The sequence below is a fragment of the Tenrec ecaudatus genome, chromosome 6 (assembly GCF_050624435.1).
Source record: "Tenrec ecaudatus isolate mTenEca1 chromosome 6, mTenEca1.hap1, whole genome shotgun sequence".
NCBI classification, from domain to species: Eukaryota; Metazoa; Chordata; class Mammalia; order Afrosoricida; family Tenrecidae; genus Tenrec; species Tenrec ecaudatus.
This window is the reverse complement of record NC_134535.1, coordinates 110,028,506-110,172,684: the sequence shown is the minus strand read 5'-3', so window position 1 is coordinate 110,172,684 and position 144,179 is coordinate 110,028,506. Positions and strand designations below refer to the sequence as shown.

The window sequence follows — 144,179 nt, the reverse complement described above, 5'->3', positions numbered from 1 at the left end:
CTAGACCATGCTTGGAATGAACGGATTTGTCGTTATCATCAAGGTAGGGCGCAGAAGCCCTTCTGGGCCCAGCAATGGCCCTCACCCACTTGGTTGATGGTTCCCTAGGGACTGGCAAGCCTGGTGGCCACAACCTTGACTCTGTTCCTGGTGCTCGCTTTCATCAGAGACTCCAGCAGCGCTCCACAGGTAACCAGATGAAAAAAAGGCAACTGGACTGTCTGCCCACACTCGGCCTTTCTTTTTTTTAACCAGCGCCCTGGGGCGCAAAGTCTGATCACTAACCGCTTTTTCTCTCGGGGTTGCAGAGACTCTTGGAGAGAAGGAACTGGACCCCACAAGCTATGCTCTATCTGAAGGGTGCACGTGAGTTCCCCTCCGGGCTCTCCTGACAACCGCGGGGCGCGGGGCGGGCCAGCTTCCCCCTCCCTTCAGGGCCACTGTCAACGTCGGCCTTCACTGAGCCAGGGGGCCGGGCGGCTGTGGCTTCAGCCCTGGTGGCGGGTGAGCCCGGCGCCCCTGAGCCCCGCGTCTCCCCCTTCGCAGAAGGGCGCCGCTTCCTCTGGGACCCGAGCCGCCGCAAGGACGTGTCGGAACGGCCGCAGCCAGGTGGGTGAGCGCGCGGACGGGGCTCGGGCCCCGGGCCCAGGGCAGGGGCTCTCCGTACCCGTGACCCGGCTCCAGGCGATCCAGCCGGGTCCCCGCCCCGAGCTGACCGCGCCGGGGGCGGCGGGGACCTGCAGGTCCCGGAGAGGGTGGGAAGAGCCCTGTCTTATTGCCTGGAGAAATGCACCCGTCCCTTGCTAACAACACCCACAAAAGGCCTTGGCGGTTTCCCCTGCAAACACTCCGGTTAGAGGAAGAGTGATTCACAAAAACCGCTGCCTTCCCATGGATTCTGACTCTAGCGACCCGGTGGGACCGAGTAGACCCACTTACTGCACAGGATGTCTGAGACTGGGCGTCTGGAGGGAGCGCCTCTCTTCCCGCTGCTGCAGTTAGCCAATGATTAACTCGCTGTGTCACCTGGTTAGCTCTTTATGATGCACATAGGAACTCCAGCTGTGTACCTCCAATGGTCCTTTACCAGAGCGAGCCGCCAGAAAGATAGGAGACCAGGATTAAGATGTGCGGGTGATTGAAAAAAACGGGGCCAGAGATTGTTATTTCTTATGACAAACTTCTGCATGACAGTATAATGTGACAGTTAATGCCACTAAAGGCTTGAAGACTTAAATGTTGAAATAAACACTGGGTTTGTTTTTGAAAAACACACCAAGCACATAGTATGTGTTTACACCATGAGTTTAATCACACCCCAGGGTTGAAGAAATGAATTTGCTTTATGAGGGTATTTTTTCCCCCTGCAGAGAGCAAGCTCATTAACATTCAGTGACCCTACAGGACGGACAGAGCAGGCCAGAGTAGACCTGCCCCTGTGTGTTTCCAGGGCTTTATAAGGGTAGAAAGCCTCTTCTCTCCCCATGCAGCCGCTGGTGGTTTCCAACTGCTGATCTGGTTAGCAGCCCAGTGGGTGAGTCCTGAGTAAAGGTGATTTGTTTTCTGTTGGTTTAGATTTGAAACAAGTTTGATTCAGCAGACACCAATGGACCTCAGGATCTCTGGTGGTGAATTAGGTTAAGCATTAAGTGGCTAACAGCAAGGGCAGCAGTTCAAATCCACTAACCACTTCACAGGAGAAAGATGCTGCTGCCTGATCCTGGAGAGGTTTCCAGTCTCTGAAATGCTATGAAGCAGTTCTACTGGCCTACAGAGTCCCTGGGTGTTGCAATTCACAGCAGTGCATGCCTGAAATTCAAATGGCTCTGCGTGTTCGCGAAGGCAGTGTATTGCTGTGATTCTGAGAGGTGACAGTGGCGTTTGCAGATTAAAACAAAGAAGAAATCCCTCGCAATCTCTTACCAAAAATTAGCCAACAGAAATTCTGTGCGGCATTCTTGTCAGCTCCTGATGTTCATGGGTCAGCGTGAGGGAGTTGTCAGCTCCTGATGTTCATGGGTCAGGCTCCCTCAGTGGCACCCAACAACCAAGTCCAGCCAAGGATGTAGACCATTTCCAACTGGTGTGGAAGGAAGAGAGAGGAGATCAACCTTTCTGCCCTGACAGAGACCTCAATCTGTACTATGAAAGGGAAAACATCTCATAGGTTCTCTTACAGGATCCTCCTTGCTTTCAAAAAACTCTCTCTAGTATATCCCTTAAACTTTCTTCCATACCCTGAAAGCATGGCATAACTAATTATAAGAATTTCCAAAAGAAGTACGAACTCTTTGAATTCATAAAAAAATTAGTCTTGTGAAAGATCTTTGCTTAGGTTTTGAAAATTGATTCCATAGCAGATTTTCTAATATGATTTCATACTGTAATGGGATTTACCTATATGGACATTCAAAGACTAATTAGTCTGCTCACATTTTTGTTTCTTCAGAAAGACGCAACCCAGATCTCCAGCCACTAACTCTTCCAGAGGCAGCAGCCCTGTTACTGGCTTCCTTTCAGAAACCACAAGAAGGTACAAGTATAGTAGCCTTATGCAATTCCAGAATAGAGATACTTGACTTACTTTTAAATATTCTGTGTTGAATGCAACAAAGTAGAATGAAGTTATTTAGACTCGTGAACAAGAGTGAACAGTTGGCCTGCCAGAATTTAAAAACAAACCAAAAAAAGTTCCACATAATCTTCATGAAAATGATTCCCAAGAATATAAACCACATTTCCTTGATGAGACGAGAGGGCTATATAAAGATTTTTACGATTTCTAGTGTACTGTAAGATTGATTACTTATTTTAGAAATTATAAATGTGGACCAGTAAACTCTTACCATTGAAAGAGCTCAGAGCCCAATTTCCTTATTTTTATCATTGAACTGAGACCAATTATATGCTTTAACTAAATGAATTCATTCAATGAGTGAAGATGCAAACTAGTTGACCATGGGAAGAGGGTGCGGCATTCAAGGGACTCTTGTTTAAAGTCAAGATTTGGAAGTCCTGGTGACACATTGTTAAAGCGCCCAGCTGCTAACCAAAAGGTCAGTAGTCTGAACCCACCAACTACTCCGTGGAGAAAGATGGGCACCTTGTTACCCTAAGATGTAGAGTCTTGGGAATCCTACGAGCTTTGCCTGTCGACTCGCTTTGAGTTAGAATTGACTTGGTGGCAGTAAGTTTATTTTTTCATAGTCGATGGAGCCCCGGTGGCACAATGGTTAAATGCTTAGCTCAAAGAAAACCAAACAAAACACGCTGCCAGTGAGGCGATGCCAACTCATTGCAGCCTTGGAGGACAGAGCAGAGCTGCCTCTGTGCGTTTCAGACACGGTACCTTTCTACAGGCGCAGAAAGCCCAGGCTTCTCTCACAGAGCGCATAGTGGTTTCCATGGTCGGCCTGTGGTTAGCAGCCCACCTTGTAAGCACTACGCCACCAGGGCTCCTCCAAAAATCCTCACTGCCATCGAGTCAATGCTGACCCGCCGCGATGACCCCCTGTAGGTTTCCAGACCGTAACGTTACCAGAGTAAAATGCCCTCGGAGCTGCTGGTGGTTTCAAACTGTAGACCATGTGGAGCCTCTCACCACTAGACTACCAGGGCTCTAATTGAAAACTGGTGATTTGAACCCACCAGTCACCAGCGATAGGCTTCCCTAGAATAATAGCTTAGACCCCTCTGATCTGGTTCTGCTCTGTGACATACTAGAAGTCAGAATGACCGAACAAGCAAAGTGACCTCAATATTTGAAGTCAGGAGCCCTGGGAGCTTTGTGGGTTGTGTGTTGGGCTGCTCATTGCAAGCTCAGAAGTCAGAGAAGGAAGAGGCTTTGTTAAGAGCTACACTACGGGAACCCAACAGGGGCAGTTGTACCTCATCCCATATGGTGGGTCAGACTCAGACTGACTCCATGGCAGGGTGGTTGAGGTTGTTTGGTTTGGGGGAGGAGAGCTCTGGAGGAGACTGGTTGACAGTGAAGCTGAAGAGCTGACTGTTAGGAAGATGTGTCATGCCAGACAGCTGGAACTGAGAGGGAAGAGCTACTTTAAAGAAGAAAGAACTAATTTTATTGGACTTTTTAGGGAAGCATAAAACTATAGATCCCTATTTAAAATCTTTTTGGAAAGCACATGCTTTTTAATCATCAAAGTTTTCTAAGTAGCTTAGCTTAATAATGAAATAAAGCAGTAGGATTTTATGAGTCTGGGAATTGCTGGGAAATTTTGGGCCTCCTAAATGATATATTAACCAGGATTTTGCTTTAGTATTTCAATTCTAAAGTTTCTGGACTATTATTTATAAAGCTCTTATTCTGTATTGTAGTGGGTTTGTTACACGAGTGCCTCTCTGTATATTTTGCCCTTCCTTTAAAGAGCAACCAAGTTCCTATGACAACCTCAAACAGGCCTGCAGTTCCGCTTAAACATAACCCAGACACCCAACCTGTTTTGTAACTGAGATAGCGTGGTTTCATAAAAAGGGGATCTTGGAGGAAATACAAGGAGATGCATTTGCCTCTGGTCAAGGCTTCTTCCTAGCCATTGAAGGGCTTAGCTTTCTCGCCTCTCTTTAGAGACCTAGCGACGTTAGCAGTCCATTGCCCTAACCACTTGGTCACCTCGTCGGCAACCTCGCCACTTTAGAGACCTTGCTGTCGTCCCCCTCTTTAACGAGTCCCACTCGCAGGGTGCTGCCTTACAAGCCAGAGGCTGATAATGGCCTTTGTTTAGGAGGGGTCCCTTCATTTCATCTCAATTCCTCCCCAGAACAGTAGCTCACCTGATAAAGGAATATTTGCATTGGGGTTCTATGTCACCTTCCCCATGGAAGCTGCACGTCAGCAGCAAATGTATAGCGACAGTAACTTAATGCAAGAGAAGGATTCTGTAGAGAAAGTCACTGGGTGCAAGAGACTGATTCTACTGGTGGGTGTTTCAGGCACGAGGCCAGCTTCTCAGAGCAGACACGTGGCGCTCTCAGATTTCTATTTAACACACCTCGATGTGATGTCATAGTTTCTTTCCTTAGGAAAGTTCAGACGTCAGTGCCAATGCCCCATTGCATCCCAACTGATTGGAAAATGTTTAAGCCAAGTCGGCCAAAATCCCAATTAAAAGATTTTTTTTCAATAATAGAGTGCATGCGTTCACATAATTTAGAGAACGCAATGTCTTCAGTATTTCTTTATCTTACCTTTTCTCCTTTAAGATAGAAGGTGTATTTTCATTTTGTGTGTTTCTTTTCTCCTCACAGTTGAAGAAGAGAACTTTGACCAAACTAGATTCTTAGAAGACAGTCTGCTAACATGGTGAACACCCTCCTCATCATCTCCACATACTGCTGTGGTCCTTTGGAAGACATGAACCATGTGCACAAACCCTCGGACTGTGTTTGCTCTATTTGTCCTATTGAAGCATGCATTACATAGCTAGTTTTATGCTTTCCAAAGCAAAAGTCAGGTTGTGTTCTTAGCTGGGCACCTCATCACTTCTGTCGTTGCTTCAGATCCTGCTTAGATCAAGCGCCTGGTGTCTGAGTCTTGGATTTTCAAAGAGGATTTAAGAGTTTCTTTTCTTACAACCAATTCCTTTCTTGACCTCATAATTCTGAGTTCACTTTGTACATTTATACCATGAACTGCTTAGGTTTTCTCACCCACTCAGTAGTGATTCTCCATCTTCATGTTCCCACACTGAAGGAGGCAGGATGGGAAAGAGGAGGTCATGGTAAAAAAAAAAAAAAAAGGCAAGAGAGAAAAGGATGAACTGGGAAGAAGCCCAGTGATAAGAACACTTGAGTGTGGTGGCTAAGAGAGGGGACAGTTTGTGCACCTGCGGTCAGTGGAAGATTTCTTGAGTTTGCACAGCTGGAGGGTCTCCAGTTGTCTTCTAGCATCTCCCCAACTTCAGCTTAGATACCTAGAGGTAAAGTTACAGTCTGACTTCAGTTTAGATACCTAGATGTAAAGTTACAATTTGCCCATTTATAGCATGTCAATGGGGTCATACTAGTTCTTTAGAGATAGCCAGGTTTCCATGGCTAAACAGACTCAAAGACTTTTGTTTACTTGCCCAGAACTCTAAGTTTGAAACTATTGACTCCCATAAAGCACAGTGATAACATAACTGCATGGTAATAAGCCTACTTTATACCCTTTTGATGTGAATCTGGGTATAATATTATATATGTGCATGTATATACATTGATACACATGTAAATACACACATGCATGCATTTCTGTATACATAGGTGTATAAATATACTGATAGTAAATAGTTATTTTATTTGTGAATTTTATTAATGGTTATCATAGTACTTTTTTTCAAACCTAATTAATTCAGAGTTGTTCGTGCTAAATATAATAACTGGAAAGTGCTATAAATTCTTTAAAATGGTCATTGGTAGATTGTCAATATTTAATAAAAATATATGTGAATAGTTCTGTAACCTGGAATTATAATTTCACTGCGCTAAGTGATCAATGCTGTGCTTGAAAATGCTTCTGTATTCTTGTTTCATGAATGAATAATGGAACTATATTCAAATTAATGTAAGAGCCATAACTGCTAAAAAATAATAGGCTAACATTAAAACATACATGCAATAATTATAGGGCTTGTCATTAATTATGATTTGCACTTTTGATATTAAGGTGGGGTTCATTAGACTTTGCGTGTGTTAGATTGAATGATAATTATTTTTACTTATTCACACAAATTTGCACATCTTGTCGATTAAATATTATATCATCCCAAGAGTCCTTTAAAAAATGTGTCTTATGAAGTAATTCTTCTAGCAATTATGTAGAGTGATACTTCTCAAAAAAGCAAGTATTTCCTATTGACACTCTAATTTTCTAAAAGTTCTTTAAATAACCAGTAGATACTAAATTGAAATCAACTCTACATATTATAAGCACCTAAATTCCTTGAATATTCTGTAGTAAGGAGCCCTGGTGGCATAGTGGGTTACATGCTCGGTTCCTAACCTTAAAGTCGGTGGTTCAAAATCAGCAGCTGCTCCTCAGGAGAAACATGAGGCAGGGTCAGTTCTACCCGGCCCTATGGGGTTGCTATGAGTTAGAATTGATTCAATGGCAGTGAGTACTGATATCTGATGAAACACGTAGATTCTCTTGTCCACAGTTTGGTATAAAACTTAATTTTTTAATTAAAATTTTTCTTTTAAAAATATTTCCCTTAGAATATCTTTGCCATTCTCTTTGCTTGCTTCTATCTTTGTAAAAAGCTGACGTGGACAAGAACCCACATATCAAATAGTATTCCTGTTGCATAGTTTGTATTTTCAATAGGTGGAGTTCTGCTACAGTGCATGTTTTAGAATATTCCAAGTCCAGGGTGGACTTATAGTCACTTTTAGCACAGTTCCAGGTGCTCCTCCCCTCTTTGCTCCTAAATTCATCTTTCCCAAAGCGGTAAGATCCTCAGCCTGGGTTTTCCGTCTTTGTTTCCCTAGGCGTCTAGGTGGCAGCCTCTCACTTCCCCCACCACCCCCATTGCGATTCTGATGATGGAAAGAGGAAGGTGCAGGGGGCTGGCATGGTAATGTCTCCCACCTCACCTGTAACCCCACAATGCCCTGTATATTGCTATCAATTCTGATGTTTCCCCAGTGAACCTGCCCATCAGGGATAGGATGTACACTTCCCTTCCCAATAACCTATTTCTTTTTGAGTCCTTTCCTCTTGGGAAAGTATCCTCCCACAGCAAGCCAGTATCGATTTGGACATCTGTTTATCATCAGGTCCCCTGCACATGTGAAGAAAAACTAGATACAGCCTACAGCGAATGAAAAACTTTTGTCAAGGAACCAAAAGTAGCCAGAAAGATGCCACCAGACCAACTGCACCAAGCATTTTAACTGTGTCCCAAAGTGTATTCCCCACTATTCCTTGGACATCTATCTGTTACATAGTAATAAGCGCTTCAGTTTCCTTTGTGGTGCACAGGTACTAAAGGATAAAGCCCGTTTGGGGAAGACTAGCCTTGGTGACTAGTCCTGGCTTGCTCCTTGTTTGAGCAACCCAAACAAAACCTTCTTCCTTCACTTTCACACAGTCTTTGTCTCTCAGCTGCCCTAAGGGAGACCAGGCTTGGTTGCAGTACAATTAACTTGCAGCCAGCGCATTTTCTTTACCTGGTTATAATAAACAAACAAACGCTTAGATCCTGGCAGCATTGCCTTGGTTCATGCTCGGGAGAAAGGGGATGGAGGAAAGCAGTCTTCTGTTCTGCTGCTGCTAGTCTTTCCTAACTCAAACTTACTGCCATCGAGTCCATTCTGATTTATCATTTATTTCCAAATTTACTTGGCTGTAAGTCCATGAAAATCAGCCCTGCTTATTCTTCGCAATGCTCCCTGAATATTGGGGTGGGGTGGGGCAGAGCGGGGGTGTTGTACCTTTTTAAGCAGATTTGCCCATTCCTCTTTTGCGAACCCTTCATCCCCTGCAGAGGCACTCGTGTAACACTTGGAAGATGTTTACATTCTAATCGGTACATGTACAACCCAGCTACAGAGTGCTGCTGTAACAGAAATACTGCACATGCGTCAGGAGCAGAACGATTTTCTCACAATTCACCAAGTTCAAAGTCGACATTCAAATCGTGGCTGTGAAGGAAGGTTCTTCTTTGTCTATTTCACCTTTCATTAGCCAGGAATCCTCAAATTCCTTAAGGATCTTCATGTGGCATTTCCTTAACCACGTCTGGGCTTATTTGTCTCTGTGTTTATGCTACCCCTGATCAACTCCATGTGATCAGGTTCAGGACATCCTGCAGGGACAGTGCCTCATGAATAGAACAAGAAAAACTTCTTCCTAATGCGACCATTAGGGGTCTTGGTGACGTATGGGTTACACATTAGGCTGCTAACCACAAGGTCAGCAGTTTGAAACCACCAGTGGCTCTGGGGAGAAAGATATGGCTTTCTACACCTGTAAAGAGTTACAGTCCAGGAAACCTGCTATGAGTCTGCATGAACTCTATAGTGGTGAGCGAATGGAGAGAATCACCACCACTTGTTTGTCAGTTTGTGGTCCTGTGATGGCCTGTGTGTTGCTGTGATGCTAGAGGCCCTGTCACTGATGTTTCAAAGACCAGCAGGGTCACCCAAAGTGAACAGCAGGGCTTCCAGACTCAGAACAGATTACAAAGAAAGAATAGACTGTCCACTTCTGGGGGAGTAGCTTCTGAAGGCCTAATGAAAAGCAACAGACCACTGTCTGATCTAGTGCCAGAAGGCGAGCTCCTCAGCTGGAAGGCACTCAAAGTACGGCTCAGGAAGAGCTGCCTTCTCAAACCAGAGTTGGCAATGATGGCATGGATGGAGTAAAGCCTTCAGGACCTTCATTTCCTGATGGGGCGCAACTCAAAAAGAGAAGAAATATGGACAAGCATATATTAATAAGTAGAACTTAGAATGTAGAAAGTGTGGAGCTAGGAAAAATGGAGAACAGATTGTCAATTGCTCACATGTAAGTTAAGGTTGAAACTAAATAAAATTAAAACAAATCAACAACAGCCAAAATAAAAACTTGAGTGTATCCCACATGAATTTTGAGAGCATGTCACGCACACATTTCTTGCAATGAACACAAATGACAGGAGACCTGATGAATTGCAGGATGACATCAAGAACGTCATATAGCAAAAGGGCATTAGAAAGCCAGGAAAGAGATAGTTAATTAAACACGGTATAGAATATAAACAAAAAAAAAGCCAGGAAAGAAAGAAAAGGTGAAAGTGAATATTGGAAGAGACTGACACTTGCTTTTAAGTGTAGAGTAACCGAGGCAAATGGAAGAAACGATGAAGTAAAATAGCGAAACAGAGAATTTGAAAGTACACATCGAGAAGAGAAAATCAAAGTATTATAACGAGATGTGTAAGACTTAGAGGTAGACAACCAACGAGGAAGAATGTGCTCAGCAAGCATTGAACTGGATGGACTGAAATAAAATTCAAGCTGCACGTTGTTGTCTTAAAAGATTTTCTGGGCCAAAATATTGAACAGTGTAGGAAGCATCAAAAGACGATGGAAAGAATACACAGAGTTCCTAGATAAAAACAATAACAAAAAACTAGTCAGCCATTTCAACCACCTCAAGAGAGTATATGATCCAGAAGCCATGGAACTAGAGAAAGAAGTCCAAACTGAACTGGAGGTATTAACCAAACCCAAAACACTCCAGGAATGGATGTGAATACCAAGTGAATTGAGTACCAATTGGATTATTAGCAACCTGTGACTAACGATCTTGCTTGCGGAGAGGACTTGAAGCACTTCCTGAGAAAGCTCAAGGATTGCAGCCTTCAGCATGGATTATCATTCGGTGTAAGAAAGACGGAAATCCGCAAATGTGACCAATAGGTAGCATCGTAATAAACAGAGAAAAGATTAAAGTTGTCAAAAATTGCATCTGGCTTGGATACAGAGTCAATGCCATGGAAGCAACAGTCGACAGGTCAAATGACGCATTGCACTAGGTAAATCTGCTACACAAGAACTCTTTAGAATGCTGGAAAGCATGGAGGTTACTTTGAGGACTAAGGTGCACCTAATTCAAGCCCTGGTGTTTTCACACGCCTCATTGCTTGTGAAAGTTGGACACTGTAAAGGAAAATCAAAGAAGAATGGATGCATTTAAAGTATGTTGCTGCAGAGCATACTGAAAGTATGACCACAGACTCCCAGAAGAACAACTAGCTGTGTCTTGGACGAAGCACAGCCAGAGTGCCCCGTAGAAGCAAAGACTTCACCTCGCGTACTTGGGACGTGTTATCAGGAGTTAGGTCGGTCCTTGGAAAAGACCATTCATACTTAGTAAAGTGGAGAGGCGGTGAGAAAGAGGAAGGCCCTCGACTACATGGAACGACCCAGTGAGTGGGCTCAATCACAAGAACAATTGTGAGGATGGTGCAGGACCAGGGTTTTTGCTCTGTTGAATATAGGGTCACTGTGGGTCGTAGCTGACTCAAGGTGACCGAACAACCATGCCAACACCAGTTCTGAAGCACTGGAAGCACTCACCAAACGCCTGGCCAATTCACTGGAAGCCATTCATAGTAGTGCTCATTCAAAAGACGGGTGACCCTACACAATGCATAAGATATAGAACAGCATAATTGCTATCACATGCCAGCAGAATTTTACTGAAACATCCAACAATGGTTGCAGAAGTATATTGATAAGGAACTGCCAGAAATTCTAGCCAGATTTTAAAAAGGATATAGAATCCCATTGCTAACATCAGATGGATCTTGCCTGAGAGCAGAGAATGGCAGAAAGTGTCTGTTTTACTGTGTAAAGGCATTCAACCCTATGGATCGTAACAAACTATGAGTAGCCTTGAGAAGAATGGGAATTCCAAAGCATTTAATTGCGCTCATGAAGAATCTTTACATGGATCAAGAGGTAGTTGTGCGACCGGAAGAAGGAAATATTCCATGGTTTAAAATCAAGAAAGGTGTGTGTCAGGGTTGTATCATCTCACCATACTTATTCCATTTGTATGCTGAGCACAGAGAATCTGGATTCATTGAAGAAGAACTCAGCATCATGATCGCAGGAAGGCTTATTAACTACCTGTGATATGCACAACCTTGCTTGCTGAAAACGATGAGGACTTGAAGCACTTGCTGATGAAGATGAAGGATTAAAGCCTTCAATACAGATTGCAACTTAATTTAAAGAAAATAATAATCTTCACAACTGGACCGATAGGTCACATCATTCTAAATGGACGAAAGATTGAAGCTGCCCAGAATGTCACCCTGCTTATTTCTACAAGCAATGCTCAAGGAAGCAGCAGTCAAGGCATCCAACGATGCGTTGCACTGGGTGAATTTGCTGCACAAGATCATCTTAAAGTGCTGAGGACTCAGGTGAGCCTGACCTAAGCCATGGTATTTTTAACTGCCTATTACACATGTGAAGTTGAGCCTGAATAGGAGAAACTGAAGAAGTACAGTCAGAAAACTTCTGAGAGGCACAGGATGGCAAGAGTTTATCTCTAGCACTTTGGACATGCTATCCAAAGAGAGCAGTCCCTGGAGAAGGAAACCACGCATGGTAAAGTAGAGGGGCAGGGACAAAGAGGAAGGCCCTCAACAAGATGCATTGACATCCGCGGTCGCCATGATGGGCCCAAACATAACAACTGTGAGAATGGTGCCGGACCAGACTGCGTTTCCTCCTGTCGGCCATAAGGTCACTAGAGGTCAGAACCAACTCCAAGGCACCTAACAACAACAATGGGGTCACATCCACAGGTACAGGGTTGGGATGCTGACACATATTTTATGTGGGCATAATTCATTCCAGAGCATAAATTCTGTGTATTTAAAACCAGTTGTGTTCACCATAACTCTTATCATGGAAAGAAGTGCGGTACAGCCCAAGACACCCTGACTAGGCACACATTCCCCCTCTTGAGTTCCCGTCTTCCAATTATGAATGCATACATTATTTTTAGTTTCCATCTTAGTACCTCTACTTCTTCCCATAAAACCATATATGCAGCTACTGTGTATCATTCACTGTGTTAAGTATTGAATGTCACCTCCTGTCCCACGTTCAGGGTGGTTAGGCTGAGCACAACTAACTACGTCAGTGGTCCTCTCTCACCCTCCTGTTTTCAAAAGGGATTTTTGGATGCTTCAGAAGCTCAAACTAAGCAGTATAGTAGTAGGGGCTTTCATAGATGGGAAAATATTCATACCAGCATAGATTTTGCAGCCAGAAGCCACTTGACCGAGGGCTTGGTGAGAGGGTTGCATACCAGGTTTGATAGCCCTGTACATCCTCTTGTTGGGTAGACAGGGAATTTCCAATTCCAATTAGCTTGTTACCTTGCTAGAGAGAGATGTTGTGTTAGTCTGCATGTATTATAGAAACAAATCCACAGAAACTCATATGTATGAGAGAGTTTTATATAAAGGTTAATTGCGCATTAAGAAAAAATCCCAATCCAGTGCTGTCCAAGCCCACAAGTTCAACCTTAACCCATATGCCCAACACCAATCCACAAAGTCCCCCTCTATCTCACAAGACACACGCAATGATGCCAACTGTAGGAGGAAAGCCAAATCAGTGAGTGTGTAAGCATCTTGCCACTGGCCGGGGTCTCCACATGGTTGCTCCAACACCCAGGGCTGTATCGGGGTAGGTCCATGTGGCTTCTCCTTGGGGTGTCTTACAGGAAGTAAGTCTTGCCAGCTGAAGCAGGGAATTGGCTAACGCAGCTGCACCCAGGTCCACCCATCACAAAGCAAGAGACCTGAGAACTCAAAAGGCGAGGCTTACAGAGCCATTTATCCCTTTGCCCTTCAATCAAGCCCACATGTGTTTATCGGCCAGGTTGGCACAATTAACTACCTCAGATGTCAAGGTCACCTAGTAGAGGTATTCTTGGTATCTCCTTACCAGGCTTTGCCAATCTGGGGGTAAAGGGCAAAAGACTGAAACAAAGGGAGGGAGGCAAGTGGTGGCAGCTATCCAGATTGGGGGTCGAGGTGGGGGGCAAGTACAGCATGGAAGGCTTCAGAGCAGACCAGACCTAACCAAACTAAAACTTAGTTGTCACCAAGTTCGTCTGATTCATAGTGACCCCTTGCCAGAGTAAATTGGCCCGCAGAGTGTTTGCAATGGTTTGTTTTTAGGCGGAAGTAGATTGCTCATTTTTTCTTCCAAGACGCACAGGTGAGCTTGAACATTCCACAGATTATTACTGTCGGGAGCCTCCCATATGTTATCTTAGTTTAAAGTCATTTTTAAAGTGCATAGTACATTGTCGATAATTGAAATCTTTAAATACTGGTGCATTTATTAATTCAGATTTATGAATTTCAAAATTTTAAAGAATAGACACAATATAAATGATCTAAGCAATAGAAAAAATTGTTAGAGTCAGGAAAGATGAAATCTTTCTATCATTAATTTTAACAAGAATTCTAGATTTCTGAACTTGCGTTTTAAATATACAGTAGGACCTGGATTTAAAGAGTCATTTTCTTGTGGATTTGATCCTCTGGAAAACTAGATAAAAAAAATTAATGGTTCTGATTCTTATGGAAAATATTCATTGAAAGATCTAACTTGTTGCTGTCAAATCAACTTTGACTCACGTCCAGTGCAGAGTAGACTGTGGCCTTTTAAAAACAGACCACCAGGCCTTTCTTCCAAGGCACTTCCGGGTAGAGAAGTAAGGTCAGAGTGCTCCTTAAAGCCAGGTTGAGCAGACCTCCTTAGGAGAAGGAGAGACTGATCCCTGGAGAAGGAAGGGCGTTAGGTGTGGTAAAGTAGAGGGGCAGTGAAGGAGAGGAAGCCACCCAAGGAGCCGGGTGGCCCTGTGGCTGCAAGGAGGGGCTCCAGCATGGGAACAGTTGTGTGGAGGCGCGGGACCAGGGAAGCTTTCGTCTGTCATGCACGGGGTCACTACGCGTGGGAACAGACTCGATGGCACCTGACAACAACAACAACAACGGTGCTTAGTAAAAGGCCCATGTTGTTAGGGGTGTAAGTTCTCCCTCCTAACTGTCATACCTGGCAGGACTGGCCTGCCCCATAGAGTTTCCTTGGATGAAATCTTTCCCGAAGCAGGCTTACCAGGCCCTTCTCCCACAGAACCCCTGGGAAGGCTGGAACTTCCCACCTTTTATTTCAAAACATAGGAAGTTGACTGTCATGGTTAAGAGGGGACACTTTTGTGGGGAAATGGGAGACTTGCTTGTCCGGGCACAGAGCTGTCTACATTACAAAGCCAAGGGTCACCGTAATGAGAAAAATAGCACGAGTAGCAGACTGAATACATTGCTTCGAACAACTGCTTGGAAAACAGTCTCTAATTTATAACTCTTTCCCATGTCGAAGTTCACTGGGGAAATAACTAGGATTTCATTTTTGGAATCACCAAACTGCTATTCATTTAATCCCCTTCATGTTTTAAGCGCAGAATCAATTCCATTGAATAAATTTCTTAGAAGAAGATTAAAATTATGGCATTTTTATTTCTTGAAACAATCACTCTTATGTTATTTTTAAATTAGCTCCATTCATTCACACACAAAAAAGGTCAAGTTGATATTGATGCGCGGCTCCGTTCAGCACATGAGGAATTCAGTTCTTATCTTCACCATGGAGCTTTCTCTTGCTATGAGGAATATGACCCAGAGAAAATGGGGACTTGATATTTAACCGGTCCCTTGCAGCCTCCTCTTCCTCATCGTATCGTTCCTCCTCGTTCTCTTCCACATCACTGCTCTGAGGACTGGAGGCTTGAGACCAGGAAGGGGAAGGTGGTACTGAGGAAGGCCTGGGGTATTTGAATCCTTCTGTCTGCCAGAGACACAAGCAAGGCATCACTGTTAGAAAGATGTTCTGGATTTCGATCGTGTTCATGCTCATTTAATAAGAGATGGAACAGGATTACTTTTGGGGTATTTTCAGGTACTATTAGCTTTGTTTCATTTTGATTCTGTTACCTGCAAGCTCAGTAGTGAGGAAGTAAACACACAGAATCCTTTATCAAGTACTACTTTGTTCCAGGTGCTACATAAATGTCATGTTATTTAATCTTTGAAATGAAAATCTGGTAAATTTATTCTTTCTATTTTTCAAAAAAAATAACTGAAAATTTAGAGATGGGAAATAACTAACACAAGGTCAGAGAGCACATATCATTGTAAGGAGCGATTTCTTGTCCCTATCATTTTGAAAAAATTCTCATTCTCAAGTGTAATTGAATAATATGATCCTATTATCTCTCTACAGCCAAGATGTGGCTCAGAGCTGTGATGACACCGGAGCCTATAATCTCAAGTGCCTTGATGCATTCCTGGTAGCAGCAGTCCATTTAGTATCGTTTGCATCTGCACATGGGAACCTGGACATGCCATGAACAGATATTACTGGAATCATGGGAGGTAAGCTATTGAGTTGGCTAAATTATTGAGTTAAGTTTCTGTTATTTCAGTTAATCTAATGAACCAAAATCACTATCACTACAATTAATCACAATGCACGACTAATTAGGATTCATTGAGATAATCCATGTAGTAAGGATTTACCAGGTACTCTAATCCTCCAGAGACCATAAAGATTACAATAATGTATTTCCTGACTTCTAAGCATGCATGTTTGCAGCAAGATATGTGTGTGTATGTATGTGTCATGATGCTCTCCACTCATGTTTAGATAATTTGAATACATTATTATAATGTCATGCATGCATAGTCACTTCAAGCTTCAGCTGCCTTCCCCTGAAAGTGGAACAAAAAGTAACAAGTCTTGCATCTTGGCTCTGGCTCAGAGTAGGCCCTCAATACATATCAGTGGATTATGTAGTAAGTTGATAAATATAGTTGAATTATTCTCTAGTAGAGCGAACCTCTCTAAGCAATAAACTCTCTGATTGCTAGAATCGGAAAGATGGGAGCTGGAATATCTAGGTAAAATATCAAGACATTTTCTTAATACTTCTTTTTTTTTCCTCTGTGCAAAAATTTGACCCTGGGTTAGATTTCTAGATTGGTTCTCCTTGAAACCCAATATAGGTGGACAATTGGTTGTGTTATTAGGCAAAATGATTTATGATAAAGTGACCCTGATAAATAATTCTATCTGCCCTCTATCTCTAAGTGCATGGAGAAAATCCGAGCTTTGGGATATTCTGAATGCAGGGACACTTGTCATGGCCATTGTCCATGTGGGGAACATGAAAAGTTGTCTGTGGAGATTTATGAGCGCTATTGGCTCCTGTGGGATATGGAATTTCTCATCTCAGGCAGATCACATACGGTGCAGTCTCAGTCTCATAGTTCTAAACCTGAGCTGTCACTTGCTGAACAGGGGAGGGGAGGCGAAGAACAGATCATTCTAGAGGGCTGGGTAGCGTGCTTCAAGGATTCTTCCCCGAGAAGAGAAATGCCCGGTGCTAGCTACCCTGCCTCCAGGTCTTTCCTGTCTTTGACCCGTCTGAGCGAATCAGATGACAAGGTATGTTAATCTTGTAAACATAAACCTCTACTTAATCCTTTGATACAGCTACCTCCAGTGAACACTACAGAACAGGACAAAAATGCCCCTGTTCTTCAATTGCCCCTGTAGGGCCTGAATTCAATTTATATTACTCTTGTCAAATGGTCACCCTAGATGTAAACATCTCCTTTGATAGCAAATTCAGCTCCGGATAAGGTGGTCCAGTTTATTTTTTTAACAACTCATACACATGCATGTCTAATTGAACCGTTTCAAGCAGGAATGGAAGGAGAGTTTTACCCGGATAGTCAGACCTCAGGTAGATGACTATGAATTTATCCCACCCACGGGGCGATTAGGTCCTCCTCTCCGCTGTGGAACATCTTGGAAGAAGTACCGCAGTTTGTCTTGTGAGCTACTCCAGCATGAACAGACACTGTTTGGAATGAACATCATGAGAAGTTTAGGCTTGAAGCCCTGCAGAGGAGAGTTACCGTGGGAGGTGACGTCGGCTCCATATGAAACACGTCTGGGAAAGCCGTGCTCAGGGACAGTCGTCTGGCATGCTGGTAGTACTACGACAGACATCCGAAAGTAAGTTTAAAAACAATAGCCAGTCACACGAGCCTCTTCTCCTATCTGTGAAATACGTATCTTAAAGGGGTAACAGGACCTACGCTTAAATTTGAGAAACAGAGCAAATTACAATGTACAGTTTTAAATTCATAAGCAGAGAAATATCACAGAAGGTAAGGGGTGGGGGGAGGCGGAGTCATACTGGCCACGCATGGTCCTGCTGGGAACACTAAACCCAAACCCGAGCCAAATTCCTGCCATGGAGTCGATTCTGACTCAGAGGGGCCTTACAGACAAGAGGAGGATTGTCTCTGTAGGTTTTTAAAACTACAACTCTTAACGGGAGTAGAAAGCGTCATCTTTCTCTCTTGGTGGTTTCGAACTGCCGATCTTGTGGTTAGCAGCTGAACGCGTAACCCACTGCACCACTAAGGATCCTCTTCATTGAGCACTAAGGCAACTGAAAAGGCTTGTTCCATTCTCCAAAGAAGCAGTGTGACCTGGGAGAAGATTGGGCTTGCATAGACAAGCAAAGTGGATTTATATCCCGCGTCTGACTGAGCTAGGAACCATAACGCCTAAAGGTTTAAACTTTCTGTTTTCATTATAAAATGGAGATAGTAAAATTAATCATCTAGTGTTGTGACAAGCACTGGCACTAGTGCGTAGAGATCTTAAGTAAATGGCAACATTCAGCATTTAGACAGGAGCGTGTCACAGTGTGTAAGTAGATACGTGAAGGCAACGTCCATTATTTTGTATTAAATCGTGCCGTGCTAAGATGGGTGTTTACAAACAGACCACACCATTTTAAGGAGGTGTTTATTGCTCCTCTCATTTTCAATAAGTTTGACTCTCATCCCCCAAAGTAACAGACTAAGATGATCCCATCCTCTCTGTAGAATGACTCAAGTTGGACCTTTTCCCTTGACAATTCTCTTTTTCATGAAACATTTGTGCATGCCTGCAATACCTCACGTGAAACTGATGTCAAAATAACTAGCATGGTTAGTACTAGATCTTGCCGGACTTAAAACCTGGAGATACAGATTTAGGATTTTGCAAGCTCATATTAAGTTCAAAGGTACAGGAAAACATCACTGAGATTTTAACATTTTTGATATTAAGTTGACTTACAGATTATAATTAGAATCAACACTTTACATCCCAGGAAATTTTTGAAAAGGATCCTATGGGATCATAACACACATGCTTACTCTGCCTAAATATCTCCAGTCCAGAAGATCGGAGAGCCTCTCCGTTCTGTTTCTCTGAATAATTCTTTGACGGCGTGATTGTTTGCAAAATCCATAGAGAAACTGGGTCAGCTGGTTGCAAGAATCGTCTGGAGAGCAGAAGCGCCTGTCAACAATGTAAATACCTGAAAGGCAGAAAAGTCAAAGGACAGGTGAATGTCACGCTGAAGCATTTTCTCCAGCATTTCTCTGAGCTGAACTTAGACCACAAGCATTTCCCACTCTCGCGCTTCATGTTGCCTCTGCTGTTTCCTTCCAAGGTTCTATGTCCTCTCTGTAGTTTTCTAATGGCTTACAACTAACAATAAAGACACCAAGGAGGTCCTGCCAAAAATGAGGTAGCCTGGATCAGTGATTCTTGATGGCATTGGCCTTAGTCATAGTCATAGTCAGGATAGGAGTTTCGGGGATTTTTGTTTTTGTGTGTTTTTCAAGTTCCACCGTGCTCCCATTGTGCAGTCATGGCTGAGAAACATGGCCTTAGCCTGAGGCGAGAGGAAGCTTGAGGGTGCAACTGAGTAAGATGCAAGGTAACTGGCAATGTTCATAGGTAGAGACTCCACCCGATTCTATCTAACCTTGCTGCGAGGCAGCAAAGACTAGATGGTGGCAGGCACAGTCCCCTGCCGTCTTAAACACTTTAAGTGATGTCTGCGCGTGTGGCAGACCTGCAGAGCAATACCATGGAGCAATATCGGAACTCAAACACCCTGCTGGTCCCTGGGTGGTGCAAAGGGCACACGGACTGAACGTTGGCAGTTCAAGTCCACGCTGAGCCCCTTGGGGATAAACACGTTTGGCAATCTATTTTCAAAAGCTCGGCCTCTGAAAACGCTGTGGAATGTGGTTCTACTCAAGCACACGGGGTTGGCTAGAATGGAAATAGACTCCATGGACCCCTAACTTTGGTTAGGATGGCTAGCTAATAGCATCCACGAGAGGGCCAAGCTCATGGTGAGAAAAAAAGAGGGGGAGGGAGATAGGACGAAGCATTGCCCAAACCCAGCACGCTTTGTCTAGTTTTTAGCTACATCTTTAAGTTTCTATAGTATTACATAGTTTCCTGCCCTCTGACTCAGATTCATAACAATCATCCTTTGGAGTGGAATGGACCTGCGCCTTTGAGTTTCCAGACTGTTCATTTCCAGGGAGCAGCAGCCTTGTCTTTCTCCTATGGCAGCTGATGAGCTCGTCGATGCAGAAGCCACCAAACAAAAAATATATAAACACGAATTTAACTATCAGGAGAGTTTCTTTGGCTAAACCTCACTACTCCTCAGGTGAGAAAGACTGCATTTTCTTTGATTCAGCCTCACTTCCCAGGATCGATGTCAGGATGAGAATCTCACCGTAGGCAGTGGGATCAGCCACGTGCTCCTGCATGAAACAGCCAAAGCCGGAAAGGTTTGTTGTCACGCTGGGGATGCCCATCACAGTGCATTCCGCTGCGAGAGAGAGACCAAGGCTTGGCTTCAGATAAGCACCTTCAGCACTCGAAACAGTAAAACTAGCCCTCTCACTGCCAGCCTGTCAATTCTGACTCAGAGTGACCCTATAGGACAGGGTAAAACTGCCCGTGTGGGTTTCTGAGACCGTAGCACTTTATGAAATTAAAATGTCTTTCTACCACATTGGCTAGTGGTCTCGAACTAGGGATCTTTCAGGTAGCAGCCCCGTCCATAACCAGAGTTTCTAGTGAAACAGCCCTAGGCCACCCCCTAAGTATGGTGTTACCTTCGTGCTAGATGCTGCCCTAAGCTCTCCATAGATATTAATTCATTTACTCTTCTGAACAACCATATGAAATGAGGTAATCATAATTCCCATTTTACAAGTGAAGAAATAAAGGCACAGGGAATTTAAATAACTTGCCCAGCCTCACAGAGCCAGGGAAGCAGTCGAGATGGGACTTGAAGCTTCGTACAACCCCAGACAGCAAAGTTACAGCATTGGGTTTGAATGTTTGCATCATTCACAGCCTGTGTCCCTTGGTATTTGGGATGATTTTTGAAATAGGTGAAGTATGTTTTGGAGACTATTGATTTCTCCCTTCCACGTGTCTCAGGTGCTGAGTGAGCTCATAGTCTCTCGGTCCCTCCAAGATACTTGAAGCCTATTTTCCAGAAAACATATATGTTTTCAAAAAGACATTGTTATCAAGAATATCTGCATTACCATGCAGAATTTACATTTGATTAGAAAATCACTCTTGATTGATTAATGGGGATGAATTTAAAGAATACAAACATTTCCATTATCCATAAAGTCATGCCACTCAGACCATAGGCTTACCTGGTTCTCTGCAAGTATTTCATCTTGGCTTAGTTCAATAGCCTGTGAGCAGTAATCTTTTTGGAGTAGGGTAGGGGACTATGGATAAGGACTATCAGCCCTTTTAGAATCCCTAGGGGTGGGATCTTGTACAAATATGCATATGCAAGTTCAATGGTGGTTTCATGAAAGTATACAAATGTTTTTTCCCTATTAAATACTCATTAACACACTATCTAGTAAATATCAAGTACAGTCCCTATGTAAGCTCAGTAAAATTCATTAATGTCATAACATTATTTATATTCAACAGATTTTCTAAGAACGCAAAATGCAGGCTTAAATGAACACTTTCTGAGATGAGTCATATCTAGGATTATTTGAAAAAAATTAGCTATCTAATATGGTAAAACCAAACTTATCCTATCAGAGGTGTTATTTCTCTAACCATGTAAGGTTAGGTACAGAATGACCAACTCAACTCAGTTAATTTTAAATGGGGAATTACTCATTCACTATGGATTACACCTACTGCTCACTTATTGGCCATCTTATTAACTGACATTTTGAATTTATGACAATATTTTAAAAAGCTACGACCTGACCATTTTGTACATCAGTGACTAATGTTAGGCAGTGGCCAATGCTGGGGCACAGGCGAGAGTAACGGCTCTCATGGTTAAGGTTGTGTGTCAACTCCACTGGGCCATGATCCTCAGAGTTTTGCCAGTTAGATAATGATGTAATTTGGCAGTTGTGTAATGGTATATTCGGATCTCTATTTTGTGATCTGATGTGGTCATCCTCCATTTTTGTATAACATCAATTTCTTCTTCATAACCAGCTGGTCTTTTGAACCTAACCATGTTGATTTGTGGGGAATGAGTGCATTCTTTAAACTTATTTTCTCTTCTGCTCATCTCTTTTTAAAATAGTATTTTTAATAATTCGATGGACATATAATTCACATATCATACATTTCAGTAGTTCAATCATATTCAAAATCATGGTGTGATCATCACCCCAATCAATTTAAGACATTTCTTCTTCCTTGTACTCGTTTGTTGCGAGGTCTCCCTCCTCCACCATGCCCCTAAAAAACGATAAATCCAGTTGCTGTCTCTATAGATTTGCCTATCCTGGATTTCATATAAAGAAAAGCATACAAAATTCAAGCAAAAACAAACAAATAACCCAAAAATAAAAAAGAAAAAAACCCAGAAAGTCTCAATTGAAAAGAAAATACAAAATATTAAAAACTGGAACAAATAAGTATCAAATCAAAAGGGAGATCAAATGACAAGGTATCACATTTTAATCTAACTATAATGACAGTGATCCCCCCTACTATGCACTCCATCTGATAATAGACCCTTCCCGTCCCTGGTCCATTGCCTCAGGAGACTCACCAGCGCGCGAGTCCCCTGCAAATGGAGTTGGTGCTTTCATTGTCACCCATACCCTCCTGAAAACTGGGTGCTCACACTTTAGGCTCTAATACAACTCTGAGTTGCTATTTTATTACTTGCAATCTTGAATTACATAGGCTGGTGTGTTTCTTCTGTGTGGACTTAGCAGACATCTCACTTAGATGACTGCTTATTTGAAGACAGGCCTTTACAACCCAGACACGATGCTTTCTGATAATCAGGCACCATCTGCTTTCTTCACCACACTTTGCAGTGGCACCCAGTGATCTCTTCATGAAGGAAGGCATTCAGTGGGGCCAGGTCACAAGAACTAAATATTCTTAGATTTGTGCTATGATTAAGGGCAAGCTTAAAATCCATTCATACATTTATGACTTATATGTGTCTCTAGTTCATCTTAGAGATATAATTATCATTTTATCTGGAATATTATAAACCATCCCATGGGGCATGTGGTAGTTCCATTGATATTATTATTAATTTAGCGAATTGTATAGAATTTAAAACACTGTTGAGAGAAGGGAAGTGTACATATATGACTTTTTTAAAGATAAAAGTACATAAATTGTTGATTTGTAGAGATTAATTACTTAGGTGACTAGGCACTATTTTCACAAGCGATGTGTGTTGGCGATAAGGCAACTCTTTCAATAGTGCTCATTCACAAAGGCAGAACTATGCCAGGTGGGCATGTCATCAAAAGGCAGAGAGTATAAAAACAGCAGAGCATGGCAGTCTGGAGTTGCCATTTATTGGGAACCCTCAAAGCAAAACATTTGAATCAAATTCCAATGACTCCCACATCTATCCTCTTGGGATAGGAGTTGTCAGCTTCTTCTCACATGAGGGTGTTTCAGCCTGAAGCTTCTCTTCAGCTCATCTTTTAAAATACCTTGAGCCTTTACTTCCTAGATGTATCTGCCCCATCATTTTTACAATTTGGTTTAACGTTGTCCTATACAGTAACAGTTTTGATGGAAGGTCTGGTTTTAGTTGTGCGGCATTTTCTTCACCCAACACTCATTCCCCGGGCGCTCATGGATTTGGATTTGTGCTCTCCTTCCCCATATGCTTCTGATAATCCACTCTGTTACTCATCAGAAACAATAGAAAGAGGACCAGAAATAAAGTATTAAATTCATTAATGAACTGAGTGTTTTATGTGTCTCAAAAAATACTCTTAGCAATTTAAGATAACATGAGGAGTAAGCCTCCAGCGAATTCCCTCTGACCATTGCCCAGGGATGTCTTGCTATCAGACAGAGTGCATCGCAAAATGGATTAGTGAAAATGTCATTACATTACAATTTAACCCATTATAATTTGTTCTCTTTTTTGACCTATTTTAAATTTCTTCTAGCAATTACTATTTCATTCTTTCATTTCAATTGAGGTTTTCTTCTGTTATTGTTGTTAGATTATTGTTATGTTTTTGAAAATATGAAATCCAAGAAGGGTGACTCTATAGAGGCAGTATCTGGATTAATGGTTTCATCCAGCTGTAGCAGGGGAGGTTGGGCAGGGTGAGTGAGGAGCTACTAAATGATATAAGAATGAGGAATATGCTCTGATATTGATTGTGATGGTTGAAAATTATTTCCTAATATAGTTAAATCATTGAATTATGTATTATTTGAAATATATATCAATAAAACTCTTAAAAGCAGAAAAACCGAGGGGATGATAGCTTCTTGATGGAACTATATAAATGGAACAATACCTACAAACTGCATTCACATTTAAAGTTCCTTTCTTTAACTTTTTTTCTTAGGAATAAGGAAGTAAAGAAAACTTCACTATAAATCTTTTTTATACTATATTTCTTTAACTATGTGAATATATTAGCTATTAAAACTTAAACATCCCAATTAATTTGTATTTAAAATATTCTTATGAAATAAATTTTTAAAAGCAATATTGTTAATCATATTTCTCATATGAACTCTATTTGTAGTCAATTTTTTGAATAGAAGAGACCATTAGAAAGAACTAGATAGTGTTCTTTTATTTGGAATGCAATGAGATAATAACTCCTACTCGTTAATATATGTTCAACCAGAGCCCTGTATAGTTACATAATCTTTGTTCTTATTCTTCGATCAGGACCTATAGAGTATAAAATGGAAACCTGAGATAGACTGACCCCCAATTATTTTAAAAGCAAGTTTCAAAATAAAAATCTTAATATATGCATGTTGCATACCTGGAGTATAGCCCCAGGGTTCATAGTATGATGGAAACACCCCAAGATGACAGCCTCTGACAAACTCTTCATAATCCATGGGTAATAAGGGGCTGGTGGAGGATAAGAACTCTGGGTGCAGAATCACCTAACAAAAGAACATTCACAGAAGCCAAAAACATCTTGATTAGACAATAAGGGAAAGCCCTGGTATTAAAGAAGAAACATATATAAACGAGGGTCAACAAGAACGTTTCTTAAACATGTGGTCCCAGAACAGTCCTTAGAATTGGAAAGAAAAGAAGTAAGAGTCAGTCAGAATCTACAAGTTAGGGGCAGCAAAGAGAGGCACTTATATTGGATTCTCAGTTAGGCTACCTGCTTAAAGTGACAGGTAAAAACAGAAAGTGAGAGCACTGAAATGGTCGATAAAAGTGGTGACAAGTTAGACTGGAAGACTGTGCAATGGAATTGAGTAGGGCTGAACAGGGCTCTGTTCACATATCCCCCTGGTTCCCGAAACCGAGCACAGTGCCTACAATACGGGGGCTCTCGGCAAGAAGACGAAGATCTACAGGGGCAGGAATTCGGTCTTATTGTATAAAACCCCTCAACCACTGCCACTCTGCCTGGTCGTTGTAAGAACTCAATCAAGAGTCAAAAGCATGACTACATTTACAGAACTTGCATAAAACCCCCATTAGCCACTTTCTCAGAAGTACAAAACTTCTCACATGATTCCTTACATTTCGCAGTTCGGGAAGAAACAAAGATGATTTGTATTAATCTCTGGGGTCCTGGTGGCATAGTGCTTACACGGTGGGCTGCGTTCTGCATGGTGGGCAGTTTGAAACCACCAGCATCTCCGTGGGAGAAAGACTGGGCTTTCTGCTCCTGTAAACAGTTGCAGCCTCAGAACCCCACAGGAAGTCGCTATGAGTCAGCATGGACTCCATGATAACAAGTTTGATTTGGTTTTTAATTCAAGTAATATGTATAAGATCTACTTGTATCTGTTAAAATTTAGTAATTTTTATGGTTACTGCAGTGTAGTACAATAAAAATAAATGCTAGAATTATGATTCAAAGCCATAAATATTTCTTAATTTAAAAAATAATTCCCAAGTATTTATTCTATTCTAATTTCCCGAGACAGTAAGTAGAATTAATTTTCTCTAGAATTATCATATAAAATGCTTCTGATAGATGCTTAAACAAGTAAGGGTGGTCTGTAATAAATTCTCCCCAGAGACATTTCACATAATTTTGAAGTGTCCTTTGGAAACCACCCGGGCTACCTTGACCCTGTCGGTGCGGCTGTTGAATAGGGCGATCCGCCGAATGGTGCTGAGGATGGGATCTGTGGAGTCATCCGTCATGTTGTGAGTGGTCACCGGAGGCAAAGACTGGCGCTGAAGTAACACAGGGGAGGAAATGTCAATTTGTGGAGCGAACTAATAAGTGACTCATTTCACCCAGAGGTCGTTGGCAACATTTCCTCCAACCTTTAAGCTCTCTCAGTCTTTTGAGATGGCACTAATGATGATGAGAAGCAGTTTGTGGGGCAGAAGAAAATCACGCGCGCAAGAGCTCCCTTGCATACTTAGAAGCTGTTTCTATTCTGCAGCCGCTGCACGGAAGGCCTCGCCTCTGACTGCTTCTGCGGCTTTCTTGAAGTGTAAAGAGGCTCTGAGATCTCGACACAACAAGAGTTACCCTCCTTGTCCCTCCTAATGGGCATCTCCCAGTGACCCTGCTTCGCTGTGATGACCGCTACGTTGTGAGCTTTAGGACACGCGCAAGACGCATGCTTAGCTTTCCTCCTTGCAGTCAGACCAATGGATTTCGAAACGTTAGCCATGCTGTCCTACTGCGACCTAACATTTGACGCTTTCTGAGCAATGTATGATTTCTGTTTTTGCAAGACGCATCTGATTCTTCATTTGATTCCAAACTGTGCAACCACAAGATTTAGGACACAGTAAGAAAGGCCCCAGAACCACACGTGAAAGAGAAAATATAAACTTGTCATTTGAGTGAATATGTAGAAGTCTCTTTTCTGGCTCTTGGATTAAAAAAATCCCCAAATTCTCACATCAAAACACTGAATTAAAGTTATGGGAAGTAGTAGCTTGTTTTTTCTTCTTACCTGAGTTGAAAAGATGGCTCTTTTCATAATTGTTAGATCATCGCGATCCAGAATATTGCTTATGTCAGGCATTTCCCCTCTGCAGAAAAATAGATGTTCATAATATAATGCAGTGTTCCCGTATGACAAAATGATTAGCAGCATGTTAAAAGCAAATGTAGAAGGAAATATTTTCATTCGAAATTACTGGGATCGCAGCTACGAAAAGTCATAGAAGTTGCAAGATGAAATTATAGAGCAAGTGACGATATCAGGATGCCAGAGAGGGAAAGGAGATAAAGATGACATCTCTTCCCCAGCTGACATTTCAGACATACAGAAATAGAAAAAACTCTGACTATTTTGCCCATCAACTAAATATACGTGGCAGCAATGAACACCACAGTTCGGGCAAGATTCATGCTGACCGTGATGGCTGAGATTATGTGTCAACTTGACTGGGACCCGGTTCTCAGTGGTTTGGCTGAGGACGTATGTAATGACGTAAAATAGCAGTGTTGTTGTGATGTCATTGGTGGTTTTGTAATGCTGTAGCCTTCCCCATTTTGTGCGTAATGCCAATTTGTTGTACAATAACATTGATTCCTACCGTGCTGAGTAGCAGTACAGGACAGAGTAGAAAAGCACTTCCGTAGGGTTTCCGAGGCTGTAAATACAGAAGTGATCTGCTCCACCCTTCTCCTTTGTGGGGTTTGCACCACGGACTTTTCGGTTAGAAGCTGAGCATGTAACCACTCCACTACCCTGGATCCCTTTTAATAGGTGAATTTTTAGAATAGTGAAATATTCTGTGTGACATTGTAGTGATGGACCCATGACATCACGCATTTGTCAAAACTCATAGGACTACGCAACTGAGTCAATACATTTATTTTTTAATGCTCCTTCATATTCCTGATCGAAGGCAATGTACACTTTGGTCATTCTCTTACTTTTTGTGATGCTCAAACAAACCCACTGCCACTGAGTCAATCCTGACCCAGAGTGACGCTACAGGACAGAGGAGAACTGCCCCTGTGGCTTTCGGAAACTGTCAATCTTTCAAGGACTGAAAGTCTTGTCTTTTCCTGAGAAGCAGCTGGCTGTTTCGAATGCTGGCCTTTCCAAAGCAGCCTCACGTGCAGCCCACTGTGCCAGTGAAGCATAATGTAGTTAATATCATGTTTTTATTAATTATAACACAATATAGTATTATACTATACATTTCTTTATTATAATATACTAGAAAGGAAGATGTTAAATAGAATGCACTAGGAGGAGGGCCAAGAGGATCATAAGGATTTTCTGTTCTTTCTGCTCAGTTTTTATGTTAAGACAAATTAGTCTAAAAGTAAATACAGAGTAGTGGGTCAGCTTTGTTTCATGGAGAGATCTATGACAGTTCACCCACCAGTCAATTGCCTTTAGAGGTTGTCCACCATCAACTCAACTCAACTTGGAAATGCCTCTGTAATTGTGTAGTTCAGGTGTGAATAAACCATAGTAATGATTACTGAATAAAGTTGATAATTGGATTTTCACACATACACACACAGTGAATATTAAAACAAATATAGTTTTCTAATGAAATGCAAAATTTTATACTATGTGGATAAATTTGATAGTACAACATAAAAAACCCTTAATATTAAAAATTAAATGCTGAACATCAAGAGGACACTATCATATTCTATTTACTTTTGATTATTATACTCTAAAGTGCCCATAACATATCTAAATAGGTGAAAAGTAAATGGTGACCACCTTCTACCATGGATCAGAAGACAGTCCAATTTTTTCTTCATCCTTTAACAAATATATACAGGGTTTTACAAAGTTCATGAAAATAAAGAATTAAATGATAATACAAATTTTCCACAAATTTTGAAACCATGTAAAATATAATATTAATATATGCTTTATTAATAATTAAGTAAAGAAGTGCTAATGTGAATTTAATATATATTTTAAGACAACATATATTTTAAGTCAAAAAATCTATATATTTAAAATCTCATGAAATCTCCTTCAGCTTCAGATTATGATATAAGCTCTTAATGTGATTCTGAACGAATTAGAATCTTTTTCTATATGAAAGCCTTCTCATTTGAACAATCTATTAAGTATTTCTCAAACGAATGATGAAATATGGAAACACGACTAAACACATCTTCAAATATTTTCCATTTTCATATTTAGAGCAAAATAAACATAGAGCTTGACCTGTTAAGTTTGAATAATAAAGTCCTGCATGTTGTGTGCTAAGTATTCTAAGCACTTGCCTTAATAATGAATCATAGAGTTTCTTTCCAAACTTTTCCTTCACAGAATGTGCAATGTCCCTAGTGGAAACAGGAAGATTTATCATTTAATCAGTGAAAATAGTGCCATAAGTTTTCATCTGCATCTGTTCTGATCGTGCTGCTGTTTCGCCCGGGTGTTCTTTGAGCAGACTCGGCTCTCTTTTGCATTGCCTCTTCCGTAATTGTTCTGTTTAACTCAGACTGTGGGTGAGAACCCCTAAAGCTCAGGCAGCAGAACACCTGCACCCAGAGATCTGCAGATTCAACCCCACTTTTGCTTAAAACAATCAGGGGTAGGAGCGGAGGGGAGGAGGAAGAAGTAGGCAGCAATGTAGATAAAATGAGTAATTGGTTGATATTTATGGGATCTAGGTGAGGTCTCTTATTCAGAGATCATTGTACTAACCTCTTTTGCATCGGTTTGAAAATATCCCCAGTACAAGGTTCAAAAGACTATACACAATCTATCTTTAAAGGGTTCTACAGAGGCATTTAGTTTTCTTCTTCCTCCATGGAGACATATTCCAAAGGGTTCTTCCCGCCGCCCCCCCCCCAGTTTATATTATTTTTTATAGTTACACAGTTTTGTCGATATTACATAATAGAATAAAGTAACAGAAGGAAGACTGCAGCAATTAGCTAAAATAACCCTGAAAAACAAAGTTCATGAAGATATGCCAGAAATCATTCACTTAGAAACATGTATCCCTTTATAGTTTTGGCTGGAGGGCATTCACGAGGCGTGAGCTTACCACAGCTGTTTGCGCACTGCTTGTCCTTTCAGGGTTTCCACATTGAAATTATTGGTCTTGGCAGGCATGATGAAAAACACCACCACTGTGACGTCACTTTTATGCATCTGAGGAAGGATTAGAAAACAGCGGTGTCAGCCATCAAAGATAAAATAAACCGCACCCACATGAACTTGAACGTTGGAAAAATAGTGATTTTAAGTATCTTTAGAGAAAAAGAATACTGATTTGTGATTTATAGAAAAAATTATACCTGTGTTCCCTTTCTGAAAATTTTACATTTAAATCTGGCTTGCAGTTTCAATTGCTCCATTTGAAAATTTGAATAGACAGAAAACATTGTCATGAGGTTAGTAATCTAAAATCTATAATCCAGTTGCTGTTACGATAATCATTTTTCAATTATAATAAAACAAACAAAATACATAAATGGAAATTAATGTTACAAGAGCAAGATTTGTTCTTGAAAATTTCACATTAGACATGTAATGAGTAATTTAGTTGTGGTTAATTCTATTTGTTCTTTCTTTTTTTTACTGTTTTCAGGTATATTACTCTATTTACTTGGCATTGCACTTTGTTTTCCATCCCTAATATTTCTAGCTCAACTGGAAAATGTTTCTTGGTTTGGTAGAACCTGGGCTGAATGCTTAAAATACAGTTTAAACTGGTGTTTTCTAACTCTAAAATTTATATTTTTTTCTTTTCTCATCCTCAAAATACCACTGACCTAGTAACTTTCATAAGGAAATAACTTATTAAGCAGCTGTAGGAATAAAAACATAAATTCATTTAAATCCATAAGCAGATGAATGGCTCATCCACTTTGGAAACAGTTGACTATTTTTCAGGTGAGATACTTTGCCATCTGCTGTGTGGTCTCTGATCTCTATAGTCTGACATTCCATTCAGGAAATCTATGGAAGTCTTAGACTAGGAAACAGGAGTAGTTATTGTGTTACAAAAGAATACATATACTCTATGGAAAGTTATGCTTTCTTTTAATTTCTGCAGGTATCTTAATTATTTTTGGTGTCTGAAAAAATGATAGAGGCTTTTCTTTCACATCTAAAAATAAATCAAATATTTATTAATAGTATATATAAATTTAGTCACAATGCCACTAAGCATGATGCAAAGTTATGTAAAACTATGAAGCTTACTGAAAATAAACATTTAAAAATATTGAGATACAAATTTATCAGATAATATTATTCTACTTAAAAATAATTTTCTACTATGCAATCCTATTACATCATCTTCCTTTTTATTTACATATTTCATTTTTATTAATTTTAGCGAATTTTGAAAACCGTGCTTGTCATACATAATATCTGCTCTCAGTTAAAAATAAATCTATGAGTGGGTTGGAAAGGAGGAACTGATTACAAGGATCCACATGTGACCTCCTCCCTGGGAGATGGACGGCAGAGAAGGGGGGGAAGGGAGACTCCGGATAGGGCAAGATATGACAAAATAACAATGTATAAATTACCAAGGGCACATGAGGGAGGGGGGAGCGGGAGGGAGGGGGGGAAAAAGAGGACCTGATGCAAAGGGCTTAAGTGGAGAGCAAATGCTTTGAGAATGATTGGGGCAGGGAATGTGCGGATGTGCTTTATACAATTGATGTATGTATATGTATGGATTGTGATAAGAGTTGTATGAGCCCCTAATAAAATGTAAAAAAAGAAAAGAGGAGAAAAAAAGAAAATGATTAGGGAAAAGAATGTACAGATGTGCTTTATACAATTGATGTATGTATATGTATGGATTGTGATAAGAGTTGTATGAGCCCCAAATAAAATGTTTAAAAATAAATCTATGTTCAAGAAACAAATTTTAAGCCTCCCATAGAAATCCGGAAATTAAGCATATTTTTGGTATTTCTGTAAGACTTAAATTCTACACTGGTCTCCTTTGAGTGTTTCACTGTTATTATTTTATATTTCTATGTGATTATTCTGTAAGCCAATAACATCAGTCAGTAGCTATGCTCTGGTACCTTCTCCATGGTAACGTTATTTGGTGTTTATTTTATTACTCAATTAGTTGAGGACTCGTTTTAACTTCGATCTTCCTGAGTAAAAACAAAACTCAACATTATTCGAAGAAGAAATGCTTTTGTGGAATTTTTTTTTTTTTAGAATATTCCCTGATCTGTCTCAGATTTTCTTTTTTCAGGCAAGAAGGGTAGTTGCTATGCTTGAAAGAAACAGGCGTCCTATGGAGGCCAGAGGCTCTGGTACTTGGACTGCCAGTCCTGTGGTACATGTCACGATGGACACCCGTTTTGGGTCAGGGGATAATGGCAGTGCCCAGAGCTACCTGCCCGTGATTGCATGGGCAAGTCTAATGCGAGGGTCAGCATTCGCAAGTCCATTTGTCCAAGCTACATCTCCTAGTGTAGACTTTATCAGTTAAAAAGTGACCTTTTTTCTCACTGGATTGATTTCTCTATTTTTTATATTACAGTTGGCTAGAAGTGTCAATAAATTGCGGTTGCAAAGGATGTTAGAATAGTTTCTTGAAAATGGCGAGACTTACTGTCATCTAGTTGATTTCGACTCATAGGCACCTGGGAGGAGTCCAACTGTCCGCGTGGGTTTTCAAGGCTCACCTCTTTACGGGAGCCTCTTCTTTTCCCTGGACAGTGGCGACTGAACTGCAGCCGCTGACCTTGGTCAGCAGCCCCAAACCCCAACACAGGATATCTAAATTGGTAAGCCTATAGGACTCTTAAAATATACCCTTGATAACATGATTAAATATGCATGTATATCTGCACAATGTGGTAGCTTTAATTAGTAATTTCAAAGCCAGAAGTCATTTTTAGAATTGGGTTATTGCCTTAAGATATTACAACCATGAATTATATTGAAAACTACTTAAGTAGCCACAATGTTCTTCACTTCCTTCTACAAAAGCATTTTACCATGTGGCAGAGTTTCCTTACCCTGAGCAGGAAATTTAGCCTGGATAAAGATTCGAGGAAGATGTCAGCTCCTTTGTTCGAAAATTCATACCTCCCCGCAATGAAAAGGAACAAAGTCTTTTCAAGATCAAAGTCAAGATGACTATAATAAAACAAAACAGTTTCAAGTGAAGTAAAACAGCAACAGAAAAATGTACACATGGATTTCAGCTAAAGTACTAAAGGGGCTGGGAAAGACAAACATTGACCATGTCAGCCCTGGTTACTCTTTACTAAAGATCACCACTAAAAGCATGTGCTTTAAAAAAATAGGGAAAATCATACCCATAGAAATGACCTCGAACGAAATCTTGGATCCTGGCCTTGTACGTGGCGTGTAGATTTTGAAACTCGTGGACTGCTGAAAATTTCTTAACATTCAAGCCATTTGGAGTAACCACGTCTAGAAAAGCAAAGCAAAATCATCAACACGATGTCTTCTGAGAAGGGGCCATTCTAGAAAACACTATGAAGTTAGATGTCTATTAATAGTTCTAGGTCCTCATTCCCATAGAAATATATATAGTTATATATATATATATATTATGTAATATATATATATATAGGTCCTCATTCATATATATAAACTTCTCAGTCTTCAGGTTGAGACGGTATTAGGAATCTCTGATCAAATTAACTGTGGCCGGTGAATTGATTGAAATGATCCTGACTGCTCCTGTTATATTCAGTGGCTTATTATTCACCAGGTGCTATTCCAAGCGCTTCCCAATGTAGCTATTTTAGGTCTTGAAGCAACCTTGGGAGTAGGTGCTCCTATTATCCACACTTTCTGAGGTGAGAATTGAGTCAGCGACCTGGCAAGGTCACATGGCTGGTGACTGGAAGCAGACCCCACACTGCAGGTATGTTGCCTTAGACAATGCACGACACTACCGCTTGTTATCTCATTGCAACCAAATGTACAGGGGATTTGGGGAAATTGGAAAGGTATGTCTTATGGCAAATACATAACTGACTCATTCTGTCCCAAAGCTTTTATCATTACAGAAGAGAGGCATCCTTGGTTTTCCAGAATATTAGTCTGTGATAGGAAATATAATGACAACTTAGAGTACTTGCTCAGTTGAATACACAGGCTATTCCATTTAATAGAAGTAAAAACAGAAGTAAAATAAAAACCAAAGCTGTGGTTGACTGAGTAATCCCAAGACATCTGAGAAATTTCATTCTTACACCCTGCGAATATTATTGTTGCCAAGGAGGATTTAGAAACAGGGCGGTTTAATTCTGGAGTTCATACGCTGTCCGCTGTGCCACATCGCTACAATGCCCAGAGGTAATAGAAAACAATGAGATATGTGAAAATTTAGAAGATATATCCTACACACTTAAAAAGAAAAAAAATCTATGTCCTAAAATGAATGGTCTAATTAAGTAAACTAACACACTTGCTCAAGAAGGGCTTCAAATAGCTAAATAAGAAATTGATGACTCACCTTACAGTTTTTTGCCAAATGTGCAAAAGTGTACTTATACAATATTTTGAAAACTGATCATTATATATATTGAATAGGATCGAAAGCATGCACAGTTTTGAGAGAGGAGTTTTACTTCTAAGATTTTTCCAAACGATATGACACAATATATGTATAAGTTTAGCTGTCATGCTATTCATCAAGATACTAATTGACATTAACTTTTAATACTTATTTTATATATCCATCAGCATATTTATACATTCATACAATTCATTTCCTTTTGGTCACTTAAAATTATACTATTTAAGTATATGGGTTAACAATGTGCTGGTAAGAATTTTTAAAAGGTACATTCATGAAGATATCATTGAAGATATTGGTGCTATCACAAAGTTTAGTGAAGAAACTAGATGGTGTTCTGTTATTAGAAAGAATAATGGCTGAGATCTTAAAGGCTTATATGTGACCAAGCAGCCATCTGAGTGAGGCGTCAACTGGGCCCACACATAAGCAGCACATCACCCTGTGTGATCGCAGGATGGTGAATGATAAAAATCTTAACCTGAAAGAGGGAATGGCATCAGAGCTTCAATTGTGAATAACTGATCTTCGATATTCAGAGGCTTCGATATTCAGTGGGAGCCCAAGACCCATTCTTACAGTCCACACATGAATTGAGGTGCCAGTGAATCCCCTCTGCCCACAGATCAGAGATATGATTAACCTAGCTATCATGCAGGGTGCAGCGGCTTTTAAAAATGTTTCATTTTTCTGTATTTTGTTTTCTATATTTTTCTGAAATCCAGGATGGATAGAGCTATGAAGGGCTGATGAGAAGGGTACAAGAAGGAAGTAAAGGTTCTAAGATTATGGAGATGACTGCACAAATCTCATTAGTGTGACCAAACTATTGAAATGTATGATACATGAAATATGTCCTAATAAAGCTGTTTAAAGAAATACAATAAAAGGGCAAGCAACAAGAGTGATCTTATTTAGCAAGTGTGCATTGTGCACAGAAAGGAATAAAGAAGGCTACACATCAAATATTAACTGTAATAGGGCTATATGTTTTAAAATTTTCTTCCATAGTTTCATTTTCCTTTTTCATTTTTTGTAATTAACTATACTAATTACAAAGATTTTATTTTTTGCTGCCATAAGAGGTAGGTTTTTAATAGAGGGATCACTTCGAAGTTTATTATTTTCAAGTTTCATGGTAAATGTTGTATTGAAATGTCTATAGTCAGCAAATTTATAATATGGCTTTTTCACCAGCATCTGATACAAAATGTCATTTTTACAATATCAGAAGTGAGTCTGAGTCCGATAAAAGTTCAACAAGTAAAAAACAGACCTGTGCCACTTCACAGTAACATGATTTAAAATCTTTGTCTCATTGGCAGTTGCCATGGGGAGATTTTACCCAGCATTTGTTCAAGACCTTTGCCCGCAGCACTGCAGCTGTGGTTAAAATTCTCATTGGAGAAGATAAACTCATAGCAACATGTCATCATAATGCTGTCCCCACCCCAATGCGCTCAGGAACATTTTAATGTTTATTTATCTACTAAAGTTCACTGCCCTTCTTAAACCACAAAGCGTCCAGAGGTTTCACAATTGCAGTTAGACCTACCACACGCGTCTGTCCCTAGTTAGAAGAGTAGTAGATTGCAGTGTTTAAAGTTCTAGCAACAGCAAAAACATCCAAGGAAACTAGCTCACGTGCTACTAGACAGACAAGAGCTGGGGAAAGGCAAGGCCACGATCCATTCAAAATAATATTCATTGACGGGTTTTAAACCCTTACAATTGACTAGACACTGGTTTGAGCTCTTTCCATGTTTTATTATTTTAATCATTATAATAATTCCGGCTAAGAGACAGATTATTAGCCTTATCTAACACAAGGCAATAAGAGTTTAAATAATATGTATAATATTATATAGCTTGTTAAATATCACAAAAATCATTTTGACAGTGAATTCGGGCATTCTAACACAAAGCCTGTGCCTCCTACCTTGATTCTGAAGTTAACTTCCTAAGAAAGAAGGAATTAAAGAAAATGTGCCTAGAAACGAGATTCAGAACATATGCTTGGAGAATGCCCACTTCAAAAGCAGAGGGAAGTCGTGCATTTAAAGCACTTATGGAGAACCATGGGAGCCCTGGTGGTATAGTGGGTGATGAGTTGGAATGCTAACCACAAGGACACCAGTTCAAAACCAATGGCCATTCCATAGGGGAAAGATGAGATTTTTTCCTACTGTAATGAGTTACAGTGTCAGAAACCCACAGGGGCAGTTTGACTCTGTCCTACGGTATCACTATGAGTCTGAATCTGTTCATTGACATTGAGTTCGGTTCCTGAAAGAAGAATGATGTTGGGGAAAATTTGGAATGTGTAGTGTCACAAAGGCAAGGGAATGATCAAAGTGTCTATTGCTTTGAATGACCAGGAATGTGAAGGAGCATTTTTTTTTTATGGTAAATTTTGAAAGAGTAAATTCAGGTCTATGCTTGGGGTTGGGGAACCTGAATGTACGTGGGTTGTGGAAGTAGTAACTATGAATCATCAACTGTAACCAACTCTTGTTTTATAAACATGCCCCTGCCTATTGATAAGGAATTCTGGTGGCTTACTAGTTATGCTTTGGGCTGCTAGCCACAAGGTCAGCCAGTTCCAAACCACCAGGTACCCTGAGGGAGAAAGGTAGGGCTTTCTACTCTAGGGAAGAGTTACAGTCCAGGAAAGTCACAGGGACAGCGCTACCCTGTCCTAGAAGGACATCAACTTGATGACTGTGAGTTTGAGTTTGGTCCTACTGAAACAACTGGTTGGGTAGTGGGTAGTGTTCAAAAACAGTGCAAGGAAAGCTTGGGGAGACGGAAAACAATAGGAGTCTACTCAACAAGACGAGCGAGACAATGCCATAAACGTAGGACTGGGGTTGTGGCGCACCGATTTCTGATATTTTTTTTGGCTTCCATTTTCTTAAAAGGGAAGAGTCATTTCCGTTTGCTTATACACATCAAGTCATTACGACATCTCAGTTTCTAGGGAGGCCACTTCAAGCATAGATTGACCACTGAACTATGTTCCAGATCTAGTTTACTATTGGTTCAATGCAAAGCTGCTGAAATTTGGAAATCAAACGTGGAGAAGAGAAATCAAGGAGTAGGGGAAGGGTAAATTACTGGAGCGTTTGATAAGTAGTTTAAACTGTTGAACATAAGGTTGATGAACTGAAATGTAAATCCCCTTCTTAAAATGTGTGTAAAGATTTGGGCCGCAATTGTGAATGCCAAGAAAACAAAATCCTTATACCCTAATGTCTTTTGGACCTAAAAATTTAGTGACCAACTCAGGAGTAATAATTACCAGGCTTTCTTTTCAGCATGTGTTCTGCTTCTATTGCTGTTATTTCAGAAACAGTGGTGAATACGTGTGCACAGTGCACAGAGGCTCGCTCCATGCAGTATCGATGGTAAATTTGCCTTTCCCCGGCCTCTTTGTCTATGTCAAACTGTTGAAAGAAAGAAACATATTTTTGCTTACACCGAACCTTCTACCACTCAAAACAACAGATGATGTTTTTACTGGAGGCTGTGTGACATTTTATTACCAAAGAAGAAAGATGATTTTAAAAATCTATTACTTAGGATTATAACAAATCTGTTTACACTATTTCTGCTTCCAAAATGTTTTTTACCACCAATAAGATTATCTTTAAAATGTTTTTTTAATCTCCTAAGGAAATGACATTTCCACTTCTCTACACCCGTATCTGAGGAGTTGATTTCAGCTCGTAGTGACTGTACAGGACAGTGCAGAATTGCCTCCACCCCACCCTGCACAGGGTTTCTAAGGCTGTAATTGTTATGGAGGAAAAATGCCACATTCTTCTCCCATGGAGTTTTGCTGAGCAGCTGAATGCTTAGCTATTGAAATATGAAGGTTCCTTCACTTCGCTACAATCACAGAGCGTTCTTGCTCTTTGGATATTTTCATTATAATTTTTTGTTGTTAGTTTTAGAAAGGTACACTCTATATTATATACAAAGACAAAAAATTGACAACCTGACATTACTTATGAGCTGTACCTAAATTTTTTACTTACATACAAAATAGTCTTAAAAGTAGGTGCAAGAGTGGAATCTGTAATCTGTGCTTATTACTTTATAAATGTTAATGTTGTTCCAGAACCTTCCTTGTACTCTAAGTATCTTTGGGGTAGTAGTATAACTTTTAACTGGAGTATCTGATTATTATTCATACATTACACACACTTTGTTCTGTTTTATAGAATTCTAGAAATTCTCAAATGAGAATTTCTAAACGATTTTTGAAATGAACTTGCTGTCTTCATAATTTTACTGAGAGCAAAGAGGAATCCTATACAGATATCAAATCTACAAAGGTCACAAATCTGTGATGCTCAAAAATGCTTTGCAGTATTATTGACATTATTATAAGTGACATGCATATAATAATTAAGCTCAAATGAGGGAAATGCAGAGGAAGACTAAATTAAATGATATTGAGTCATGGATTTGGATACTCTTCTGTGATGAACAAACACAATCATCACCAAGGATCTACATCCTTTCAATAGCTTTTACCTTCACCCCTTCCCCCAAAATCTCTCTCTACACCTGCAGATTGCCATAACAGAAGAAATCTGACCCATAAATTTCTACTGTGGCTGCCAATCAGTTAGTCAATGGGAGGATGGAGAGCAACGGAGGTTCCCAGTATATGTTTACATGCCTAGGATCCCTGTTCTCCAGGGGTCTTCTCTACGTCTCATAGATGTATATGTTTACATGCCTGGGATCCCTGTTCTCCAGGGGTCTTCTCTACGTCTCATAGATGTATATGTTTACATGCCTGGGATCCCTGTTCTCCAGGGGTCTTCTCTACATCTCATAGATGTATATGTTTACATGCCTGGGATCCCTGTTCTCCAGGGGTCTTCTCTACATCTCATAGATGTATATGTTTACATGCCTGGGATCCCTGTTCTCCAGGAGTCTTCTCTACGTCTCATAGATGTATATGTTTACATGCCTGGGATCCCTGTTCTCCAGGGGTCTTCTCTACTTCTCATAGATGTATATGTTTACATGCCTGGGATCCCTGTTCTCCAGGGGTCTTCTCTACGTCTCAAAGATAAATGTAGCTTTGCAGTCTTCATAGCATTGCCAAGCCGGAAGGAAAGAGCCCAGACTTTTGCTCATGACATTTGATTTCCGTCCCCTGCATTCTTCCCTCATGATCCAAAGGGAAGGATTGAGTGCTTCACAGAAGGACAAAAATAATACTTTTCAACACTAAAGTCTAATTTACTGCACTCTCAATAAAGTTAGACAAAGGACGAGCCACCTGTCATCCCAGGAGAAGCTTGGCCATGAATATTGATGAATGAAAAGGGCATTTCTGACATCTGGCTGGGAGATGAAAGACAACGATCAATACTTCTCATCCTTGAGCTTCAAGCATCAGCTAGAATGTCTGGGGGAGGCAGGGGGTTGGGGAAGGAGGGACTATTTACCTTATCCAGCTGGTTGTAGAAATCAATATTTGCTGCACATAGATATCTCCCCAGCAGAGTTGCGTGGGTGGTAAATATTGTGGCAATAGGAAGTTTCCGGGCTCGGGAAAGGATCAGTCCAGTTCCAGCCTGCCATTCATGGAAATGGGCAATGATGTGTTTACCACCTGCATGATCTGTCACCTGTATCAGGAAAAAACAAAGCGAAACCTTGTTAGGATTGTTGACCTTGCTCATAATACACAGCATAAAAAAAACCGATGACGTGTGTGCATTTGACAATAACCTGTTGTTGCGGTTGCACGTGGTGGATCAGTTCTAACTCACAGGGACCCTCCGTACTCCTGCTCAGTCCTGCACCATCCTTAACAGCAGGCGAGGGAGTCTAAATAGAAAACCTGGGGAGTAGCTTTAGAGGGTCTTAAGAGCCAGTGAGCAGCCATCTACAGGGCCAACATGTGTCTTTCCCCATGCGGAAGAAAGAAGAGTGATGAAAATCAAAAGAGACCTGAGACCATTTACTCCAGTGGACTCATGAACCTCACAGCCCCCCGCATCTCCACAGCCCGAGACCAGAAGAACTAAAGGGTGGTGTCTGCCTACCACTACCAACTGCTCTGAAAAGGATTGAACTAGAAACTTCTGGGTAGCGTGGAAGAAAAATATATACCAGAACTCAAAATTATAGAGGAGATCAAGATGATTGGTTAGGTAGAGTGGCAGAACCCCCAAGCCTTTAGTTTGTCACTTTACATGTCTGAAACTGAACTCACGTCCATGTCCGGCTAACCAGCCATGATAAGATATGATATTTGCCCGGGACACAGGATTAGAAAAGAGGGAGGAGTGGAACCAGAAAACACTGGCAGGAAGTGGGATAAGAATAGCACATTGAAGGGATAGAAACAGAGGAGCAAACATAATGAGCCTGAACTATTGCAGGTGCAATGGATGACCCGCTCTGCTACTGCCGCCGAACAACAGTTACAAAGCACACGATAGAAATGAAACATGCAGATTTAGCCAGGGGGTGGGGCTCTTTTATAGATTTCGGTGATGTGTTCATGAAACCCAGCTATTTTTTTAATTGATTCTCTCTTCTAGCGAAGAGTCAGATTTGTTTTTGTATCCACAGATGGGGTTCATGGAGTAAGCCCCAGCAGACACTCAATGGATGTTTGCTGCATTGTCAATACTATGCTTGACGAGATCACGTAGCTACCGAATCAGCATGTTCTATGTAGTTCCAAGTTTCTTCTTAAGTGAATAATAAATGTATTTATGTCTTAGGTCCATGTCAGTTGAGTTTTCTGTTCTTTGCTTCCCAAAGCATTAGAGAATACAATAGTATATTATTATTATTATTTTAAGAACTCTGGAGTATGAACAAAGTAATAAATAGCATGCTAGTAATTTACTAAAAAACTGAAGACATTGACTCATTCCACCAGACCAATCCAGACTAGACACCAATCTCTTCACCTTAACATTGTCTGATCACTCTCACAAAAGAATTGACATTTCCACTTCTTATCCCTTTTGAGTTGTCAGTTTCCTTAACACTGGGGAGTTCAGTAACCTTGATATTGGGAAACACTGGAGTTTAAGAAGCATGAAAGCATAATTTCCAGCCTGGTAAGTTGGGTGAGTTAACAGAGAACAAAGGTTCTTAAACAATGCAGGAAGCATCAATAGAAGAAGGAAGGAATACAGTTACTGTGCCAGAAAGAACTGGTCGATATTCAATACTTCCAAGAGGTGGCATATGATCAAGAGCCAGTGGTACTAACGGAAGAAGTCCTAGCTGCAGCAAAGGCAGTATTGTTAAACAAGGCTCCAAGAACTGGTGGAAAAACCAATTGAAATGTTTCAACAAAAGTTGAGGTACTAGAAGCTCTCACTTGCTTAAGTCAAGAAATCTAGAAGACAGCCATCTAGTCCACTGACTAGAAGAGATCCATATCTGTACGCAATCCAAAGAAAGGTGAAAATTATCAAATAATATTATTAGTATCACATGAATATAAAGGTTGCTGAAGGCAACTCAACAACAATTACAGTAGTACATCAGTAATATGCTGCCAATAATTCAAACCAGATTCAGAAGAACACATGGCAAGAGACATATTATTGCCAACAACAGATTAATCTTGGCTGAACACAAAGAATACCCGAAAGATGTCTACTTGTGTTTGATTGACTATGCAAAGGTCACCCTAGTGTGGATCCTACAAACTATGGACACCATCGAGAATGAGAAGAATGGGAACTCCAGAACACGTCATTCTGCTCATGTGGAATCTGTACATGGACCAAGAGACCATCATTGGAATGAAACAAAGGGATACGGAGTCATTTAAAATCAAGAAGGTGTGCGTCTTGGCTGTGCCCTTTCACCATATGCATTCAGTCTGCGTGCTGAGCAGATAATGCTGAAATTTGGACTATTTGAAGAAGAATGAAGCATAAGGTTTTCAAGGTGTATTAACAGGTTAGCAATATGTAGATGACACAGCTTTCCTTGCTAAATGACGGGTGGACTTGACACACTTGCTGAGGAAGCTCAAAGATTGCAGCCTTAGGATGAAGTTCAATACACTGTAAAGGAAACCCTCATAACCGGACAGATAACATCAAGTATTTAATCTTGCTTGAATCCACAATCAATGCTCATGGAAGCAGCAGTCAAGAAACCCACCGAGTATTCTGCACAAGATCTCTCGACCACTGAGCCACCAGGGTTCCTCGAGGCGTAGTGCTTAAGCATTGGGCTGCGAAGGGCAAGGTCAGGGATTCCAAACCACCAGCCTTGTTTCCTCCTCCCTCTGCCCCTGACCTCATAATAGTCTCCAAATATTTTCCTTTGGTGTAAAAACCATTTTCCATTTATAATAATGGTCTCATGGAAGTATTTACCTATAAGAAAGTTACTAAATTTGCTGAGCAAAATGTCCTCCACTATTTTGATGGATTCCTACCTGTTTGCTCTTCCAGAATTGCTGCACCAAGCATGGGTGTGAATATGTGTATTTGTGTTTTGTTCTTCGTTTCCTTAGGGAATACACCAAGTAGGGAGATGGGAAGACCCTAAGGGATTTGTTTCCGCATTTGTTTAAGAAAGTGTCATGATTTCCCCCTAACGTTTGTACAGTTCTGCAATCCCACCGGCAATAGACCAGCATTCCAATCTCTCTACATCCTCAGCAGCATTGATTATTTTCTGTCGTCTTGAATTGTCCTGGCAGTGTCAGTGAGAGGAGGTATCCCTTTGTTGTTTTCATTTGTTTTCTCGGATGGCCAATGAACACGAGCATTTTTTCATTTCATTGCTGGCCACCTGGAAGTCATCTTCAGTACATTTTCCATTCATGTCTGGAACCCAATTTTAAGTATCGTTCTGTACTTTGTCTTCTCACCTGCCCTTTGACATTTTGGGTTTAGCTCTTGCACTTCTTCATTGCTTCTGTTTGGTTTAGCTGCTCCTTGGTCAAGAGCCTGCTTCAGAATCTCTTCTAATATCTACCCTGGCCTGTCTTTCTTGTCAGTTTTTTTAATGACCTTTTTGACATCATCATGTATGATATAATTGATGTTACCCCACAGTTAGTCAGGTCTTCTGTCATTAGAGTCCAGGGGTTCAAATCTATTCTTGACATCTCAAGAATCAGGTGGGATATCCTCAAGGTCATATTTTGGCTCTTGGGGAATTGTTCTAATTTTCTTCAAGCTCAATAGTAGCAATTGATGGCCTTCTTCACAATTGGTCTGTGGCCTTGGTTTGGCTACTGTTAGAGTTACTATTTTTGTTTTTGAAAACAAGTTTTTGCTATGAAGATGCCCTTGGTTTTGCAATATTCTACCACCAAAGTTGTATTTTCCAAGTACTGCTCCTTCCTTTTTGTTCCCCACTTTTGCTTCAATAGCCCATGATTATTAATGTATCTCCATTGTATGTTTCATCAAAGCCATACTGAAGAAGCTGGTAGAATTCTCCAATGTCCTCATCACTGGCTTTAGTGGTTGGTGTATAAAACTGAGCAATAGTTATACTGACTGCATTCCCTTGTATTCAGATCGACATTATCTTATCACAGAGAGCTTTGTACTTCAAGATTGATCTTGAAATGTCTTTTCAACAATGAATTGGATGGAATTGCTCTTGAATTTGTCATTCCCAACAAAGTGATCCACACGATTAACTGATCAAAATGGCCAATACTAGTTCATTTCAGCTCACTACTGCCTAGAACAGCGGTTCTCAACCTGTGGCTTGCCACCCCTTTGGGGGAGGGGGAGATCGAATGACCCTTTCACAGGGATTTTCCGATTCATAACAGTAGCAAAATTACAGTTATAAAGTAGCAATGAAAATAATTTTATGATTGGGGGTGTCAACACAACATGAAAGACTGTATTAATGGGTCATGATATTAGGAAGGTTGAGAACCACTGGCCTAGAATACTGATCTTTATGTATTCTGTTTCATTGATGACTTTCAATTTTCCTAGACTCACACTTTTTTTATTCCAAGTTCTGATTATTAATCAATATTTTCTGTTGTTTCTTCTTATTTTGAGTTGTGCTCCATCAACAAGTGCGGGTCCTGAAGACTTCGCTTCAGTCATGGCATTATGAGTAGCTCCGCTCTTCTGACCTGAGAGGCTCATCTTCTGCCATGACATCTGACACTGCTCTGCGGCTATTCATAAGGTGTTCAGGGTATCTTACAATGTCTCACTATAATTCATGGGATTCTCAGGGACTAGTTCCTGAGGAGTGGACACCTATTCCTTCTTTTTAATCTGTTCTTAATCTGGATGCTCTGTGTCCCTTCTCTTCAAGGCAGCCCTGCATGGCCACTGAAATTTGACTTGATCAGTATGAAAGACTGATGAAAGGGAACACACCCCAACATTGAGCTCTGTGATTTGTCCTTCGAGTACACCCCTACTTTACTAGCGATGCTCCTCCTGTACCATCTGATTTGTAGGCTAGCTACCAGCATGTCTTGTTCTATTACATTTCTCATATACTGTGTTGTTCATAAACAGGTTTATGGCAACCTTCTCTCAATAAGTCTTTTGACACCATTTTCCTCAAAGCACAGAGTCATTTCTTGTCTCTGTGTCATATTTTGACAAATCTCACAGTATTTCAAACTTTCCCTTGATTTTTTCACATATTTTCTATACTGTTTTATAGTGTAAGCATAAGTCTTATGTGCACTAGGAAGCCAAACAATTTATGTGACTCACTTTCACTGTGATATTCACTTTATTGTAGCTGTCTGGAACTGAAGCTGTGATATTTTCAAGGTTGACTATGCAACCATCTTGAGACAATGGTTGTAACTAGAAAAATTGGGTTTATGGAATTGATGGTCTTTAAACCTTGATTCAGATCTCTTTGCTTAGATGGTGCAAAATTAATGGGGATGGGGTACCACATATTAACTATTTTAAAGCCCTCATTACGTTCTTATGACATGTATTAATCTAATAGGCATGGTTCTACACTAAATTAATTGGCTAAATTAATGACACTAATGATAGAATTACCTATGTCCCAAGGGGGTGATTTATAATGCTCTCTATCATAAAATGACAATGATGTCTCTAAAGTGAAACAGAGACATAAATAAACCATAGATATATAAATAGACTTGGGGCTCCCATTTTACTCTAGCCTAAATCTAAGAATAGTTAGTTCCTAAGACATGGTTCTGCTTCATGCTCACCCTCATGAAGAGATCACTGAAGTATGGATGCTACAGCAAAGTGAGGTGAAGAAAGCAGATGGTGCCTGTTTATCAGAACGAATAGCTTCTGGAATCTTTAAGGCTGTCTTCCAATGTGTCCTCTAAGTGAGGCATCCACGAAGTCCACATGGAAGAAGCTCATCAGCCTATGTGATCCAAGGATTGTAAATGATACCATCTAAATCCGAAGAAGGAAATGGTTTAGAGTTTAAAACATGAACATTCATTTTACAGAAGGTTATGCATGACAATTGAAGCTCAAAATTGATCCACAAGGCTTCCACATGGATTAAGCCTCCAGGAAAACCCCTCTGACTGTAATTGAGGGATGTGAGAAGCCTGGCTGTCTGACAGAGAGCACTGCAAAGTCGATCATGACAGATGTCGTTATGCTAATATATAATACGTTATCATTTGATCTCCCCTCTGACCATTTTAATGTTGGTTCAATTTTTAAGATCTTCTGCTCTCTTTTTGATTGAGGGTTTTTTTTCTGTTTGGCTTTGTCATTGTTGAGTTTTTCTGTTTGTTTGTTTGTTGTTTCTTGTTCCTTGTTTTTGTTTTGAATGATTTTCTGTATATGAAACCCAGGAGAAGTAAATCTATAGAGACAGTAACTGCATTAATAATTACCTAGGGCATCATTGGTAGGAAATGAGGAGACAGTAGCAATTAAATTGATTGTAATGATGATTGTACAACTCTTATTAATATGTTGGAACTACTAATTTTATGATATATGGATTTTATTCTATTAAAATGATTAAAAAATAAATCCTTTATCATGCTTTGAGGAGTTAAGAAAATATAAGATTGATTCGTTTAACAATTCCTAAAGCTTTTGTTAGAATGCTGAGTATTTCCAGTTTACTTTAAAATGTTAAGACCATCTATGACAGTATCATGTTAATATTTGCTCAATCTAAAAATCATGAGGTGATTACTGAGCAATGAATGAATGCTGATCCTCTGTTTATGACTATCCAGTAAACCATACCTCTTTTAAGAACCAAGCAGTTAAAGATCCAAATATCAGCATGTCATTGGCTTCTCGGTCATGGTAAGGTATGCCAACACTGCATGCTTCCCAGAGGTCACCCTTCCACCTGTCCAGATTCCAAGAGGAACAGCCGATGTCAAAGAGCACCACGTATGGATTCCCTTCTATCAGCCATCGTCCGAAATACACCTGCCATGAACACAATGTCGAGCATGCTTCAATATCAAGTAATACAAGTTAGGAAAATGTATTTTTACTTAAATATGTGAACTATATTTAGAACTCAGCAGTTGGTAAATAAGTTACAGAAATGCCCTGGTGATAGTACAAATTATCTGAGAGAGTAAGGCTGCATCTGTTTACCTAAATCCGTCACAGTTTTGCTCTGAATTAAATTAGGTAATTATAAAGAAAGCATCTAGATCTTATCATATCTGTCCTTATGTTCCTCATTACCTCCCTGTGACCTGGATATATGATTGAATATTGTGGTCTCTGCATTTAAGATAAACTCATTAGATGAGGCCCTGTATCTGTATCAGCCTGTAATTGGATATATATTTCTTAATCATATTTACCTCATGACAGGTCTACATAAAATATCATGTATTATATGAAGAACCTAAATATTTTTCTGGCTGTATAGAAGATAAGAAGTCCTTACCATGCAGAGTTTAAAGCACTCAGCTGCTGTGTGGAAGAAGCTCAGCAGTTTGAACTCACCATCCACTCTGGAGATGAACGATATGGCAACTTGCAATGACAAAGATTCTCCGAAACCCAATGGAGTATTTCTACTCCATTCTATGGGACTCGGCTGCTTGGCAATGGTTTTGGTGTTTGGTTTTATACAGAAGATACTCAATGTATATAGAAATAAAAAGATAGCAGGAAGGACTAACAGACCAGACCATCAAGCTCAGAAGCCCTCAAAGTGGTTTTCCTCAGTTACCTCTGCAACTCTTGCCACCTTTTCTGATTGCATAAGTGTTGAACTCAACCAACACAGGAGCTTCAGCTAGTCAATGTGCTGCCCTTTCGCTCAGAAGGTTGCTTGCTAGTGGAGTGCGTTCTGCTGACCTCCAAACCCATTATCCTACTACACATTTCTCGTTGGCTTTCACAAGATGCCGCAAAAGGCTAGCCATTTACACCCAGTGCACCAACTTTCTCACAAGCTTGCTCCGCCTCCCTCAGCAGGTGAGTGGTCTTCTCCCGGGCCTTTCTGTACATCGCCCTCTGTTTTCCCGAGCAGTGGACTACAGAGGGCAGAGAAGTGTTGGTGGCTACACTTTACCCGGCAGCCATTCTCATTCATGGTGTCCACTGCTCTTCTGACAGCCTCATTGACAGGTTCACACTGTTCCACCTGAGTCTTCATATTATGCTCAAAATATGGACCGATCAGAAAATAATTGTCTCCCCATTCATCAGCTGTTGTTCTGGCCTTGGTCTGAATCACAGTATAGATGCCACCAACTGTTAAAAAAAGAAAAGGCTCCATTAACATTCAGGTTAATTATCCATTCCGTTTGTTTTAAGTGATGAAGGCAGATAAATGCACTCTCATTCTTAATCTAACATGGTGGATCCACTTAGCCCAAGGTTTTATATGAATTATTTTATTGGGGAGCAAACAAATCCTATCACAATCCATACATACATCAGTTGTATAAAGCACATTTGTACATTCATTGCCCTCATTTTCAAAACATTTGCTCTCCACGTAAGCCCCAGGCATCAGCTCCTCATTTTGCCCCCTCCCTTCCCGTTCTCCCCTCCCTCATGAACTGTTGATAATTTATAAATTATTATTTTATTATATCTTACACTGTCCGATGTCTCCCTCACCCATTTTTCTGTTGTAGAAAAGAATATTATTGAGCATGTTTTAAGGGACACCAACAAATGTTTAATATTGGGTCCAACTTAACAGAGCATTTTAAATCCCTTCTATTTAAAACCTGTCATAGAGAAGCAGGTTAGTAGCATCAGAGAATTGGAAACACTCTTCAAGGAATGTGAATGTACGATCAGGATAAACCAAATATGTGGCTTATCCATTTGAATTTCAGTGACAAAGTTGAAACAAATAGTCTTTTCTTGATACATGCTGTCAGCCCCAAGCGTCACCTTTGGCAGTTGTCCAAGACAGGGCAAGGGCATGTTCACGTACCAGAAGCTGCTGGAATTATGAGTGTGCCCACCCAGACCCTTCTCATATGGGACAGCATGTATATTGGGCAGTGGAGGGAAAATGATATTTGTCCCCTTAGGAATCACAGTGACACAAATACAAATGTTCTTCCTCACCCAGTGTTGTAGATTGAGTTGAGCCCTCTAAAAGACATGCTAAATTCTAACCACCATAGCACCTGCATTGTGAATCTCAGTGGTATTTACTATTAGGAGGTGTGTGGGGCAACTATACTGGGTGACCCTATCAGAGGGTGATTTTTTTCCCCGGTGTTTGAGCCAAAAAAAATCTCTTAAGAAATGTTCTTGTAGTAGGTTATAACAATAAAAACAGTTTACATAACCCTAGTCTACATATATCTATGAGGCTAAAATCCTATGCTAATATACCTTTCCAGTCTTCTAATGTGTTCTGCTCAGAGTTGTCATGATGACTCTACTACAATGATGTCTCAGATCACATGATGTGATGCATGCATGTGCAGCTGCTTTCTTTATGGCTAGAAACACGTGGGCTGCCAGAATCTGAAGGAGACAATGTACGATCACCCGAGCACAGGACACAGCTCAACTGAGCAAGAGTGTTTTCCCTACAGAGGAAACTCTGATTTTAGACTGCTTGTCTTCCAAAAAAATGAACCATGGTGGTATTGTTGAGTGAGCTTGAGATTGCTAACCTCAAGGTCAGGGGCTTCAAAGTCATCCGCTGCTCCACTGAATAGGAGGCTGCTCCCATGAAGATTTACAAAGCCTCAGAAACTTGACATGGGTGGCGGTGAGCGTGAATCGCATAGATGGATGTTAGTGCTTCAGGGTTTTTGTTGTGGTGGTGTCACGGGTAAGTTCTTGACTGTCAACCAGCGCACTGGCTGTTCGAACCCATCTGATAACTCCTTGAAGGCTGTTGTTAGGTGTTGCTGAGTCCATTGTGGTCCACAGCGATCCTGCGTCCAATGGAATGGACTGCGTCCTGGCCCTGCACCACCCTCACCATCCTTGGAGCTCTTGAGCTCACTGTTGCTGCCATATGTCAATCGAACTCGGTAAGGTCTTGTTCTTCGCCACGACCCCTCTGTTTCCCAAGTGTGCTGTACTTCTCCAGGTATTGACCCCTCCTAATCACAAATCCAAAGTATGTAGATGAAATCTCACCATCCTCACTTCTAAGGAGAATTTGGACTATAGTCTTTCCAATGGTGCCTTGCTCCTTTGCGTAGTTCATGAATTGGATAGATGAAATATTCTTCACCAGCACGATAATTGAGAGGCATCGATTCTGCTTTGGTCTTCCTTATTTGTTGGCCAGTTTTCATATGCTTACAAAGAAAATGAAAATACCGTGGCTTGGATGAGGCGCAGCTTAGTCCTCCAAATGACATTTTTTGCTTTTTAATGTTTTTTAGAAAAAGACTTTGCAGCAGATTGGACTAATTCGACATATCGTCTGATTTTTTTTTTTTACCGTTTCTTCCATGGACATTGCTTGTGGTTTCAAGATAAATGAAATTCCTGGCAATTTCATTTTTCCCTGTTTAACATCATGTGGTTAGTGGTGCGGTTGTGAGGATTTTTGTTTTCTTTACGCCATGGTGAAATCCATTTGGAGCATTGTAGCTTTCCTCCTCATCCAAATGTATGGAAGCCCTCTTCACTTTCAGCAAGTTCCCAGGCTTATCGCCTAGGAGACCCTATGGGGAGAATTCCACTCTTATTACATGAGGTCAACTGTGAGTTGAACATCAACAATAGCCTTCAAAACTGTGGGGCAATAAGCTCATATTCTTTACAGTCACTCATTAGGGGGATTTCTGTTACAGCAGCATGAAAAAATACAGACGTGATATTTTTCTCATTTGAAAATAGAGAAACTCTTAAATACAGCACGTCTACATATAGAAAGTTGTCTAGGTGTGTGAGGTGGAGGGGAGGGGCCAGGGAGCAGGTGAAGGGTTAGGAATAGTAATGCTAAAAGATTTGTTTGTAAGAATATTTATTAAAGCATTATAATGATCAAATTTGGATAATGACTTAAATTGAATCCATAACTCACTTAACCTAAGACTCAATTGGCCCATCTGTCAAATAAGTGTAATTTGTTACTTGAAAGGTGGGCAAACTGCAGCATAAATTTCAAGTACATTGAAAAGGTGAGCTTTGAGCAAATACTTAAAGAACCCAAACCAAACTCACCGCCATGGACTTGACTCCAATTCATCTCAAGAAAAAAACCCAAATCACTGACATTAAGTAATTCTGATTCATAGCTACCCTGTGGACAGAGGAGAACTGCCCTTGCCGGTTTCTGAGGCTACAAATACTTATGAAAACAGAACACCTCGTCTTTCTCTCTTGAAGCAGCTAGTGGGTTTGAGCTGCTGACCTGTGGTTAGCAGCCCAATATAGAACCACTACATCACCAGGGTGCTTATGTGAACTTATATAGGGTTTCTGAGACTGTAAATCTCTATAGAAGGAGCTCTGGTGGTATAGTGGTTATGTTCGGGGCTGATATCTGAAAAGTCAGCAGTTCGAAACTACCAGCCACTCCACATAGACCCACAGGTTCAGTGCAGCAATACCCTGTCCCATAGGGCCACTATGAGCCAGCGTTGACTGGATAGTCGTGAGGCGAGATGAGTTGAAATCTTTACAGAAGCAGACAGCCTAATTTTCTCCTTTGAAACTGCTAGTGGATTGGAACTGTCAATCTTTCCCTCATCTGCCCAACAATTAAGCCACCATGCTACCTAAATACTTTAAGACTCACTACACATTGCCACTAAGTTGACTCCGTATCTCAAATCTTGCTGCTAGCATTTCATAATGTAACCCACTATGTTATAGGTAAATAGGTGTCATGGGGAAGAATTTTCCAGGCAATGTAAATAACCACAGTCAAAGCCTAAAATTAGGAGCTGAGTGCATAAGGGTGAGAATACTAGGCATTCAAAAATTTTTTTTAAAGATTCAGTAATCAGGTAGGAAAGAACCCTGGTAGCTCAGTGGATAAAGTTTTGTGCTGCTAACTGCTAAGTTGGCAGTTCAAACCTACCAGTGATTATGCTGAAAAAACACGAAGTAGCCTAGTCCTGTACAGGTCTCCAGGTTCCGAAGGCCTAAAACAGTTCTACTCTGTCTCATAGAGTTGCTATGAGGCAGAACCAGCTTAATGGTAGTGACTTTGGCTTGGTTGGTGCAAGTAGGAGGACTAGGGTAAGAGCAGGGAAGAGGCCTTCAGCAAATGTAGGCAGGCTAATGTCGATGCCAGCTCTAAGCAGCACCAAGACTGTGAAAACACTCCCAAACGTTTCCTGAGCAATGCTTCATCGCTTAGCTGTAAACGAGGTAATGACTCAAAAAGCCCTTCTTGAAATTCTGCAGCTAATGCAGATATTGGCACGAACCAGTGACTCAATTTCAAAAGGCAGTTTAATGACTTGAATATTGACGAGGATTTTTCGTCTCATTTTTCATTATTTTATTTAAACCATCAGAATATAAGTTTGACTATTTCTATAGCTCTTAAATTTCTTATTCTCATAATAGACTTTAAATAATAAATAGCCACATCAATGGCAAAAAAGTAGAATTTCATCTGTGAATTTTTCTTCAAACCTGAGCTACGCAAAGTGCACTTTTTGTAATATTGACTCTTGAGAGACAAGACAGACAAGACATGTTGATATTATTATGTGATACTAATAAAAGCCTTTAATTTATAAAAGAATCTCCCTAAGAACGTACCAGCCCTAATGTCTCTTTCAAGATATCAGTACTTGTGGCAGTTACATAATCTCCTGTGAACTTGAGTGAAGGTGTGGTGTCTAGCCTGTCAATCAGGTCACAGTCAATGATGCCTCCATGTGGACATGGCCTTCTCCTGACGATTCTGGGGACTTCTGTCTTCTTCCTGGGAAGACGCCCTCTTTCAGCGTCACATTGTTGTTGACAAGCCACATGGAGCTACGCTGATGGCAGCCAGACTTCTGGAGCTAGAGGAGCCACGTGGAGACCCACACCAGCATTCAGATGCTTCCACTACCACTGGATCCACAAGACTTCCCACCCACTGGCCTCTGATCTTCCTGAATTTGGCATAATTACATGTGTAGCATGAGCGTGAAGAGGAATTTCGAGACTGGTATTGGACATATGGTCTAATTTTGGACTTATGGACTTGATCTGGAGTGGCCTGGAATGTTTTCTTAGGAAACAATTACTCTTTGATATGAAGCTCTTTCCTATAAATATATGAATCTCCCTGGATTTGTTTCTTTAGCCTACCTGGACTAACGTAGTACTACATAGAAGTAGTTTATATATGACCCTACATAAACTAGTTGTCCTTAACAAATTCATCTTTAAGGAAGGACATTTTCCCACTCACTTAAGTTTTTAATCTTATAAGCTAATATGGTCTAAAAACGTATCCTATACATGTACAATTTCCTTCTTTTAAATTCTAGTCATTGATTCTACCTATTGAGAGTCCTAGTGACAAAGTGGCTTTGTGTTGGGCTCCCAACTGTAAGGAGCAGTTTGAAACCAGCAGCTGGTCTGTGGGAGAAAGCTGGGGCTGTCTACTCTTGTATAGGTCTGCAGCCTCAGAAACCCACAGCGGCAGTTCAGCTCTGCCCTGTCTGGTAGGGTCTCACACCTCGGCCTGGCCTCAATGGCAGTGAGCTTGTGGATTTGACATTATCAATAGAATTATCTAGGAATGCCTCATGAGGATGATTTATCATGTCCTCCAATGAAGTGATAATTATGTCTCTAACGTGAATCAGGGACATATATAAACCATAGGTAGGTGAATGAATTTTAGCTTGCATTTAACTATAATCCAAATCAAAGAACAATTAGTTCTTTTGAGATAATGCTGGATATTTTCCCTCAGGAAGAGATCACTGAAGATATGAGTGTCATAGCAAACTGTGGCAAAGAATTCATATGGTGCCTGCATATCAGAATGAATAACATTTGGGGTCTTAAAGGCTTGTCTTAAAACCAGCAGCCATCTAAATGAGGCATCAGTGAAATCCACATGGAAGAACTGCCCCAGCCTGATCCAAGGATTGTAAATAATAAAATCCCAATCTGGAGAAGGGGACAGTATTAAGCTTAAATGTTGAACATTGAGTTTGCAGAGGGTATGGATGACCATCAAAGCCCAAAATCCATTTGCAGGGCCCCCGTGTGGGTTAAGCCCCCATTGAATTCCTACCCTTTGACTATATTCCAGGGAGGTAGGTGACTAGCCTGGCTATTAGAGAGCATTAGAAAGTTGGTTGTGGATGATGCAGTTAGGCTGAAATCCAACACTTTATCATTGGCTCTCCCTTTGACTCCTTTTAAATTTGTTCCAGTTGTTAATGTTTTGCTTTAATTTAAAAATAGCTATTGGTACACACGCCACATAACATATAATTTTACAGTTCAATCATATCAAGAAGAGTTGCACAATCATTACCACAATCAATTTTAGAACCCTTTTTTTCTTTCTTGAGCTCATTGTTAACAGTTGCATATCCCACCTCCTCTGTCGTACCCCCAAGAAGCCATTAACTCCCTTACTATCTCTTTAGATTGATGTATTCTGGATTTCATATACAGATAAACATACTCCCCAAAGCCCCCCAAATTAATAACAATAAAGTAAAACAGAAACATTAGATAGCAAAGAAAGAAGAAATACTAAACACTGGAGCAAATTTAAAATCATTGAAAAGGGAGATTAAATGATGGCATGTCCAATTTTAACCTATCTACATCTGCAGTAGTCCACTTTCTAAAGCACTCTGTTGATAGCAAGGCCCTTAACCTCCTGGTCTGGGTCAGAGGGTATTCACCAGAGACTTAATCCACATGTATTTCCCCTAACCGTAGCTGCCATACCAGATTTTACAATGCTCTCTGTCTGATAACAAGACTACGGGGGAAATGGGGGCAATGGGGAGTCAATAACAGTGGGGACAAGAAAGAAAATTTTCTGAAAGTGATTGTGGTGATGACTACACAACTCCTCATGACACGACTGAACTATTGAATCGAATGATATGCAAATTATATGCCAATCAAACTATATTTTAAAGAAAAGACCTATTATCTAAAAAATTAAAGTCATTCCAGCAATACCTAATAATAAGGACACTGTCAATCACAAGTCAGATGACAAGAGATGGAGTTGACATGAAACACACGAGGAGGACCTGCAATACTTGCGAGTAGAGGCTCCTCTCAGAGCAGATATAAGTCACTCGGCCTTCCATAGCGACGCCATGTCTACAAAAACTGATGCATTTCCCTAATTCCGGAACATGTTGACTTATTCAAGACTATTTGTTGAGGAAAAACAAATTTAGAGAAACAGTTTAGAAGGACAACTCAAAATAAAATTTTCTTTAAAGAGTGAAAGTCATGTGTTAGCTTAATATTTAAATACCCAGATGGAGGTGGGTGGAGCTAAGGGAGAACTGACACCAAGGGGTTCAAAAAGGAAGAAAATATTTTGAAACTGATAGTGGTTGAAATTGTACAGCACCGCTTGATGGTGATTGAATTATGGAATGATGATGTTTGGATTAGCTCCGAAGAAAAAATGGTTTGGGAACAATACATGGATATACAAAAGAGCTTCAAAAATTCATGGGAAAAATGGAATTGAAAGATAATGGACTATTCCCACAAACATTTTGAAGCCCTCTCTTACATAAATTTTATTCAAAACTATGAAGTCCATTAAAAAGTTAGATCGCTTCCTTTCATTGCATCTGACCATGGGGAATAAGTTTCTAATAGCATTTTTACTCTTGTTAAAATTATTTTGCTGTTGAAAATTAAAAATTCTAAGAACCCACTGCCATCAAATGAATTCCAATTCATATGGACCCTATGTAGAGTTTCCAAAACTGTAAGTCATTCTGCAAGCAGACAGCTTCAACTTTCTAATGGCTAGTGCATCGAACTGCCAACCTTGTAACTGCAACCCAACATCTAACTCACGACCCCAGCCAAACTCCACGGTTTATACACGTGTAATTCAATGGCGTTGAGCCCATTCCTCAAGTTGTGAACCATCTCACCCTCCTTCTCTGAGCTGATTCGTCCCCATGAACATAAGCTCGCCACATCCCAAGGTTTTCTATCCAACCTTTTAAGTTGCTGCTCTAAAGCTGAGACCATCTAGATAGTTATTAAAGGAGCATGGTACTCAAGGCATGTCATTTTTACTAGTTAAGCTAAACTATTCTTTGATTTTAACAAGACCATAGAATCTGTTTGGTTTAAGTTTTAAGATTATTTAAGAGTAGTAATCTCAGGGGCTCATCCAGCCTGTCTGGGACCAATAAGTCTGGAGTTTATGAGAATTGGAAATTCTGTTCTGCAGTGTTATCAGGAATTTGAGTGGAATTCTTCTAGACAATCTTTTATCAAATGTTCTGGAAGGTGGCCAGGCACCATCTGGTTCTTCTTGTCTCATGGCAAAGGCAGCAGTTGTTCATGGAGGCAGTTAGTTACACCCTCCACAACTCCCCGCTACCCTTGATGCTCTTTCTGTTCTAGGAAAGCAGAGACCATCGCTATGATGGAGCACTCCTGTGTTTTATTCACATTTTCATTCTCGAAAACTTTAATTTGCATCTTTGTTTCTCGCTCAGATCTTAGAACAGCATTGTTGGTTAGATTATGTGTTTCAAATGTAAATGAACTTGAATGACTGTAAATGCATTTTTATTTGCTAGTGGACATAGAGTAGGGAAAGAAACTCTTTGAAAAAACAAATGTTTGCAAGCGCGAATTGAAATGCGAAAATAAACATCTCCATGCCATAAGCATAGCTAATTAATTTGCTACTGTTTCCTCCTTAGCTAAGACCGTGAAATTCCGTAAACCAAAAGACTTGGCAACAAAAAATATGATACTTTGGCGTTGATCTCATAATGATTGATGTCATAGAATTTGAAAATAAAATCCCATTTTGGTTGAAACCTGACAGCAAACGAAGGTTGTTATCCACCCTGCCCCCAATCCCTACTTCTCCTCGTACAGACTTCTGTGGGGAGCTTTCTTGCTGCTATTTTATATGCTCAGACAACCCTTAAGCTTCTCCAATCTTCCCCACTCTCATATGCCAACTCATTTCCCTTGTTTTCTTTTCTGTTTATTTTCCACTTTTTGCCTGGAACTTCCGTAAGCATGCTAGAGATAGGTGAATGCAAGGACATGCAGATAAGGTAATTCTTAGCTTCAAATTCCAATATAAACAAAAGTGGTTCAGCAGCACATGTTTCTCAATGAAGTACTGTTTTACTGCAGTGCAGGTCATTGAACTTGGACTGATCTGTCATTTTCAAACATGTACTTTGTGCTTTATTGATCTATATTTTATTCCTAAAACAGTATGGGAACTATCTTTAGTAGGAGGCCGACATTATCAGGCCTTTCCTAAGGAAAAAAGGATGGGCTATCATGAAAAATAATGTCAATGAGATCATTAAAATGCTGAGATTGTATCTAGATTTTTTTTTTTAAAAACCTTGGACTCCAAGGGGCACAATGTGGTTACCAGACAAAGAAGTCACTGTATGTACCCATCTATCTTTGTTTATTTGTTTAAAAAGAATCACTGCTTTTTAAAAATACCCAACGCTACAGAATCTGAAAATCATACAATTGCTTCAGCGGGCATGGCTAGTATTCTAGCCCTTTGCTTCCAAGACACAGAGGCAGCAGCAGGGCCAGTCACTGTCTAGTAAGACAATCAGTGGTTGGGGCAGCAGGTCTGCTAGAAAAGAAGTGCTGGTGGTGACACCGACTAATGAATGTTTGTGTCCAGCACTTTGCTGGGCTGTGGTTCAAGTTCGAGCAGCTGCGGTCTCTGCCAGTAGGAGGTGATATCCCACTTTCACAAGACCACACAAACCTGCCACCCTGATTCTACCCACCCAGCCAGCCCAGATGTTCTACACAGGAGGGGCTTAGTCATGGCAATTGGATGGAAAGGTAGGAAGCGAACAGATACTGCTTGTCTTGAAGCTGTGTGCGCAACAAGCATAGCTTTTTCCTAACCCGTGTCCGTCGTGTGGTGTGGCGTGGTGTGCTTTTAAAGAGGCTGCCACTTGTACATACCAGGCCAAGAAACGCAGCCTCAGTTTACTGTGTCTGTGATACGGTTAAGCCTCAGCAGTTAAACAGAAATTTGGGCGTTTGAATAAGCCTGGTCGCTCTGAGGCAGAAAGACCTGGCTATATGCTCACATAAGATTACAGTCAAGAGAATCCTACAGGGACAATGCTGCTCTCTCCCTGCACGGGATCCCTGCGAGTTGGAGATGTCTTGACCACATCTACAACAGAAGCCTGCTCCCTCATAGACTGAAGTAACACTTAGCCATATCTTCCTTCCCCAGTAGGCAGGTTCTTAAATGTTAAAGAGAGAGAGAGAGAATCATGAAATTACTCAGTGTAAAAGCTGGTATGATAATGACTGAACCAATATCCTCGTTTTAGAAACAAATTTATAAAGAAGCAGTAACACTCAGCTAATACTTGCAGTGTTTGTTAAATGCTAGGAACCATATTAAGTGATTTATAATGGGCATTTCTTCTAATTCACACAGCATCATTACAGGTAGAGTATAGCACCTTCGCATTATTGTTGGGGAAGCTGAGGCATTTTATGTTTGTGTTCCCAATACACAGCCATCATTATGAGATCAATGCCAAAGTATTCATATTTTTTGTTGCCAAGTCTTTTGGTTTACGGAATTTCACGGTCTTAGCTAAGGAAGAAACAGTAGCAAATTAATTAGCTATGCTTATGGCATGGAGATGTTTATCTTTGCATTTCAATTCCCTCGTGCAAACATTTGTTTTTTCAAAGAGTTTCTTTTTCTGCTCTATGTCCACTAGCAAAGCCCTGATATTATGAAAGTAGTGATGAAGCTCAGACTCCAAAGTAGACGGGCTGACCCCAGAGCCCAGGAACCTATGTATGCGACAGCACCTGGATGGCCCGTTGGAAGTGGGCGGGGGGGGGGGGACGGGGTGGGAGGGAAGGGGGTAGCAAGAGGAAGTAGATGAGTAATCATTATCTCATTGGACGAGTAGACTGACTCACAGCAGCCCGGTAGGTCAAAGTGGAACTGCTCCGGTGAATTTCAAGGACTGTCAGGCTTCACAGGTGTAGAAAGCCTCATCTTTCTCCTACAACTATGAGTAGTGTCCCCAAAAGGTAAACAAACACCTTTAGGCCTCAGGGAGGGTAAAATCCTTTCTATTCTGTTCTGGAGGCTCCATTTCTAAAACAATGGAGAAAACAGTGTTTGACAATGTTGGCTCTGGGTACCAGTTGCCATGGCGTCAATTCCACTGGAGGGTGACCTGCTACATGCATATCAGAGTGGAGTGTGCTCGACAAGGTGGTCAGTGGCTAATTTTTTACAAGTAAATTGCAAGTACCCTGTCCAAGATGCCCCTCTATGGGCTCGAACTGCCAACCTTTCAGTTAGCAGCAGACTGTGTGCTAACCATTTTCACCATGAACAGCTTTAGGTATTTCAACAAGGCAACAAATCCACTGCCATCATTTGATGCTGACTCACAGTGTTCCTAGGGGCCAGGGTGCAACTGCCCCTGTGCATTTCTGAAAGCAACCCTTTCCTGGAGTAGAAAACCTCCTCTTTCTCTCTCAAAGAGGCTGGTGGTTTCTGGGCCAACAAAAAGGAATCCAGTGACTTAGGGCACCTTGGAGCAGTGAATCTTAATTACATCAACCATAGAGACCTTTGGAAATTTGATTAATGTCAAATTTTTCTACACACCTTTTAGTCTGTTTATATAGAGAGTACGCGTTTTAACGCGCCTGATGCAGAAGAGTAGACTTGCAGTTATAATCCATTTCTACCTTATCATTTTGACAACGGTTTTTGGAGTTCCTCCATATGCCCTTTGTACCATGTGACTCTGAGCAAAGGTGTTTAGTTTGAGGAGGGAGCAGGATTCTGGCTTAAGGCTAACTGAAATGGTTTTTAGTACATTGTCGGAGAGAACTATCTACCTGGGGATTGTGTTCCAAAAGTCCTTACACTTTTAAATGAGCAGTAATAATATTCATGAAACTATTTTTGGTGACCCTACATCTCATTATGATAATCAGTTCATACTCTACAGTGCTGTGGGAAAGTGGGTGTTTAAGAAACCACTGTAGTGTGGCCTATCCAATGCAGAAAGGCTGAGCTTCTTGACATTTAGGCAAAACTCTCTGCAATTGCCATCCACCTGTGGCTCTGCTCTCCACTTTCCTGCCCTCTTACCACGACTGCTACGTACTTTTTGAAAACATAAATCTGATGACCATAACCCCAATGGTTCTCCTTCGCTCATATAACGGAGACAGACTCCTTCAAGCCATGCATTCGCACTGGCCCTCACAACCTACCTTTGTTGTCTCTCCCATCGCCTCCTGGAGCGCTCCCTTTGTCCACTCCTCTCTTCCCTCGGATGTTTGAAGAGAGCACACTTTCTTCCCTCTGCTTCTGGGCCTATTTTGTTTCCTCACTCGGTTCACTCCCTCTCCTGCCTCAACTCCTCTGTCATCTCTCCCCAACAGCGGTTCACCCTTGAGATGCCAGCCCAAACGTATCTTCCTCAGAGAAGGTCTCCCCCAATGCCAAACTAGGCCTAGAACCCCCACTCTTACCACGTAGTCTTAGAGAACAAAAAGAAGGTCAAGATCAGTGGTGAGTGGATGGGGTCACGTTTCTCAAGGAAATTCCTACAGGACAGTGCTTCTGCCCTCAGAGCAGATGCAGGTGGTCGCGTTGCCTGAATGGAAATAATTCCTTCGCTCACCTTTCCTGGCAAGCATAGTTTTCCATTTTCTTCAAACTACTTCATAATAAGGCCCCATGACCAACCTGCATCCTTTGAGAAAACCTATCATGATTACCCCCTTTGAACCCCTGAATTTAACGGGTCCAGCAAATCTCAGACCTTTTGGGGGGAAGACACCCGAACAAGACTAAGACAAGTGTAAGACTGACAGCTTGTCTGCACCCATTCACTGATCAGAGGGACAGGGCTAAATAAAGCTTTCTGTGGAATCAAGCACACTGGAACCCTCATAGCTATTTAGAAAGCATCTATCTTCACATGGTTGGGGATTCATGCGGTAACTGTCCATCTAGCTAGACATCGCTCAGAAGGTAACTATTAAAGCAATCTTGAGGATGATGGCAGCCAGGGCGGATCGCATCATGGGGCCCCTTTTCCCCTCAGGGAGTCAATTCAAAATAAACCTCACAAGCAATTTAGAAGATAAAAATAATTATACGCATTGTTTGATGCATTCAAAAAGTATGCCGGGAGCTTTTTCAACATGCTGGGCCCTGATTGAGGTCCTGGGACTAGCATCGGAGGTAGAGGGTCCTCGGGCCTTAGTTGTCCCCAACGTGCTCCCAGCACCCAGGACTTGTCTGATTAATATTTATTAAATGGAGGGGAAAGACGGAAGGCAGGGTTCTGCCTGGGTTCTGGAACTTGCTCAATCTGTCTGATGCACTGATTCCTGGTGCTGAGCAATTCTGCCTCCCACTCCCAAGCAAACTCTCTCCTGGAATTTTTGCTTACTTCGTGGAGAAGGTGAGTATTTTAAGTTAGAGTCTGGGATTTACATGGGATGGCGGGATCTTTGAATATGAAACATTTTAAGACCTTGTGACTGGCAAATGGACGTTGCAAACAACCACTAGTAAAAAGACTTCACTCTCCTCCATATGGTTGCTCTCTTCTTTACTACCCCACTGTCGAGATGAGGAAGACTAGGCTTTGCTCTGTGACATGAGTTCTGGGCACTCCAGCACAAGCTTACGGATTTATGAATGCATGCATTTGAACAGCTCCTTGAGGTGACAACAGGACACAGTGCCCTTCGTTCCAGGTTGTGCTGGCGCTACACAGCCAGAGGGAAGAAGTCATGCATCACATGCATGTGTTCCATTCAGATCCTTTCAATGACAGGCTACCACCATTGCCCTACCACTTCATCTGGCTCGCCCAGATCTTGAACAACTCCGTGCTCAGCGGCTAAGCAAAGGGCGGCAGTGTGCACCCACCAGTCCCTCAGAGAGACACAAATGTGGCAGCGGCTTGGGGAACATTCCCAGCCTGGGAGACCCTCTGGGGAAGTTCTACTCTCTTATAAAGTTACTATGAGTCAGCATGTGACGCTGTGTCAACTAATTTGGATTCTGTTGTGGGGATGCAGGCACAGCAACCAAGAGACCAGTTCCTTTGATTCTTCGCAGCAGGAGCGCAACATGGTGCAGTCCGAACCGCTTCTAAAATGCAACTTCAGCCCACGCTTTAGAAATGTTGCCAAATATAATTACACAATCAATTATATCACCACTATTATTACTTAATCAATAATCTATGGAGCTACAGTTTCTGACTGCTCTTCATACCTCACTGACTATTTTCCCTATCAAGTAAAGTACCTGCTTATCCTTTCTGAAGAAAAAGAAAATTTTATGGAATTTTTGTTTTAATTCCTGTTTTTCATGGAAACTTCGCATGCTGGGCAACAAGTGCCATTTTTCACTTTCTTTTTGTTCAACAGGTTCTTATATAAAAGTCTTCACTGCCTGTTGAATAGACAAGGTTAATCTAGATTGCCGTCCACACAGATGTCTGAATGCCTTCCCCACTCACTGGCAATTCCCCTTCGGCGGAGCGTTACCTGAGAAATCCCAAACTACAGGCCTTCACCAGCTGGGAAACAGCACATTCGGGAGCAGTACAAACCTTTATTGGTCACTTCCCAAGCAACTTCAAAGAGTAATAAATCCTCCACAGGAAGTTCTTCCACTTCCCACTGAGGAAGCCCACTCAGGGACGTCACGGACAGAGATCGGCCCCGGTGCATTCTTCGTCCAGTTCGCAGAAAGGGATTAACCCCTTGTTAAACTAACTGCAGTCCCCGGAGGAGCGGTGCAAGTGGACACCGGGCTGGGAGGTGGCGAGCTCTGCTGTCTTCTCCTGCAGGCGGGAGCAGCAGGGTGGACTCTCATGCGTCTTCTGAGAACTGCAGGGTTAAAGAGGAATTGCCGCTCGTGTGCAGTCTTTCTGGGCAGATCCACTGAAGACAGTGTTTTTGACCCCCAGTCCACGCAAGCACCCCAGAATAGTCACGTACAAGGCTCTGCAGTTCCGAGTTCAGGCCACCGCTCCTCGACCAGTAGGATCTGCACAGACCACGCAGGACGCGAGTTCAGCCCTTAGACCTTGTCCTTTTGGCCAAACTACTAGACACACAGAGTCATGCTCATTTCGTCATTTTCAGAGTGACCCAGTACTAGCAATCCGCCTCATGGAGTCTGCAGAGTTTAGATTACATGCTTGGGCCACATTTCAGGCTCTAAATTTCCTAAGTGTTCTTTTTCTTTTAATTCCTAGTTTTAAAGGTTTTTTGTGTTTTGTTTTTTAGAAAATTCTATTTAGTTTTATCCACATTTACACATCAAACCTTCATAATAGGCATTGATTTTGATCTCCCTTTTCTTGGTTACTTAAAATCATCTCCAGAAGAAAAAGGAAAACCCAGTGTGATTTTGGATATAGCATGGAATAAATGTACTTTCAACCTAGGAAGGGTAAACAGTCTATAATTTTAATGAAATAGTAGAAATTCATTTTAGTCAAGTTCCTTTCCAAATATTTTCAACTTTATAAGAAAAATTGAGTATAAAAGTGTTCAAATATGAGAAGAAAATTGTAAAAAGATTATGTTCTGAAATATAACCAGGACCAGAGTATCTGCCAATAAATGACCATATATTTGTTTCCCATGGGTCTGTATGCTAGTATGCATGTGTCAATTGTATTTTCCCAGGCGTATATACACTACATTCCTCCTAAAGGGAGCAGAAACACTCACAAACATACTTAATTTTGAGTCATATTATCTCATAAATTTATCCTAAAGTCAATTATTTGCTCAATTATTTCAAATATTTGCTCAGAGTTACTGCTGAATGAATAGGGCGGTAGAATTTAAATGCATACACAATGTCTCTCACATTATAACTACAAGTCGAATTGTCATAGATTAATACGTGAACAGTACTATTTTAACACCTTTTATTATATTTTTAACCATTTCCTATATCTCATTCAATCTACTGCCATTGGGTCAATTCCAATTCATAGTGATCCTATAGACCAGAATAGAACTTCCCCTGTGGGTTTCCAAGACTGTAAATATTTACAGGAGCAGAAAGCCTCATGTTCCTCCTGAGGAGCAGCAGGTGGTTTGAACTGTTGCCCTTTTGGTTAGCTGTCTAACGTGTAAACCACTGGACTGTGAGGAGCCCATTTCCTATAATCATGATATTATTTACTTAGTCAATTTTAATAGGCTCAGAGTAGGTAAAATAATATTTCTGTCATATTAATTAGTCTGTGAATCACAAACTACACATTTATACCTATCTTTATCTACAAAATAAATTTAAATACTTATTTTGTTCATTTATTTAAATTATGAGGGGAAAAAAGCTGAATGGCCAATCAAGAAAATAAAGTACTAAAATCATAAAGATATGAGCCAAATTATAAAAATGACTATCTCATTTACAAAAACCAATTTGCTTGTGTTGGCATATTCTTTGTGGGTTCTGTAAAGAAAAAGTTCAATAAACTTGACAGATTTGTTGACAAGATATGAGACTAGGATGATGGGTGATAGGAGAGACTCAAATTTGTGGGTTCTAGTTTCAGCATGGAGTCTAGGGGCATCATGGTTTACTGCTAACCACAGGTCAGAAATTTGAAAACACCACCAGTAGAAAACTCAAGCTTTTGACTCTTACAGAGTCACAGCCTTGGAAACCCACCAGGAGTAGTTCTTACCCTGCCCTACAGGGTCACTGTGAGTTTGAATCACCTCGATGGCAGTGAATGGTGTGCCTGAGACTGGTTCTTGCAGGGTTGAACAATCTGACAGCCGATTCACATGATCTATCCAACTTCACCACAACACTGCTCCTTTCTGTGTAGACAAGTGCTTGATGGCAGTCACGAATGCCATTCCAGTCTGCTACTTACCAACTGGCAGCTTCAAGACAATTTGAGTTAGTTTTGTTTTTCTTATTAAGACAGGAATGAGATGATCTGTATGAGAAACATGGCTGAATTTTCTTCAGCGTCAATCTGAACTTATATATGAGCAATTGGTAATCTTTTCCACAATCCACCCCGGCCTTGCTTTAGCTACTGGTATTGAGTTTCTCCACCTTCTCTTCCCTGTATTCCCTCTAGAGAAGTCCATGTGTGTGGCCACCATTTGTGTTGTTGAAAATAATATTTGCTATCAACAAGTTGTTGATCGTGCAAAATCCCCTCAGTTTCATTTCTATCACAAAGACCACATTTTCCAACATTGTGCTCTGTTTGTTCGACTTTTGCATTCCAATCATCAGTAATTATCTATGCATCTTGATTGCATGTTTGATCAATTCAGATGAAAGACATTGGTAGAGTTCTTCAATTTCTTCATCTCTGGCATGAGTGGTTGGTGCAAAGATTTGAGTAATAGTTATATTGATTGGATTTCATTGAATGCGGATAGATATGATCAGATCACAGATTATTTTGTACTTCTAGATCTTGTAATATCCTTTTTGACAATGAATTCAACACCATCCCTCTCAATTGTATCATTCCTAGCAGAGTAAACCATACGATTTTCTGATTTAAAATTACCAAAGTACTTCAGCTCAATCACACCTAGAATATCGATCTTTATGTGCTCCATTTCATTTTTGATGACTTCTAATTATCCTACATTCATTCCAGGTCTAATTTTCTTACAAAATTATACTAGATTTTGCCTCATTTTGAGTTGAGCTCTTCATTAGCAAATGAAGGTTTTACCCCCCCCCCCCCCCCCAGACTTTGTTCCAGTCAAGAAGGCTCCTAAAAGGCTGGGATGGTGAGACTCATTTCACATACTTTGGACACGTTGTCGGGAGAGACCAGTCCCTGGGGAAGGACATCACTCTTGAAGGGCAGTGGAAAAGAGGAAGACCGTGACAAGATGGATTGACACAGTGACTGCAACAATGGGCTCAAACACAGGAACCATTGTGGGGACGGAGCAGGACCTGGCAGTGTTCTGCTGCTGTAGCTGAGGTTGCTAGGGGCCAGAACTGACTCGATGGGACCCAAGAATCGCGATATAGAAGAAACGGAACACTATACCTGGCACTATATCAACCATTAGGAATTATCAGCCTGATTTATGATAGACATGGTGGCCAATTAGATGCTTCCTCTCACAGTGGTGATTATCATTAGAGAAAAAGAAGATAAAAAGGAGTCTTTAATTTTTAAATATTGAACAATTGAATATATTCTGTAAAAATAACAGATTCCATTAAAAGTTTTGAATAAAATTACTTTAGATCAATGAGGATCTTTTATAATGTATTACATGAAAATAAGTAATTTGCAAACTAATACAATATGATTTAGTCCATTTTATTAAAATGCATATATAAACTCCTACTGCATATAAAGTGCATGTATAATAATATACAAGAATGGTCTAAATGCTAAAATTCTTAAAATTTTTCTCTTTGAGTAGTAGTGATTACAGTTAATCTTTATGTGATTTTTAAAAACACTTGTGTTCTACAAGGTTTCAATAATAAATATACTTATCAATATATACATTATATACAATTTTCCATAGTATATAATGAAAACATTTAACAAGCATAATCAGCTAACTTCTTGACTTTTTCACATATTCCCAATCATTACTGTGATGTTTTGAAATTCCTAGCCCTTAATTCTCACTTGGACTTTTTGCCTCAATACTTAATCTCTTAGCAACTGCCTGTATGTTCATGACCCCTCATTGAAGACTTATTTAACTCTTGTGATACTGTTATTTTCAACAAGAAGACCCTTTTTCTAATTCTTTGGTTTATTGTGGTGAGTGCCATTTTCCAAGTTGTTCTATATGCTGACAGATGAAATAAATGGAATAATATTGAATGTATCATCACCCATGTTATTTGAATGAATTCCTTTCTTTTTGGTATCCATGTGAAGTATGACAATAATTTATAAAATAAGATTCGGAAGCTTCTCATATCTCTGAATACTCTCCTCTAAGATTTGTGCTACAAACACAAATTGATGAGCAGGGAGCAGGAAGAGATGGATCATTCCAACAGATAAGGGACTGGAGTAGCCTGTGAGATAGGAGAAGGGTTCCTAAACAGTCTCTGGTGCTTAACTTTACACCCACATCAACCTTTTATTCTACAATGAAAAAAAGGTGAGTGAGCACATAGAAGAAAAATAGCAGCTTATGTTGATTGTACCTTTTACAGTATTCCAACAGAGGTCACTAGATTCAAGTACAACATCAAACATTGCTTTGACATTTATGAATCTTCATGAAGCCTTCAGAACTCCTGGAAACCTGAATTCCACAGGCTTCATTAGATGACAGCTGCATATCCAGAATGATTCAGACAACATATAGACTGAGTACCTACTATGTGCTGAGCACTATTTTAGGATGTGAGGATTTTCTCAATTCTGAGCAAATAGATCCCTGACCTCAAGAGGGAAAATACACATTAATAGTGTTATAAGTCAGCACAGTATATCATTTATGGTGCTGTTATCTTTCTGAAGAAATACAGCTGTGAAAATGACAGTGTCACTGGACATAAATGGTGCTTTAGTGCATGACCACTTTGAGGAAGTGATGTGTAAATGGAGACGGAGATGATGAGACAAAGGCAACACTTTAGGAAAAGATAAAACACAGCAATGACATTAATTGTTAAAGGCACAGAACGAAGATCAATATGCCTGAAGTGATGAGGGAGAGATGGAGGGAGCGAGGGCTGAGCGAAATCCAGGGAAAAGATGATAAAGAAACAGGTGAAAGCTTGATTTTTATCCTAGCCGAGAGGGAAAATCACTGAAGGCTTTATGCATGCAAGTGTTTTGTGCTTTAAAAGATTTCTCAGATGGTTCTATGGAGGATGGGTTATTGATAAGATGAGAAACTTGGCTTATAGACTGACTGTTGAAGCTCCATATTGGTCACAGAATCCAGAATGCCAAACTTAATCCTTTCCACAGTGACCCTTTTTCTTTCTCCATGTCACTAAAGCAGAAGTGAAAACTGACTGATTTAATGTTCAGTCTTTTCATTTTAAGGTTGATAGTACCTTGGTTTTTTAGTGTGGCATTCTCATATGATTTATCTTTATGCTCTCACCTGGCTATTGTCTGTACTTTGCATGTTGTAGTGACTACCAGATACAGGCCTAACATGAAGAATTTAATGCATTATGCCTGGTACTGTGAGCACGGAGCTTGTCCCATGAAGTTCATGTGCTAGCAGGCAAATAGGGTATTAAACAAGTAATCAACTGGTATTGGGAAAGGTCCTATAAGAACATATAACCATATCGTTTAACTCAGTATCAATATTAAGAAGGAATTCCCTGACAAAATATCATTTAAATTGGAATAAAGATAAATGTTGGGGGAAAGTTAGGGACAGAAAAATATTCCAGGCAAAGGAACTATTCAAATTAATCCATATTCATTCATGTAGACATATAGAACATGATAAATTCAAGGTGATCACAAATATGCTTGAGATAAGAAAGGTAGAGCGTGATGGAAAAATCAAGCTGGAGAGGTGGGAAAGGCCTACCTGTAAGATGTTTGGATTTCATTGTACCTTTATAAGTAGAAGGACAAGGGAAAACCACGGTAAGAATACATTATTTAATTTTTATATATTTATACTTTTCTAGTTAAACTAGAGAACATGCACAACACAATGCATACATGAATTATCGATCGCAAAGTAAACATGTTGGCATGACAGCCTCTAAAAAAACCTGGAACAAAATACACCTCAGTGAACTGTCCAGCCAAGTTTGCTGAGTGACGTCTGAGTCGAGGATGCACCAGATTTCAAAAAGAGAATCCTTCTAAAGATTCGTCTTTCCAAAAGCTCATATAGTCAAGAGGTAAGAGGCTGAAGATAATGTGTTTGCAGTATTTTGAGGACCTAGAACATGTAACATTTAACTTATAAATACTGTTTGCAATTTTATTCACTCACGTGTAGCTGTGAAGAACAATGTAAGTAGCCTGGCAGGATTCACTCAGTACGAGACGGTATCTGAGAAGGAGCAGGAGTGAGGACACTGCAGTTGCTTTTCTCATAAGTTTTATATCTCAAGGTGCTGAAGTGCTTGACGGCGGGCACATGCATTTGAGTAGGGCTTACCCGTTATTGGTTGACTTTAGAATACAATCTTAGTGTAACGTGACTTTGATGTAGGTTCGGTAAGAGGTGGAGTTTTTGCTAGATGGTAGTGGGATGGTAATGAGATTATGCCTAGGCGTTGACAAAACCTACTGTTGATTGGTTGTGGAGAAGTCAGGGTTCATGCCCAGGTGTCCAGAGTAAACAAGTAGGCACATGGCCATGCAGCATACAAAATAAAAAATTCTGAAGGAAGAATAGGTTTGTTCAAAAGAGTTGATAATGGATTTAGTTGTAGACATAAAGTATGATAGTTACGGTTTTATGTAAATTTGGCTAGACTAGGATTCTTGGCGGTTTGGCAGTTCGAATGTAGTACTCTGCACCTGATGAGGTCTCCTCAGGTGTGTGGTCTGATGCCAACGTAAACGGGTATGTAGACTAGCTGGCTTGCTTTTTGTTGTTCTGGATACTGACGTGTCATTGGACCTCCGTTTCATTGTACTTAAGCCACTGGCCTGCTTTATTGCCTGCTGGTTCTGGAAGTTGTCAGCACCCGTCCGTCTAATCTGCTAAACATAGATTCGTTTACTTCTGCCACCGGAAGTCTGACACTGGATGTGCTAATAGGGTTCATCAGCTCCTGTAGCTACATGAATCAAGAGAAGTCACCAGCCTGGTATCAAACTCACGGACTTAGAACTTGCCTGCCTCTACAACAGCATGAGATATGTCCCTGATATAAACCTTTCTGTAGATATACAAATATTAGTTTCCCTGGTTTTGCTTCATTAGAGAACCCAGTGTGAAACATTAGCTGAGTTTGTACTGCTAACCAGAGAAACTCAGTAATAAGCTGGTTATCAGGCCTGCTCAGAACCACAGAAAAGAGATCTGTCAGCACCTGGTGACTGACGTTCTGAGAGGGCTGCTATCTCAAGAAGAAGGTATGCAGAGTGCGTGGGGAAGACTACCTGACCCAGTGCTCCAGAAAGGACAACTTCTAGGGCAAAGATCCCAAGTTTTCCTGATAGCATATACAAGGTGGCTTCAAAGGGTTTGTGGGAAAATGTAACACAAAGAAATTTTAAAATCTCCACAAACTTGTCAAGGTTCCTTCATAATTACTTTTCACAGATGGCAGTTTTATTTATCTCTTTTAGAATAAAGTGAGATCCTACATGCTTTGCAAAAACAACTGTGGCTTGTCTGACATTTCACTAAAATCTATAGAAAAGTTCCACACCTCAACAACACAAAGACAAATAGTCCAGTTTCAAAATGGGCAGCAGACATGAACAGACATTTCATTCAAAAAAGGCTGATTCATGTTGCCAACAAAGAAATGCTTGTTAACGTTCAAGGTCATTAGAGAGATGCCAATCAGACAGAGCATCAATCACCACCATAAGCAAACTGATACCAACAAGGCAGTGCCACCACAAATCAACACACTTACACCCGTGTTCAAATCAACACAGAACTGTGCCATGTCATCTCACATTAGTAATAATTACAAGAAAACCAATAAGTCAGAAAACAAGTGTTTTCGAAAATGTAGCGGTTGCACTCTCATATACAGTTGGTGAACTGTAAAATTGCCCAGTGACTGTGGAAAATGGCAAGGACATTGTTAAAAAGTAGAAGGGGAGATGGGTCCAGTGGTGGTGGGTGGGGTGGGGGTGGGTAAAAGCGAGAGGATGCCAAGGAGTCCATGCAGAGAAAGAATGTTTGCAAACTGATTGTTGTAGCAATTGTACAATTCTGCTTGATGTGCTTGAACTATTGAATGCTATGAAATATGTATTAATCCCAATTGACAATGAAAACATTAGAAAAACCATTTCATTTAGCTATCTCCCTACTACTTATATCTATCTTCGAGGAATATGAACTACCCACTCATGTTTATCTCAGCATTATTCATGATCGAAAATACATGGAAACAGTCTAAGTGCTCATCAGTGGATGAATAGATAAACAAGCTATCATAAACACACACAATAATACATCAAGCAACTATCTGGACTAATAATGAATCTGAGGAAGACTATTTCACAAGTGTCTGTAAAAGCACCTCACCAAGTGGATGAACCTGGAGTTTGGTCTGATGAGTGAAATAAGTCAGTCACAAAGGATGAGAAATTGTAAAACATCAAGGAAAGGTTTACACACAGAAATAAACATTATTTGATGGTGATCAGAAATGGGAGGGGAGAAAAATTCACTAACTGGGTAACCTCAAAACACCAAACTCACTGCCATCAAGTCGATTAGATAACCTTTTATTTGGGTTTCCAAAACTTTAAATCTTTGCTGGAATATTCTCTCTCTCTCCCATCCCCTCCCCACCCCCATTGCAGCGATGCCATCTCATAGCGACCTTGCTGTGGGCTTCTGAGACTGTAACTGTTTACTGGACTACACAGCTTTATCTTTTTTCTGTGGACCCACTGTGGGTTCAAAGCGCTGACCTTGTGGTTCGCAGTGCAGGGCGGCGTCCATGATGCCACCAGAAAGCTTCGAAGCAGCACAATATGAGGGTAAGCAAAGTATTTCCAAGAAACCATAGAAGCCTGTATGAAGTGGAAATGTCAAAATGGGAGCTATTGTTTTTTGATGCATCCTCCACCGACATCTATACACTTCTGGAAGTGGTGTTTCTGTCGTGCTAACCCTTCCCCCAAAGAGCTCTGTGCTCTTTGATTCCCACCACCTCACAAGGAAAAGAGTAGGCGGATAGAGTGGAGGGCATCAGGTTCTCCAGTGACACTCTCATTGGAAGAATGAGCTGAGAAATCGCAGCCATTGGGTAAACAACAACAACAACAACTTCTGTGTAACTGCCCTGGCCTTTCCCCATCAATGCTGTTTTCAGTTTTCTTAAATCTTTTTCATAAAAAGCCTCATCATCATCCTATGTCCACTGAGAAAATCTATCACGAATAACCTTTTAAATAACCCTTTAAAATAACCCGAAAAAAGAATTTGCCGAAGTCTTCGGAACTGAGCTCTGTCTTGAGTGTAACTGGCCCTGCAGACTACGGAGGAAGGCCCCGCATTGCTTCGACGTTAAGGCGTCTTTCGGAGCCCTGGTGGCATAGTGGGTTAGGTGGCTCTGCATTTCGAAAACCACCTGTGCTCTGAGGGAGAGAGGTGAGCTTTCTCTTCCATAGAGAGTTACAGCCTCAGACGCACAGAGGCAATTCTACGCGGCCCATCACACTGAGATCGGTTTGGAGGTTTTGCAGCGCTTTCAGTGTTGGACAGCGGACCACCAGTTTGACCACGGAAACTCAGTAGCTGCTCCTTGAGAGAAAGGGTAGGCTCTTTGCTCCTGTAGAGATTTACAGCTTTGCAAACCCTTCATGAGTCGGAACCAACTAATGGCAGCGAGCTGAGGTTTATTGTTATTATTTTATTTTTGATCAAGACTAAAGCAAGTGTACTACTGAGAGAACTAGTCTGCAGCCAACCAGCGCTGCAGAGACGTGTTCAAACACATTTTATTAGGATAAACCCACGCATGTATGAACTGAAGCATTCGTAGCAGCACTTTGATTTACCCTCTTATTACAAAGCAAAGGAAGACACAGAACTGCAGAACGATTAAAGACAACAAAGCTCAATATAAGTATATACACAGCCCTGAAATATTAGTAATAACAACCACACTCAAAAAGAGAGAGAAAAAGATGGTCTTAAATTTTTTTAGAGAAATTTAAAATAGAACTGCAATTTTCTCATTTCGGCTGATTATTCCATTCTATAACCCATTTCACTATCTTTCTGGAACCTGGAACCGTGTAGAGTTTTCTTTCTAGCAGTCCCCCAAGTCATCCCACTTTCCGTGGGGCTCCTTTACTCCTTGACATGAGCCCTCTGTTCTATACAGGGGCCCGGATGTGTAGTGGTTTGTTGGGCTGCGATCCCCATGGTCAGTAGTTTGAAACCACCAGCAGCTAAGAGGGAGAGGACTGGGTGTTCTAATCAGTTGCAGGCTCAGAAACCCCAGGGGGACAGTTTGAGTCAGCCTTGACTCGATGGAGGTGAGTTTGTTGTCACTGTTGTCTGGGGGGAGGGGTGTTAATCAGTGCTCTAGGGATATTGCGATTTTAAGCTCCTGGTTGAATTTTTATTCAGTGTATGATTGGAGTTGCTGATAAGGGAGTGGCCAAAGAAGGAGGAAGTAATTTGTTTTTTGTTTGCTTGTTTGAAACAAGCTTGTGAGTCACAAAATAATATTTAAGCCAGTTTCAACTTTACTTTCTCTCCTTTAATAACCACTCAGATCAATGCTTCGGTCTGATGGGTAAAGAATCTAGAAGGTCTTTAAGGTTAAGACCCCTCTCTCTCTCTTTCATAATTTTTAATTCTAATTTCATTGATTATTATTATTATTTTCCTTTTTATTTGTGGGATAGTGCACTTACAAAGAAAAACATACTGTATGTGCTTGCTCGGCCCATCTCAAGGAAACAGTGCCAGGTGCTTGGCATTTACATGCTCTCCTGTCAACTTGAGTGAAGGGGTGGAGTCTAGCCTGTCAATCGTGTCATGGCCAATGTGGTCTCTCTGTGGGCATGGCCTTCTCCTGAGGATTCTGGGAATTCCTGTCTTCTTCCATCGAGTCAGGAGACACTCTCTGTTATGCATTCCTGTTGACAAGACAGAGGAAGCTACCCTGATGGAACCAGAACCCTGGAACCGGAGGAGCCACGTGGAGACCACGCCAGTGCTGAGATGCTTCCACCACCACTGCATCCACACACAAGACTTTCCACCCACTGGCCTGCGATCTTCCTGCATTCAGTCATTGAGTGAGTTGCATGAGTCCGAAGAGAAAATTATAGACTGATATCGGACATTAGGGCTAATATCAGACTTATGGACTGAATCTGTACTGAACTGGGATATTTTCTTAATATACAATTACTCTTTGATATAAAACTCTATCTTACACACATTTGAGTGTCTCTGGATTTGTTTCTCTAGTCAACCCAGACTAATACAATATCTCAGTAAGTCCCCATGTATCTGGTTCTTTATTCTACTGGTTCATTTTTTCTCTCTTCTTTTCCCACCCACTCTCGCACCCTACCTCTTTATCCCTCTCCTCTTTCCCTTCCCCAGTATTGACCTCATGGCAGTCTTAAAAATCTTTTCCTTTGATGGCGGTATTCAAAATTTCCCTTTCTTCCTTTATGATCATGGAGTCATGAAATGTTTATCTTTATGACCTTGGCTAACTTTACTGCGCACATGTCCTCTAATTTTGTCCATGTCATGAGGTATTGGATAGATTCGTCACTGTTTTTAAGGATGCATAATACTTCATTGCATATGCATCCAGAGATTATTCATTTCTCTATAGATAGGTTTTTGTTTCCACCTTTTTGCTATTGTAGAAATGACTGCAATAAACATGAGTGTGCATGTCTCTGTGTTTTGTTTTTTATTTCTTTAGGGTATATGCCAAGTAGAGAGGCAGGACTGGGATCATGATAGTGGGGGGTGAGGAAGCCTCAAGGAACCAGAGGAATAGTGTGTGCTTCTTCGGTGCTATACTGGGTCCTGGTTCTTTCATACCTTCCTTGGGATCTTTCTTTGAGGGAATGTCTCATTGTCTACAGATGGGTTGGGGTCTCTGCCCCAGCCCCCTCATTCTCAACAATATGCTTTTTTGTTTGTCTTCTGATGCCTGTTACCTGATCCCATCCCCCACCCCATAATCACACTGGTTGGTGTGCTTCTTCCATGTGGGCTTGTTGTTTCTTTGCTAGATGGCTGCTTGCTTAATTGCAAGCCTTTAAGACCCCAGAAGTTATATCTTTGGATAGCCAGGCATCATCAGCTTTCTGCACCACATTTGCTTATGCACACATTTTATCTTCAGTTATTGTGCCAGAAGGGTGAGCATCACAGAATGCCAGGTTGTTAGAACCAAGTGATCTTGCATTGAGGGAGGGCTTGAGCACAGATCCAAAGTCCATTCACTACCTCATTGTATTGCCAAATAAATATATGGACATAGGCCAATACCTCTATTTTTAGGAATTAATATATTTACATATGTGCACATCTATAGCTTTGCTTCTTAGATCTTTCCTCTATTTTCTTTTACCCTCCTCCCATCCCATCATGCCTTACCCTTCTTCTGCCTCTTAGTAGTTCCTCTCAGCTAGATTGCTGCTGCTCCAACATCACCAGGATCTCTTTGTCCTCCTCATTACTGATTTTAATTCCCTAGTTCCCCTGTTTATGGCGATGTTTGCTCACTGTTCCCTTCCCCTGCCTTCCCCTCCCACGAAATCCCTCCAAATTGTTGGTCCTATAGTCAAACAAACAATAGCAGAAACAAAACAAAAAGGAAACAAAAGATTGAAGAAAAGGGGAGAGATAAAAATAAATAACTAGACAATAAAATGACCAAAAAAAAAGCATATAGTGCTCCAGGTCTGTCCACTGATCTTTATGACCGTCGTCCCACCAGTCCTGGGGTGTTCTGGGTACTGCCCCTCGTATCCTGAAGTCTATTTTTGGGCTTTTGTGGCTTGGCTTTGCTCCAATAGCTGGTCTATTATGTTCCCTTATTGGTTCGTCCCACTGAGGGGGGTTCAGATGACTCATTCCCGGCCATGTGTCCCCAGTGTTGTCTTCTGTTGCAGTGTGCTCCAGCGAGGGGTCTCAAGCTGTTGTCAGCCCTACAGTCCTCTCTATGCCTTAGCAGCTCCACACAGGGACGTCACCTCAGGGCTTGGTGTGCCGACATGGGGTCTAAAGATGAGGTCTCCCTTTTCCTTCTTGGCTTGCTTCCAAGTGTGCATGGCAGGCCAGCTCCTCTTCCAACCTGTGAGATAAGTGGCTTTCTGCTATACCTACTGAGCTGATTACACTTACCTCAGGGGACTCATGCTGTACTTTGTCTTTTTGTGTTTGGCAAGCTTTGCTTAGCATGATTTCCTCTGACTCTTCCCATGAGATGATGTGCTTCATGCGATCATCAGTGCTTTGTAGTGATGCGTAGTGCTCCAGTGTGTGTATGTGCCAGAGTTTCCCAATCCACTCCTCTGTCATTGCAAATTGAGGCTGTTTCCAACTCTTTGCGATTGTGAATTGTGCTGCAATAAGCATTAGAGTGCAGACAGCTGGCCATGGTCTGTTTTTTGCCCAGTAGAAGGGTTGCTGGGTTGTAAGATAACTCAATTTCCATTTGCTTTAAATATCGCCAGATGGCTTTCCACGGTGGCTGTAAGTATCTACGAGACCACCAACAGTGGAGGAAAGTTCCTATCTCACCACATCCCCTCCACCATGTGTTGCTCTCTGATTTGGGCTATCCTCAATGGTGTTAGGTGGTGTCTCATAGTTGTTTTAATTTGCATTTCTCTGATGATTAATGATGAGGAGCATTTTCTCATATATTTACCGGCCATTCAGGTCTCCTCCCTAGTGAAACTTCTGTTTAGGTCTTTTTCCCACTTACTCAGGGGGCTAACTGTTTTATTCTCTTTGCAGGCTAGGAGGGTATTATAGATTTTAGTAATAAGCCTTTTGCCTGGTGTGTCATTGCTAAAAATCCTCTCCCAGTCTTGGGTTCCTTTGTTATTCTCTTGGTGGGTTTTCAATGCACACAGGTGTTTTTTCCTTAGTATATCCCATTTGTTGATTTCAGCTTCATCTGTGTGGATTCCTTTCCCTATTACAGTTAGCCTATGTAGTCTCTGCGCCAAGGTCCTTAGATTTGTCCTGATTACTTCACTGATGGTCCAAATAGTTTGGGAGTTTACTTCTGAGTTTGTTATTGTGCACGGGTGAAGTAAGGGTCTTGTTACATTTTTCTACAGATAGATATCCATTGTTTCCAGCACCACTTGTTAAAGAGGGAATCCACCTCCACTTGATGCTTTTTGAGCTCTTGTCAAAGATCAGTTGGTTATTTGCTGATGGTTTTATTCCTGGGTTTTCTGTTCTTTTCTATTGGTCTGAATATCTGTCATTATTCCAGTATCAAGTTGTTTTGACCACTCTGGCGGTGTAGTGGGTGTTAAAGTCAGGTAAGGCAAGACCTCTGACTGTCCTTCTTCATGAGTTCTCTGAGAATTCTGGGCTTCTTCCCTCTCCATATGAAACTGGTGATCAGTTTTTCCAATTATTTGAAGAAGGTTGTTGGTATTTGAGTCAGGATAGCATTTAACTTATATAGTGCCTTGGATAAGATCAGCATCTGTACTATATTGGGTCTTCTAATCCACAGACATGGGATATTCTTCCATTTGTGGAGATCGCTTTTGATGTCCTGTAGAAGTGTTGTGCAGTTTTCCTCATATAAATTTTTTGGTGTTGGGGATTAGATATATTCCTAGATATTTCAGTTTGTTCTTGGATATTGTTTGTAACCTTGGCTGTTGAGAGTATTTTTGTTGTAACTTCACCCAGACCTTTGTTTTGGAATAAAACATTGATTTGCTGAACCTCTTTCTTTGCTTCATTTTAAACTCTTTTTTTCATACAGTAGAGTATGCACAGTGAAGTACCTGAAGGGATGTTGATGGTCTCTGAGGCTAGCAAGGTAGAAGAAAGACCTTTTTTAAACGAAGGAAGGTAGAGGGATGGTAATTCCCTGGGGAGGAGCAAATGACCCCGAAAGTTCTATCTAATTTTGTGTTGCTCTTGTCCTTGTCTCTCCCTGTGATGTTACTGTGCACCTCTCCATTTCAATTAAATCAGCAGGCTATACCTTTAGATAAACTAACAGAAATCTGTGCCTGTAGTGAAAGTGTGTAAAAATTAGAGCTTGAATTTCTGAGAGCAGAAGACAAGGTCAGACACTAATATAAACTTCTCTGAAGGCTGGTGGAAAGATGGAATGGTGAAATCACTAAAAATAGAAGCTTTATGTATGTTTTTTCATTTTGCTAGCCCCCCCTCTTTTTATTCACTCTTTTGTTTTCTTTATTCTCCATTGTTATTGTTTTGCCTACCTATATAAGTTTGGGAAGGAAGCCCAAGGAGAGAGCAACAGAACAGTTTGGGAGGGAATGGGGGGAGGAGGCAGGGAAAAGGAAGCAGCGGGCAAACACCATAGATGGGGGAACAACTAGGGAATTAAGTGCAACAATGAGGAAGGTGTAGAGATCCCAGTGGTGTTAGAGTAACAGCACTCTAGCTGAGAGGAATTACTAAGAGGCAGAAGAAGGGTGAGCATGGTGTTTGGGCAGGCAAAAGAGAAAAGATCTATAAAGCAACGCTATGGATAGAGGTATAAATATTAGTGTGCACTTATGTAAATATATTAATTCATAAAAATATAGGTATTGGCCAATGTACATATATTTATAAGGCAATATATTGAAGTAGTGGATGGACTTTGGGCTTCTGCTAAAGCCCTTCCTCAACACAAGAACACTTTGTTCTAACAACCTGGCGTTCTGTGATGCTCACCCTCCTGGCACAATCGCTGAAGACAATATGCATGCGTAAGCAAATGTGTTGAAGAAAGCTGATGGTGCTTGGCTATCAAAAGACATAGCATCTGGGATATTAAAGGCTTGAAGTTAAACAAGTGGCCATCTAGCAGAGAAGCAACAAGTCCACATGGAAGAAGCACACCAGGCTGTGTGGTCATGAGATATCAATGGTATCAGGTAACAGGCACCAGAAGACCCACAACAACAACAACCCAAACATATTACATATTGTTACAAACAGGAAACAGGGGTGTTGGAGCAGCGGCCCCCAAACCATATGTAGATAACAGGACTACCCCTCACAGAAGGGTCACAGGAAGGGATGAGTCAACCAGGGTGCAGTATAGCACTGATGAAACACACAATATTTCTCTGTTTTTGTGAGGCTTCCTCATGCCCCTCTAGCATGACCACAGCCCTGCCTTTCAGTTCTGGCTATACCAGAGCATGTACAATGGAACAGAGAAGAGCTCACGACACAGAATCAGGTCAGATAAACCCCTCAGTGATACCAGGAGCGTAGGGAGAAGGTGGGGGAAGAGGGGAGGAAGGGAAGAGCCAATCACAATGTTAGACACATAACCCCCCACACACACACACACTCAAGGGGAAAGGACCAACAGAGACATGGGTGAAGGGAGATAGCAGTCGGTATAAGATATGAAAATAATAATAATTTATAATTTATCAAAGGATCACAAGAATGGGTGGGGAGGAGGGAGGGAAAAAGAGGAGCTGATACCAATGGATCACATAGAAAGTAAATGTTTATAAAATGATGATGGCAACAAATGTACAAAATTTGTTGATACAATTGATGTATGGAATGTTATAAGAGCTGCCAGAGACCCCAATATAATGATATTTTTGAAAAGAGAAAGAGAGGCTTTGAAGTCAGGCTCATGAGAATTAGAATTGAACTACCGACTTGCCTATAAAGTCAGAATGATAATTTTTCCTCCTAAGATTAAGTAAGTCAGCATTATTTGAATAATAGCTGATAAATTCCATTTTAGGTTGAAGTTTAGAAATTGCAATCCAGTCACAGGAAGCTCTTCTGCCCTCTTCCCTGGTCTTCCCTGGTCTCAACTCAGGACATCACTCATTGGCTGCCAACTGCATTCACTTCTTTCTGAGCTGTGTTCAGATTGTAGCGATTGGTATGAACGCTAGAGATTCTGAGATATATGTTTACTTTTCTGGTATTATCCACTAAGATCATGATGCAAAATATTGCCAAAACCTATAATTCATTGTATGTTATACTAAATAGAGGTATATATGAGGGGCTTCAGAAAGATAATTAAAAATATAATGGAATTTTTCAATGAAATTTTTGGAGCCTCCCTGTGTGTTTCAGAGAGTGCATATGCGTGTGTTTAAAGATGAGAAATGTGAACTGATCAAATCATTTATCTGGCAAAGTGAAACTACTTTTCTTCCAAAATGTTATCAATGGAAAGAGTCAATGCATAAACAAATTATTTGTTTTTAAAGAAAAATATATATCAGTCATTCTACTAAATTGATTTCTGTCAAGTAGTTTGCTAGTAATCACCTTCTTTTCTTTCCATGTCAATGCTTAATGTATGCAGTTGGACAAATCAGAAAATCAATCTTATTCTGTCTTGATGAAATCAGCAATACACTAGTCCCAAATCAGCTGTTTGCCATTAGTGTTCATCAAATACCCCATTGACAGCAAACATGTCTGACTTAGTTGTTTGTCAGTCTAGTAAATCTCCATTTACATGTGCACATTGCATAGACACATCATTATTAATGGTGAATCCTAGATATAAAGGTGGCAGCAAAAATAAAAGTCCCTGGGGTCATGGACTTTACACAACCCAATTCTAATACCAAGGAGCCGTGGTGCTGCCACAGGCTAAGCGTTGGACTATTAAGGCCAAGGTCAGCGGTAGCTCAGTGGGAGAAAGGTGAAGCTGTCTGCTCTCCTAACACCTTAACGTCAGAAACCCTACACAGGGTTTCTGTTGAGTCAGAATCGACTCAGTGCAAAGGGTTTGATTCATTTGATGTTATATAATAATTCCTTTATTTCAAAGGAAATAACTGTAAGGACATCAATTGGAAGGTGGTGGTGTAGTGAGTTAAGTGCTTGGCTGTTAAACACAAGACTAGCAGTTCAAATCCACCAGTTGCTCGGCTTCTTTTCCCTTGCTGATGTACTCTCTGCCAGGAACCATGTGTGTGCTACCCATTCTGCACCTCGCCAAATCCTTGCTCGTGCTCTCTCACTCAGTTATGCAGTCACCTGGGATAGATCTTCTTATGCTTCATCCTCCTAGATGGAGTGAGATATGCCTTTGATGCTCTTTTAATGCTGTGTCATAGAGACTAAAACACGACAATTTCACTACTGAACTTTATTCTGTGCTTGCATCTGCTTGTCTACATCAAGCTTGCTCATAGTGGAGAGTATGTCCTTTCATTTCTGAAGCCCAGCCTCTAGCAGTGTCTGAAGCACAGCACTCTAAAGTTTAGAGGATATCCTTCTATTTGTGTGGCTGTATTTACTTACTGTCTACATTTTTTTAAAGGACAGTACTTCAAACTGTTTACAAGGTTCCAGAGGATACTAAGAACACAGAAAGATTTTGAAGTAGAAATTTAAAAAAACAAGAACAGGGTTACAGCTTACATAGAAATAAGATGAAAACTTATCCCATCATAACAAACTCCTTATAGTATGAATGAACCTCAAAATCTGTTACATCTACATAAAATGTAATATAATTTCTTTTATTCCATTCTTAATGTTTATAAAGTTTTATAAAAATCCATTTTTCAAGTTTTAAAGTTTTGGAGTAACCAAATACATATTTTCATGATTAAAATTCAAATGACCTAGCTGTTTATTTTGTAGATGAGCCAGTTAAGGAAAGTGTTTAGAAGTCACTTAATTTTAAAGTGATATACAAAGGGGTACCCCCACAAAAAAACCTGGAAAAAAGCTCCATTTGGTGGAACTTTTGTAGTAGGCATTTTCCCCACTAGGTTAGCACCCAGCAACCTACTCTGAGTTAGTGCACCCAGTGGCATCACCTGGGAAGGTTCTCTCTGGTCACAGGGATTTTTTTTGCATGAAAGCAACATAGTTTGAACCCCATTTCTTGTGATGGCCAATTTAAGAGAACACTCCGAGGCTGTGAAATTTTGTCTCCTGCTTGGGAAAAAAATGCCACAGAAACTGATGTGATGTTGAACATACCTTACAAGGACAGCATTATGGGAAAAGCTCATCATGTACAATTCGTTTCCTCATTTCCAAAAAGGTGAAATGTTGATTGATGGCAAACCTCGTCCGGATGTCCATCAACTTCCTGAATGGGTTTCATCAGCTAAGAAAAAAAGAAAAGCCTATAAATAGTTTAAGGTTTGTTTGTTGACCTTTAGGAATGTTTTCCAGTTGGGCCTGATGAGGTGCCACGCCCTGGCCCCAAAGTCTATTTTTGGTGTTCCCTGGGGACTTCGTTGCTGTGCTCCCCTTGCTGGAATGTTGCACACCCTTAGTGTTTTGCCTCTTTGTGGTGGGGTCAGATTGGGCACAACTCCTGCACTGTGTCTCCAGTGTTGTCCCCCATAGCTCTATGGGTCAGTGAGGAACGTCATGTCTCATAATGGGGCTGGCCCTATGGTCCTCTCTGTACGCAGCTGGACATCCCCTTACAGAAGGGTCATGGGCCAGTGAGGGCACAGTATAGCACCCATGAAACATACAACTTCTCCCTCCCCCTCTCCCCCCACTATCGTGACCCCAATTCTACCTTACAAATCCAGCTAGACCAGAGCATGTACACAGGTACAGATAAGAGCTGGAAACACAGGGAATCCAGGACAGATAAACTCCTCAGGACCAATATTGAGAGTAGCCATATCAGGAGGGGAAGGGGACTGTGCGGGGAGACAGGGAAAACTGATCACAATTATCTATCTATAACCCCCTCCCAGGGTGATGGACATCAGAAAAGTGGATGAGGGGAAACATTAGTCAGTGTAAGACATGAAAAAATAATAATTTATAAAATTTCAAGGGTCCATGAGGGAGGGAGGGAGGGAGGGAGGGAGGGAGGGAGGGTGGGGGAAGAAGGGGATAAAAGAGGAGCTGATACCAAGGGCTCAAGTAGAAAGACAATCTTTTGAAAATGATAATGGCAACAAATGTACAAATGTGCTTGACAAAATGGATGGATGGATGGATTGTGATAAGAGTTGCATGAGTCTCCAATAAAATGATTTTGGGGAAAAAACAACCAAAGTTGAATTTAAAAACAAACAAACCAAAAAACAACTTCCCAAACAGATGAAAATGTTGACTAATAGTGCGTTTGGAGTTCGTTCCACTAGGTCAGATTATTAATCAAGCGTTCTGTTTAGAGGTCCTGAAAAGATAGCATAACAATATGTGCCCAAAAAGGCCTGATCTGTGGCAGACAGAAGACTGGTTTTGCCACCACGACAATATACCTGCTCATCACCATCCAAAAGCAGCATGCCTTGCTTGCCCCAGGCACCTGACTCACCTGATCTCACTTCATGAGACTTCATTTGTTTCTGGGAATGCAGAGGGACATGAAAGGGCAGCGACTTGATGATGCAGAAGAAGTGAAGAAAAATAATGAGGAAGGCGCTGTCAGCCATCCAAACACATGAGCTTGAAAAATGTTTCCAAAATCGAAATCTCAGATTTGACAAATGTATTAAATGCAATGGAGGGTACTTTGAAGGTGATAAGGTTGGTTTGTAAAAAAAAAAAAAAAATTAAATACATAGCTTTGAAAAAAATTCTGGTTTTTTGTGGGGGGAAAAATCTGGTTTTTTGTGTGTGTGGGGGTATATCCCCTCGTATAAGTGCATTTTGGAAAATGCCATGTTTAAAATAAACATATTGAATAAAACATATCTTCTAATATACTCTTCTAGGCATTCTGTACTTAAAATATTTACACAGAAAGTGTTTTGCAACCAGGTTTTATCCCTACTGCAATGTGATTGAGTTGGTATTTATTAAGAGCTTGCTTGTGTAGGGCATGGTGCTGGATCTCTCCTCTCCCATCCTTCCCACACAGACACTATTATTAGTGGTGGTGGAGAGCATGCTAAATCTTCACCTTCTAAATAAATAGATCATGATGTCTCTGAAAAACCCTTAGCTAAGATATATTTATTATTTTTAACTCCTGTTAAAAATATCCTGTCAGAGCATTGTGCAGCTGATTAGAATTGTGATGAATTAAAAGTGTCAGCTGCTTGGTATCAGGTGGGAGTCACAATTTCCAGGCAGCCATCGAATTGCTCAGGGGACAAGCTCACAACTGTCAGTGTTTGGTAAGTGGGTGGCCAAATGCCCTGTCCATAGAACAAACAAAAGATAACCCAGGAAGCGAGGGACGTGAGTTGTCATCACCTTTTGATTCAACTATTTCCCACCCACCCCCAGTTTAGGGAGAAATTTAAAGTCATTTTAAAATTGCATTATTTACTTTTTAAATATAATTTCCTTGGGCGTTGTTTTTATCGTAAATTCATTCCAGAGCACTTTCACCGTTCTCTATGGTTGGCTTCTAGAAATGAAATGTTTTTATTGTTACACAATACATTTAACTAAGGCTGAATTCCGGGAATGCAAGAAATTATTCTTCCTATCTAAATCTGTTGGCTTTAGCATGAGAGGACCTGTGGTATCTTATTATCTAAGCCGAGATAAAGTAACCCGGGGCATTTAAACAGGATGGTGGCTCTCTTACCATTGCGTCCTCCACCGCTGTGTTTCAAGTTAACAATCCAGAGAAGGAAATCCATGTGTCAATGATGGACTCAGATTACCCTGAAACGCAGCGTCTAAGAAATGACACGTTCCACGGACACGAAGAGAAACAGAGTTTATCCCTTGTAGTGAATGTTTAATAAGTATTTGGCAATGACTACATTTCTCATAAATAAAACATTTGATTCATTTCCCAAGAGAGAAAAAAATTATAGCTGATCTTTAAAAAGCTTTGTGCAATCTGACCTCTACCAAAAAAACAAAAACAAAGAAGAAACATAAAAACACACACACCCCAAATCCCTTGCTGTTGAGTTAATTCTGACTGACTCATAGTGTCCTAGCAGGCCAGCATCTAACTGCACTATACGGGTTCTTCCCAAGGCTGTAAATCATGATCAAAGCAGCCGACCACATTGCCCAACCAAGGAGCAGCAGGAGGGTTTGCATGGCTGCGCTTTGATTAGCAGTGAGGTTCTTAACTTGCACAGTGAGCGCTCTTACTGACTTCTCATTTAAAAACAAATCGCTCCTAGTCTAATGTGCTGTTAGACGTGGCTGTCTTTCTTTGTTAGCTAATCAAGACTAACTATGTAAATCTTCATTACAGCATTCAAAATCATCTTTTTTTACCGTCTGGGAACCCCCAGGGCACTTCTACCCTGATCTACTGGGTCATCATGAACTGGAATAGACTATGGTGCCAAGCTGAAGTTTCTTGAATTCCCATCAACTATAAGAGTCTTGGGAAAAACAAAAAACTCAAGAAGAAAGAATTTCTCAGATTTTCTGAAGATTCCAATGTCCTACTTGCTACTTGGGGCTTTGAAAGGAATATCTAACATTCATTTACTTATTTTATTAAAAAAAACACAAAATATAAAAATTGATACACTAATATTCCCCCTTTCATCTGCCTAGGACTCAGCCATGCCACCATAGTTGCCGTCGTGTGCCACCAAGTCGAATTGTACACAGCAACCCCGTAGGACAGAGTAGAACCGCCCCATTGGGTTTCCAAGGCAGTAATCTTTATGGGTTCAGTGGCATCGTGAGTCGGACACTGAGCTGTGAAACACAAGGTTAGTAGTTCGAGACCACCAGCCTCTCTGTGGGAAAAGTGAAGTTTTCTACTCCTGTCAAGAGTTATCGTCTCAGAAGTCCAGTTCTGCCTTGTTTTGCAGGGTCACTACGAGACGGAATCGGCTCTCTGAGAGTGAGTTTCTGTCCTATGGGATCGCTGTGAATCTACTTAACAGAATGGGGATCTGTATGAGAGCAGATCACCAGGCCTTTTCTGCAGCAGAGCAGATGGTGGTTTGAGCTGTTGCCTTTCGTTGAGGTGCTGAGCACGCAGCACCTGTTTTATAGCGAGGTCTCCTCCGCCATAGCTGCTGTCCCCTTAACTAGAAGGGTACATAGTATCTTTGTACCCTTAGAGGTTCCTACTGCATATACCAACAAAGAGAAAATTTGTCTTCCCCCGCTATTTTTCATAAAGCATAGCATAACATGTACAGCTCTGCATGTTACGCTTTAAACCTATCAACATATATTTCTTTATTGGTATGTAGCCAGCATGTCCTTTTAAATATGTACAGTGGAATATGTAAAGATAAGTAAAATAGTATTGCTACTAAAATTCTAGTTCTTATATGCATGGGTTTATTACAAACAAGATGTGTTTAGACTTGTTTGTGATCAGTGCTGGACCGATGACAAACTTAGATGGTGTAACTTAGCGAGTTCGTGTGTCTTGTCAGTGTGTCTCCAAAAACGATCTGACAGGGGCTTGCTTCTCAAAGGCCTTGCTAGGCCGGTTAAAGTCAAGCCAGCTCAGAGGGTATAGAGATTGGTTAAGGGGGTTTCCAAGAAGCAGCCTCGATAGATTTAAAAAAGGGGGGGGCGGTAAATACGAGGCTTTAGTGTGAAAAAGTTTTAAGAAGATGGAAAACTGCTGTTGTGAGAGAAAGGGCAGAAAAGTTGTGCCTAGGGATTCTTTTTCGATCATAACAATGTATGTGCTCATTCTTTGTTATAATCACTCGACAGCCTGGATCTTGCCCCTTCAGAGATTTTTTTGTTGTTGTTCCCCAAACTCAAAGGACATTGAGAAGAAAGAAAATTTGAGACTCTTGAGGAAGCTAAAAGCTGCTCTTGAACTTTGCATCCATCAGGCGACACAGAACTCTGCAGCTAAAGGTTTGGAGGAATGAAAGCACAACCATCTATAGACCTAGGGGGCTGTTATGACAAGAAACAGTGGCTTCTCCTCTTATGGGTTTTGTTTCATAAAGGTGTCTAACATCTTGAAGCAATATTTTTTTAACTTCCTTTTGTATTTTGTGTAATGAGTAAATTCAATTTGCTTAACAACTCTCGACCAAATAAACATTTCAGTTGCATCCTATCTTTTGCTATTGCAAACAATGATACCAGAATAAACTGGAGCCTACTTTATATTGTCTTTCTAATCATATGTGGGATAACGTCCCCAAAATAAAACTCCTGAGTCAGAAAGTCTATACTTTTAGGACTTGGAGAGCTATTTCTAATTTATCCTGCACAAAAATAGAGAGGAAAGACATAGTTTATATTTGTTTGGATTTGCATTAAGAACCAATGTTCTTTCTGACAATGCATGCTTTTTTTCCATAGCTGTGCTTATGCAATGTGTTATAAAATTTGTCTATTTTTCCTACGAAATTTAAAAATGGGGTACCAGTAGTTTAAATTCTTATTAACGAGGTTGAAAATCTTTTCACAAATTTGGTAACCACTGGTTTCTGTTTTGTATATGTTCTATGTTTGTTTTGAAGTTTGTTGGTTGAGTCAATTTCTAAGAAATCTGTATGTATTAGGTACATTCATCCTTGAGGGGTCAGTTGATATTTTCTCCCTAGTTTGTTGTGTCTTTTCACTTTACTTATCTCTCCCCTCCTTTACAAAGGACGTTTCATTCCTTCCCTCCTTCTTCGGCAGTTAAACTGAAGTCAGTTCTTCAATGACTACACTTGGAATGAGGACCTGTGGTGGCTCAGTGGCTCAGTGTTCACCTACTAACTGGAAGGTTGCCTGTTCAAACCAGACAAGCTGCTCTGTGGGAATGATGTGGTGGTTTGCCTCCATAAAGATTACTGGCTTGGAAACCCTGTGGGGCAGTTCTACTTAGCCATAAAGGGTCATTATATGTAGGAATTGGTTTGCTGACCATGTTTTTAGTTTGGGGTTTGGAGATTTGGAATAGGATCCTTGGGGAATAAGTGGCTAGTAACGATATGTTGGGGTTTGAACTCACCAGCTACACAGATGTGGGAATTTGCTTCCATAAAGATTATGGTCTTAGAAACATGGGGTAAGGGGTTCCAGTTCAACACTATACCGGAGTGTAACCGGACATCGAAATAGTCAAAGGTAATGGATTTTCTAATTTGGAAACAGAAGATAATGAAGTAATTAACTCTAAAGTAGTAAAGAACCGTCTCAAGTTTTCCTTTAGAATTACATGGTTTCTTTTTGCATTTAAATTATGGGCACATTTAGCATTGTTTTCAAATCCAAGGTATGATGATGATGAGACTATTATTCGAGGAGGAGGCAGGCCAGGTGGCTCCTGGCAGAAATGGCAGCTGGGTGTCAAAGAACAAGTGTCGTGGGTGGAGAATGAAGGGCAGGAGTGCGGGGACGGAATTTCTGGAAAGAGAATAATACAAGTCAAGTTTCCAAGGTCAAAAAGCAGGCTCCACGAGGGAAGGGGTTCAGAGTGTAGAGAGGCGCTGTGGAGCGCAGAATGTGTGTGGCAGGATAATAGAAGACGCGGAAGGGGAGCCAGTCATGGCGAGCCTTTGCCGATGTGCTACGGTGTTGAGCATGTACCCTTCTTCAGAACTAGAAGTGACAGATAACCAAAGTCACTGCCACGGAGTTGGCGCCAACGCATAGTGAGGCGATAGGACAGGGTAGAACCGTCTTTGTGGGTGTTCGAAAGGCAGCTCCTTACAGGAGTCGAGAGCCCCATTGCTCCCCAGTGGCGCGGCTGGTGGTTTTGTGAACTACTGACCGTGTGCTTAGCAGCCCCCCAGTTAACCACCAGGGATCTTTTCACAAAAATATGAGTCTTTTTTTGTTGTTGCTAAATTTAGTTTTGTAAGAAAATAAAGTTGAGACTATCATTTTCCCATCCTTTTGGTATTAAAATGCTGTCTCATATTCCCTCACTTTGAAGTGTTTCCCACATGACCTTTAGTGAACCCGCACTGCTGTGACTTTTGAACACCCATCAATGAAAGGCAGGTCAAAAACATGTTCCTATGACACGACAAACCCCATTTTAAATGTACTGGTGGGGGGGGGGTGAGGAGTTGATACCAGGGGCTCAAGTAGAAAGAAAATGTTCTGAGAATGATGGGGGCAACAAATGTACAAATGTACTTGACACAATGGATGTATATATGGATTATGATAAGAGCTGTATAAGTCCCCAATAAGATGATTAGAAAGTAAATAAATAAAAATACATGTACCATACTTACCCATCTACAACTTTCTTTAGGGTACACGAGTTCTGTCTGATTATTTCTGGCTCAATTGGTTCTTTGCCTAATATATCTCAAGACATTCTTTCCCCAGGAGTCCCCACTTCCTAGCAGTCTAAGAAACTCAAATCCCCCTAGCACAGCAATATCATGCACTCGAAACCCTCAAAGACGGAGAAGGGGCACCCTGAACTTGCATGCAGGTCCCTAACACTGCTCAAAGTAAAATACAGTACCTGGGGCCCCCATGGGAGAACCTGTTCTCTTCTGAAACTACCAATCACGTGTCTTTGAGTTGTCATGTGGCTTAACCTTTGCCCATGGACTTAATCTTGGTCACTATGAGTGACATCCTTTACTGTGGCAAGTGAGGGGAAAACGTCCACTCCCATAATGATGACAATGTGGGTATTTTTTCTCTATGTCCTTATCTGTTGAAACAACATCTTGAAATACTTAAGTTGAGGCCCCGTTTCTATTTCCATCCATGTGCCCTTTCTCCTCCCTACTACAATTTTTTAAAATTTAAATTGGCCCATAAAATTCAAGCTAGCAAACCAATCACTGCCATTTGAGTTGGTTCCGACTCACGGTGAAATGCTAGGGCAGAGCAGAACTTTCCCAAAGGGGCAGCCACCGAGTAAATCTTCACGTAAACAGACGGCCTCATCTTTTCCCGGCTGGGGTCGAACTGCCGTTCAGTTAGCAGCCATGAGCCTAACCACTGTGCCACTAGGGCCCATGGTGGTGCCTTTTGGATTGGAGTTGGTTTGGACTCATATTAAGCCCGTGTCCATCAGCACAAACACTGGCTGGTCCTGTTATCCTCACAATGGCTGTTTGAGGCCACCGCCGCAACCTGTCGATTCATCTTGCTGAAGGTCTTCCTCTACATTACCAAGGATGCCCTTCTCCAGGGATTGGTCCTTTTGAGAATGCCAACAGTCTGCGAGGAAACTGACCGTCGTTTCTAAAGAACATGCTGCTGGTACTTCTTCCAAGACAGGTTTGTTCTTCCGGCAGTCCTTGGTGCTTTCACTGTTCCTGGTCACCATCATTCAAATGTAACAACTTTTCTATGATCTTCCTTATTCATTGGCCAGCTTTTACACGCGTGACACGACCATCAGTGAACTCACAGCAAGCCTCTGAGACAGCGAAACCGCCCCGTGGGTTTCTCAGGCTGTAACTCTCTACAGGAGCAGACAGCCTCTTCTTTCTCCCAAGGGCGGCTGGTGGTTTTGAACGGCCTGCTCTTGCAGTTGGCAGTCCTAATGTCTATTGTGTAACCAGGGCTCTTGACACATATAAGATGACTGAAAATATTATAGTTTGGGTCAGGCATACTTTAATCCTCAAAGTGACATCTTCTCTCTTCATGGGAGGTTACTCTAATGATGTAAATGTACACAGCTATCCTCTACTTCAGTACACTGCATTTGAAATCAGGATTAATAAAACGACAGCGCCTGCAATGAACTGATGCTGCTGCTTCGTGGTTATGTGACCCTGTGTGTGTCTCAGTTTCCCATCTTTTAAATGAGGACATGAGGACTAACTTAGGGCAATGGTCCTCAACCGTGGGTGATTCCCAACCTGGGGGGCACTAGGCAATATGAAGACGTTTCTTGTTAGGCATAACTTTGGGATAAGGCAGAGTTACTGGCATTTCGTGAGTAGGTGCCAGGAATGCAGCCACACTTTCCAGGATGCACAGAGCAACCTATACCAAAGGGTCATCTAGCCTAAAAGGTCAATAGTGCCAAGGTTGAGAGCCACTGTCTTACAGGATAATTGGGATGATCACTATGAGTTATTCTATATTACACACTCGGAACAATAAGCACTACTTAAATGTCACCTACTGGGATAACCAACGATTGTGCTAGTTTATGGAATTTTCTCATTAAAATTTTTTTAATACTTAAAATTTTATATTGAAGAGACACCATCGTTATTTCATAGGTGAGGAAATTAGGTAGCTTGCCCAAGATCAGTTAATCAAAGATACAACTAGTACTCACACCCAGTTTTATGTGATATCAAAAGCTCAAGTTTTTAGCATTTGTTCAAGGGAGCCCTAGATATTATAAGTAAAGATATACATGCAAGTGTATCTAGGAAACTTTTAGTTAGAGGTCAGCCTTAAATTCCCCTTTGACTCCCTGTATTATGCTGCCTCTCAGTAGTATATAGATTCTAGGCTCTAGAAAATTCAGCCAAACTTTTAATTTTCCTGTACTCAAAGCAGAACTTCATGGAAATTAAGTCCAGCTCTCAAAAGGTCTATTTCAGAGATTCTTCCGGTAAGAGAATCAAGTGGAATCGTGGTAAACACCGGCCCTTGGCCCTAATCACTCCTCTAGTTGTAGCAGCAACTGGAGACATTCTTTTCAGCCCACCACCAACAAAAATCCCACATGAAGGATTGTCATGCTCTTTGGCCTTTTGGAGCTTAGGCAAGTTTACAATGTGCAGGAAGGATTTTCTGAAAGCAAGCTACGGCCTTTTGGAAATTATTTAAAAAAACATCTCAGAAACAGAAGCACGCTACAGTAGTTAAGTTTATTTTCCAAGGGCCCACACTGCAATCATTAAGCCAAGCATGTGCCTTAATCTTGTGGGCCCAAATTCACATATTTAGGAATTAGAAAGCAAACTGATCCCTACACAAGGATAGTAACTAAAGGCTCATGTTAATCACGTGGTAGGTCTTCATTTCTATAGCATGGAACTCAGACGTCACAGGTCTTTTAGGTCCTTCTGGATGTCCCACAGAGTGTCTGCGCTCTTCTTGAGCTGCGCAACCTCATCATCCTTCAGCTTCTGGTTGATGACACTGGTTAAGCCCCGAGCATTCAGGATACAGGGAAGGCTCAGGAAGACTTCATTCTCAATGCCATACATTCCCTGCCAGAAACAAAGTCCACACTTAGGTTAAGGAATGAAAACACTAAGGCGGAATGGTCACAGGTTCTATGTTTAAAAAGAAAGGACCGTGGGAAATTTGATAAGTGCAAACTTACTCTTTAATTTGCATCATTCATATTTTCCCCGATACTTATATTTTAAATTTAAATAACTGCATACACAGAATATGCAAATACACACTATGTTATAACTTGAATACACAGCATGAATTGATAAGTATTGCATTCGTTGACACAACAGCCTTTGCTTAGATGGTCTTTTAAAGAAATGTGAAATTATAATGTTCAAATTAAATTAAAATTACCATATATAGTGGAGTAGAAGCTGACCCGGATATAAGCTGAGGCACCTAATTTTACCACAAAAAACTGGGAAAACTTATTGACTCAAGTATAAGCCTAGGGTTGGAAATGCAATTACTGATAAATTTCAAAATAAAAATAGATATCAATAAATTACATCGAGGCATCAGTAGGTTAAATGTTTTTGAATATTTATTTCAAAGAAAAACAGTAAACTAGCTCTGTAAGTGGAAAGGAGGATCAACAAAAACAATATAGTACCAACAATGGCTTTAAAAGTATAAAAGCCTTAGCTCACTGAGCAGCCAAGCGGAAACACGAGAGTTAAAATCCTTCAAAACTCGATTGCTCCTCCTCATCTGTAGGCCCACACAGAGCTTCAGCTCCAGCTGAAGGTGGGAGGTTATTCGCACAGACAGGGCCCTCACTTGAGTATAAGCCAAGGGGGGCTTTTCAGCATAAAAAATGTGCTGCCGGCTTCTAGACGAGTATATACGGTAAATATGGATGGCTCTCAATGTACCACTTTTCTTGAAGTTCTAAATCTTTGTGTTCATATAAATTCTTTAAAAAAGGGGAAAGTTATGATGTAACTCCCTGCGAAGTGCCAAATACCAGATGGCTATCATTAAAATCAAGACTACTGCAACACCTAAAAGTTCTACAAAAAAGTATAATTTCTAGAATTCCTTATCAGTGTTTACAAAAGAATTTATTCACAAGGTCAATTTAAGTAAAAAATAAAATACTTTGATTAAATAAGAGTTGCATTAATAAAATTTTAGAAATATTATACAATTACAAAAGTAGGAAGAATAAACACATACCTCTAGTATACATCCCAAAACTCATCAATTCCTAATTTTTGCCTTGTTTTTATAAATTTTGCTTTTGAATTTTAAGACAAATACCTCATGATCATTTAACCCCAAATTATTTCTCTATGCATGTCTTTGCACTTGTGCATAATGCTTCTTAAGTTTCTTTTATAAATCTATTGCATTCTCTCCTTTTACCCACTTGTGGAAAAAATAATGAATAATCTTAAGGTTTAAGTATTTTAGTAAGGATTAAAATATAATCAATTTTCATTTTGATTATATGTTTAGCTCATAATTTTGAATGAAACTAAATTTGCTGAGCTATCGGGAAAACATCAAAATCAACCTATCATTTAATATATCAATATGAAATGAAAGCCCATTATACTTATTCAAGAAGTCCTATGTTTTGAGAATTTACTGGATGAAATTCAGCATAAACATGATTTTTTTAAAAATCAGTTCTATATAGGATGATTAGAAAATTATATTCGATCCTCTACAAGCTTCATGCTTTTATTGCGGATTTCCTTGGGACCTTGGGAAAGTGTGTACATTACACTGAGAGAAAGATGAGGAAGAACTATAGATGAGGTTTATAAACACTACTTTTCAAATGCCTATTTTTAAATATATTTAAACTTACAGCAATAATAAAAAATTTAAATGCAATCAATGTGGTTATTGTTTAATTCACAAAATACTCATTTTCCAGCTTTCCTTTCCCTAGTCCAACTTTTCTTTCCCTATATATTCCAGGCATAATATTTATGGAATACTATGCAAGAAATTATCCTGTGTATTTTATCAATTTATCTTACCTTCACCATCGTGGACACTGGATGAATCCTGGAGAGATTTTTGAACATCGATTCAATAAGATCGGCTACACTCAATCCAATAGCCCAGTTGGTGTATCCCTTTAGCTTGATGACTTCATAGGCACTGTAGGGAGAAATATAAGAAACGAAATTCAACTAAACAGTATTGAAACTAGAGTGCCTGGGTTTGGATGCTGCGCTTAATAACTAACAGTAGACAAGCTCTTTCATCTTTCATGACGTTATCTACTTTGTAAGTTTGATAAGTGTTAGATGAGTGCACCTGTGAAAAATTCTTAAAATATAAAGACTACCTGTAGAAACATTCTGCAATGTTTAAATGGCCTATTTTGTAAGTAAGTAAATAAACATGCATAATGCCACAAGGGTAAATATGTATATTTTTCCAAGTCGTTAGAGAATCATAAACATGCATATTGTCAAAGATTTTAATGACATTAGGAAACAGTAGAAAAAGGTATTACATTCATATACAAAATATACCTTGATTCTAAGGTTGAACTTACTAACATCATAAACTAAGGCAGTGTGACTACTGTACTTAAAAGGAAAATGATGGCATTAACTTGCCTGGTAATTATCACAACCCTAATTATATCCATTGCAACATGAAGGCACTGGTACTTGAGAGGAGCTATTTACAGCAAATATTATGCCTGGACTAATAGCAAACAGCTAGGGCTTAATGGCATCCGCCCCTGACTTAGGCACATTACATTCCCCAGGTGAGCTTGTATTTTCGTACATACGAAATAAAAGGACTATGTTAATTAAAATCCTAAGAATTCTTTTCGCGTCAAATGTTTATTAAGATTTTTTCCTTCATATACAAGTCAAATCCCTAGAAAAGCCACATCACTAAAAAAGTCCCATTATTGACATTATAATCAATTTTTGTAAATTGATAGCATTTGTTGAGTGTTTACCAATCAACTCCGTTGGCAGTGAGGTTTTGTGTTTTTTTTTAGGCACCAAAAGACCAAGCATGATTTATATATGTGTGTATATTTTATTTGCTCTTCATAATCATTTTTTATACTGTAACTTTATAAAGAAAACTTAACTTTACCTTAAAAGGTTCAAGGGCTTCCTCAAGACTACACCGTGCCTCAGTACCAGTGCCTTGTCTTGAGTTCAAGTTCAAACCTTTCGTTTCTCTTTAGTCATTTTCAATGATAAACATGAAGTTGATAAATAAGAAAGACCAGTTCAAAAAGAAGACATTTTTTTTTGACTGTGGAAAGGTAAGTACAGGGCAGTTAAGCATTTGACAATCAATCAGAAAGGGTTTATTTGAGGGAATTAGGACACTAATAGCGGTCTATGTTTACCATAATTGGGTAAGTAACCCTATACATTGACGAGAGGCGACTGGAAGCCAAGCTCACTTGCTAACTTCTTGTTTTATTCTTGTTACCTCTCAGAATTAAACTCCCCAGAGAACTGTCGAAACAAGTTTGACCAGTAGAGTCAGTCTCGTCTGTTATAAAAGTTGACAGTTGCATACTTACTACATTAGCAGTTTATCTGAGCAGGCAGTCAGGGACATTGTTTTTAATTTTATACAATGAAAGATGAAATTAATCAGCTTAAATCAATCTCTCTTCCACTGACCTTTCAACCACCATTTTATGCACTTCCTTCCAATTTTCACTGTCATTGTCTGTCCCCATCTCTGGATTCAGATCCTGGAGAGAAACTCCTGCCACATTCACGCCACTCCACACGGCCACTGGAAAGACAGACAGACACCACTGTAAAGACAGGCATTTCTGACAGAATTAAAAAAAAATCCTTTCTTCAGATTTTTATTCCTAATGTGAGCTATTGGCCACCAACTAGAATGGTCCCAGTGAGCAGTGGGATTCTGGTTCTGAAGTAGCTTAACTTTTTGGTTTCTAACTTTCCTCTTGCTTAGTTTTCTGGAATATAAGCTCTTTTCTTCTAGAATGAGCAACCACTAGAAATCTAAATAAGACTCAGCTATACTCTAATTATCACTCGATCCTCTAATGTCTCACGTTCACTTTCCCTCTCTTAAAAGAACCCCCTAACATCACAGTGGATATTTCTGGTCTTGACACTTTCTTCCCAAAACACCTCCGGAGGCGTAACAGTATTGTTCACCACTGACTACATACGCGACTTCATTGCAGCAAAGCAGTCCTCTCCATCCCCCTTAACACCCGTTGTCCAGCCAAAAGCATATGTTGAAGATGTAAGCACACAAATGAATTCTCATGGCACATGCTCTGAGCCGTGGGCAAGTGCAGGCTCTACCTTTGAAGGAGAGAATTCTAAATTTAGGAAATATAGGCAGAGGCACGGGATTATAGTATGACCAGAGTCAACTTTGGAAGGAAAAGGTATCCATACCAAAAGACCTTCAGTGCACAATTTTGTTGAACAAAGTATGACACTTTCAAATCCTTTGGAACCTGATGAGAACTATAAAATCTACATAAGTATAGCGATGTGACAGTAGTTATATTCTCTTTTCTGTAGATGATACAGATCCACAATGGAAACAAAAAAATACTGGGGAAAATCGCAAAAGTTTGAGGAAAAGGACAATGGCAGTCATCAGAGGGTAGGATTCTAGTTGGAGTCGTGCCATTAGCTGAAGGATCTTCAGCAATTCACTTCATCTGTTTTTACCACAAAAATTTCCCCTTCAAAATGCAAGTGTTGACCTAGAGCTTATGTAATATCATCTCTGGCCTATGGTTCTGGTCAAAACATAATCTCAATGGGTATAATTAATTGAGCTCATACTATAATCCCCCAAAACCATTGCCATTGAATCGACCGTGACTCACAGCAAACCTACATAGGGTTTCCGAGGCTGTATATCTGAATGGGAGCAGAGAGCCTCCCCTGGAGTGGCTGGTAGGTTTGAAGTAGCAACCTTGAGGATAGCAGTCCAATGCTTATACCTCACTTAAAAGCACATGGTTCTTAAGTGCCATCAAGTCCAATTCTAGGTCATAATGATCCTGTGGACGACAGAATAAAGCACTGTGCCACCCCCCAAACGGTTATGTTTGCGCCCACTCTTGCAGCCTGAGTCCACCTATCTTGATCGTCTTCCTCTTTTTTGCTATCCCTCCACTGTGCCAAGCATGATGACTTCTCCAGGGAGTGAGTGTTCTCTCCCGACATGTCCAAAGTAGGTAAGACGACGTCTCCCCATCCTTGCCTCTAAAGAGCACTCTGGCCATACTTCTTTCAGGACAGATTTGCTTGTCCTTTTGGCAGTTCATAATATTTTCAATATTCTTCATCAGCACCACAAATCAATGCACTGACTCTTCTCCAGTCTTCTTTATTCAATGTCCAGCTTTTGCATGTATAGGAAGTGAACTGACTGAAAATCTCTTGATTTGGGTCAGGACCAACCTAAAAGTAACATTCCTGTTCTTCATTACTTTAAAGAAGTCTTGTGCAGTGGATTTGCCTAAGACAACACACGCTTTGATTTCTACAGTACTGCTTCCGTGAGCATCGATCCAAGCAAAATAAAGTCGTGGTAACGTCAAACTATTCCTCAGTTATCACACTGTCTCCGGGTTCAGCTGTGGGATTTTTGTTTTCTTTACACTGAGATGGTCAGAGCCATCAAAGCACGAGAGTACAATCGGATGCCAACGCCTAGACTATGGTCAGCCTCACAACTGTTGCTACATTTAAACCCAGTGGCGCAGCCATTAAGCCAGTCTATCTCAGCGAAGAGTCTTTCTTCTTCATACTGACCCACAACCTCACCAACCTGCTGCTTCCATGGCAAATGGCTGGGGATCTACATATAAGGGAATTCCCGACAACTTCAATCTTTCTTTTCCATGTAGCACAATGTTTCACATTGGTCTAGTTGTCAGAATTTCAGCTTTCTTTATGTTGAGGCGTAATCCATACTGAAGGATGTTTGTCTTCAAACCTAATCAATAAGTGCTTTACAGACTCTGCCTTCAGCAAGAAAGTGGTGTCATTTGCATTTTGCAAAGTCTTACTAAGCCTTCCTCCGTACTGATGTTGTGTTGGGTTTCTCATCAGATAGCCCAGTGTTTCTCAACCTGTGGGTCATGACCCCTTTGGGAATCGCACGACCCTTTCACAGGGGTCGCCCGTTTCATAACAGTAGCAAAATTACAGTGATGAAGTAGCAATGAAAATAATTTTATGGTTGGGTGTCACCACAACATGAGGAACTATATGAAAGGGTCGCGGCGGCATTGGGAAGGTTGAGAACCACTGCTCTAGTCTCAGATTATTTGCTCAGCATACACATTGAGTAAGTAAGGTGAAAGGACGCAACCCCGATGCACAACTTTCCTGACCTCAAGCCACACAGCACCCCCTCGTGCTCTTTGAATGAGTCCCTTTGGGCCTATAGTCAGAAGGACACAGGTAAATATTTTTCAATCATTGTTTTTCTTTCATCCAAGATTTGATGTCAACAATGATCTCTCTCCTTCTACATCCTCTTTGGAATCCAGTTTGAATTTCTGGCATTTCCATGTTGATGCATTGCTGTAGCCACTTTTAAATTACCCTCACCAAAATTGTACTTTCATGTGACATTAATGCTTTTGTTTGATAATTTCCACATTGTGTTGCATAACCTTCCGTAAGAATGGGCACAAATATGGATCTCTTCCAGCAGTTGATCAGCTAGTGGTCTTCCAAATGTCTGGGAAAAGACTTCCAGTTTGTTTAAACATTGCAATTGGTTTCCATCAGTGTCAGGAGTCTTGTTTTTTTGCCAATGCCTTCAATGCAGCTTCGACTTCATGCTTACATACCATCTAGATAGCGATGGAACCCTTGAAGCTATGACCTTTGTGAATCTTCAGATCTAGAGATGAACTCACCCCTATGGCTCAATTTTCAACCAAATAACAGAGAGGTCTATAAGAGGTACAAAGACACCAGTGAGGTAAGCTCACCTCTGAATACGCAGCCATTTGGGATTATCGTGATAGCGCGGATTTCAGAAGGTTCAGGAAAGGAGGAGAAATGAAAACAGGAAGCACAGGGAGGATGAGGGATAAGTGCTATTATCTTGTGGAGATTGCAATTAATGGCATGGACTAAGATGTGTAAGAATTATTGAATGAAAAACTGATATGCTCTGTAAACCTTCACCCATGTCACAATAAAAAGTGAAGAAGAAAAACAAAAAGCCAAACAGTTCTTGATCATATACTACCTCCTGAAATGGTTGATACTATGGCTCTGTGTATAACACACACACACACACACACACACAATTATCCTAATATAAGTGATGAGGAAACTGAGGGCGAGAAGTCAAGAATGTGTGAAGTACCACATCTTGTTAAGAGAGAACAGGGTGACCCAGAACAAACTCATACTCAATGTGAATGGGGCGGGAGGTGGGGGAGGCAGGTACACAGAGTGGAGACCCAAAGCCTATCTGTAGACAATTGGACATCCCCTCACAGAAGGGTCACAAGGAAGGGATGAGCCAGTCAGGGTGCAGCATAGCACTGATGAAACATACAACTTTCCTCTAGCTCTTTAATGCTTCCTTCCCCCCACTAACATGTCCTTAATTCTACCTGAAAAATCGGACTGGACCAGAACACGCACACTGCTATAGATAAGAGCCCCAAGCACAGGGAATCCAGGAGAGATAAACCCCTCAGGTCAACAATGAGAATAGAGATACCAGGAGGATAAGGAGAAGGTGGGGGAATCAATCACAAAGGTCAACAAATAACCCTCTCCTGGGGGGTTGAACAACAGAAAAGTGGGTGAAGGGTGACAGAGGCTGATGTAATATATGAAAATAATAATCTATAACTTATCAAAGGTTCATGAGGGAAGGAGGGAGGGGGAAAATGAGGAACTGATATCAAGGACTCAAGTAGAAATAAAATACTTTGAAAATGATGATGGCAGCATATGCACAAATGTGCTTGACACAATGGATGAATGTATGGATTGAGATAGGAGATGTAAAAACCCCCAATAAAAGTATTTAATTTTAAAAAAAGAGGGAATAGGGTATAAAATACTGGAGCTATCCGACTAAAAACTTCATGTACTCAAAATAGTCTAGGACAGCGGTTCTCAACCTGTGACTGTGACTCCTTTGAGGGTCTAACGACCCTTTCACAGGGGTCACCTGATTCATAGCAGTAGCAAAATTACTGTTATGAAGTAGCAATGAAAGTAATTTTATGGTTGGTGGGGTCACCACAATGGTTCTCAACCTTCCTAATGCCGTGACCCTTTAATACAGTTCCTCATGTTGTGCTGTTATGAATCAGGTGACCTCTGGGAAAGGGTCGTTAGACCTCCAAAGTGGTCACGAGCTACAGGTTGAGAACCACTGTCTTAGAGGGAGATATAAGATTATGAAAACTTGACCCCCCCCCCAAAAAATTCAAGCCACTTCTTGGGTGAAAAACTCTCACATGAAATATTACCGTGTGTCAAAAAATCAGCAGTATTATACAGAAAAACATAAATAAGTTACACAACCCTAAGAGCACAGATTTAGAACAAAGCTAAACTCCTTAATAAAATCACAAACTCTCATTGAAATCAAAGGAGTATTTTTACTTTAACCCTTCTAAAGAGTAGTCACTTGTATATTACAATTCAGAAACGCATTTAATAAAATAAATATTATGTAGGGACTTTATTACAACTGAGTGTCAAGAGTATAATCAATATATATTGGTTTAATAAATAGGTTTAGAGTTATATAATAGTGTCATAATTTTTTTATAAATGCTTTTTGTTGTCCCCCCTATACTTTTACATTTAGACTAAAAACAATTTAAATTCTAAGAGAAATATTCATTTAAAACAAAATATTTATAATAAAGTTTTAAATGTAGTTTCAAAACAAAACATTACAAAATAATATAGAAGTGTAATTAATTTTAATATTGGTCTTTTTATAATGACCAATTTACACTCCAAATATTCTTTCACTTAAATCATTAAAGATAATACTTGAGAAAATTACCATGTGTTCCTTCACTACATAAGTGATTGATGGTTGTAATTCATACTTTGATTAAAACTCAAATTTCAGCTGATGCAAGATATATTTTGAATTTTAGAATAACATGCACAGACTATTAAAAGCCTTTGTTGTAATACATTGCTTCTTCAATAAACATCAGGCTATATAATAGCTCTGTTAAATGATAGTGTCTTAAAACAGAGATGCACTAATAAGCAAGAGTATTTGTATTGTTCACATCTTGGTTTCTAAGTAGAATTCCCAAGTCAAAGGAAACAGCTTGAAGAATCTGTTATGAGCTTCCTTTTCCCCATTATCATGATCCCAATTCTACCTTGCAAACCTGGTTAGACCAGAGGATGCACAGCAGTACAGTTGGGATCTGGAAACACAGGGAATCTAGACAGATAAACCCCTCAGGACCAACGGGGAGAATGGCGATACTGGGAGGGAAGGGGATGTAGAAAGGGGGAATGGATCTCGGAGATCTACATATAACCTCCTCTCTGGGGGATGGGCAACAGGAAAGTGGGTGAAGGGAGATGCCGGGCAGTGTAAGATAAGATAAAATAATAAATTATAAATTATTAAGGGTTCATGAGGGAGTGGGGAGCGAGGGGGGGGGGGGAAGGAAAATAAGCTGATTCCAGGAACCCAAGTAGAAGGCAAATTTTGAGAATGATGAGGGCAACAAATATGTAAGTGTGCTTTACTCAATTAATGTATGTATGGATTGTGATGAGTTGTATGCGCCCCAATAAAATGATTTATATATAAAAAAAGAATGTTATGAGTCAATTCTGGAATAATTTGTACGTTATACTGTTATAATAATAATCATGGAATATAATGAAACCTGAGTCCATACTGATATAAACATGTAAGTAGGGGAGAAAGGAAAACTCCCTTACAGTGCAATGCAACTAGTAAATATAGAAGAGATGCTGAAATCAGAAAATCATATTTGGTGACTATCATAGTAATAGGCTGACTTAAGTAAGAATCATTAGTGGACACTAAAATTAGCTGGTACAAGTTTAATGAGCTATACTCACCCAGTCTAAAAGTATGCCTTCAAAATTACTAATCAGAAATGAAAAATAATACCTTCACACTGATTAACTTAGCAAACACAAAACCAAATGATCACAGCGAATATCACACTGACACGTGTGCCTGCTGGTACCATGCTCTGAGAAGGCCCCACACACTTCTCTGCCAAGAGTGCTTGTGTCAGTAGTACGCACACTCAACCTAGCTTGAAAAAATGACCAAAATCATGAACAGATAGTCTACAAAATAGGTCACCTTGGGTACTCAACTATATCAAGATCAACACAGACTGAAGTACTGTCACAGACTAAAGGAAATGAAACTGACATAATTCTAATTCAATGTATTTTCTGCACTAGATATAAGCATCATGTGGGATTTGGGCAATGGATACTGACTTGGGGGCATAAAAAGGACACAAAGGGCATCACTGAGGCATTTATAGACACTGGCATGAGAACTCTTAGATAATACTGAATCACTGTTCTTTTTTCTGATTTTGATCACTGCATTGTGATTTTGGAAAAGAAGAGTCCCTGGTTAGTGACTCATTGGCAGCTAATTGAAAGGTTGAAGGTTCAGGCTCACCCTAAGGCGACTTGGAAGGACAGAGCTGCCAATTTACTCCTGAAAAAAACAACCACTGGAGTCCCGGAGGAGCCCAATTCTACCCTGTTACCTAGGAGTCATCCTGAGTTGGAAGATATTGAATAACAGCTGGCTTTTTTATGTTAAAAAAACAAAACCCTGTGTTCAAGAAATAAAACTAATGAGTTTATGGGGAAAAGGACAGGATTGAATATCAGAAAGTAGGCACAAGTGGGCTCAGGAGAGAGAGATGACAGCTACTTATCTAGGCAGATATAGTGGAGGGAGGGAGAGGAGAGAAAAATGATAAAGCAACATGAACAGTATGCCATTCTTTTGTAAAGCATATGAGAATAATTTTGTAACATTTTGATTCAGAATGGCATGACCACAAGTACACAGTAAATTTTTTCCATTTCTTTTACCACTTGAGTCTCCATGCTCTCCCAAAATCCATCCATGGCAGCTGCTGGGATGAATGCCAAGTTTTTCAGCCATCAGATAGCGGAATCTAGCAGAATCCAGGTTACAGCCACTTCCAATCACACGGTGCTTGGGCAATCCACTTAGTTTCCAGGTAACGTATGTAAGAATATCCACTGAAAATAATGTAAATGATTTGCTTTATTTAAAAATATCTCTGTCTGCTCCGTCTGGCTTTCTCCCCTCCCCCCTCCCATTTTTCTAAAAGACATGTGGCCAGAAAAATGTAAATACATAATTAGAGATGATAAAGGGGAAAGTGATAAGAACTTTTAATTCTTATATAAAGTGAGTTTTCAAAACATGAAAAATAACAGTATTGTGTTTTTATATTTGCATTACAATTTGTACCACATATATAAAATAATTAAATTTACTTTAAGTTGAAAGAATGGTAAGAAAAGCAATCCTGTAATGAATACACCACTTGAAGTTTCGCCCAATTGTAACATTCTAACATTTGGCTTATGATTGGCAGCATTTGCCAAATGCTACTGGTTACTAATTTTCCAAAGCAAACTATCTTAAGCCTTCTTGGGAATTCGATACTAGTTAGTAAAGGAGCCTGGTGGCATAGTGGATTGGTTGTGGAGCTGCAACTGAAAAGTCAGCGGTTCAAATACACCATCGGCTCACCGGGAGAAAGATGAGGCTTTCTGCTCTGGTAAATATTAACAGCTCTGAAAACTCACAGGGGCAGTCCTGCTCTGCCCTCTAAGATCACGATGAGTCAGACTTGGCTCAACGGCAGTGGCTTGAGTTCGACTCCTTACAAGTTACTATTGAGAAGCAGAAGTGCACTAACACGGAAGGCAAGGAGGCAGATATGAATCTTGGACTCTACTCCACACTGGACACTGCTGAAGGCTCTTTGGACTGGATTACTGAAAAATCTTCCTTGCCAACTTAAACTCAATGGGAACGATTTCCTGGAGCATTAGATTTTGAAACTATACCTAGAAAATGTCATAGTCAGTTAGTGATGGCTGCCTTAGGCACAGGCTCGGGTCACTTAACATGTGCTGCCCTTTGTCAGTCCTGCTCTCCAACTATCTGCCAAATGGATATTCAGAAGCAGCTTAAGATGGAAGTGTTGACTATTTAGTAAGCTCCAGTCCTCGTCCTTGCCTGCTCCCAATTCTCCATTCTCGAGAAATTAATAAGAACTTCCCATGATTCTCATCCAGTGATTCTCTGTATGGTAAGGACCCAAGAAATCTGTTTTACAGTTTTAGCGATGATCTAGTAAGCTCACCAATAAATCTAAGTTTGGAGGTAAATGGAATGGTTACAAAAGGAAATGCAAAATAGAGTGAATTTTTGATTAAACTGTAATAAGGTGGATTCATTCTGGCCAAATATTTTAATGTTTATTCTGCAATTATTAAAATAGCAAGAAAAGCAGTTTTGAAGTCCTAACACTTGGTCTTAACAAGTCCATCAATACATGTCCATACAATCAACCAACGTTGAGTCCGTCATTAAAGACAAGCCAGGTTCAAAGGCTTTCTTTCTGTGTTCAAACTCAATCAGACGTTTGAAAAGTTTTATTGTTACGAACACATCTATGTTTCTTTCAGGAAACAGTAGGTCGAGCGTATGAAAACGTTTCCCAGGAACTGAAGCCACAATATATGAACGCTTCGCTATACATGCCAGGATCGTCATTACAGAAGATCCTAAGAGTTTCTAGACTCCACAAAAGCCAGATGAAAGATACAAATGAAATTGCTTTATATAAACTCTTGCCACAATTGTGAATGTTTGGCCTGGGATAGTGCTATATGTTTTGCAAACACCACGGTCTTCTGGTTAATCACAGAAGATGTGTGAATTGCTTCTGTTATAAATAATAATGAGAACAGATCTTAAAAATAATAACAACTTAAAAACACCAAAAACATTGCACATCAAAGAACTCAGCCCTGTGCTTATCTAACAACCGTACCTGGGTTGGACACCACAATTATGATGCAGTCGGGACTGTACTTGACGATCTGAGGAATGATGAACTTGAAGACATTGACGTTCCTCTGCACCAGATTGAGCCGACTCTCCCCCTCTTGCTGACGGACTCCTGCAGTCACCACCACGATCTTAGAATTGGCCGTCACAGAGTAATCTTGCAAAGGGAAAAGAGTGCTTTGAAATAGAATTCTTTATCAAAACATATCATCTATGTCAAATGCTAGAAGGCTAATCACACAGAAGTATCTAGTATTTATATATAGTCATATTTTCTGTACCGCAAGGTTGGAAGCTCGGAGGCACTTGAACGACACACAAATAGCCCAACCAAAAATCTGGCCTAGAAAAAAATGAAGGTGCTGAATTAATTTTCTGGCCTATGAATATGAAATGCCATCAACCTTACAGAGTCATGATGGTCAGAAAGAAATACAGCATGAACTAAAGCGTGTACGTACGATACTTTCAGGTTTGCAATATTCACTAAATCTAGTAAGGAGACGGGAGGCACTAAGGAGCTTTTGGATAGAAATGAAAACTTCAGAGGTTTAATGCTTCATATTTTAAAGAAGCGTATTCATCTTTGAGGAGTGTGAGGTATTCGCTTTGCGTGTGGATATTTTGTTCCCCCTCAAGAAAGTTTCTTAATTTTTCAAGCTACAGAGACATGATGCTGATGATTTATTCCGTGAGGTTCAGCAGCCAGGGATGATTCACCTAACTAAATGGTGAGGCTAGATGGCTCTTCCGATTCCTCACGTTACCACAGAGCATTGTTGAGCAACTGATGTAGATCGAAGTAGTACATGAAGAATGCTTCACCCAGAACCCGGAATGCAATAATTTCATGACCAACAGCCTTGACTAGCACAGTTGGAAGGAATGTTCTTTTATTTTAAAGTTTTTAACAGGCCCATCTCTCACACAGCCATACTGTGGTGGGAGGGAGTATCGATGCATGAATGAGGTAACTCAAAAAAGAGCCCATTAAAACATGAATTTACTAGTTTCTTCAAGGTTCCCACATTACTTTGCCCACATTTTTTTTAGTCTAGAACATTTCTGTGCCTCCAGAGATATATGTAATCAAGTAATTAGGATACAATATCTTAATATGTTATGGACCAGATAGTGTGAAAGATAATATGGGGGAAGGAGTTATGCAGATAGCATGTGAGCTAATCCTACAGCACAAAGTGAATTAATAAAATAGAAAATGAAGGAACTGCCAATTCCAGACTCACCAGGACAGGAAGACTAATTTTAGATGAGGGCGTGAGGGAAGAGAGGAGGATGCTGAGGTGTATAGAAATGAACAATCAAAACACCCACTGCTATTGGTTGATTCAGACTCCTGTCTACCCTCTAAAGGGTGATGGAAGCTGTAAATCTTCACAGTGGCAGATAGCCTCATCTTTCTCCTGAAGACAGGATGGTAGATTTGAACAGTCAGCCTTGTGGTTAGGAGCCCAATGCTTACCAGGCAGCGCCACGAGGGCTAACACAGGTGTGCTCAAATTTTGAAGCCTGTGTATGCTCTGTTGAAGCTTTCAGAATATAGTTAACAGTGTATAAAAAGGTGAGAACTCTTTAAAGGAAGATATTCAAGCTCTTAGTTTTGGAAGAACACTCATTTTGGAAATAACAGCAACTGGTGTGGCAGTATGAAACCTGAGTACATAACCTACTTCCTATGTATACTTTCAACACGGAAATGTCAATTTACTATAATCAAATTTTTATCAAATTAGGGAGCCTGTAAATTAATGAAAGAAACTTGGTCTGTGGGACAAAGATACAATAAACCATAAAATTAGGACATTATTCTCCTTTAGTGCCTTAGACATTTGATCACTTATGACTAACAAGCTCACTTTCAATGGTTGTACATTAATAAATAGCAATTATTTTTAAATATAAAAAATCCATTATTTTACATTTAAAATGTTAGTCTTTGAGGAAACTACTAAATTAGACCATGCATATTTTATTGCTAACAGTTATTAAAACAGCTTTCAAAATCTTGGTATACTTTTTTCTCATTAAAGAACAAGTTTATTATTCTGTAAAATGCACCCCAAACAAATTTTAATCTACCTTTATCTGCTACGATTTTAGCTGTCTGGAGAAATAAGCTCCCATGCTGCAGATCCATCATTTCTCCTTTGAGTTTATCTTCCAAAACATCCACAAGGGCAAGTTCATCAGCCAGGGACTTTAAACACAAAAACAGGTGTTAGGACACTAAACCATTTTAAATGCTGCTCCACACAATCTATTTTAATGTCTCTTTTTAAGGGGCTAGATACATCTAACGTCTACAAATTCAGTGTGCCCATTTGACAATATAAGTTCTTCAGAAATGAACTGCTAATATTTATGACACCAATTTTTCATAGGACTCAATTAGCACAAACTATGCTTTTATAAGTAGACTTAAGATTCTTTACAAAACCACATTAATTCAACAGCAATTCCACAGTGCAGAAATTTTTACATTAATGAGAGAGGGTTGAAGAAACCACACTGGGAAGGTTTGCCCATCCCATCCCTAAGTTACCCTCTCATTGAAGGGGCCTGAGAGAAGAGATTGGGTTAAATTCCCCAAGAGTTCGAGTGTACTTGAGAGTAGGAATCAGAGACCACGTTAGCGCTTGCAATCTTCAACATGGCTCTGGATCAACCTCTACGCCTTTGTCAGGACCAGGAGCATCTCACGGACAGGTGAGGGCGCCTGGCTGGTAAATTTTCCATATGCCATCAGTCTGGGATTGAGTCTATAGTACTTGTTTTATACTTCAATTGTCATTCTCTGCCCCACACCCAAAATAAAAACACTATCCAAATAAATCCTCTACTTAGTCTTGATGGCGCATGAGTATTTTTAGAAGCTCCAACATGAATAGTGGGAGGGAAACCAAAACTTTGGCTTCTCCTTGTAGTATTCGTGCGTGCTTCCGCAGGTCCTTGGTCTTTTTCCCTTATTAAAACGAGGGGGCTACGAGAGATGGATCTACTCAAACTCCCAGCTTTGAAATGCACTATCGTATGGAAGTCCTGGACTTTCCAACTCTTTACATAATGGCCACCCTTCCTGGAGCCTTGTGTTTTCAGTTTTTAGGGCTAACAAAATCATCAACAGAATAGACTAGATGAGAAAAAAAGAATATAGTATCAAACATTCAACTCTCTCTTTTAAGGGCAGTCTTGTGATCGATCAGCTACACGGATGAACGATAGTGTTAGGGAAGAAGAGCAGAGATCGAGGTTCCAGATGTACTTTGAAGACCACGCAGCGTAGCCTAGAGTAAACTGTGGAGACTTGCCAAGAGAAGAGTAAGAAGCTGAGAGGAAGGCACGACAGCCAATGAGGAAACGTGACCTACTTTAACACGCCACCTAAGGCAAGTCTTGCTTCCCGTAGGGGGCTGCCAGATTTGAGATGAGAGCTGTCACAGGCTTGCTTGCAAGAGCGTATGAAAGTCTGCCTCTGACGGGAGGTTGTGGGTCCTAAGCAACGGACTTAACAGCGAACTTCTGAAATGTCCATCTTGCAAGTGGACTGCTGCTTCAAACACCGGCATTACAGTGGCATCTGACCTGTAACAGGCGTGGATGCTTTCCCAATAGTGCTCTTATTCCTTCGCAGCGTCGGACACGCTCACACAAAGCCCTCATTTGGGGTTTTCTGAAGGTCTCGATTATTACAGTATACCTTAATAGCCATGGCATGTTGTCAAGGCACCGAACACCAGGAACATCACACGCTTATTTTAGTCACATCACGTGCGTGGTGCTGAGGTCAACGGGGCAAAATATGTAGGCAGGGCTTAGGTGGGAAAGGTTTTCCCAGTAACTCAGATCCTGTTTCTTTATTTCGGTGGGTGCAGAGAATTGGCTGAGAAATACGTATTCAGCTGGTAAGGAAGGAAGCGATCCAACATTAAAAAACAACAAGTTTGGAGCGCTGAATTTAGCTGCAGTTGAACTAATATAGAACACAGCCAGAAGACACACGACTACGTACTGATGCTGCCGCATTCACAGCTTCCAAAGCCTGTACATTCGCGAGCTGCGCATTTGGTTAGGCAGTCGCCTTCTTCTTGATTCCAAGTGAGCCAAGGCGGTTGGAAGGCAGAACTACGCCCTTGTTTAACACACTGCAAAAGTGTCTTTTGGTATGAAGCTTAATGTGCGCTAGATATAGCCAGGAAGGACCCCTGGTGGCAAAGTGTTTACACCTTGGACTGCGATCCACAAAGTCACCAGTTCCAAGCCACTAGCCTGCTCCTAGGGAGAGGTAGGGGTTCCTACTACCATAAGCAGTTGGTCTCAGAAACCCACAGGGCAGTTCTGTCTGGTCCGACATTCACTATGAGTCAGATTGACTCCGTGGTAGAAGGGTTTGTTTTTGTTTAGATATAGCTATATTTTTGGCCTCCTATTCTTCTTGGCTAATAAATGACTGACATTTATACCTTGATATTGATGGCTGCATTTGATCTCGAAGTGTTTCATGTGCATATATGCATTTACAGAGGAGACGTACAACATGAAATAATTAAGCAGCCAAGCACCATTTATTCAAGAGTCCCTTGCCTCCCAAATGCCACTTTGAACTTATTATTAAATATAATTGGGGCTTGTTTCTGAGCTTTCAAGTTCTTCTAATAAACTGTCTATTTTATACAAATACAAAAAATCTTAATTAAATCCTACTTTCATGTCAAGTTCTCGCCTGCAGAAACTACTTTGCGGCGTGTCTATAATTACATGCTTCATAAGAGAATTCTTACGCCAAGTTCATACCACAAGAGCTTGACACCGGGCACAAAGGCACACATTGATGCTGGATGGAGCTTTATATATTGGCATGGGATTTTTGCATAACTAGGACAATATGGTTATATCACACTTCAGACTTTTCCCCCTAGATTGTTAAAATGCAGCCTTTGAGCGGTAACCACTGCCTTCAAGTCAAGTCGCACCCATAGGCACCCTCTAGGACAAAGTAGAACTGCCCCCCAGAACTTCCGAGACTCTAATCTTTGCAAACAGAAAGTCTCATCTTTCTTCTGGGCAACAGCTGGTGGGTTCGAACTTCTGACTTTGCTGTAAACAGTCCAACACATAACCCGCTGTGCCACGAGGGCTCCTTACTATGAATGGTAGTTGAGCAGAAGTCATATTTGATGGTAGAAGCCACGACCAAGCAACTGCTATGATCAATTCCCATAAAACACCGATGCAGGTTATTAGTATTATTAAAGGTATTCACTTATTTCATACATACTTATTATTCAATATGCCCAATACTAGTTAGGAATATATATCATAGGATATAGTGGGCCGAAGGAAGCAGATGAGGAGGGCTTCCGCAGTGGAAGAACTACAGGGGTGTGTGAGTTACGGGCAGGACAGGTGACAATGAAGGTCTGTCAGAAAAGTGGTGACCTTTTTAGTAAGGCCTGAAGGACAGAGACCAACGCTGAAAATCTAGGGAAAAAATATGCCAGTAAAAAGGAAAAGTAAGTAAAGGGTTTTAAGTGATGTAAACAAGTTTGATATTTGGGAGAAAGGGGGAACATGGTAAAAGTTGAAGTTCCATTGCTTGTGAAATTACATTGTTCTGGATGCGGCCTCTGGAGCTGTGGGCTCTGCTGCCCTGCTGAGGGAGGCAGGGAAAGCTATGGGAGGTGCACTTGGAAATGACGCTGGCATTTTCAGTCGGGGAGCTTCTGCTGCTATAAATGCTCACCATGGTTACTGTGTGGGGCGGGGCCAGCGGCGCAGATGCAAGGGACTGAGCCTTCCTCATAATGGCAGGAACGAGCCTCAGATGCCTTCAAGAGCCTCCAAAAGACATAGGTCTTCTCAACGTTACCTCTAACGTGTCCTGTCATAACTCGATTTCTGAGAGCAATGTCTGCCCTCGAAAAGGGAGACAGACATTTCGATCACTTATTATTGGTGTGATCTTAACCAAATCAGAAAACCTGTGTGTGCTTTTTTCAACAGTGGTATGGGGCGGTCGCTTGTAATGCCTCTTCCCTTTTAACGTTCAGGGGACAATAAGGGTGGTCCGAAACAAACGCCCGGCAGCAAGTAGCGACTGCTAGTTCCCTTCTGGGTCTCTGGGTGTTGCAACCAGCACAGCAGATGGAAAGGCTGTCAGTGAAAGCTCACCTGGAACCACCCAGCACAACGGCCGAGCACGCAACACCTGCAAAATCACCTCCCTCGAAAACCTCCGACACACGTGGACTTGACTAACGTGGCAACTGTGTTTTGTTATTTTTAAGCCAAGTAGGCTTTGAATCCTACCAACTAATAATAATAATGTAGAAGTATTTTAGTCTTTATCCATTAAAACACGACTTAGACATTTTTCATTAGTAAACTGGTCTAATCTAATAGCGGTTCTGCCGAGACCACTTCCAACCATGGGCCTTGACAAAGTCAGCGCATGGAGGAGGAGCGTTCAGAGGAGCGTTCAGAGAAGGCTCCACCAAAGAATGTCTCTCCCCTGAACCCTCTGGAATTATTGGCCTGATATCATTATTGATCATTGTAGCTGCTCTCCGCTTCTTGATCATTTTGATCACTTCCCCTTTTAGGAAACAACTGATGTCAACTAAGGAATATTCACCAGAAGTTGAGGTTACTCCCCTTCCTATGGCTTTGAAAGATCCATGTCCTAACTGTGTGCAAAGTGTATTATATAATAACACTAGAAGCTGGAAGCCAGAAACCCCCTTAAGGAATTTATGTTAGATCTTGAGCAGGCTGAGCTATTGCAACCGAAACCCATGGAAATCTCAGAGGCTCGTTTGGAAGCTTTTGTGCAGGACTCTAAAAACGTTTATCATCCCACGGTTTTCCCCTTTCCTTATATTGGTTACTACATAGGGGGTAAAATATGACAGCCCCCTCCAGGAAATAACCCAAAGAGAAATAGAGTTCCTGACCCTGATTTACCTTATATAAGGGCTTATAATGAAATTGGCATAAGAATAGTTAACAAAGAAGGTGTACAAGTTCCTTTTAGTAGTTTAAGTTTTATGGAAAGATTAGCAAGAGGAGGGCCCCTGTGGTGTTTGAAGTTCACTGAAGCAAAGTTACCTATTGTGAGGCAACTTGAAGTTCACTGAAGCAAAGCTACCTATTGTGAGGCAACTTGAAGTCCACTGAAGCAAAGCTACCTATTGTGAGGCAACTCATACCTTGGGACAGAAAGACTTTGGGGAGTTTAATTTATGAGAACGTAGTGGAAAAGTAAGAACAAGAAATGAAAGCCCCAGAGGAACAGCCAAGTAGAAACAAAAAGAACACCCAAAGCCTGTCAAGTAATGTTTATGATTGATAATGAAATGCATCAATGCTTATTGATTTATAGTTAGAACAAAGCGCCTCAGTTGGATGAAGTGTGCTCAGTTATTGTTAGAAGGTTTATGTCTATCACCCTTGCAATTAATACAATTTTAATTTCAAGATGTACTAATTTTTAACCAAAACTCATGATGTGAGTTATGTAACTTGTCATGGTCTTGTGGCCTGAGAATTTCCTGATGTATGATCTCAGGCCATAAGCTTTGAACCAAGAAAAAGAATGTATAAGTTGAAGCTTTCATGAATACAATGGGAGCAGTCACCCACAACCTTTGAGTCGTGTGGTTTCTGTCTCCCACTCGCCGATGCCGTGACCCACCTTGAGGGACCCCCGGACCTTGCTGCAGCTGAAATGCGACACCGTTCCTTCTTGCATTGTTTTCAGATTCAAAAATATCATTAATCTGGTACACCCACATACTCCCCCACTGCCACGCGATAAGAAGGAAGGAATGTTCCACTGGGAACACAATCGCAGCATGCCTCTGAAGGTGCCCTGGCGTCCGCAGCAGGGTATGTTCTCAAGCACTGGGGTTGGGCCTGCGCGTTCCATAACTTCAGATGCAGACTCAGCTCCATTACTGACTGGAGCAAATTCACTTCCATGATAAAAAGGACACTTTCCAGAAACACAATAACTCACCTGCCGTAGTCTGTATTTGGAGATGAGCAGGAAGAAAGATAACTCTCTAGTTAGCAGCTTAAATGTGCTTTTGCTTTTAACTGGCTAAACTAACATGAATCCCGGTGGTTTAGTGGTGAGCTGTAGGGTTAACTGCGAGGTCAGCAGTTTGAAACCCTCAGTCATTGCTTGGAAGACAAGACTTTCTACTCCCTTAAACGCCACCTCAAGAATCCACAAGGCTAGCTCTGTGCTGAGGCGAAACTGACTTGAGGGCAGTGACTTTTAAAGACTAGCCTAGAGCTACACTACAGGCACGCCATGGAGATACTGCCTGTCTAGTTCCAAACCCCTGTCATAAAGCAAGCATCGCCACTCAGTGAGACACGTGATTGTTTGATTCCCAAAGTAGACAGAAAAAGTATGTTTACAGTCTACTGCAATCTATTCAATGTACAATAGCCTTATGAAAAAGTTTAAAATATTCTTAAGAATGACCAAAATGTGACACCAAACCAAAAACACAAAAATGCAAGCCACTGCCATGGAGTGTGTGCCAACCCCTGGGGGCCGATAAGGCGGGGGAGCGCTCTAGCCTATGTGAGTGCCAGGACTGCAGGCCTCTGCAGGAAAGCCTGGCCTTGGCCTGACGAGCAGCCGCTGGTTCCAAACCGCTGAACTTACACGCCGCAACCCAGTGCCCACCAGCGACCCCACCAGCACACAGACACAAAATGAGCGCCTCCTACTGGAAAAGGGCACCGACCAACTTGCTTGGTGCTGGGCTGCCACAAGCCTTCAGTTGGTAAATGTATTTTTAAAGGGCACATGATCTGTGAAGAGCAATAAAGCAAAGTGTAATCCAAAAAGTATGTTTGTAATAATAAAACCGCAGGGCACTAGGGTTTGCAGAGGCTATGGACAGTCGAAGCCCCAAATCCATCTGCGGGGTCCACATGTGGAGTAAGACTCCAGGGAATCACCTGAGGGCAGAGTTTGGGATGTGAACAGCAATGTCAATTATCGCAGACACAGGTAAACATTTAATATGGTAGCATTTGATCTCCCTTTTGGCCCATTTCAGAGTTGTTTCAGTTTAATTTAAAAAACAGTGAAAGGGAAATAAGTAGGTGTGGATTAAGCCCCTGGTGAACCCCTCTGACCATGGACCAGGGCTGTGGGTAGCCGTGCTCTCATGCAGAGTGCACTGGAAAGGGGATTATTTCTGATGCAGTTAGGTTAAAATGTAACACATTCCTCATCATCTGATCTCCCTTAGGATTGTAAATTTGCTTTGGTTTTAAATATTTTCTATCTTTTTGATTGAGATTTTTATCTGTTTTACTTTGTTATCAGTCTTTTTAAATGTTTTCTCTGTATATGAAATGCAGGATAAATAAATGTGTAAAGAGTAAGTGCATTCATGGTGCCTTGGGAGGATGACAGGGGAACTTGGGGGAAACGGGGGGCTAGTAACGAGGAGTCCTAGAATGCAGAACACGTTCTAATATTGATTGTGGTGATAATTGTGCAACTGACGTGAGTGAACTACTGGGTTTTATAATATGTGAATTATATGCCAATAAAACTGATGACAAAACAGCTCAGAGCTCTGGGTTCAAAATATTTCCCCCAGCTGTGTGACCGTGTTACTCAGGCTCATTAAGCCCCAGTTACCTGACCTGAAAAGATGACTGTGCCAACCCCTGATCTCTTGCTGTCATTTAAAATGAAGCATTTTATTTGAAAAACGCTGAATATGGTTAGCATTCAATAAAAGGAAGAACGAAATGTGAGCTGGAACAAGTTTTGCGTTTTTCAGTGTAAAGTACAAATTGTGATTATTTAAATCCCCTGCAGTTTGGAAGGCAGGTATCCCAAAGCTGGGGATCTAGTCCATTAAAACTAAATGGAAGAAATGCAAAAGAAAAATGTGTTGTTGTTGCTGTTGTTTCTGGGGTACACATGTATGCATTGATATTTTTTTTGCAAACTATTTCTCAGTAAAGATTCAGAATTTGTTCCTTTAGAATTAAATTTGCAAACAGAAATATGTTCAGCTAGGAGCTCTCCAGGCTGTTTTCACAAGTGACACAAAGGGGCAGTGTGCTTCACTGAATCAGGACAGCAGGCTCCTACATTGAGGCAGCCTTCAGAAAGAACAAGGACTCTATTCAGTGGGTGACCAAGAAAGGGGCTACTTTCCTCAAAAGTCCTGGAGGATGAACAATACTTAGAACCATAGGAAGTAGACATAAGCTATGTCAAACATCTACAGAGGTACATAGGGCAATATGAGACTAGTCTTGAAAAGTGGACGGTGATGCAGGTGCTAAGCGCCAGCATTGCATTGCCTGCTGCAGATGGCTGTACTCAGAGTATGTAAGGGTGTGGTGTGTACTCTGGAAAATCTGGGGGAAGGTATAGGCAAAGTTTACGTTTTTGACTATTCTTGCAAATTGTCTCTGCCGAAAAGTTTCAAAGTAAAATGATTGGGTCAGAATTTGAGGCATATCATATGATCGTTCCAGGGAAAAAAGCCAGCTCACAGATTGCTTCCTCATTACAGGGCTGGAAGGGCCTACTAAACAATGGAGAAAGCACGCTAATTGGTAGATGAATTCAATGCCACCAATCCAAGCTGCACATTTTGTCTCCACATGTGATGCACCAATGATGTGAAAGCACCTAGTTGTCCATAATTCTATCTCAAAACTTTAACCTCAACCTAATCATAATGAAACATCAGACCAAAAAAAACTAAAAAGAAGACACTGAATTCCTCAAAAGGGCCAATGACATGAGCAACAAATGCTGAATAATAACGTCTGCTTACAAAATAAAGACATGAAAAGTATATAAACCATATGATCTCGAATTGGGGGTGAAAACAGCCCAAAAGGACATCAGTGGAGTCAATACAGAACTTTGAATGGGGCTGGAGAATGCGTATTGGAATGGATCCTGGATAGTAGGACTCCGTGGGTGGTGCAAACTGCAAGGTGGAAGTTCAATGGCACCCAGAGGCACCCCAGAAGAAAGGCCTGGTGATCTGCTTCCAAAGCAACCCTCTGGAGCACAGAGCTACTCTGCCACTCACAGGGATGCTGCGAGTCCCAACTGGCTGGATGACAAGTGGCATGTATGAGATCACAATATCGTATCCTAAGAGAATATCATCATATCCTGCACAACTATTTCAAGGAGAAGTATAACAATGTCTGCAACTTATTTCACATCACCCGGGGAGGGAGGCATGTTTTCTAAGAGAGGATAAACTCTAAAGGGCCTAAATAGGTGATTCACACAGGCTGAAATGGTCCTTATTAGATGGTGCCCTTACCTTCCCCAGAATGCTGATGGCACATGCCATACCCACTTGTCCAACCCCGACCACAGTGATCTTATTGTTTGGAACCAGTGTCTCTTCTTCTGCAACTGGTGCAATCAGCTTGTCCTTCAGGGTTGCCATCCTGAACTGCAAACATAAAATGAAACATTAAAACTCCCCACCTCTGAAAGGAGAATGGGACCTTTTCTTAAAAGCTTACTATTGTAATTTGGGAACCAAATCAGTCTACACTAAGCCTGGTGATATTCTACCATACAGGATATATGCTTTAAAAAAATCACCTAATTTAAGAGGGGATTCAATTAAGGTTAAAAATCTCTGTGACGTTCATTAAAACGTGAGCTATGTTTTCTTTACAATTTCATATTTAATAGGTTATAACTACTTTGTTCTTGGCTGTTCACCTATTGGATAAAAGACAGAAGTGTTTCCATTTAAATTAGCTTGATTCCCAACCTCCACCACCCCTGATTTCCAATATGGATTTTAACTGTAACTATGTAAACTAAATTTCATATGCAGGCTGGTCTGAAAGAACAATGTAGCGGTCAGTTATAAGTACTTTCTATGACTCACACTTCTGTCTATTAATATGGCAGAAAGACACTGACTGGTTCGTCTCCCCTAACATTCACTTACAATGTGCCATTATTTCCTCTACATAGAACTTGTGCCTAGTAAGTGTAATGAAAATAAAATGATGATTAATATGACAATACAGTCTTCAGCAAATTACTCTCAATTCTTTTCAGTGCATCTTGGAAGCTTATCGGAAGATGGGCAGGTGTTTAATACAACGTTTTTCCTTGAGGGGGGTCACCTGAGGAGAATGTCAGTGTTTGAATCCGTAATGTCAGTGTTTGAATCCGTTTCTTTGGAACTATCAAAAGCAAAACCTTAGTTAAAAAACAAACAAACAACTGTGACCAATTGGAAAACACCCCATACAGTAATCAATACCAAATCTACTCTGCCATCAGATAATCAGGTGCATTTTCTAGGTAACTAAAAGAAATGGCTTATCAATTCCATGTCAATGCAGTACTAGAAAATACTGACCAGTCTTCTGAAACAGAGAAGATAAAGATAGTAAATAAGTCTTTCCTTGATTAAGAATCAATGGCTCACATTATAATTAACATAAGTAAAGGATAATTAAGGATTACTGCTTAACATTACAATGGGCATTTCACCTACTTCAGATGCTAGTCATTGTGATGCCTCTTTCTACTTTTCAAGAGTGTCTTGCTTTTTGGTTTGGTTTTGGGTTCTAACCTGCAATAACTAGGCAACAAAACCTGGGTTCGCAATTGTATAAGCTAAGTAAGAGTTTCAATGGCTTGGAGGTTGGGAAAATTGCATGACTGTGTAACAGCTATTTTGCAACAGCTAGTCTAGTTCTGCCCTACCACTCACCCCCCCCCCCCCCAATTTCATCTCAGTCGGTAGGGACTGGATTTCCAGGAGAAACAATAATTTTGCGTAGGGAGCACATTTCGATTTCCTTGTGGACGCTAAAGTCAGAAGAAACTCACAAGGTTGTGCAACTGTCTGCAAATGGATGGCCTTGCAGTGAAATTCACATGACCTGCACCCCGAGCAGGACCTATAGAAAGAACGCTGCAGCTTCTCTTACTGAAGAGATATCTCTTACTGAAGAGATTCTTTCCATTCAAGTTTATCGGGTCTGGTTAAAACAGCCCCGGCATTACAGGAGACCCAAAGCCACAGTCCAGAGATAACTGCTATGGAGATAGAGATTCGCTGTTTAGAAAGACCTTTGGGATGAATGTTGAGGATTTTTAGAATTAATTATTCGAGAGTCTAAGCAGTACCAATTTTCCTTCATATCTTTTATTTTTGGGGTGAGAAGCACTATTTTCTTTTTTTATTGGAAGGTATAAGAACTTGGAAGGAAATAGTGCGTTACGGTGCTAAGGCGGGGCTGGTGGCTGTAAGGAACAAGACTGACAAGCAGTGTGACAGCAATCTTGGTCTTTTATACAGTCCCCGCCACCCTGTATCGATAAACCATTAGAACTCACCTCAGAAATAAAGGTCTTTGCAGGATATATCAAGTCTTAACCTTTTAAAATACCCATACTTTGTCACACAATTCCTCCACCCAGGCCAGCGGCAGCTTTCTCCTCCCCTCCCCCTCCCAGGCGCAACTGCAGCTCTGGAAGTTCGCGGCCCACAGCCACCTCTGCCTCCGGGCGCGAGCACACGGAGCGAGTCAGTCCCCCAGGGAGGCGGCATCTCCGCGAGAAGGTCTTTGGGGAAGCACTTGGGCCTCTTTACCCTGCGCTGCCAAAGTAAACAAGGCGGCCGCCGAGGAGGATCGAGACGCGGCCCAAAAGGAGCAGCCTCGGCTCCAGGAAGGGCCGCGTCTGCAGCCGGGGAGCGCAGGGGGACTGGGGGGCACGCCGCGCCCGGCACATTAGCTGGCGCGTTGCCCTCATCCTTCAACCGCTGAGGGCATTTGTCCCTCATCGAGGTCAATTTCAACCGCCGGGTTCACGTCCGCCGGACTTCGAAGGGAGCCCCCTCCTCCCCTCTCGGGTCCCTCGCTCTTTGGGCGCGTGTCCGGGCCGTGGCCACGAGGCACTGGTGATGGAAGTGGCCGCCATGAGCCGTCAAGGACATGCAGGGCCCGGGGTTAGCCGCGGATGCAACAAGTTTCTCTCCAAGAGCACACCCGCCGGAGAAGAGGCCTTGGGAGGCTGTCCAAGGTCCGGCGCCCACCCAGTGCCTGCGCCCCACCTCCCGCGCCGGGAGGCCGTCAGGACCCGAGTGGATGCCCAACGCTAGCGCAGGGAAGCGGAGGACACATGCCTGTTTTGGTCCCTCCCGGGCCTTGCAGCACAAGGCCTCCCTGCACATCCCACCCTCTGCACATCCCACCCTGAGTCTTGAACTCAGGAGTCCGGGTCCGGAGCGGATACCTACCAAGAGAGGGAGGTCGCTCGAGGCAGCAAGTCGAGAGCAGCGAGGACCAGAAGTCAGCGGCTGCGTGTGTCCTCCGACGCAGGATCTGCAGAGAGAGAGGAGGAGGAGGAGGCGGGGCCCCACACGCTCCTCAGCCTCTTAGGTTTCTCTATTGTGATTGGAAACCCGAGCACCGCCTACCCCTCCCCTTGGCTCGTTCAATCCCCTTCAAGGACGTGGGCTCAAGTGCGTGTGCGCCCTCCCTGCCACGCAGAGGGAGAGGTCACCTTGGTGGCCAGGGCGGCTAGCCTTCCCCTTTACAGGCCCTTCCGCGACTCTGAACCGGAACATCTCCCACTCTTCTGAGTGGGAGTTCTTGTTGGAATACATTTGATACAATTAGAAATGCATTTCTGTTTTGCCTTCTCTTTTCTCTAAAACATCGGTGATGTGTTTCCCAGCGCTCCCACTGTAGTTCTCCTTACTCTTTCTTTTCTTTCCTTTTTAAAATACAACTAGTTATCAGAGTCCTGGTGGCTGCTGAATTACCCATTGGGTTGTGTATTTGGGCCTAAATTCAGCGCACCTGGTTTACAGAAAGCTCTGGCTAACAGCTAAGGATCCCTGGTGGTCTTGTGGTTAGGCGTTGTGCTGCCAGGAGGTCACCAATTCCAAACCAGACACTCAGCGAGAGAATGAGGAAGCTCTCTACTCCCGTCAAGAGGCAGTCTCCGAAACTCACGGAGGCAGTTCTACCCGTCCTATAGGATCACTGTGAGTCGCAGGGACTGGATGCACTGAGGGTGACTGTAATGTGTACTAGGGAAAGCCCAAATCCATTTGCAAAGCCTCAGGGTAGATAAACCCTCCACTGAATTCCTACTGACCATTAACCAAGGAAGGGAACAATTTTGCCCCCAGGAAGAGTGATTGGAAAATAGATTGCCTTCAGACAACCCAAGCATGGACAATCTCAGTTAAGGACTTGCCTGGTGTGTCCTTGATGGGGATCCTTAGTCTCGGGGTTGCATAGTCATGAGTCATGCCCCATTAGTACTGTGCAGGCAGCCTTGGGAGGAAGGCCCGGGACCACGCTAGCAAGCTCTCCCGTCTCACATAATGTATGTGCTCCATCTTGATTCTCTAACTAACCTGGTAGGCCCACCTGAGATTGTGATGTATTGCTTTGTTGCCAGTCATTCTCCATCTCCTATTAAAGTGGCTGGCTGATTTTGAATCCTTGGGCAGCATTTTGACCTTGTTCTAATGCTATTCCTTCATCCAGATGACAGGTCTCTCTGTCTTTGTCATGTTTAAGACTTATTGCATGTTGTCTTGAAATGATGTTTGAGATGAGGGGGTTGTAAGAGCTGCTTACCCAAAGATCGGCAGTTCCAACTCAGAGCCTTTCTAGGACAGAAAGGTGAACCTTTCTGCTGTACTGAAGATCGACAGCCTTGGAAGCACACAATGGCAGTGTGACCCTGCCCTATAGGGTTATTATGACTCAGAATACAATTGATGAGCTAATCTGTGACAGGTTTGTCTGTCCACTTGACCTGATTGGGATTCTCTGTGGTTTGGCAGTAAGCCTTCCTCACAAGGTTTAGGTCATAGCCTGATGAGGTCTCCTTCAGTGACTGGCCTCTTTGTTAGAGACACAGGAGAACTGGCCTCTCTCTTGCCCCTCGTTTTCCTGCTTGCTAGGATCCGACATCTGGCTTCTGGGGCCAGTGGCACGTGTGGCCCACAAACCCTGGGAGCTGTGGGCCCCTGCCATGTTCCTGTTGACTATGGATTCACAGACTCTGTGCCTCTGGCCTGTGATCTCCCAGCTTCCCACTTGCCTTTCTGCTTCATTGGTTAGCAGGTGTGTGAGTCTGGAGGGGCTGCAGCTAGCATCTGACCCAGGGACTTGAGTTGGACGAGGCTGGGCGGCTTGATCACTGTGCACGATAAAAACCAGGGCAGTGACAGCAACACAATAATATGAATCAAATTATGGACCTTATCGCTCACTGCCACGGAGTCAATGCCGACTCATAGCAACCTCCTGTGGGTTTTTGTAACTATTTACAGGAGTTGAACGGCCAGTCTTTCTCCAGAGGAGCTGCTGGTGGTTTAGAACTGCCAACCATGGGGATCACAGCCCAACTCGGAACCACCACACCACCAGGGCTCCATTGTGCATACTAGTTGGTTTCTTTTAAAATAATAAGTTATTTATATTGAAGAATTGGTGCGATGTGCACAGGTTATTTTTCTAATTACAGTACACCAATATTAATGTAAAAATATATCAAGCAATAATGATATTTTTAAGAAGTGGAAATGAAATCAAGGTATTTCTTACAATTTTCCTGTAGACTAGGCTGCAGAGAAATGTGCCTCCCGCAGTTGCTCCATGAGCTGCATTTGTAAGTTAGTAATCGGGTCTTCACCACTACTCTAGGCACGCTGGCTTGCAGTGTCCTCCGGCAGCACAGAGGAACTTGTTCCTCCCAGGGGGTTATTAGTGGTTCAAATCTGTCACCTTAATGGGGTTCTGAAAACTGTTTCCATGCAGCTGTGTTTACCCTTCTCTCCAAATGCTCTGTGGTAAGTAGAAAGATAGAGGACGTGTTTCTTATTTGAATTTAAATATTAAAAGCCTGTTTTTCATGCTTTATTTTTTACCCACTGATCTCAGCTTATAGACCAAACCCCACCGCCCCCCAATCTAAAACTCAAAAACAGAACCCCAGCAATGAACAAAACTAAACTACAAATTGATCAAACTACTAAAAAAAGAGAGGTGAAGTCAATGCACCCCCTGAAATGCAGAAACCTCGATGCCATTTTTTCAGTGAAAGTGGTTGTCGTGGGATCTAGGAGGCGGTTATTTCCTGAAGGGGCCTGGTGGCACAGTGGTTAAAGCAGCTCTGCAGCTAAGAAGGGTTTGGAATTAGCACCACTCTTTTCTGTCGGCTTGCTGTGAAATGCATGATGTTCTTGAGACCTGTTCTTTTATGGTTGTCATTGTTCAGCTTTTGCATGTATATAGAGATGTTGAAAATACCAGGGCTGAGGTCTAGCGCACCCTAGTCCTCAAAGTGGCCTCGTTACTTTCTGTTATAACACTCTAAAGAGGTCTACGTAGTATATTCGCCAGCACATTACATCTTTTGACTTCTCGATGGCTGCTTCCATGGCTCTTGATTGTCGATCCAAGTCAAATTAAATCCTGGCCAACTTCCATCTCTTCTCTCTTTATCATGATGTTGTCTGTTAGTCCAGTTGTGAGGATTTGTGTTTTCTTTATGTAGAGATGAACTCCATACTGAAGGCCTCACTCGGAAAGAGACAGAGTCATGCAGAAATGAGACAGCAAAGAGCCCTGGCTTCCCCTTCTTCAGGTCTTCTTCCTAGAGATAAATCACTGCTAACATTTTGATGTACGCTCTCCATGTCTACACAACTTAAATAAAGATGTAACTTAATATATATGTTTTAACAAATTCAATTCTAAAACAAGAAAAAAATAGTTTTTTCAGAGGTAAACATATTAACTGTTACACTTTGAAACATTCTGTTTTCTAGTTTCAAATATTGACTATCTTAGATTACAAATCAGCATTAATAAACCATAATATTATCAATCTCTTATTAATTTGAAATTTGTTAATCCCACCATGGTAAGCCATATGACTGCCTAGCTCAAAATGATCAGTATCAGTCTAGTTCAGTTCACTAGTATGTAGGATATTGATCTGTATGCATTCCATTTCATGTTTGGTAACTTCCAATTTTCCTCGATTCACACCTCATACACTGCATGTTCTGATTACAATGATGTTTGCAGCTATTGTTTCCTCATTGTAAACCCCGCCCTATCAGTAAATGAAGATCCTAGGGCTTTGCAGTATCGAGTGCAGAGGAAGGTTCACTCTGTTTGAGGAGGCAGCTCTTCCATTTTGAGTGCTTTCTCACCTGAAGTACCCATTTCTATCCCTATATTAGACAATGGTCCATGGCTATCCTAAGGTTTTCAGCGGCCCACTAATGAGGACCACCTGTTCTTCCTAGTCTGCTCTTAGTCTAGAAGCCCTGCTGAAGGTTGCCCACCATGGGTGGTCCTGCTGGTTTTTCAAATACTGATGATGTAATTTGAAGAATCCCATAACACTCAAGCCAGCGTCTGATGGCAGAGTGACAGAGTAGTGGGGAATTTTTAATGGCAGATTTTTCTTCTTTTTTGATTTGCCACTGGCAGAAAAGAAATCATTGTGTTTTAAAAACAGAACAGTATTGATGATTGAAATTGCATCTTGTGGCCCTAAAACTTTGACTGTATTTACTTAAGAAGTCACAGTTCTCTTCAATGCCCAGTTTCAATAGTCATAACCTTCATCTCATTAATTTAACTACATTCAGTCTTTTGTCAGATTATTTGGGGGAATTCCTGGAGAATGTTTACATGTTCTAGAAATTAATCTGGCTGTTGTTTGCTGTCTGAGCCAGTGGTCAGACCACAGTTCACTTCGTCATGCTTCATTGTTCTTTCATTTCGAGACTGAATTATTCCAGCATCCACAGGCTCTTCCTGAGGCTGCTTCACCCCAAGCCCACACACAGCATTCTCCCTCCATTGATGGTCAGAATTGATTCTGAGAAATTTATTAAAATTTCAACAATGAGTTGGGGAAAGCAGGAAGGGATTACAACCCAGCTGGTCTGTAGGCCTAAGGTGCAAGTCCCTCTGTGTAATTTGCTCTTCTTTTTAGCTCATGGTGGAGGTCTAGGCAGGAAATAATCAGGATAGTGCCTTGTTGATGCCACTGGAATAATGTGATAGCGCTGTCAGAATGGATTCAGCATTGTGCTGAATCCTGGAAGAACTAACATTAAGGGCAGATTCAAGGGAGAGGGAGAAGGGGAGTAGGGTGAAAGAATAAGATGGTGCACAACTAGCAGAAGGGATAGTATCTGGGGCTTTAAAACTTCTAAAAGGAGTGGTCATTTAGGGTAGCCATCCACCGGTGTACAGTTGAAAGCACACCTACCTGAGTGCGGTCAAAGTGAAAGACAGGAAGGTTAAAGGTAATGCGGGTGTCTCCACCGAATGCCTACCCTAAATGAAAATTAGCTGCCCAGGCCACAATAAAGGGGCTGGAAAGAATTCAGGCACACATTATTAGACACCTATGGGGACAATCCAAAAATGGGCATGCTCAGATCAAGGCCACTTAGGCGCAGGTGAAGGTCAATCTTGGCATGCAGATTAGACACCAGCAATACTATGTCACACATGCGCCTGAACTCAGCCAGTAAGTGGCCAGTGTCCTCAACCATGGCCCTCGTCCCTCACCCCAGCCCTGCATCCCCACTTGCCCGGTCCCGCCCCAGGTGGAGATAGGAGGACACAAATATCTGAGACTGAGGGTGGGCCACTCTCTCTTTCCGGCTGGAGGGCAGGATTTCCCCAGCGCCCTCTCAGGGACCGCAGTCTCTCTTCTTTTCCTGTCCTGGGGCTCCTCTTCCGGTTCTGTGCACTGCACTTTCTGGCCATTTCCCACGTGGTTTTACGTGTTCCTCCAAAGCGACCGATTTCAGCCCTGAACTCTCCATTCGGCCTTGCACGCGTTCCAGCGAGACCGTGTACTCTCTGAGACTGTATTACCCCACACTTCCCTTTCCCTCATAAAGTTACTTGGATTACAAAAGTGCTTCTGCCGCGTGCATTCTTTCAGCTTTGAGAAGTAGGAATCAGGGGAAACCAGCCCAGAAACCTAACAAAAGGATTTTAAATAAAATTCATGAATATATAAATTGATTAACATATCAGAGAATTGAGTATCTTGGCCCTGAAATTCAGAGCCCGAGGTTTGCTGAAGGTCACGATTTCCAGTGGGAGCCCTAAGTCCATTTCGAGGTTCTCTATAGATTTAGCCTCCAGTGTGTTCTTCGGATCATTGGCTGAAAATGTAAAAAGCTTTGAGTGTGTTTGAAAGCAGAGTCCCTTATCCAGATGACGTGTTTTTATCTTTGTCTTGCTTTTTTTCTGTTTAAGACTTAATAAGATGTGTCTATTAAAAATATGTGTAATTATAATTTTTTTAAATTTCTTTTTAGAAAGGAGAAATAATCCCAACTCTTTGTGGAATGGTTACTATGTACAAGGCACGTGGGGTACAGTGGAGAACAAGACAGACTCTTGTTTGGCCCTTTGGAGGTGCTTATCTAAAGTCATTGTAACCCTCAAGGAATGCCCTCAGGTGGCCTTCTCCCTCACCCCCCCCCCCCCAGCAGTGAGGGGTGGAACATTCACAATGGAGACATCCGTTTCAGGTTGCCCTGATAGGTAAACCATCCCCTTGAGCCCCAAGGATTTTGAAAGCCTGTAAAGGTATATTTCTCCACCTGCTTCAAACCTGTGCCTAGAAAGAGGTCAGAGAGGAAACAGGAACTGCTTGTTAAACCATTTCCAAAAGAGCAGCAACAGCAAAATGCTCTGAGGCCCTGTGTTCTCATAGAATCTTCATTTATTCATAGTTCCTGAGTGGTGCCTTTGACATGGTGTGCTACCAATTGAAAGACTGGAAGTTCAAGTTCACCCACAGGCTAGTGCCTTGAGAGAAAAAACCGATCTTTTCCTGGAAAAACTCGGCTGCTCAAAACTATGGGGCACAATTCTAACTCTGATGGTTATGAACTGGAATCAACGTGGTGGCAAAATAAAAAAATCGATTTAAGAGAAAAAAGCAAACATTAAATTATATTCTACAAAAAAAGTGGAGCTGATTACGGCTCAAGTAGAATGATAATGTTTTGAAAATGATGATGGCAACACATGTACAAGTTTGCTAGTTATAATTGATGTATGGATTGTTATAATAGCTGCAAGAGCCCCCAATAAAATGATTTTTAAAAATATTTTCTACACTATACCTGTATTGTTGTACCACTGGGACCTCTGGACATCGGCCTTCCATCGATAAGTTAGTAGGCTCTAGCTGCGAGTATCGTTATTAAGAAGGGTTTTCAACGCGTGTAATGAGTCACAGACTCAGAAACCACAGGGGTCAGCTCTACTCTGTCCTATAGGATCGCCGTGAGTTAGCATCTACTCAATGGAAGAGAGTTTAGCCCTTTTGGAGACCCGTGGGCATGCCAGCTACTACACAAGATGCACAGTATGGCGCATCTCCAAGAAGCCCCTTTCCCATGCATCGGTGAAGCAATGCTGCAGCTAGATAGACCAGACGCAGGGAGGTAGGGTTCTCGGGAAGAAGTAAGAGGGCAGGTGTCACCGGGAGGAGGCCGGTGGTAGAAGGGACTACACTGTGTATACTGTCAGACGACAGACGACAAAGTGACTGTCTATAAATTTTTTGTGCAATTTTCAGCAGAAGTTAAATCATTTAGAAAAGTCTAACTTAAAGGCACGAATAAACCTAACACTATTCTCATTTACTTCTTGAACCTTCTCTTGCACTCCGATCGGGACTGTCATCATTACCCAATTACGGTGAGGCTGTAGCTTGCGCAATCTCATCTTCCTGCAATACGAGCACATTCTGTTCCTTTCGCTGCTGCTGTTGCTATTACAGTTGCCAATTGTGTCAAATGATCTCGTGTTTTAGCTACAATGTGTGGTAATGCATATCTGTGGACCTATCCCCCTAGTTTTTCTGAGAATGGCATTTCCATTTAAGGAAAATAAGGGGGGGGGCTGTTAAAAAGACTTCTTTCTGCTCAGTTATTAATGTTGTAAGTAATAATGCTGTAATTTAACATAGATTTTACGGAACGGTTGATCCTTAGTATTGCTGTAATCTAAGGAATAGTATATTTAATCAATTTACTGCTATATTCATTACATGTTTTTCTATGCTAAAGATTGTTCATAACATCACCAAGGTTCTAAATGATCTGTCGTAGAGGATGGTGGTTCTGTGAGTTATCACACTGTGCGACACCTACCCTAGAGACGCTGTTGACTTCTTCCTGTTAAAGATAAACAAACAATCCAGGAATACCAGGCGAGGGATTGTTATTCCTCTCATGGTTACAGCAAACAGTAATTCTTTTAAGCTAACTTAAACCCGAAGGAAGTTTGGTCTTAATTCACAGCCTTCAGGCTACATCCTTTAGCTCAAGTTTAGTCCATGAGGATGTTCCCCAGGTTCCTGGGCAAGAGACACAGATGGACCCCAGGAAGTCATCTGCTAATAGAAACTCTGACCATCCGGACCCAAGGAAGCAGCAGTTTTCGTTCCTCACATTCCGAACTCTGTTTTGTATTTTTAGAAGATGAGGCCACAGAGCGCCTCTTCTGAAACACCTTGGGCCCAAGCCATCAGTCAGGATTATAAATCGTCTCTAAATTTCAATTCTAATTTCCAAAGGAAGGTAACACAAATATCACCTTTTGGTTTAGATGCCAATCTGTGTGCCACCTGTGTGGGCCAGACTGTGTATGATTGTCCAAAAATGGTTGACATCAAGCCAGCCAAGAGGAGAGAGTCTTGCATCAAGAGCATACGATGAGCGCTGGAGACACAGTGGTTATGCTACCCTCACGATCCATACTTGAAAATGACCAGCAGCTCCTTGGGAGAAGAACTGGATTTCCTATTCCCATAAACAGTGACGATCTTGGGAAACCCACAGACCCGCTATGAGTCTGCATTAACTCAATGGCAGTGAGTTTGGTTTGGAGATGCTCTGGTATGACCTCTACACCACCCAAAAGCCACTTCTTCAAGACGTAGATTTTGAGTGTTTGATAGGGTTCCTGACATTTTATAGCTTCTTCTTGTTCATTTTGTGAATTTGGGGCTGGTTCTTTGTGTAGTAAGGTGCCCAGGTGGCATAGTGGTTACACATTGGGCTGCTAACTGCAAGGTCAGCAATTTGAAGCCACTAGCCGCTCTTGAGTAAGATGAGGCTTTCTACTCCCCCAAAAGAGCAGTTACAGCTGTAAAAACACCCGGGAGTAGCTTTGCTCTGTCCTACAGTAGCTGCGAGTTGGCAGTGACCGGATGGCAGTGGGTTTGCAGCGGCCCACAGTAAGATCCTTGAGGAAATGAACAGGCTAGTGTATATTGTATGGAGCCTTGGTGGTACAGCATTAGGAGCTGGACTGTGAGCCGCACGGTGGCAGTGTGGAAGCATCAGCCTCTCTGTGGGATAAAGATGGAGTTTTCTACTTCCTTAAGCAGTTAGTCTCTGAAACCCACAGGGGGTCGTTGTGAGTCAGCATTGAAGCGATGGCAGTGAGCGAGTTGATTTTGTTATATATTGTAAATGATCATAAACAGCAGCTAGGAAAAAGAATGGAGAAAGATTTATAGTTTCAGAAACCCAAGAAGCCATTCTACTCTATCCTAAAGGGGTACTGTGAATCAGAATAATATCATTGGCAGTGAATTTGGCTTGTTTATTTTCATGGCAAGGCAAGTAGATTCCTTACTTCAAAGCTAGTTGACAGCTAACATGAAAGAAAACATTCTAAGATACTTTGGGGATCCTGAGACCTAAGTCAATGAATTCGGGGCTTAATAAGTTATTTACTAAAAGATTGAGTTTTTTCAGTGTGTGTTATTTTTCATGGATACTGGAAAGACACTAGCACGTTATTGGGTTTGTAAAAGAATGTCCTGTATATTGTGCTGCTCTTGGGTAGAGGGCATGGATGGCCTTGCCATCTAGGCCTCGTCACTGGGGCTACATAGCCCACGTATGGAGTTTAGCGCAGAGCTATCATCAGCAACCGAATGGGAGGGGGAACCAGTTAGGAACTGAATTGTGTCCCCCAAAATATGTGTTGTAAATTCTAAGCCCTAGGTCCATGGATACAAGCCCATTTGGGAATCATTTTCCTTTATGTGTTAATAAGGCCTTGTGACTACAGGGTATATTTAAACCTACTCACTTTGGGCATATAAAAGAGCAAATTAGACACAGAGAACAACCACAGAGGGGGAGTACTTGCCACATGGAGACACCAAGGAATTCTGAAATCCCAGGTGTGCAGAAATTGAGAGATTTTCCCCCAGAGATGAGCAAGGAGATAGCCTTCCCATTCCAGCCAGTCCTTGGTATTCAGATGTTCAGCCTATTAAACCACGAGAAATCACATCATTTCTGTTTCTTAAAGTGACCCACTTGTGGTATCTTGGCCAAAAGAAACTTCATTCTCTTCCAATGGAATGAAGACTCTTTTTATGTGCTTAGGATATCATGCTTGGTAACATAGAGGGTCAAAGGATGAAAGGAAGACCCTCAACAAGATAGATCGACATGGTGGCTGCAACAACAGGCTCAAGCATAGCAATGATTGTGATGGTGGTGCGAGACCGGGCAGTGTTTCGTTCTGTAGTACACAGGGTCACTATGCGTGAGAACAACTCACAACAACAAGGCTGCCGAGGGGATATTCCTGGGTGCTGCTAACAGTGCTGGCTCTGGAGGAAGGAGATTGGCTGATTGGAGAAAGAGTGGGAAGAAAAAAGTATCTTTTTGTAGCTTTACATTTTTATACCATGCACATGTATAATGCATTCTTAGATGATGGTAATTAAACATGTAATGAAAAATATTAGAAATATTTGTTGTACAAGGCCACATCTCAACAAATTGGCATTTGGGAAATCACCATACTGGAATGACCTCTTTCTCTTTTGAGGATTGCTTTGCTGACAGGAAGAGAGACGATGGGATGATTTATTCATGGGCACATGCTTTTTTTAAACAAGCCTGTTTCAAGTTCTCCTGAAAACTAGTTCAAGAGTGTCAGAACTTTAAGCCTCCTGGATTTAAATAATGAGTGTGTGTATCATGTGTTTATATTCATTTATTCACTCATTAAAAAATAAAACACTTCATGCCCACATGCTGAGTGCCAGGAACTGAGGTAAGAACACAAACTTAAAAACAAACAGAAATGATATGCACATTTTCTGCTCTTAGTTGCCAAGTGTCTAGGGATCACATGTAATGATGGACTAATGGGCACAACATATTTTGGTCATCTGACCTTGCCCAAGAGCAGACAGAATGTAGAACAATGTTTTCTGAAAAACAGATCTGAACTCAGTCTTAAGGTTGACTTGAAATAATGGCGAGTGGAAGGAATGCAAAAAAGAAAACATGAATGTGGTAATTATATAATCGTTTGTCAATTTTAGAGGATTTAGAGTGAAGGGGTGAAGTTCTGTCAATCAGGTCATAACCAATGAGGCCTCTGTGTGGGCATGGCCTTCTCCTGAGGATTCTGGGAACTCTTGTTTTCCTCCTTGGAGGCGGGAGACTCCCTCAGCTCATTCCCTGGGAGACGTTGCAGCTGACAAGACACATGGAGCTTTACTAGTGCCCTGAGCTGGAGGAGCCACGTGGAGACCCTGCCAGCACTGAGATGCTTACAAGGCAACTGGATCCATAAGACTTCCCATCCACTGGCCGGTGGTCTTCCTGCATTCGGCATCACTGCATGTGTTGCATGAGTCTGAAGAGGAATTTATAGAGTGGTACTGGACATATGGGCTAATATGGGAATTATGGACTTGATCTGGACTGGGCTGGGATGTTTTCTTAATGGACGATTGCTCTTTATATAGAGCTCTTCCTTATACACATGAGTGTCTATGAATTTGTTTCTCTAGTCTCCCTACACTAACACAATGAAGGAAAGGAATTCAAGCCATTGAACTAGGAACTGACAAGTTTAAATGACCAGAGTAGGAAATATGAGGCAGCTAAGAATATATGTCATATTACGTAACTCAAAACACAGTCTGAGTTTGTTTCATATTGTTTTTGGTGTGTAAAAACAGAGCACATAATGTTTTTAAAATATTCTTTATTAAAAATCACTTTCATTTTTACACAACATAAAATCATATCTATTAATGTTATGCTTCAAGATTTATATTAGACTCAGAAACCTCTGTTTCTTTTTAATATAAAACCATGTGTGTTTGCATCAGTACGCTATTCCAAGAAAGTGAGTATATATTATTCAAGAAAGTCTCTTTTTGTCTGTCTCTCACACACACTTCTTTAGCTAGACACAGATACTTTTTAGTTAGAAATCTGAAAATTGAGACAACTTTGAAAGAGTCTGAGCTCTCAGGACTTTTATGGCTAAATTTTTCAAATTTTAGGCAACTGCTGCCAACAATGCATGGAAAGGTTTTTTATGTACCTGAAGTCTCCGGCTTAACAAAGTTCCAGCAATGCCCCACTGAGTGAGCATTATTTGGGCTCGTCGTGGTCACTGTACAAGTCTATGTTTTTGATTTCAGCTAAAGTTCCGTTTCTAGATTTAGGTTTTGGCTACACAGTTGTGTTCATTTTGCAAAAATTCATGATTATATATGTGTATAATTGGTTTCCTTTTTGATAGGGATATTATAATTCAATACAAGTTTATATTAAATAAAGATAACCTTGGATTGGGAAGTGTTTAAGGCATAAAGTCATACAAGGGGTACCCAATAAAATCCCAGAATTGCACAGAACTGAGCAGAGCTTTCATGGTATGCATTTTTTTCCCCCACTAGGCAAGCATCGATCAACTCAGTCTGAGTTAGTGCACCCAGTGACATCGTCTAAGAAGGTTCTCTCTGGTCACAGTGAATATTTTTCAAAAGCAGATTTGCTTGGACCTTGTTTTTTTGTGATGACTGATTTAAGAGAACAGTGTGTGGCTGTGAAATGTTGTTTCCTGATCAAGATAAATGTTGCAGAAAATGTAGTGATGTTGAACACAGCTTACAAGGACAGCGCTATGGAAAAACTCAAGTGCACGAGTGCTTTTCTCCTTTCCCAAAAGGTGAAATGTCGATTGATGAAAATCCTCATAGAATTAGAACAGCAAAAGGTAAGCATATCTGACAAATGAAAGACTCAAGGAAAAATGAAGCTTCCAGTTTCAATCTTGAAAGATCCTGTAGACAAAGTACTGAAGGATGGAGGAAGCAACAAGAGAAATGGAATGAATACAGTCACGGTAGCAAGAAGAACGAGTCAGCTGTTCTCTATTTCAGGGCCAAATGACTTGAAGAGATCCGTATCTGTGCCCACTCCAAAGACAGGGAACCCATCAGAATGCTCCAACTATAGAGTGCTATCTGTCATAGCACATGCAAATAACATTGTGCTTAAGGTTATGCAACAGCTGTTGGAGCAGTACACTGACAGGGAAGTTCCAGAGGTTCTGGCAGGATTCAGAAGAGGACGTGGAACAAGGGACATCATTGCTGATGTCAGATGGATCTTGGCTGAAAGCAGAGAAGACCAGAAAGATGTTTACTCATGTTTCAATGATCATGCAAAAGCATTTGACTGTGTGGATCATAATAAACTGTGGAAAACTTTAAGAATATTGGAATTCCAGACCACTTCATTATGCTCATGTGGATTTGTACAAGGATCAAGAGGCAGTTGTAGGAACAGAAAAAGGGCCTGCTGCATAGTTTAAAATCAGGAGAAGTGTGGGTCAGGGTTGTATCCTCTCCCCGTACTCGTTCAGTTTGTATGCTAGCAAATCACCAGAGAAGTTGGATTATATGAAGAAGAGTGTGGCACCAGGATTGGAGGAAGGGTTATTAACAATCTGCGATATGCAGATGAGACAACCTTGCTTGCTGAAAGTGAGGAGGACTTGAAGCGCTTGCTGATGAAGGTCAAGGACTGTAGCCTTCAGTGTGGACTACAGCTCAATGTAAAGTCGAGCGAAACCCTCACAATTGGAGCAGTAGGAAATATCATAAAAATGGAAGAAAAAGTTGAAGTTGTCGAGGATTTTTGTCTTGCATGAATCCATAATCAATGCTCATGGAAGCAGCAGTCAAGAGATGAAAATACTTAGTGCGATAGGTAAATCTGCCACACAAGACTTCTTTAGAGTATTGAAGAGGTTACTTTCAGGACAAAGGTGCACCGGACCCAAGCCATATGACCCAATGATATTCTCCAGTGTGTCATATGCATGTGATAGATGAACACTTACTGAGGAAGACCGTAGAAGAACAGATGCACTTTGAATTGTTATGCTGGAGATGAATATTGAGAGTGCCATGCACTGCGACAAGGACAAACCGATCTGTGGTAGAAGACGTGAGGCTAGATTCGCCATCACATCAAAGATGGCAAGACTTCATCTAACATACTTTTGATATTTTCTCAGGAGAGACCACATCGTGTTTGGTAACGTGGACGAGGGGTGAAAGGATGAAGACTCTAAATGAAATGAACTGCAGCCATGGGCTCCGGCAGGGGAGCAATTGTGAGGATGGCACAGGCTGGTGCAGTGTCTTTGTGTGTTGTGCACAGGAGCGCCATGGGCTCGGAGCCCACTCGACTGCACCTCGCAACAGCAAGTGCTACTCTGGATGTGAGTCCAGACATTTCAGGGACGAAATAATATTTCTATCAATGTGAAGGAGCTCACACAAAACTCCCGAAATAAATTTTGCCAATTTATTGAAATTTGGGGGACCAAAATTGTATATATGAAATATTAGTTTAATTTGATAAGTGACTCCAAATTAAACAATGATAAGAAAAAGTTTATGCCGTAGGTTGCCAACCTTTAAAAGTACAAAGAATAAAATGAATTGCAAGTACAAATTTGGGCAAAATTTTATAGACAAAGATTGAATTCCTCTTTGCAGGAATTGCTGAGGTCAAATGGTGGTTATAAGAAATGTGCTTAAGTGCTGCCATCTCGTGGACATGTGGTGCTAATGGCGTTCACAATTTTAGGGCTCTCAAAATTTTCTGTACATCCATCTGACTTTACACATCTTTTTCAACTATTACCTATAAATCAGCCATCACTACAGGCCAATGGAACAGGAAAAAGTATGACAATTTTTGATGTTTTCATTACCTGGAGAGTTGGATGGAGACAGATGTAGTTCAGCCAGAACTCTGCGACTTGCTGCCTTTGTAAGTTTAAGTAACTAGCTCGATCCTTCTACCAGTTCCCTAATGTATAAGCTGTAACATTCTGAAAGTTAGAGACACTGCATGCAAACGGAAAGCGCTAGTGCCCAGACACCCACAGACAAACCCTCTGCCATCGAGCCCATGTCCATGCAGAGCGACCCTTCAGAAGAGGGCTTCCCAGACTGGACAGCTTCATGGAATCAGTCTACTGGAAATAGGGAGGGACACAAACACAGAGGAGGCATAAATTGGCAAGGGGGTATACTAAAGATAGAACACTTGTGTACATAGAAAGAATTTTCCAAGCGAGTAATTAGAGAGCCCACAGACTGGGAAAACATCTTTAGCAATGACACATCAGACAAAGGCCTTATTACTAAAATCTACAATACACTGCTAGCCTACAACAAGAAAAAAATCAATTGTCCACTGAGGAGATGGGCAAAGGACCTGAAGAGAAGTTTCTCAAGGGCAGAAATCCAAATGGCCAATAAATATATGAGAAAATGTTCCACATCTCTAGCCATACGAGAAATGAAAATTAAAACAACTATGACATACTACTTAACACCCTCAAAGGTAGCCCAATTAAAAAAAATCAGAAAGTAACAAGTGTTGGAGGGGTTGTGGGGAGAGAGGAACTCTCATCCACTGCTGGTGGACCTGTAGGTATGTGCAGTCACTACGGAAATGGATCTGGAGGTTTCTAAAACAGATGGAAATTGAACTACCATACAACCCAGTAACTCCCCCACTAGGCATATACCCAGAAGAGACAAGAAACCAACCACGGCCAGACATGTGTACTCCAACCTTTATCACGGCACAGTTCACAATCGCAAGGAGTTGGAAACACCCAAATTTCCATCAACAGACAAGGGCAATAAAAAACCTGTACATACATACAATGGAGTATTATACATCCCTAAAAAGCTGTGATGAACACATGAAGCACATTGCCACATGGGAAGAACTGGAGGAAATCATGCTAAGCGAAGTAAGCCAAGCACAAAAGGACAAGCACAACATGAGTATGCTGAGGTAAGCTCAAAAATGCAAAAGGGGCATAGGGAAAAAGCCACTGTATACAAACATTCCTGGGGTGAGGTCCAGGTAATATGTCAGGGGCCAGACTAAGCTCAGGGATTCATATGGTACCCAACTAAGAAAGAGGGAGGAAAAAGACATGGGTAGCCGGGGGAACAGGGCACTAACCCACCCAAGGGGAGGCTATTATTTATGTCTCCACAGGGAAAGAGGGACCAGACTTCAACCCGGTGCACCAAGACAAGAACACAGCACACTGGCATGAAGCAGGGAACACATAGAGAGGCCTGAGGGGCTGGTCCCATTACCAACCAAGTGGATAACCCCCCCCCCCCCACCTGCACCCTCTGGAAAGAATTCATTTCAGGGGACAGCACTGAAGTTACAGCTCCAGGAGAGGGACATGTCTGATCACAGCAAACAGGAGTAAACGAAGGGGGAGGGAAAAAGAGTGAAGCACATCCGGGCCCACCAAGCCATGAGGACAATATTTCTGCTCAGAGCAGCCAATGCACAGAGAGGACCATAGGGCCGGCCCCACCACAAGACACGATGTCCCTCACTGACCTATAGCACTATGGGGAACAACACTGGAGACACAGTGTGCAAAATGTGCCAGATCTGACCCCACCACGCCTAGGTAAGGGTGTGCAACAAAACAGCTAGGGGAGCAGAGCAATGAAGTCCCCAGGGAACACCAAAAATAGACTGTGGGATCAGGCTGTGGGAGCCTCATCAGACTCAACCAGAAAACACTCTCAATGAACAACAAATAGACCTTGAACTATTTATAGGCTTTTCTTTCTTTCTTTCTTTTTTGCCGTTGGCTTTTGTTGTTGTTGTAGCTATTGCTTTATTTTCCATTGTTTTGCTTGGTCTTGTGTTTGTGCATATTATTATCTCTGCAGGTCTATCTAGATAAGATAGGTGGGATAAATAAGCCAGAGGAAAAAACAACAGACCGATGGTTCTTGGGGAGACATGGAAGAAGGGGAGGCAGGGGGGAAAGGAAGTGAGTGTTAACAAATTCCAGGACAAGGGAACAACAAGTGATCTAAAATCAATGGCGAGGAGAGTAGTGGGTCTGGTAGGGCTTGATCAAGGGCAATATAACCGAGAAGAATTACTGAAACCCAAATGAAGGCTGAACATGCTAGTGGGATAAGAGGAAAGTAAAAGGAAATAGAGGAAAGAACTAGGAGGCAAAGGGCATCTATAGAGATCTAAATACAGGTATGTACATATGTAAATATATTTATATATGACAATGGGGAAGTAGATCTATGTGCATATATTTATAGGTTTAGTACTAAGGTAGCACCTGGACACTGGGCCTCTACTCAAGTACTCCCTCAATGCAAGAACAATTGCTCTATTAACCTGGTATTCCATGATGCTCACCTTCTTACACAATTGCTGAAGACAAACGGGTGCATAAACAAATGTGGCAAAGAAAGCTGGTGGTACCCCGCTATCAAAAGATATAGCATCTGGGGCCTTAAAAGCTTGAAGATAAACAAGCGGCCATCCAGCTGAGAAGCAACAAAGTCCACATGGAAGAAGCACAGCAGTCTGTGCGATCATGAGGTGTCAGGGGGATCAGGTACCAGGCATCAAAGACCCAGAGCAAAAAAAAACATAATGTGAATGGGGGGGTGGTGCGGAGTGGAAGCCCAAAGCCATTCTGTAGGCAATTGGACATCCTCTTATAGAAGGATCGTGGGGAGAAGATGGGCTAGTCAAGGTGCAGTATAGCACCTATGAAACATATAGCTTTTCTCTGGTTCTTTAATGCTTCCTCCCCCACTATCATCACCCCAATTCTACCTTACAAATCTGGTTAGACCAGAGGATGTACATGGGTACAGATAAGAGCTGGAAAGACAGGGAACCCGGGACAGATAAACTCCGTGGTACCAGAGTTGAGAGTATACGTTTATAATACCATATGTGTGTATTGTATGTGTGCATGTAATTCCAAGAATTAGTGTTATTTGTCTATACACATTAAAAAAGAAAATAAGCATGTCAATATTGACCACCTTGAAGAAGATTATAATCATGGGCTTCTCACCAGTGGAAGAAACGACATGAGTACTGAAGATGAGCTTCAGACACGCTTAGAAATTGTTCAGCAAATGCATTGGCCTTGAGGCAGGTCTGCCTTGAATTCACGAGAGAACAGTCAGATGGCGAGGTACACCGAGCGGTGGTGAGAAGCAAACATAGCGACTTGGGATCCAAACCAAACACAGTCTGAAGTGACTGCTCTTGAAAATGTTCTTCTTAGAATGAACAAAATATCTTTAGTTTTTATTGCTTTTGTGTGTGTCTAGAAGAATCTTCTTTTTGCCGTTACATTCGGTGGGCATTTTTGGAGTCCCTAGCCTTTGCAACTGTAAAATGGGCTCAAAAATAGCTAGTGCCTCAAAGAGTTGGGAGACTAAATTAGATCGTATCAGGCGAAACCCTCTGTAAGTTGCAAAAAGTGTTATCTGGCTTTAAATCTTCCCAGTGATAAACAACCTATGTGGGTCACTAAAAAGTAAACATAGAAAGATAAACACAATATTGTTTTTTTTAAATATTGTTTTTTTACAGACTTTCCATTTTTATCCACATTCCTGTGCTGATTGTGCTGTTTTAATGTTTAAAATTCAATCATTTTCTCATTTGTTTAATTGTAGAAACACAGGGTGACTTTCCAGCATGAGGAGAAACAGGAAACAGTAGGAACGATCAGTCTTTCGTCAATTCATGCTGTGTGTTCAGTGTGTAAACGCGTCTAGAACACAGTGAATCCTGATCAATGTGCAGTGCTCCAGAGAATGAGGAAGCAGGTACAACAGGATTTAAAGTCCACTCGTAGGAAAACAAAACAGTGCCCTCTCAATTTGACTCTGACATAAATATTCTTAATGACACAAGTACTTTTCTCTATGATGGACTAGTTATTTATACTTCAGAAATGTTAGAATATTCTGAAAGCAAGTTATTAGACAAAGTTAATTTAAGGTTGGAATGGAAGTGAAGCTTTTGTTTTCCCCCACACAGGGATTCTGGGCCTTGCCTGTGATGCTGTGGAATGAAATGTGAGCTTAGGAACAGTAAGCATTTTGTACAAAGGTTGATATAATATTCATCGTGTATTCACTTCATGACACCGGGAAGGTATGCCTTTACTTTGCACATTTTAGCCAGCTATTCCAAATTTCATTCATTTTGTTGCTAGTGGTGCACAGAAGAAAAGAACTCCATTTGTAAGTGTCAAGTTACTTACACGTAGGCATTTATTTGTGTAGAACCAAGCAGACAATTTCTTTCTCAATCCTCTCATTTTTCTTATAATAACACTTTCTTCCAAACCAGACACGAGAGAAAGAAATAATGAGGTGACGGCCTTTGAGTGAAAGGGACCACAGTGGAGATGATACAATATGTGAAGGCACATTTATTCAGCGGTTTGGTTTGAAGAAGTAAATCTTCGACTTAAAGTTTATTTTTAAATCTCTTTTCTTCCATTGCCATGTATCACCACTTCTATGGCATAAAGAGCTGTGGCACACTCGTCTTGTTCTTGGACACTAGTCTCTACCGACTGCCACCTTCATAATGCAGTCCACTGGGGGTGGATGGAGAGCAATTGTGTGGCGGAGAAACTAAGAGAGGTGAGCCTAGGAGAGACTCTTGTGCGTGATTTGGCTTCTGAGAGAGTATCTCTGGACCATCAACTGATTGATAGGAAAGGACTTTAGCCTCAGGACAATGTCAGTTTTATTCACCGTCTCATTCCTTGTTGTTTTGCACAGGGCTCGGCAGGCTGACTGTTCAAATGACATTTATGCCTATTTTTAAATAAATAAGATGAAAAGATTTGATGTCAACAGCTGAGTGACTCTCTAGAAGCAGCAAAATATTGGACACCACTGATATTTTTATCTCCAGATATCTTCTCTGCAAGGTTCTTTAACGTAATTATGGCAGGGAAAATTACTGGTTCCTTGCCCATCACGTCTCTGGGAATGCTCTCTGTTCACTATGCCAGGTGCATTCTCCTTCCCACTCAGTCACAGGTCACATGTGGAGCTATTCTTGGGTTTGGGATTTAGCAGTTCTTGCCAAGGTATGTGGAGCGAGGGCAAACTATAAAACTATCCACGCTCACCTCCCTTCTTGTTGCAATGTGCCCTCTTTTCTTTTTCCATCTACTTTCTGGGAGCCCTGGAGGTGTAGTGGTTATCTGTTCAGCTGCTAACTGCAAGGTGAGCAGTTCAAAACCCACCAGGTGCTCCGCAGGAGAAAGACGAGGGTTTCTACTCCTGTCAAGAGTTGCGGTCTCAGAAAGCCACAGAGGCAGTTCTACCCTGATTTATAGGGTTGCTATGGGTAGGAATCAAATGGATGGTGGTAATTTTGGTTTACTTTCAGGCCAGATACCTATGGCTGTCCCTGCAGAATTTGTTTGGCGCCCGCACTGCTCCTCTGCTATGTCTCGTGGCCTCCTTGCTTCACTCTCTTGGTGGGACACGGCCTTTGCTGCCTCTGCCACTTAGGCGAAGAGTTCACATATGTTCCTCTGCTGCTTCTACTTCCCTGATGATCCCTGGAATCCCCTCTTCCAGCTCCCAGGAGTCTTATAGCGAGGGCGGTGGTAAAACTGGCCAAGTCCTGAGTAAGAGTCCTCTACAACTTACCTTATGTGCCTGGTCCCATCCAATAATGTGATGGGAGTTATAGGAAAATGGATAGAAGTGCCATAAGTAATTAATTTCATTTCACCATAATTTATGTTAGGAAAAAGTAATGAGAAGTCACGGTCGATAGGAATCAAATTAGTTATTGTGACTTACTAGGGATGAACAGGAATGAAACAATCCTTGGTAGGCCTCTAGAGCGGCAGAGTTGCTATTTTTATATCTAGACATTTCTATGTGGTCACTAGCAAACTATAAATTCCAGAAGAATAATGTCTTATATGCTTTCTAACATCAAAATATACTCTATCCCTATCCTACGGGATTCTTTAGCCCATACAAAAGTGCTTTTCTTCTTAGTCTATAATTACCACACTCAGAGCGTTATCTATCATTCTAGTCTGAAGATAAATAAGAGCTCTTTTCTTTTTTAGCAAAGCATGATTGTATCATTGAAAATGGTCACTTAATTGACAATGAGTATATAAGGGAAAGAAATAATAAAAACTAACCTTTATTGAGGGAGTGCCATGTAATCGTCATGATGTTCGCTAGCCTCTTTTCACATCTGGATCACCTTTTCAAGGTAGTGAGTATTGAGTATTTAAATCTGGCAGGGTCCTGAGTAGTTGAAGAGAATATGATGTCAACATAGGTAGAAAATGAGAAAGCATGAAGATTAGATGGCCTAATAATATAAATTGGACATGTGTGTTGTTGCTTACTGCAGGGCAATCAGTTCTGACTCATAGTAGCTCTAAGCTCAGCCGAAGGAAGCGCTGCCTGGTTCTGCACTATCCCCAAATTATTACAATGATACCTTTGCAGGCACTGCATATTCATCTCACCGAGAGGTTTCCTCTTTGTCAGGGCCCTTTATTTATCAAGCAAGATGTCCTTCTCCGAGGACTGATCACTCCTGGCCACATGATCACAGTATGTGTGATGGAGTCCAAGGGGCATTCTGGTTGTACTTTTTCCAAGACAGATTTGTTTGTTTTTTTCTGGCAGTGAATGGTATAGTCAATATTATTCGCCAACATGCCATAACTGCTTTTGGAGGAATATATTTCACGTATCATAATTAAACTCCTAAGTGACTATATACTATTTACACAAACCATGAGAGTTGGTGATAAACATCTGAATTAGTTAAAGTTTATTGTGCCAACCTGGCTGATAAACACATGTGGGGTTAATTGAAGGGCGGAGGGATAAATGACTCAATGAGCCTCGACTTTCTAGTTCTCCGGTCTTTTGGTTTGTGATGGTCGGACCAGGGTTCAGCTGCCTTAGCCAGTTCCCTGCTTTAGCTGGCAAGGCTCATTTCCTGCAAGACATCCCTGAGAAGCCACATGGACCTACCCCGGTGCAGCCCTGGCTGCTGGAGCAGCCGTGTAGAGACCCCTGCCAGCGCTGAGATGCTTACATGCTCACTGATTTGGCTTTCTTCTTGGATTCAGCATCACTGCATGTATTTTATGAGTTGGAGGAGGACTTTGTGGATTGGTGTCAGACATATGGGTTAATGTTGGACTTGTGGGCTTGGGTAGCACTGGGTTGGGATGTTTTCTTGATGTGCACTTAACCTTTTTATAAAGCCCTCTCTTATACATGGGTTTCTGTGGATTTGTTTCTCTAACGTATCCAAACAAACACAACATCCAATAACATTCAATAACAGCAAAACACCCGATAACATTTATTCACAATGTCCCTCTGTAAGGCTATTTATATCCTTGGCTTGTGGTCAGAAGGAATTCACTGGTGGCTTAATCCATACGTTGACCCTGCAAATGGACGTTGGGCTCTGACTGTTATCCATAGCTTTCTGAAGACTGGTTGATCACAATTTTATCTCTGATGCCATTCCCTCCTTCCTATCTGGATTTTATCATTCATATTCCTTGGGTCACACAGGCCAGCGTGCTTCTTCTGTGTGGGCTCAGTTGAGTGGACTTCACTCAGATGGCTGCTTACCTGAAGATACCCTTTTAATAGCCAGGCACCATCTAGTTCCTTTGCTACCCTTTGCTACAGCACCCATGTCTTCAGTGATCTCGTCAGTGATGACAAGCACCAAGCAGGGCCAAGTAATAAGAATGACTTGTTTTCAGATGTGGCTACAATAAGTATGTGCCCTAAATCCATTCATATATCTGTGAGCTGTGTATTTTCTGGTTCACTTTAGAGACACCATTATCATTTTATGTTAGAGAACATTGTGGTTCACCCTCCTTGGGTGTAAGGTAATTCTAATTGATAGAATCATCAATTTAGGCAGTGGTATAGAATTTAGAACACTGTCGAGAAAAGGACACTTAGCAATCCTTATATAGAACCCCAGAGAAGAGCATGCCCCATACGGTGTTCCTAATCGGGCACCTTGGATCTAGCTGCTATCCAGCCCTTGATGATCCAGGCCATGTCCTGTATACTACTGGGACCTTAGTCTCTTTCAAGGCACACATCCTCCTCCTTAGGCCACACCAGAAAGATTTGATCTGGAAACCCGACGTAGTGAATGGGGCTTTACTGTATATAAATGCCCCAGTAGCCCTTGGTCTTAAGGCTGAACCCCCCTAATATTTCAGAGCTAGATGACTGCTATCCCAAGGTGATAGTACTAGCGATCGTTGGTCTTCCGTGCGAGTCTCTAGTCCTGAGGATGCCCAAAGAATGGTGGTCCAAGACCATCATGTGTATAATATTTAAATACTCTCTTTGCCTTATCATGACATATATTAATCTGGGAAGCATGGCGCTGCTGCTGTGGATGAATATTGTTTGGAAGTTTCGCTCTATCACAAACTCCCATGCTTTGTGTAAACAGCGTCCATTGACACAAGAGTTTAATGTGCACAAGTCAATAATTCTTGTATTGAGGTTTGTAGCCAGCCTACAATAATAGAAGCTAAATATTTTTAACCAATTTCTGTAATCTAAAATAGATCAAACATGCAATCACAATGCATTAGAATCACTGGTGATTGGAATGCAAAAGTTGGAAGTAAAGAAGCATTAGTTGAAAAATTTGATCATAGTGATTGAAACAATGACTGAGATTATATGGTAGCATTTTGTAAGACCAATGACTTTTCATTGAAAATACTATTTTGACCCCAACAATACAAACAGCAATTATACATGTAGACCTCACTAGCTGTAATAGACAGGAATAGAATCAATTCTATCTGTGGGAGGGGATGATGAAATCATGATCATCAGTCAGAACAAGGCCAGAAGCTTACTGCACAATAGACCAGTAATTACTCATATAGAAGCTCAAGGTCCTCGAAAAAAATTTAACACAAGACTGAAAGAGCCAAAATTAAAACTTTATGTATATGCCACCTGGATTTAGGGACCATCTTAAGAATGGATTTGGCACATTGATCATTAATGATTAAAGACCAGATGAGTTGTGGGGTGACATTATATATGAAGAAAACAAAATTATACATACGTTGTTGTAGTTAGGTGCATTCTAGTCAGTCCCCACCCATAGCAATCCTGAGCACAACAGAATGAAATACTACTCAGTCCTGCACCATCCCCACAATTGTTCCTAGGCTTGAGCCCATTGTTGCAGCCACTGTGTCAGTCCATCTTAGTGAGAGTCATCCCCTCTGCTTTACCAAGCATAATATTCTTACCCATGGGGGGTCTGATCTCTCCATATACAAGGGAGGACCCCCCCAATGAAAAAAGTGCCACTGGGTGGAGCTTTAGTAGTATACATTTTTTCCCTCTAGGTGAACATCCACCAACCCGCTCTGAGTTAGTGCACCCAGTGGTGTTGCCTGGGAAGGTTCTCTGGTCACAGTGAATTTTTTTTCTTCAAAAGCAGTTTCATGTGAACCTTGTTTTTTGTGATGACCGATTTAAGAGAACACCATGAAGCTGTGGCATTTTGTTTCCTGCTCCGGAAAAATGTTGTAGAAATTGTGATGTGAACACAGCTTACAAGGACAGTGCGGGGGGGGGGGGGGGGGGGAGGAAATCAAGTGTACGAGTGGTTTTCTTTTTTTCCAAAAAAGATGGATTGTTGATTGATGACAAACCTCATTCTGGACATACATCAATTTCCTGAATAGATGAAAATGTGAAGTTCATTCCACCAGGTCAGACTGTTAAGCAAGCTTTCTATTTAGAAGTTCTGAAAAAGTTGTGTAACAGTGTGCAACACAAAAGGTCTGATTTTTGTCAGGCAGGGCGACCGGTTTGCCATCATAACAATGCACCTGCTCACGCAGCTATCTGAGCGCACCAG

General features: G+C 41.2%; 3 protein-coding genes across 3 annotated transcripts in view; 1 reads left to right on the top strand and 2 right to left on the bottom strand.

Annotated features, from left to right (window-relative positions):
* SPX (spexin hormone) overlaps nucleotides 1-5,327 on the top strand; it is a 5,567-nt gene extending 240 nt beyond the window's left edge. Inside the window, exons 2-6 of the mRNA XM_075553324.1 lie at nucleotides 109-189; nucleotides 309-366; nucleotides 547-609; nucleotides 2,450-2,533; nucleotides 5,269-5,327. Coding sequence (XP_075409439.1) covers nucleotides 109-189; nucleotides 309-366; nucleotides 547-609; nucleotides 2,450-2,533; nucleotides 5,269-5,327 — 345 coding nt within the window. The remainder of the gene's footprint in view (nucleotides 1-108; nucleotides 190-308; nucleotides 367-546; nucleotides 610-2,449; nucleotides 2,534-5,268) is intronic.
* Nucleotides 5,328-15,153: 9,826 nt separating this feature from the next.
* Nucleotides 15,154-62,760, bottom strand: GYS2 (glycogen synthase 2). The gene is made up of 16 exons (XM_075553057.1): nucleotides 62,640-62,760; nucleotides 47,936-48,117; nucleotides 46,636-46,827; nucleotides 39,880-40,062; nucleotides 37,707-37,851; nucleotides 33,171-33,288; nucleotides 32,868-32,988; nucleotides 29,912-30,018; nucleotides 29,139-29,198; nucleotides 26,878-26,956; nucleotides 26,027-26,140; nucleotides 24,750-24,876; nucleotides 20,195-20,290; nucleotides 18,807-18,970; nucleotides 17,508-17,588; nucleotides 15,154-15,372 (listed from the first exon to the last, which is right to left on the bottom strand). Exons 1-16 carry the CDS (start codon nucleotides 62,758-62,760, stop codon nucleotides 15,154-15,156), a joined length of 2,109 nt encoding a protein of 702 aa, XP_075409172.1.
* A 28,732-nt stretch (nucleotides 62,761-91,492) lies between these two features.
* LDHB (lactate dehydrogenase B) lies at nucleotides 91,493-119,407 on the bottom strand. The gene is made up of 8 exons (XM_075552010.1): nucleotides 119,250-119,407; nucleotides 116,292-116,426; nucleotides 107,035-107,152; nucleotides 104,918-105,091; nucleotides 102,912-103,085; nucleotides 95,457-95,574; nucleotides 93,822-93,945; nucleotides 91,493-91,856 (listed from the first exon to the last, which is right to left on the bottom strand). Exons 2-8 carry the CDS (start codon nucleotides 116,418-116,420, stop codon nucleotides 91,689-91,691), a joined length of 1,005 nt encoding a protein of 334 aa, XP_075408125.1. The 5' UTR covers nucleotides 116,421-116,426; nucleotides 119,250-119,407; the 3' UTR covers nucleotides 91,493-91,688.
* Nucleotides 119,408-144,179: the final 24,772 nt, after the last annotated feature.

Coding starts and splice junctions, on each gene's coding strand:
- LDHB (XM_075552010.1), bottom strand. CDS start 116,420: ATGGCAACCCTGAAGGACAAGCTGATTGCACCAGTTGCAGAAGAAGAG. Junction 105,092..107,034: donor TAAAATCGTAGCAGATAAAG/GTAGATTAAAAT, acceptor TCCCTTTGCAAG/ATTACTCTGTGACGGCCAAT. Junction 103,086..104,917: donor AATTGTGGTGTCCAACCCAG/GTACGGTTGTTA, acceptor CATTATTTTCAG/TGGATATTCTTACATACGTT.
- GYS2 (XM_075553057.1), bottom strand. CDS start 62,760: ATGCACCGGGGCCGATCTCTGTCCGTGACGTCCCTGAGTGGGCTTCCT. Junction 37,852..39,879: donor TCTACAACCAGCTGGATAAG/GTAAATAGTCCC, acceptor TTCTTTCAACAG/TTTGACATAGACAAAGAGGC. Junction 24,877..26,026: donor GCCGCACCGACAGGGTCAAG/GTAGCCCGGGTG, acceptor TTCTTTTGTTAG/GTGATTCTGCACCCAGAGTT.